This window comes from Amblyomma maculatum, chromosome 4, assembly GCF_055883805.1.
Source record: "Amblyomma maculatum isolate TAMU_Amacu chromosome 4, ASM5588380v1, whole genome shotgun sequence".
Lineage (NCBI taxonomy): Eukaryota > Metazoa > Arthropoda > Arachnida > Ixodida > Ixodidae > Amblyomma > Amblyomma maculatum.
The window spans coordinates 178,501,014-178,639,199 of NC_139347.1; the positions used below are offsets into that span (position 1 = coordinate 178,501,014).

The 138,186-nt window shown below is 46.1% G+C and overlaps 1 long non-coding RNA gene and 1 pseudogene across 1 annotated transcript; one reads left to right on the forward strand and one right to left on the reverse strand.

Annotated features, from left to right (window-relative positions):
* Positions 1-2,467: 2,467 nt before the first annotated feature.
* LOC146193566 (uncharacterized) lies at positions 2,468-87,644 on the reverse strand (annotated as a pseudogene).
* A 6,585-nt stretch (positions 87,645-94,229) lies between these two features.
* On the forward strand, positions 94,230-107,506 carry LOC146193567 (uncharacterized). The gene is made up of 3 exons (XR_014706471.1): positions 94,230-94,364; positions 103,978-104,133; positions 107,212-107,506. It is a non-coding gene; the product is annotated as an uncharacterized LOC146193567 (long non-coding RNA).
* The last annotated feature ends 30,680 nt before the right edge of the window (positions 107,507-138,186 follow it).

Here is a 138,186-nt window from a genome sequence, read left to right on the forward strand (position 1 = left end):
TTTACCGCTCAATAACCCAGCTTTAATTTAGATCACCATTGTTAAATCGTTTAAGCGAAACTATGTGCTGCGATGCTTCGTATTCGTATAGCTTAAACGGCCTAGTGTATTTTTAAAGTTTATTTCGATGGAAGCGCGCTCGCCATAGTCGATCTGAGTCACGTATGAGCCTTAATATGCCGACGCTTGTCGCTCATTTTTTGCATCGCACTGCATGCGTGTCCTGCGGTAATCGTCTGCTTGAAGCCACTGTTGTTAAATCTAATACACTCGGGGGCAAAGAAATTTGCTACAACTTTTGGAATTCTCTTCACCCAGAGCCGCAGGAATCGCCACGGGAGCAGCTATGAGAGAACCTAGACCATTGCCGAAGAGAATAAAAAAAAACAGCACCATTGCCTACGCACGATATATGACATGTCGTTTTGATTATTTTTAATCTACCGGTCGGCGTGGAGCTATTTATCGCCGCCGCCGCCCTGACGGACCAGCAAACGGTGGTGAACGTATTGATATTTGAAGCCGTTGACCGATTGTCGGTCTCATCCAAATTCGTCACAGTATACATGTGGATTGATTACAGTGCCAGCTTAAGTCAATGAAGATCTAGTGAAAAGAACATGGTGTAATCCCAACCAACATCAAAAACAGCTAGGTGGGATTAAAGCAAACGCGACTGAAACCAGCACCGCGGAACTTCACAAGACTATTTAGACACAAGATTTCCGAAGTATTTAAAATTGCAAAGGTAACTTGAAAACATCAATTACAACAGCACAGTTAACGACTCCAAGTATTAAACGAGCCTGCCAACCGCAAAAGCACGCTAATGCGGTTTCCCACGAAATATTTCCACCACATGCTAATTTGCATCAATATTGCCAGCAGGTGAAATAGACAAGACAATTTTGACTGAAGTGTGTGCTAATGCATTTGGCGGGACATGGTAACGGAACTGACAGTATTGTCCAGCATATGGCATATATTAGCCAACGTCGGTGGAGTAATGGCTAACGCTGTTCGATATAGCCATCCTTATGAAAGGGCAATGCCAATACTGTTGATATGTAAGGTATGCCAGTGTATATCTGACATTGGCGGGCCATTGTAACAGAGCTCACATTATTGTCCAGCATATGTCGAATATTGGCCAACATCAGTGGAATGATGGCTAATGCTGTCCGTTATAGCCATCCTTATCTCATGGCAGCGCCAACACTGGTGGTACTCCGGATATCCAGGCCCATCATTGCCATCCTCGTATAATGGTACCACCGATATTGTCACGGCATCGGATATGACGGGCCAATGTTGTTATCAATATAAATAGGTACGAACGATATTGGTTACCAATGGAATCCTCAGGGCCAGTGTTGGACGTGTTATAGAATGGCACAACCAATACCAGCCATAAGATGGCAGCGCTGGGCCTACATAGGGCTGATCTCTGCCAACTAACAGACAATATTGGCCCGGGCTCTTGTGCTGGCTGGGTAGCAACAATCTTGCTCGTGGTAAATATACGAATGTTTGTTTCAGGTTGAAGCATCTAGTGAAAACTGTGAACAATGAAATACAAGCGCGTGGCTGAACTCATTCGAGGTACATCTCGAATCACCTGCCAAAGCAAAGCAAGTGATAAAGCCACGCCTGGCGACAATGAGCATAAAAAAACAAAGAATACAGATTTGATCTGCGCGCTAGATTCACAATGATAGCACCGCATGCAGGCGGCTGTCGAAAGAGAATAAACATTTGAATAGATTACGGTATTACTTTCCCTAAAAAAGGCATCGCCACGATAATTAAAAAGATACGTAAAAGTAAACAAAAAAAGGGAGAAATTAAAGCAACTTTCGTTCCTTAGTGCGCTTAGTAAGACTTTAGGCGCACGTGGACGAGTTCTGGGCGCGCCATGTGCCGCTGGAAGGCGGTCATGCTGTCGGCGATGACTTCACAATTAAGCTGCCGATGCGCCGAAGGACTTGTATGGGCCGAAGTTCGAAATGCAAGAATAGTTTACTCAGTCCACGACGTCATTCCGGCGTCTAGACCCACACTTGGTCTCGCGGCCTGTACTCTGCGTCGCGTCATCGCAACTTGTACCACCGGGTGCCGGTGATTTCCTCGTCTTTTATGCGCAGCCGGGCGAGTCATCGGGCTTCACAGGCACGCTCCAGGTAGGCGGCGACATCGGAGTTGTCTTCTGTCACGTGCGGTTGCATAGCGTCGAGCGTCATCGTGGGCGCCCTGCCGTACACATGCTTGTACTGCATCGCCCTGGTTGTCTCCTGGATGGCCGCGTCATACGCGAAGACCACGCACGACAGGATGGCGTCCAAGGTCTTGCGTTTCGTGTCGAAGTGAATAGCAAGCATGTCCTCAATAGTGTTATTTAGACGTTCTGTAAAACCGTTTGCCCGTAGGGGGTAGGCGGTCGTCCTCCGGTGGCTGGTCTGGCTGTACTTTATGATGGCTTGAGTGAGCTTCGCCGTAAATGCTGTCCCATGTCCGTGAGGAGCACTTCTGCGGCGCCGTGTCCGAGGAGAATTTGATCGACGACACACTTGGTGACTTCCATTGCAGAAACGTTGGGCAGGGCTTTTTTCATCTGCGTACCGGGTCGTGTAAACAGTGGCCACAATTATCCACTTGTTTTTCTTCGACGAGTTTGGGAAGGGTCCAATAGGAGGTCCCTGTATATTTGGTCAAAGTGCCTAGTTAGGGGTGGTATCGGGTTCAGTAGGCTGGCAGGTCTCATCGGAGTGGCTTGCGTCACTGACATTCACGGCAGGTTTTGTCATAATGGGCGACAATGAGAGCTAACCATGGCCTATAATACTTCTCTCGGATTCGGTATAATACACCGTTGGCTCATCGTGGTACGTCTGGAGAAGTTCCTCTCAGATTTATAGGCACAACCAGACAGTTTGCAGTTCTGTTGGATGCAAAGCTCTTAACAAAGACGTCATTTTGTAATGCAATGGATGCCTCCTGACTCTTGAACAGAGCGTGATGGGAATCGGTATTTCCGTCTACGTAATCGGCTAGGTCTTTCAGATCAGGTCCTGATCGCTGTTGAGGGAAACTGCTGGCGCTTAATACCAGTCCCCAAAAGACATCGCCGTCGTCTTCTTTCGGAGTAGCGTCGACGGGCGCAAGGGATAAGCTGTCTGTGTCAGAATTCTTGCGGCCAGACTTGTATACTACACTCACATCAAATTCTAAAAGACGTAGGCTCCATTAGGCAAGGCGGCCGGAGAGTTTTTCAAACTTGTCAGCAGAGCGCGTGGTTATCGCTTATTATCTTAAATGGTCGGCTATATAGGCTGGGACCGAATTTTGAAGTTGCCCAGATAATCGCAAAGCACTCTCTCAGCCGTCGAGTAATTCGATTCGGCTTGCGGCAGTGAACGGCTGGCGTACGCTATAACTCTTTCTTGTCCTTTAGATCTTTAAACGAGGACTACACCTAGGGCGGCGCTGCTTGCGTCGGTATGTATTTCTATCTCGGCGTATTTGGCCCGCGGACAAGAGGGCTGCGTAAGCGGCACTTAAGTCTCTGGAAGGCTTCCGCTTGCGGCGCTTACCATTTGAAAGGCACGCCAGTCTTTGTTGCGTCAAGAGTTCCGCGATGCGCGAAAATTTCCTGACAAATAGGAGATAGTGAGCGCACAGCGCAAGGCTTTTTCGTCGGAAGGCTGTGGAAACTTGGCATCGCAGCATTTTTCTGGGGGTATGGGCAAACGCCATCCTTGCACACGATATGGCCCACGAATATCAGCTCCTCATAGGCGAAGTGGCACCTACCTTTGTCACTTCGCGGGTCGGCGGTTTCAGGTTGAAGTCTGGTCGTGTTATTGTCGACGTTGTCGTCGTGCGGCAATGTACTGCCGGCGTCTTCGGCGGCGGCTGCGGACGATCGAGTGTCGGCGGTGGACGATCTGTGTTTCGCCCTAAAGAAACCTCACTTTCAAAAGTTGTTCACCTCAATTTCCACGGCGTGGGCTGCGTCCCCTGCTCGGACTAAGGTACCTTCCTTGCCCGTAGCGTCATCACGATGATGCAAAGCTGCACCTGAGCAGCGATGTGGAGCGTAACAGATGTCTTGGTGACACGTGCTCTCCCCTTAGCAAAACGTCGCCGATTTCTTGTGGTTGCTCGCAAGGGCAGGGCCGTGGGGCATCGATGTCGAAACCACAGAGGCCATAACGTCATTGCGGAAAGTGATTGAAGATGTGTTCAGCCTCACCACCTTGGAAGCAGAGTGGTCAGTTACTAGAAGTCCTCCAGGCGTCCCATTTTCTGGGACTTGAAAGCCGTTAGTAGGCTTGGCTAGCTGGGCCCAGAGCGGCGTTCGACAACAGGAGGGAAGCGAGGGGGCTTATCGTCACACCTCGCAGAGGCGAGCTACGTAGCACGTCGGCGTAACTCACGGTTGGTGATTGCTCAGGAGTGGCCGTCTCGGTTGGCGTACCAAAGACTTGCTGTACCTTTTCAAGAATATTCGTGCTACGCTGGACACAGACACACAAGAAAGCAGGAACCATGTACACAGGACTAGCGCACACTGACAACTATTCACTGATACTTCACTGATCATTCACTGATACAAGAAATCTCGTAAACGCATCGCACACGTAGTGTCACATCCCTAAGTACCAAGTAAGCTCCTTTATTATCTTTATGTCATGCCTTCTTAGCATAACACAAATGGAATCCAGAATTTGAAGGAACCACCATCTTAGGCCGTTTAAAAGAATGAAAAGAGAGAGAATTAATAGAAGCGTTTCAGATATGGGAAGCCGGAGAAGATAATTGCGTAAGCACACCATCAGTTATACTAACAAGTTATGATATAAAGATAATAAAGGAGCGTAGGTGCGTAGGTATGTGACGCTGCATGACTGGCTGTGTGGTGAGTTTGCGAGATTTCTCGCATTAGAGAATGTGCGTGGACTGTTTTAAATATAACCCTGTCATGAATAAACCATAGTTGTCAGTACGCGCTGGTCATTTGTACGTGGTTTCTGCTTTCTGTGTGTTTGTGTATAGCGCAGCGCGAAAATTCTTAAAATGATAAACCAACTATCGCCCTTTGCTGCTTTGCTGCTGTACCTCTTCTCAGACGATGTCCATAAGTGTTGTTAGTTGGGACTGTTCACGGATGACTTCGCGTATGAGGTCCAGAGGGCTGTCTCCCCTCCCGGATGCGCTGCTGTATTGGCTTGCGCAGGCCGGTTGTAGTGGCACATCATGTGGCACATCCTGGTGCCCATCGTTTTCTCCATGACGGATGCTTCGCTTTCAAATTCGGACATGGGTTTTGGCGGATTTCTGAGAACATCTGCAAAAAGCGAATTTAAAACCTCGCATGAAAGGTGTAACTCTCTCTCTCGGTCATCTTAGGGTCGGCATGATGAAAGAAGCGATTCATCTATTCAACCTAAGCCAGAACAGGCTCATTTGGGGGTTGAAGTCTTGAATGAAGTAGCGCCTGGGCTCGTTCCTCGAGGATACTTCCAAAGGCCGTGAAAAACTCCCAGTCCTTCAAAGAGTTCTCATGATTTTTTCGAGCCAAACTCTGCAGACCCTTCAAGAGCAACGCAGACTTGCCATAGCTTCGCAGTGTCGTTCCAGCCATTGTACCCTGCCAGGCGGTCTAAGAGGTTCATGCGGTCTTCTGCATCTTCAGTGGGTAGTTCATGTAATGTGGGGGCTCCCGGGCCTGCACAAAGACCAGTAGGGGTTTCTGTTCGTCCGGCATTTTCGAGGGTATTTCACATTGATCGAATTCAACATCTCCACCAGATGCCATGAAGTGGTGACAATGCCTTCGGTGGTACATAGGAAGACTTGAAATCCACAGGAATAAAATCTTTATTTGGGCTGAGTTGCGGTCGCAAAAGAACTAAACAATCGACAGCGGCGATACACACACAAGTGTGCTCGGAGGTCGTCGATCTACGAATGCGTGTTTCACTTATCCGCGCTGAATTTTAAAACTGGGAGAAATATCTAGATAAAACCGTGAACAGGGACCAGCATAACATGGAACATTGTAGAACTACAAGCGCCGCACACGTGCTCTTGTGCCATCGTGTGCGGTAACCCTCCCCTGCTGCCTTACCCGCACAGAGGAAGTTGCGCTGCGGAGGATCCGGGTCGGAGTTGCCCTCACACCTTCTGTAACATGAACATGGCCTCAATACCGATATTTATATAAACATCCAGGATACCCTGTCTGCAAGTCACAAAATCATGAGGCAGATATTCGCCACTTGTGGGTTTTCCCGGCACTGAAGCCGTCGTGAATTCGGCACCTAAAGGCAGTGAGCCTTTCGCCGAAAAACACAGCTTTGAACATTGCTTGGATGCAGGGGCCTTATCATCGCTGTCTGGAACAGCCAACCTTTTTCTTTCATTTATTACCCCTTTAAAATGTGTTTACATATTCAATTAGGCCCTGAGGCAATACACAACGTTATTAAAAACATATACAAGCGCATTGGGGTGGAATTCGTCTATATACATCTCTAATCACGTGCTGCAACAAAGGAAGTGATTAAGCCGCCTCTCCCGACAATTAGCATGATCATACAAAGACTACAGAATTTATCCGCGCGCTAGAATCACAATGTTAGACCGCGTACAAGCGGTTGTTAAAAAAGAACAAATCAGCATTTTGATAGATTGCGGCAATGTGATACCGCCCCTAACTTTGCGCAAATGGCTGTGCGAAAATTTAGATATGAAATTGCGTGTGTATTTTTGTCAAGCTGAAGTTCCTAAATCCGGTTTACGGCGACGGCGACGCCTTTTCAACTGAGCGAGCTACTTACGGTATCGCGTAGTATTTCAGAGTGTTTCTCACTGGAATCTTGTCGTCCTGGCATTTGGCAAGAACCAAAGCTTCCCCAAAAAAGTGCGAGTTACTGAAAGCAAGTCCAACACTGAATTGAAATGAGCAACAGCTTCGTTTACAGATTATGTCGTTTGGCCAATTACTACTGGGCTCTAGTCCTCAAATTACAGCCAGTATCTCTACTGAAAGGCATCTTTTGCTGTCGTCCGCAGGTCTCCAGAGCGTGGAGGATCATCGGCAAAGTTTTCCATGGCATCGAATGCCGAAGACTTCAATGCCAGGGAAGGCTGTCGAGTTAAAGGGGATGCTGCCCCACGTCGTCCCACTACAGGCGGGAAAGCGATAACTTTTGCGAGCGTCGCAGCCTCCAGGCAAGCCTTCGCTTTCTCTTGCCACCTTAATGCATTCACACGCCGCACTGAAAAATGCACGGGAAATTTTTCGCTTTACTCGAAGGGCGATTATTCTCACTCGAGAGCGATGATATGGAAATAATGCAAGGGCCTGTAGTCCCACGAACACTCTATGAGAGGTATTTGTTAAACTTTCCCGTCAATCTTGTGATATTACGTTCAACGTCATCCAGAGCTGGTTTGAGCTTCAGTTGTTACAAAGAACGCATAGTCTCTTTGTATAGTTCAGAATCACTTTCCTTCATGTTCTTTAAAAGCCGGCTTCGCAATGACCTTCTGGCAATTTGTTTTTCCTACAGCGCTGTTGCATGCCCGCAATCTCGTCATCCTTAGAAAAACGCAGACGTTTCTGCTTCCTAACTGCGATGTGTGGTGGCTCAATTGCAGGCATTAAGTGTATCTTCTTCGGAAGTAAAATTTGCTAGATGAATGTTGTTGCCTGTACAAAGTTGCTATTTCTTTATCCCACTTTCCACCATGTGCTGAGTATAGCCAAGTTGTCTTATGTGCAAGGACGTTATTGCAGGCTAGTTGGTGCAGCTTTTCATGTAAGATTTAAGGACGCAACAACGTGACACGAGGAACAATGTAGACAGGACAAGTCGCTATTTATCTGCTGTACCGTAAGCTGTCATCTGGTTCTCCCGATTGTATGTCGAATTGCTACATATACCTTTGTCCTCTTCAGAAATCGTTTAGCTATTTATCATCAAATCTTGTACCTTTTACTTGGCTTAACCGTATGTACCTAATGCACTATAGCGCAGCAAAAGACGAGGACACAAAAGACAAGAGATGAACACTCTTGTCTCTTGTGTCGTCGTCTTTTGCTGCGCTATAGTGTATTGGAATCATGTACCAACAAGCTCAAAAAACCACGCTACTGAACATATGTACCTCATGTTCTCGTTTGGTTGCCTTGAATCACATTTTACCGAAATTGCTGCTCTAGCGTGTGACATCGCTTGATCGCATATTGATATACAGTACGCTAATGATACATTTTGTATCTCATGGCAGCCTGCTTTTTGTAATGTGCTATCGGTGGTTTTGTTGTTCTCCTGTGAGCATGCTAGCTTTCGGGCGCAGCCATGTTATCATCTAACCTAATGTTTTTCTGTCTTCCGTCAGGCCTTCTGTGGATGAAGATTCGGCCCCAGAGGACTCCTCGTCTGTTGACTCCACTGCCGAGAAACTGCGCGAGACACTAACCTTAGTCGAGCGTTCACACCGTAGGAGCACGTCTCGCGAGGTCAACGCAACTCGCAGGCAAGACTCTCCAATTCCACTGGTCACAGGGGACGCTAGTCCATGCGTAATGTCTCAGAATTTGTGTCTTTGCTTATATCTTGTAGCGTAAGCGATAGTTCTGACGTACTGCTGAAAAGGTAAGGACGTTGCCTCTTTGATTCCAGTGCTACGCGAGTTAAACATTTTCGCCATTTCAGGCCCTGTCGAGGTTGTGGCCTCTTTCCAGTGGACGAGCCTAAATAATGTCATTTGCGCGCATTCTTGCCCCGCGATGCTCTGAGCAAGTCGGCGTTACGAAATATGGCATACCAGGTCTTGTGCAAGGCGTTGACATAGGTGGCGGGCTTTTCGTGTTCCGCTCGGTCATTAGTATGTGGGTGATAACCAATCTTTCTTATAGATGGTTCGTTTCTGCGTTCTGAGAATATCGTACGTGACCTCGACAGTAAACGCAGGTCCTCGGCTTATACTGAGACCTCCGGAAACACCGAGGCAAAGCAAGAGTTTTGAAGAAAGAATTTGGCAACTTCTGAGGTCCTTTCAATTCAGCGTAACGAATAAAGTTGCCAGTTTCTTCTGATCACGAAATTATCACCGGGTATCGATCTTAGGAGGCGCACAAAAACGGTCTGTACTAATCTCCTGAAAAGGTCTCGGGTCTAAAATTACCTGTATAAACCCTGCAAGTCTCGTTGGTGGCATATTCGACGTTGCCACAGTCACTGCCACTCTAGACGTAGTGTCCAAAGTAAGCGAAAAAATGCGGCCAGTAATATTTGCCCAGTACTCTCTGCAGAACGCGACAAAAGCCGAAGTGTCCAGCTATTTGTTCCTCGTGAGAAGCCTTTAGAATGTTTTCACGTTACGCGGCATTTCTAGGCGCATATTTTTCACAACGACTCCATTAGTATAAAAACAAGGAGGATAACCCATGATTAGATGCTGTACGATGTAAATACATCCTGCCTTCCAGGTTCTTAAAAGACATTGCAGCGCAATTTCCGGGTGCTGTTGAACAACGCTACCTGCCCTGAGCCGCCGTGAATTGCGCGAATCGTCATGTTTCGGCAACCCGTCGATTGGGGCTCAAAACAGGCAATCCTTGGCGGAATGCTAGTGACTGGATTTGTAGATTATGGCGATATTGATGTTCAGGTTTGTAAGCCAATAAAACTTCTGCTCGTCACTCAACACATTGAAGGGCCTGTCATCCAGATTCAGTGAAAATTTATACAAAATCCATAGCATCACAAGGTGCCTCTTCGCTGTCATTGAATAGATGAGCCTTTGATAAAGAGAGGTCGATTGCACTATAACTCCATCATGGCAAAGAATAACACTGCTTAAGTCAGTACGTATTTGGGTTTCGCGACTTTGGCGGGAGTTCCTGCTGAATTTATTTGCATGCGTCATGATGCGCAGTTGTTCATTCGAATGGCTCATCAGACTAGCCTTCGTCAGCTGATTAAGCTGTGCGCGAAAAGTACCTAACAAACCGGTGGTAGCACGCACAGAGCCGCGGCGTTCGGGGCGCAGCTTCGTTATTGGCTGCTTGCGCAAACACAGCAATCGCGTATTTTCTATCTGTCTCGCCTTGTTCTATGTTTGATTATGACGTGATCAAGAAACGGCAGCCCCTCTGCGCAAAATGTCCATGTAGTCACTTAATGGCTATCCCTGACGACTCTGCGGTATTCTCCAAAGCCTCTCTAGAAGATCTAGTAGCAGGCAACACCGTCGCAGACTACCATGCCCGAGAAATGTAAATCCGGGGCGAGCACGAGCCGGAAGATCTACCGCATCCGGTTACCAGCTTTCGGGATATAACCCGCATGTACCGAGAGGAAAGGTGCAGATTGCCAGAACCGCACCCCAAACTCTCCAGACAACCACAGGCGATCCTGCGTTGAGCGCAGGCGGGGTCGCTTGCGCATCCCGTACTGATGAGCCGCATGTCCCCTGCGGAACGCAATGTGCTGTGTTCTTTTTGCAAAAAAGAAAAAGGCACCCTGCCGCACGTTTTAGCAGAATGTACAAAACTGTAGACCTCCCTCCTCCCTACCCGCAAATACACCCAATCTCCAACCCCTTGAGCGATGGGAAACCTTGTTATCCAGCCCCGTCATTTCTATCGAGCTCGCACTGACAGACAGGGGCTAGGAGCTGTGAGAACATATGGGTCCCGCAACTAGTGAACCACCCAGTCTGGTGCAAGCATGCATCACCGAATTATTTCGGGCCTAATAAATGTTGATTTTTCCTCCTCCTCCTTCAGTGTTTGAAGTGAAAGAGAGATCATTTAAGCATGCGAGACAAATTAACCAACTGAGATCCACCAGCACTGAATCCATATATTGCCTAACTGATACTAAGGTACAACGAATTCTCATTGAAGTACATGGAACTCAGGCTATCTACGATGATGAAGGCACTCTTAATTCGACTGGTTTCTTTCGCCTCGGTATGCCAACGCCGGATCTTTAGATTCATGAACCAAAAAGCTTGATGTTGCAAAGAAGTCATCGATACGAGACGGAGTGTGTAAGTATGGTTACTCTACTAAGTTTGCCGAGAATCGACGCAACATCTTTTCTTTTCATGCACCATCACAATATCTTGCATTCAGACATTCAGCTATCATGGAAATTCTGGTGCCCAGGTTCGTCAAGCAATGCGGCATGCTCTTGTCTGTGTCGACGCTCTCTTTTACTTTAGAAGGCCACAAATCACCACCTAATTAACAGCAGTTGCAAGTTTGGTTAACAGATATATAACAGTAATAATAATATCCATGAAGGAGGAGACTGCGGGTAAAAGTCGCCTTATAAAGCGACATGACTAGAGCCCAGAACACTCCTCTAGAAGGAAAGAAACGACACAAAGGAGAATAGACATGAATAACAACTGACCTGAAGCTCATTACGTACAAAACAAAAGGAATGAAAAATAAAAAAAGGTTTTGAATTATTTCAAAAAGAATAAGTAAGAAAAAATCCACGTAAGACTTCTACATGACAACTATAATAATTGCGATCTGATTTATGAAATGGAAATAAAAGTGTAGGTAGCAGGTATGATACTTTCTGTATAGAATAATTGGCTTGTGGCGTGACCACTTCCCACTGTCATGTATATCTTTGATGTAACACTGTGTGTATTCTTTTTGTTCCTCCCGAATGAAAGCTTGACTCAAACCGTAATTATAGCGTTTAAACGAGGTATTATATTTGCTTTAGATATCAATTCTCATGTGCGAGCAATGTAAGGTAAGTTAAACAGAGGTGGAATATTTATTTTTTGCACTCGATGTATATGTAGATTGGTACGCGATGTACCCTCAGCGAGAAAACTACTACACTACACTATAATAGTAGTGCAGGAAAAAGGAGGGTGTTAGAAACTAGAACGTGCATTATGTGAGGTAATAGCACTGCGAATCGCCCCATCATACCAATTACACATAACTTGCCCAAAAGTGATTCTGTCGCGTGTCCAAGCTGGCTATAGCCAAGTGTTAAATAATAATAGATTTGATATGGACCAGAGAAACCACTTTTATACAGCTGCCAGCTATCTGGCGCACCACGGGAAATATTGTTTTTATTTTTCAATTCACTAATAAGTAACTACGCCAATTTCTCTAATTTGGTAAGTATTGTCTTTAGATTAAGTGTGATAAGCAAAGTTGGAGAGCATCATCTGAAACTCCCATTCTATTTATTTCCGATAAACAAAGCCTCACGTGTATCGTTTTTGAAAGCTTTGAAGACAGCCTGTAAAATACAAAAAATACAACCTTATTTACGCATTTGAGCGCCACGATTGTGGTGCTTTCAATCGTGGTTTGAGTGAAAGAAAATAGCTGCGGCCGCGACTCGAGAGCCTAGTCCCAGCGGTAGGCTGATAGGTTGGCGATGGTTGCACTCAGCGCGGTGAGCTCGCTATGACCTGCATCGTGCGCTTTCTACCTGAAGCAGACGAAGAAACATCCGCAGACCTATCGTCCTGCGCCGCTGCACAAGGGTCGTGGAGCCAAGCAGTCAGCTTGGCACCAGTCAGCAGGAATGCACCAGTCACGTGATAGTTTTTGCATTTCGCGGGCTTTCTTTGGAGCTAGGAAACACGGTGCACGTGAGGCTTAATCGGAAATACATGCAATCGGGATTTTAGAAGGTGCTCTCAAACTATACAAATCCATTATTTGTATAGAAACAATAAATTGTAAATGAGAAAAATCATGTTATTTAACCGATTAGGTAATTACAAAACAAGAACTTCCCTATGCTGCGCCAGAGGGCTGGCAGCTGTATAACAGTGGTTTGTCTGACCCACCTCAAATGTTTCATTTTTCAACCATTGGATAAAGTAAGGTTAGGCGTCCTGTATATGTACCGTCTTTGCCAAACCTAGCCAGGCTGGGCGTTCCGCTTCTCACTCTGGTATCAGAAAATCCGTACCACTTTTGATGCTTTAAACCGGTGCAAATAAAGTCGAGCGCTTCCGCGTCTAACGACTGCTGCCGTAAATTTTCTGAGAGTTATTAGGGAGGGCTCCCTAATAACTCGGAAATATAACGGCAGCAGTCTTCATGGATGATCCAGGCGAGATGCTTCGTGAACTGTCTCTGTTTCAGAGGTTGCGAAGGCGACACAGGCCCAGTACGATCATCCAGTGGACCTAGCTCGCCGAGAGGCTGCCGCGCAGAGACGAACAGAAGCGCGTCGAGCGAAGCGCGCCGCCGATTTCACTTTCATTACTCTGGTTTAGCAAGGTTAAACATTAGGTTATTTTTTTTCCTTCCGTCTCACCTTAAAGTATTTTCGTTAGATTTTTTGGGTAATTTTCAAACGTTTTTCTACGTGTACAAATTTACCTGCTCCAGCTATGTCATGTTGCATCCGAAATCCTGGCCCTATGATAAATATCAAGCCTCATTTCTCAATAAATATTACGTTAAAATATTATGTTAAAGAGAGAGAATTTCACACCTACATTATATGTCAGAGAGGATGCAAAAAAAAAACAACTAGTCATTAAAAATAAGGGGAACCTCTTCGACGTACGCTGCCATGCTTGCTGGTATTATCCGGTGTAAGGTTGCAAAAAAGGACGGACCTGTTCGCTTATGTGGCTGCCTCTCCACCTTCCGCAGGTCCTCCGCGGAGGCACACTCACCCATAGAGGATCCCACAGCACCCGAGATTGAAGGCCCCAAACCTCGGAGACGCCGAACGAGAAGGCGAAAAGTTGACCGCACACCCCGCATAGACACGAAAGGGAGAACCAGAGCTTCCCGTGCAGCTTCCAGGTGAGAAGACGTTTCGGTTTCCCTGTTTGGAAATCTGCGCCTAACGCTCAACGCCTTGCCCGAGGACATCCTGTCTCAGCTGATACTGCTCTGTTATAATGATACATGAGCGCGTAATATTGCAGGTACTACTGAACAACCATTCCATGATTTCAGTGATAGACAGATTTCAGAAACTTGAGAAGTTTCGAATCCAGTCCACAGTGGCCACTTTTTGATGAAGGCTAAAAGCAAGGTTTACGTGTGCTGTGCATTGCTGTATACGTTAAAAAACCGAAGAACCGAAGAAGGGTAAATAGGGTACGCCTCAGGTCGCAGATGAGCCAACGTTTCGACAAGTGGACTTGTCTTCGTCTGGGCAAGACTAGTCCACTTGTCGAAACGTTGGCTCATCTGCGACCTGAGGCGTACCCTATTTACCCTTGTTCGGTTCTTCTTTTTTATACCGTGCAAACCATCTTCTTCCTTTCGTTCTACGTAAAAAACCGAAAGTAGTAGAAATTTCCAAAGCCCTCCACTACAGCTGTTCTGATAGCCTGGGTCGGTTTGGGATGTTAAACCTCATAAACCAACCAGCCAATCAGCTTTCAGAAAGCGCCTCACATATTTCTTCCTTAGTACGTCTCATCCGGCAGCCTTCATCCCCTTCCTGCACCATCAGTAAGAGAAAAAGAGTGCTCCATTCGAGATACCAAGAGAAATTGACGCAGAAATCCTTGCTTTCCTTCGCAAGGGGGCACTAAATAGAATAGGTGAGCTGCATAGCAAAACGGGCGTTTTGGTGATATATTTTAATGTGAAGCAGTGCGAAAAACGTGGGCGAAACGCAGGCTTCATCCCGCAACCGATTAGAATGCTGTAAATCCCACGTGACCTGCGGAGTTCACAAAGCTCTGATGATTCTTGACCCCGCCAATAGAAAAACTACCCTAGCCAATGCATCGGTTCCACGGCATGCATGATGCTATCCCCTCTCTTCCTCAATATAAAGGAACCCCCCCCCCCCCCCCGCATCACACATGTGCTGTCGTCCCTCAGGATGTGCGCGCAGACGACGTAGCGCTTCGGGTGATCCGGGTTGGTATTGCACTCACACTTGTCATCCGTCGGAGGCGGCCTTCATTCCCGCTCTTACCGGGGCATCCAATCTGCACAGCCAATCTGCGCATCCGAAAATATTGAGAGAGATATTCCCCACATGTTATCATTTACGCGGAAGTGAATTCGGTACCTGGCTGTAGCGCGTCTAACGAACCACATATCGTCAGTAGTGCTTGAACTCACGAGCCCATCATCGCTCCCTCGTCAACTTCCTTAGATCAGCCGACATGTTCTCGTTTATTCAGCAACATTTTGTCTCCCTTTTCTAAAGGACCCCTTTTATGAATTGAGGTAATAAAGTAGGCTATCAAAAATAAAACAGCAAGGAAAGCAGCTCACATAGAGAAGCACTCGTGCAACCCTCCCCGTGCACAAGCCTCGGCTCACCATGGTGACCAATCCCACAAAGAGAAGATAAAAAATGAAAACGTTGTCACCGGTGACATTCTGAAGACCATACTGAGCATTTTCTTTCCGCCAAACCAATATACATAGCAGACGCCAGCGCAGTGGCCTCCCCCGAAACACGGGAGACAACTGCGCATAATTCTCGCTGTATATTTGGATATACTGCGCGGTTCCCAGGGCGATATCCAGGGCTCACATTACAGCGCTAGCTGTACAGTTTCCATGAACATATGCATCTCACCTCATACAGTGTGAAAGTAGCATCCCTAAGATCTTGTCCTGTTCTTTTATATCGACTGAAAAATTGCGCAAACGCAACCCGCCAACCAAGCTTTCGGGTTTGTTTTTTGACGCCTACATTACAGTTTTTGAGATTTTAAAACTTTACTTTTTTCTCCACCAATCAAGAAACGTTCAGTGGGTATCATTGGCGGAATGCAACAAGTCGGAGCTAGGTGCAAAAATGTGTTTTGTTGACACGGGCGGCATTATTCGAAGCGGGCTGCAATGCCAGATCATTACGGCGGCGTTCGTGTGCCTTTCTTCAGCTTTTATTTGATTGAAACAGGTGATGCGCATTGTTTGAGGCAGCTGAGCTGGTCTGTCGCCCCACTCTCGCGGTGACAGGTAACACAGAGACGCCTTCTGATGCTATATAGCTAGTGCGTGCGGCTACGCAATTGTGTGCCTTTTCCGAGATGTTTAAGTTTCTCCGGTGCAGCCTCATATCTGTGCCACTCTCCAAATGTTTGTATGTTATGCTCAATTTTATATTCTGTGTAGCCCTCTGACCGACTGGTTGCAGAAACTTCTCTGAGGCCAGTGGTAGACTGAGCTTTGAGGCTCTTTGGCGGAACATTTCGCAGTAGCATAACCTATAAGTAGTAATGAAAGTTGTCTATGTCCTCCCTCCGTCCTTCGTGTACTTTGGGCGCTATTTTGCCATAATGAGCGTAACCTATGTATAGTGAGTTTTGAGGCACAATTCCGCCGCGTCGCAGAGCTACGCCGCCTCGCACAAACAACTGTTCCACAGCTTTGAGTAACGAATAAGAATGTAGCACGAACAAAACTAGCGCCGAGTTTGAGGCTCTGCAGGTGTATAATTTATTTAGGTGCTTTTTATCCCCACACCTAAATTAATGCCGCCGATTGCGGTGTTCGCCGCGAACTTCCCTGAGAAACATTTTGCTTACATACGATACGGTAAATACAAAGCAGCGTGTAATAGGACCGGTTTACTAATTCACCACAGATAGCCTACGGTCGTGACCCTAATTGTACAGGTAATTGTTCTTATCTTATCTGGCGACGGCCGCTATGACACGTCCAGTCTTTTCCATCGCGGCTGTTATAGTGTGTACATTTCGGAATGCAGTTCATGCCGTTATGACTCTCTATGGAAGCTATTTGATGGCTTACTGCTGCAGGGCTCTGACTAAAGGAGCACTGAAAGGACATTATAATATTTTCCTTAGTAAATATTTATTCTCGGGCTTCTTCTGGCAATATTTTTCTTTGTTCGGCAGCGAATAACGTTCAACACAAATGGTTATAAATATTCCTACCAGTCTATGAAAATGCCTGATACCAGTGACTGCCACCGTTTCGAAGTGATAGGAACATTAGAGCGTAGCCTCTGGAACCTCCCCCAACCCCTCCCCCAAATCAGGATCGGTGCATGCCACACGATGATGGTGACAAATGTGTTACGATTATTTCCTTTTTTATCTCCCAAAAGCTTCATCTTTATTTCGCAAGGCACCCTGCATATGCACGCCAATTTGCGCAATTTATTTGTGTCTTTTAAACAACCGATGGCGCAAGAGTAATATATGATCATCGGAGTTGTCTCAGGCGTTCGTGTTCAGCTTTTCTCACTATATGCTTGTTTGGAATGCTCGCTGCATCAAACAACCGGGAAGCTTGGATTGTACCGAACAGCCGCATGCTTTCGAGAGATGTAGGGCGGTTATCTCAACCGCCAGAAACAATATTGAAGGGATGGTACGTGGAATTGAAGGAGCAAGGGAGGAGTCAGATTGACCAATACGCCCCGGCGTCGTTAAAGGGCAGCTCCGGAGTTTTTTTGGCATTCGAGTATTCTGATAAAAATTTTACTGTTGGTTTTCCTCTTCGCATTGAGGCATTCTCTGATATTTGGGCAGCGTACGATAATTCATTCAGGCGCAACACGATTTTAAAATGTGCAGATTTCGTGGCTTCAGCTGAGGCGATTTCTGCTGCCAGCACTCCACTTTTGGCATCACCAACATAATACCTGCATTATTGCCAAATCCCCGTTGATCGTTAAATTTTTAGGCCGCGCGTTTTTTTTTTTTTTTTCAATACTGTATGCGACGTCATCGGTTTGTCAACTGAAAAACCATTTCTTGCCATGAAAGCAGTTTCGGTTTCAAATTGCAATTTTTCTTTTTTAAAATAGTTCAACTTGGAATTTCTAACAGCGGATGTTTTGTTGGAGTCAGGATACATAGAGCAATTTAATGCAATAAAAAACTGGAAATTTTGAAAAAGATAGCAGAGTTGCCCTTTGAGTGCAACTGAGCGGAGTTGCACTCAAAGGGCACTTTGAGTATTTTGTGCTAGTGAGGAATTGTACGATTAGCGAAATTGAGTCAGAACTCTGTGGGGAGCAAAACCTTAGATGTGGAGCAGGGATACGCATGCTATCTCTTCTCGCAGGTTTTTGCAGCGGCCGAGGCGCTCTCGCACCTACCATAACAGCCTGACGAACACGCCAACTTTCATTGAAAGCAAGAAAAAGGGATGGACTTAAGTCTGCTAGGTGCAGTAATATGAAAGCATTGCGATTTCTGCCACACCGCCTGATGGATTCGCCCTACACTACGCTAGCCAACCTCGCCTCTATTCGGTCCGATGGGTTACGTGTAGGGGGAATTTACCTAGGTTAAATGAAGCAACGGCGAATGTGGAACTTCGGGAAGACAATGATGTTTGTGCTGCACAGCTGGAGTGTGTTTTGTAGTTTTACATGAGGCGTGATAGGTTTCTGTTATACCACAGTTCTTTCTAGTTGATCTCGATCCTGGTACACCAGTTCGTTCTAACGTGAGTTCGAAGCCCAGTGGCGTGATATCATTTTCTGTGCTGGCAGTTCGCCCGTCATGCTCTGTCGACTAATCCAGTTTACGCCATGAATGCGCGAAGAGGCTTTGCATTAAACTTTCTCCAGCCTTCCATGAGCTTCTTTTACCCGCTCCGAACATTTTTGACTGTCACCTAGTTCTGTCTGCTTGAAATAAGCCTAAAACGCTTCGTTTTTGAACCATTCAGCAGTGACATGGTGGCATAGCCAGTATATTGGCTTGAATAAGTTTTTTGTTCTGCACAGGTGTTGTATCGGCGACGAATCGTCCGGAGAGGATTCCACTTCATCCAGACCGGTGGACAGCGATGCGAAGAACGACTAAGAGGGAGGGAAATGACCCGTGCCCTTTGTTTGGGAGAGCAAGAAAAAGATGACCTAGGATCTTAAAGGTGTTCAGAGGAAATTCTCTTCTAATTTACATGTCACGTTGAATGTCAGTACACGAAGCCATTGCACATACCCAGAGAATTTTCTTTTGCTGTTGTGATGTTCTAATGGGGCTTATTACTGTGAATCCTGAGTCACTGTGTCAGTAAATTTAAATGTTCTTCTAGTTATGTTTACAAAATTGCACTGCGCGACTGCACTGAACTAAAGAAATGATTTCGCATTCAAAAATTGTAGATTATATTATATGGAACTAAAGGCGTTGTATTTGTTACACATCTCCATGGGCACATGAAACGATGTAAGAGAAGGGTGGAAGGTGAGAAGGAAATAATTGCCTGAGTGGAAGGCTCCGGAATAATTTTAGTTGCTCGTAGCGGAACTAATCAGGACAGAGTTACACTCCATCTTTACCATAGGACGGAACGATTGAAATAACTTTTTTTCAACCGAATAGGATTTAAGCGCCAGCTCGAAGCTTTCGGAACCGGGCAGCGTCTTCAGACAATTGGATGAGAGAAAGCTGTGTGTTCATTCTGAGACAAACTTATCGAAAGCGGTCATGGTCGTCTCCTAGGCCACCTTCGAGCGTGATGGCGCCACCTATTAGCTCCAATCATGATTACGAGACTCCAAGCTATGGGTTCCAAAATACTTTCGCTATTATGTGCTCTTGGGCCAGCCGCATAATTCTGAAAATTGTTTCTTTGCATGTTGAGGACAACGTTGTGACAAATTGAATGGACGTACTGAAAACCTTTACTAACCGTCGGATACAGAAAAGTCGCGTACAGGTCACCCCCCGCCTAGACAACAGCCGTTAGCCCTGAACTTCAGCGGCGCCGTCGGATATTTGAATCAGTTAGAGTTGAGCCACCGCATTTGAGATGAACAGTAATATCTCCCAGTATTTAGTCATTCAGCTATCAGTCTCTTCATTTGTGTATGGTTTCCCAGGCGGTAAACAAAAAAAAAGTCTCTTAGTTAACAACATTCCTATCTGTACTCGCTTAATTCGCTTCGAAATATCATCAATGTTCATAGTTATCGAATGTGAGGGTGAGAACAATTTTTATAACTACGAACAATAATGAAAATGGGAAGCAAATTAAACGAGTACAGATGAAACTTTACTAGCCAAGAGACTGTAATGTGAGGGGGAGAACAATTTTCTACAGAACGATCCGGGGTGTACAGCAGTGGTAAAGCCCTGGGCTGGAGATCCAAGGATTAAAGGTTCGATTCCCCGTTGGAAGACAAGGACTATTAATTTATTTTGCCCCGCTGGGGTGGCGCAGCGGTTACGGCGCTCGACTACTGTGCCCAAGGATGCAGAATCGAATTCCGGCCTCGTCGGCCGCTTTTCGCAGGAGGCCAAAAGCAAGGCGCTCGTGTACTGTGCGATGTCAGAGCACGTTAAAGAACCCCAGGTGGTCGAAATTTCCGGAGTCCTCTACTACGGCGTCTCTCATAGCCTGAGTCGCTTTGGGACCTTAATCTCCACAAACAAACAATTTTCTATAGGAGGGGGTAATAGCTCTAGCTCTGGGCATACTGCAATTGGAAAACAAAACTGCAATTGGAACAATACCGCAGGTAAAGAAATAAAGGGGCCAAATTAATTTTAAGGCAGAAGGACCATGAACGATCAGCATAAAAACAGAACACTTTAGTAATTGACATAGGACTTTACTGACTACATTCCCGAACCTCTATTACAATAGGTACGGAGACAAATTTCATTGCGTAATGTATAGAAAAACAGTACACATTAACATGCAAAGTTTGATACACCGGAAGCAAACGCAAGAAGCACAGTGCAAACTTTCCTTGGCAAAGAATTAGCAGCCGTATAGGACACCACAATGTGGACAAGGTGTGTCATAATAGCATTATGGTTTACTAATATTTAGTATATCATATTTTACTCAGTAACTTTGTAAAGTCGCTTTGCCTTAAAGGCTTTGCCGCCGCTGTACCCTACTTTCAGAGAGAGATATCAAGGGTACCTAGTCAAAACTATGTCAGAGGAATCATGCGGCACGAGGATGTAAAGAATAGCATAGAAACTATTAGTATCAGATCACTTATAACTAGGGCGGCCTTTCTCTTTCCTGCTTATCAGACGGTTGAGATTCCTTGGGACATGGTGGCTTCAAAGGCTCATCTGACATTAGTTTTCTGCTCTTCGAGACGTGGCAAAACCTCCCACAACTTCTTACTGTCCATTAAAAGGTTTAATTGCGGCGAATGCCCACAGCATATGGACTAGGATCGCCCGTTATACATAGCGCTACATTTCCCGTCATTTGATCCCGGCAGGAACTTACTCATTGTGAATGCGTCTCAAAAGGTGCCAGCTAGCAACTGCTTTCATGCTGCTTCCTCCTGTTTGCTGAGCTTCCTAGATGTTTCTGGATTCCCTTCTACTAAGTCTGCAGAACTGCGTGGTACCGCGAAAAGAGTATAGCCGCTCGTCTCCGGTAATGTGCCTATCCTCGGAGGGAGTCACAGAGTTCGGCCGGAAAGTCAGCCCTCGGACGAGCTCGTAAGCTCCCACAATGCTTTGCAGGTTTTGACGGGCAGGAGCCCAAACCAAAAGGATAGGATTCGCAATTTTGCCGTTCGATTTAGGCGGAGTATCACCATCGGCAGCGCACATTGGCTTCCAACAACACCGAAAACTATTCGAGACGTGGTGAGGCGTGACACCTCGTTGCCGAAACAGATGAAGCTTCGGCGTTCTTAGTTTCAAATCGACTTTCTGACTGCAAACGGCTCATTTCCACCCCTTTGTGATTGCGTGAACTCCCCTATGAGTCACAGGCATTCTATAATTGGTTTACACAATAGCAAAGGCGCAGTATCTCTGCCACTCGCGAAAACTCGCTCACACGTAACAAATCGTGCTCACGCAAAATTTCCACCATAATCCTAGGACGGATTTCTTCTGAAAGAAAAAACGAAACGTTTGCTATTTTTTTCCACTGGTTGCCGCTATGTTATGCTTTGACGAGGCTCGCTCCCTGGGCACTCTGCGCTCTTTGCGATGAGCTAAAAAGTGCTCCACTGGCCTCAAAAAACGCTCTGCTAAACGTGCCTCACGGCATTTTCGAAGTTCTAGAAACTATATGAATATCAACTACGGTGGGTTTGCACTTCATTTTACTCGCACCGCTGCAAGACGGGAAGAATGAGAAGGCGACACATACGTTTTTCGCCACGCCTGTTTCTTTCCGTTATTTTTTGTCTTTGTTGCAGCCTTGATGTGCCCTGAACGGATTGAACACCAACCAACTGGGCTATATATCTTATTTACTGGCACACAGTACAAGTGTCTTGCAAATACTCAATTTAACAACAATAGTTAAACAGTTAATAAATATTCAGTGCAGGTATATTGATGCACTATATACCGGGTGTCCCAACTAACTTGAACCAAGGGATACAAAGTAATACATTTGAGGTAGGTCAGTGAAACCAATTGCATTCAACTGCCAGCCTCCTTGCGCACTACAGGCAATTTTTGTTTTGCAATTAGTTAATTGGCTAATTATGTTAATTTTTCTAATTTAATAAATATTCACCTTAGACCAAAAATGTGAATTGGAAACTTGTAGAGCACCTTCAGAAACCCCCATTCCATTAATTGCGATAAAGAAAGTCTCACGTGTATCTTTTTTTCCGGGCTCAAAAGAAAGCCCGCGAAATACAAATTATACCACGTGACTAGCGCATTTGAGCGCAGCGATCGTGGTGCTCTCAGTCGTGGTTTGAGCGAACGAAATCAGCTGCGGCCATGACCCGATGGTCGCGTTGCAGCGGCAGGCAGAAATGTTGGCGATGGTTGGAGCGAGCTGAGCTCGCCCGTCTTCACCGCAATATTTATGGCCAGGCCTGTGCACCGCAGCAGCCTACATCCCGACAGGCGGATGACGATAAAGAACCGGCAAATGAAGGTGCAGCGCTAATTTTAGTCGAGTCAGATGTCATCTCGCCCCTTTACCCAAGCCTGTATGCGCAGATTCAGTGGCTGATACCTTATCGCTCATCCGTTTGCCGTAAAGTTCGCTGATGGGAGAGAAGGAGAGTTTGTTAGAATTCCGATGGTGTCGGCTCGCCGCTCTCGGTGCTACTTGCACCATCACGTGGGCCGGCTGTCGGACGCGGGCGAAGAAGCCATCGCAGGCATATCGGCCTGCCGCTTTAACGGGGCAAAGGAGACACGGCCGCAGCTAATTTCCTTCGCTCAAACCACGACTGAGAGCACCACAATCGCGGCGCACAAATGCACTAGTCACGTGGTATTATTTGTATTTCGCGGGCTTTCTTTTGAGCCCAGAAAAAAAGATACACGTGAGACTTTCGTTATCGCAATTAATGGAATGGGGGTTTCTGAAGGTGCTCTACAAGTTTCCAATTCACATGTTTGGTCTAAAGCCGATATTTAATAAAATAGAAAAATTAACATAATTAGATAATTAAGTAATTCCAAAACAAAAAATCGCCTGTAGTGCGCAAGGAGGCTGGCAGTTGAATGCAATTGGTTTCACTGACCTACCTCAAATGAATTATTTTGTATCCCTTGGTTCAAGTTACCCAAGCAGCACGCCGTCAATGGACCGCCAATGGTCCAATATTGGGATATATTGGTCCCAATATTGGTCAATATTGGCGTCTGATTGGGACGCACAAAGAGCCAAGATATATGCCAACCAATTTGATCGGCTCTCCTATCAAAACCAGTATTGGCATACTACCTTGTTTACTGGCATTCACCGGCACTCAATGGCTACTCAATATCTTCCACCCAAGCTCACTCACTGGTTGTTATATCACGGCCATCCCGCCAAGCTCACTGGCCATCCAATATCTTGTATCCATGCTTATTCACTGGATATTCACAACTGGCATCCAGCTAGATTTATCGGCTACCCAATATTTCCAATCCAATCTTGCCCAGTGGTTTTGCATTATTGGCATCCAGCCAAGCAATTGGCAACCCGGCTAGTTGCTTTTTCGTGCTATGACTAATAGGCACCTGCAAAGCCATCCCCTACTTATGCAGTGCAGATATTTTTCATGCAGCTTTTTATTTAAATAAAGCATGCTGAGGATATCCATGCACAGAAAATAATACAGCTGAAAGGTTCACTGCACGGTGGTTTATTAGGTGTGCACGTGTTACAGGGCATGGAAACATTTAGGCAGAACTCTCAGACTTCAGTGCTCCTCCTGTCTTTGCGTCCATTGGCAAGGTGTTCTCAGGTCCCAGGTTGGAGGAAGGCGCTGCGTTCATCGCAGCTTCTTTTGTGGTCGGTTGTAGGGGCAGCAGCTCCATGCAGCCTTTAAAGATATGGACTTGAGCAGCGTGCATAACAATGTATTTCCTTTCGCAGATGGCACCTGGAAATAAAAGCAACATTCATAAATCCCATTAAGACAGAAAACTTTTGGAAAGTGGAAGTGCAGCTAGACCGTGGAGTAAAAATGCAAAATAAAGCACTACCTGCTGGCCCTTAGGTAACTTTCTTGTCTGATTTACTCAGGTTGAAATAAGCTGCATGCTCAGTGACGCCGGCCGTATTACATTGGTTACATTGGTTGCGACATCTGGCAGTGCACGGCTTCCCATGTGGATGTGTTGTTGACGCTGGAAACATAAAACAAAATGATATTTGCCGTTATCTATTCGTTAAACGGTAGTCAGTGCTTGCCCCCTTATACTTGTAGTGCCTTTGTGATCGAACACCTGTATTAGAAAGACGTCGTCATAACTGGAAGCTTCAAATCAATAGCTTTCCTTTGAATAGATTGCCGCAAGAATTAAAAAGAAACTACGAAGGAAAAAACAGACACAAAAAATGGCAGTCGCACTCCGACCGCGGCTGCTAAATTTAGTGTGCACCGCATCATTACTGCAAACATAACGTTTTAAAAGTTGTCAAAGCTGCAGGCAAAACAACGTACGACACAGATGCTTTGGGGTTTGTATGATACAGTCGAACTGAAAAAATAAAGAAATCCGTAACTCAGCATCACGTTTGTTGTGGGAACAAGTTTGTACGTGTGGTAAAGTATAAGAACTATGGTAGCAACTGTAAATAACCTATTTTAAGCGGCTATTTTATGACACTTCTACTACTTCTACTTTCTCTTGCGCTAATGCGCAAGAGAAAGATCAAACACGTGAATAAGCTACGCGTCGTTTAGACCATTCCAATAGCGCATTCATAACGGCAAATTACAATATTAAATATTCGCTCGCAACTAAAAATCATGTCCCAGAAAGCTAGACTTAACTCTGAGTTTTGAATATAGTTTGTAAAAAAACTGACCACTTCAGACACACAACACACGCGCGATGAAGTTGTAACCTGAAGATCACACAAAACACGCGTCATGTTTTACAGAACCACGTTTTTCTTTTGCAATACAAATTGGCCACCTCTGCGCCGTAAATTTTGTCATTATGACCAGAGTTTATGCATACAAAATAGTGCGCTGAAAATACAGTTCAGAAGTGACTGGCGTGGTGCGGTCGAAATAAATGACTTTCCGTTCTCGCAAGCATATCGGTTATTGACATGATGATCAAGGCTGACAACATACTGCACCAAATAATGCAAAAAAAAAGTATCTTACCATACGGCTAGCGTAGATTTGCAGACCTCAGTTGCAACAATCCAAAATGAATGCTGCCACGCAAAGTACATCCCAGGGATCTGATGCTTTATACACCTAGTAAGAAAAAGTAGCGATCTTACAAGGAGACAAAGCAAGAAATAATCTCAGAGAGCTTAGTTATGAACAAACAACTTAAAATGCTGGTAGTACTCACAAATATCCTCTTTCAGGCATGGCCATTAAAACGAATCGGAACTTTCGCAAGGCTTGGTTTTTCGGTTCTGCTGTCCAAAGCTGCGGGAGCTCGAGCAGCTCGAGCGGGTTGGGATTGTGTGGCCGACCAGACGTCTCTGAATCAGCGGCTTGTGTCGAGTTTTGAGGCACGGTTGGAAGGGGGCAGAAGGATGGTTGTGTTTTCTCTCCCTCTTTTTTTTTTTTGCTTGAGATCTGTCGAAAGAGTAGGCATAAAGCTCGAAAGGGGGTGAGAGAAATGAAAGAGGTCCCGCAGGACCACGTGAGCCCAGAAGGCTGCCGGCCAGGAAAGTTGGCGGGAAGGAAGGGAAGAGTGAGGGGGAGTAGAGTGGGGGGCATTGTGAGCAACGCCTGCCTAGCCGGGAGGAAAGAGAGGGCAGTGAAGGTCGCTGCCCTTCCGCGATGACTGCTTTACAGGGAGAAAAGGCTACAAGACGGGAAGTTGAAAGCGGTTTGGAGAATTGCTTTAGTCAAGGCTCTCGGGCGGAGAGGCGACAAAAGGACGAGAGAATGGAAACCATATGTTCTTTGCGCCAAGCGTGTGAGGAGGAATGCGCAGAGTTTTGCCCTTGGCTTCGCTAAGACAACGAGGAGTGCGTTCGGAGCTCTTTGGTCGCCTCGACTGTTGGCTCGGTAACATTTTCAGTGGAATGATAATTTCGCTATATTTTTTTTGTTAATGCAAAATACGTTTTACCTCATAGTTTCAAATAATAATCACATACGTAAAACAATCTTCAGTTTTCACGGAATCGTCCACGGTTCGAACAAATGGACATATTTTTTTTTATTAAAGATGGCACACAGGTCGCTGTTCATGACGGAGTGCTCTTGGAACGTCATCACGCGCAACTGAGCGATGCAACAGCCCGTATACTTGCTGTATTCCTATTAAGGAAAAGAAAAGCGAAAACGACCATAACTACGAGTACTTCAAGGTTAAAAATTCCCATGTTATTCATTTTTATTTTTTTTTTCAAATCAGGTGGACATATAGAGCAAGAAAAAATCCGCGTAGAACTAAGCGTGGGCATATCAAGAAATACAAAATACTCGACGAGCTAAGATCTGAAGAACTAAATTTGCAGTAAAGAAAAAATAGAAAGAAAGCAAGGGTCAACATTGAAACTATATCTACGAACTTGGGACAAGGTTGTCCTCAGAAAGAAGCGCGGTATAATCATCTTTCAGCCCGCGGAAGCAGCGCTTGTGAAAGCGGCAGAATATTTCACAAATGAACCCTAATTCTCAATCATGTGTTAAATTCTTCGAGAGTGGTGTTCTCTAAAAATGCCTCCAAACTGCTAAAGTAACGCACTCGCATTACTTTTAATATATATGAATTGCAATTAGCTGCCTGGTTGACATGATGGGATAGAATTATTTAGTTCTCTGAAGGGAAACGCCTTCGGTGCGGTGATTATATGGTTGGATAATAAGGCAATGAATGTTTGAAGAATAGTTTCTGAACAATGCTTAGGAGAGCGCTGTCAAACGCTGTGGTCAAATGCATCATTATGAGCCATATATTACAGCTTTCGAACAAAAATAACTTCCGTAAAGAACATCGTTATTATACAATTTCAATTTTGTTACCATATATGCTGGCGACACATGTGCGCGCATTCATTACACTGTAGGTAATTGTTTTAATTTTTTTTTCGTTTGCCTTGCCCCATGCAGTGCTGTTGATTTTTTTTACTATCTTTTGCATGTACACTACTTTTTGGCAGTGTGCGATTTACGTCGCATTAGAATACGAACCATTCCAGGACAGTTCAGATTTGTTTTCTTGTCAAGTGAATTAGCTAGACATAACGTAGAATATATGTTGCTTGTATTTTTTCTTTGAGCTGAAATATTTTATGCGCTGCTGCACCGATGGCCAAAGTCGTTCAGTGTTTGTCTGTTGCTGAAGCCCACAGCAGAGCGCAAAAGAGTACAGTACAAATTTGTGTTTAGTAGATATTAGAACTCGAAGGCCTTGAAAGCAGCCCAACATATCTGTCTATAAGAACAGCTAGTACTGAGGCGTGGTATAGTCGGTGATTATGCTGAATGCCGGAAACAGCTAGGGTAATGGCGAATCATGCAGTGCGTGTTTGATTGGTTAGCGCGATCGATCTCTCCCACCTCTGCTTAGCTTGAACATGTTGGGTTTCTTTCCATCACGTAAAAAAAAGCGGAAATAATGATGCTACGCGTGGGTGTTTCCAATCATGGACAAACGTTGACAGGATGTGGATTCACCGGATATATTCGATCGTTTCTGCGTTTACTATCCAAACGTAACCCCTGGTGTTTGTTCAAGTGACACACACGTTCTGTTGCGTTCTTTGCATTTGAGTACCTTGCGTTTCTTGACTGCGCAGGATTTTTTTCGCGGACACGCATCTATTAAACATTTGCTTGTCAGATCAGATGTGTGCTCGGGCGCGCGCGTATGCTTGTACTCGTATGCGTATAAATAGGCCCATGGAACGAAATCCCGTGCGCGAGAGTTGTGCGCGAGATGTGTTCGAAATCCGTGCATGGATATATCTGTGCATCGGATCTGTGCATTGATGTGTCAATCACTTTCAATCATCCTGATTTGACGAGATCAGAAAAACAAATCGTCTCCACTGGGAATCGAATTCCTAGCCTAGTTAACGCTTTAACCAACTGCGCTAAACCCTGGATCGCGAAACTAGCACCATACGTAATTCTCATTGTCTACCGTGAGGATAGCGACGAGAATGACGCTGCAATTAGTGATAATGACAATGATGACAGAATCAATGGTAATGACGCTGCGTTTAGTTGATAACGACAATGATACGTAATGCACCGTATGCAGTAGCATTAATCTCGCCTTCGCTAATTTCTGCAGTGTAGATTCCACGTGCTGTCAGAATTTTTTCAACACTTGGCTAAAGTTTGGAACACTATCTGTGTTAGCTACGTCCACGCGTGATCCATATCCGGGCCTCTAGTCTGCAGGAATTGTCTCGAAGATATTATATGCAGAATTTTACATAACAATTAATCGTGCCTAAAGTCGTAAATAAAAGAGTTCTCTACCAAAATTGTCAAGTATAATCGCAGGTCATCCACAACAATTAGCGAATCACGAAAAATGTATTCAGAAAAATATATTCTACATTTTCCGTGATGGGCACTTTGTTCATTTTGTCTGGTCAGCTCAGTCAAACAATTTTAGGACAATCTATACATTAATCCCAATAAACATTATATATATGGTGGCCCAAATTACGTATGGCGTATGAATATCTTCTACAGTTGAACGTAAACTGACGTCCGGGCCAGCGAAAAATTTAGTTGCGACGGCATTAGCCCCAACACACTGTCATATTGAGATGCAAGCATTAGAAATGTCTCTGTCGGTCAGGGCTGCTTCTACTGTTTTTTTAGCGCCGCCGCAGCCTGAAATGTGCAAAGATGGCCAGCCATCAAAGCTCGTTAGACAATATCGACCACTAGAAACCATGATATATACAATGTTGGGATGCCATCAAAGCTGATGGGACAATTGACCAATCTATGTCAAGATATATGCAATGTTGACAAGCCATCCATATTGGCAGAACATTATTGCCCAACCTATGCCATTAGGGTGCAATGCTGGCTAGCCATCCCAGTCCATCGAACAATATTGAACAATATAATGCATATGTATACATTGTTGGCAGGCCGTCATGACAGGCGGGTCACTATTGACCAATATATGCCATGATTTATTTATTGCTGACAAGACAACCATAATGGCCGGACAATATTAACCTATTTATGCCATTATATGTGCAATGCTGGCCAGCCATCAGACCTCATTAGGCGATATTGACCGCTATAATCCAAGATATATACAATGTTAGGATGCCACCAAAGCTGGTGGGGCAATATTGACCAATGTATGCCAAGATATATTCTATGTTGACGAGGCAACCATAATGGCCGGACAATATTAGCCAAGCTATGCCATGATATGTGCAATGCTGGTCAGCCATCAAGGCTCATTAGACAATATCGACCAGTAGAAACCAAGATATTACAATGTTAGGAAGCCGCCAAAGTTGGTTGGACATTATTGACCACTGTATGCCTAGATATATTCAATATTGAGAAGCTGTTGTTATTGACCGGACAATATTTACCAGGTTATACCATGGTGTGGAAGATATTGGCAAACAATTGCAGCTGGTTGGCCAATAATGACCAGGCTGCTTCATTGTGTATACAATAATGGCAAACTGTTCAATATGAGTGGGCATTATTGACCGCTCTTAGCCGGTTGAATGCCAATAACGGATATGGGTGAAGTTCACTGGGCCAATAATAATTATGGTATAGCGTGGCTGCACATTATTGGTAGCTCAATGGCACCATTGGGCCACTTGTGGGCCAGTAATCCCCAATCAATCCCCATTATTGGGCCGATGAAATGTGGTGCCTGGGTAGTTGGGACACCCGGTATACCGCTGATAATATGAATCAGAAAATGTGTCTTAGTAGTGAAAATACTATTTTTTAAGCATTGATGAAAATATTTGATGACACATTATGTATATCTTATAGTTATTATGCGAACTAATGATATGGGATGTCTGAACGGGGACCAGCTGATAAATGGCGTTTACAAGGCTTTGGTTAGCTGATCGATAAATTTATTGAGGAAATCAGCTAAAACGAAAATAAAATTGGATCTCTCAGGAAAAAATCCATTTCTTTGACAAGCGAGCAAAGAATAACGCTATGATGTATCTGACGGACATACAGGTGCATAGCGATCCTAATGATGAAGTCTTGAAGGAAAAAATAGGCACGAAAAATATAGGTGCAACTGAGTTCGATATGACTCAAAGGAGGGATTGCCTCGAAATAATTTTTTCGCCGCAACAATTTGTCTTATTCGTGGAACTTGGTAAAACTCTCTTTGAGAACATTTTCATCTCAATCCAGCAACCTTTCTAAATGGAGAGTAAGTAGACAGGAAGGCGTATATGCAGTATGGGAAGCAAAGGGAGGAGAAGTAAGTAGTAGAATTGGCATACAAATTAATTTAATACTAGAAGTACCTTACGAACTAAATCAATTTTAAGAGAGGTTCTCATTTTTCTTTTATAAACTATTTATCTGCCTTGTATGTGTACGGTGTTCCATGGAGTATATAACATAATATTTAAAAGTAGAAAACGTTTTGTTAGATGACTGTAAGCAGTATAATGCATCTTAGTAGATTAGCGAAGCGCTGAGAGACTGACATGTAATTAGTAATAAATAGTCACTTTGTTGACATTGCTAAGCTCACCACAGTTAGCTGCTTGTAACTCTTCTAGATTATTATCTATAACTGTCTTCGGAATTTTAAAACAAGTTTTTGTCTACGCTGCCTCACGTCCTATGCCGATCGTCAACGCACACTGCACAGCCGTGCGCCCATCCCACTGCAGCACACCTATTATTTGCTTGTCACCGCGCCGCTGTACGATGTGCGCTCGTTGGTGCAGCTGGCGTGTCAGCGGACACTCGGTTCTGCTTTCACCCTTGTGCGGCGCGCGTCATGTACCGAAGAAGACCAGAAAACTGGCTATGGTTTGAGCAATGGCCATCCCGAGTAGAATTGTGGAAGCAACATCTGCGGCAAACGCGGTGGCGGCACTGCTAAGTCACCGCGCCGCGGAGTGGTCAACAGTGCGTATAGCCGTTCACTGAAAACCCCAGCAAGGAAAGTACCGGTGACGTCACTACAAAATAAAACACACAAAATAAAAACGAGTCAAAGAATCCTTACGCTTTGTTTGAGCATACAAAGCAGTACCCAAGCTGAAATGCATATACGCAATAAAATAGTTTGCCGGAATAAAATTGCTTACAGTAATCCGCTACTCATAACTGTTCCGCCTGTTGCATCTTGAGCATGTTGCATAAACACGTCACAGATGAAACATTTAAAGGTGTGCCCACGATGCCAACACATTTAAATAGATATAGGGGGCGCTCGAGCTCGAGGTGGGAAAACTAAAATCGTGTCTTCCAGCGTGCTTCTATTAGTGTTCCTGTCAATGAAAGCTCAATGGAACTATGCTTGCTGCCTCTGAGGAAGACCTTGAGCTTTGGTTGGCAGTGCCTCTGGGACGTTTCAGCTTCTACAGTGGACACTGTCGTGCTACGAAGTAACCTTAGCAGCGAACCAGTCGCCGCGGAATGGGTGCAGCGCTACTGTGCTGCTACCAACTCGGCATGGATTGTGTACAGTGCTCAAAGGGAGGGCAAATGCCAATACAAGTCAGCAATTTACTGCTTTCTGTTATCCACTTTTGGTATATTAAGCGAAAGAAACCTGTAGGATCGCCTACAAACCCACCAAAATAACTACTATTCGATCGTGATTGGCAATAAAAATTTTTGTAGTTGTATAATAATGCACGTTGTTTATAGACCATATTTCTGAACTTCAAGTTTGCTTTCCCGCGAAGGTAAAGCTCATTGAAAGTGTGCGGTGTAGAAAAGGTACCTTGCAATTCATTGCTATTTCTCTAGGGATATAATTGTATAACCTAACCAATAATTATTCCGACCGGCGCATAAGTGACTGATTGAGAAAGTGGTCGAAGTGCAATGACTCGGGCTGTGTCTGACCTGACGCCCAGTCGTTCTCTTTTTACAGATTTCCGGTTCATACAGTAAAAAATGCGACGTCGCATACCATCGCAATGTAGCATAACAATATTATATTTATGCCCTAATCGTTACATACTGAAAGGCTAATTCAGAACCAAACTTTTCAGCTTGAGATGACAGAGTTAATGTTTAAAAAAAAAATTTGTTCAAGAAATTTGCGTGATGTGAGGTCAGGGCAATGTGGGGAAGCTACCTTATCTGTAAAGTGCTCTTTCAAAAACATTTTTTATGATGCTGCTGTCAGTAATAATTTCTTTGCTGCGATACTGAAAGCATTGTTATCTGTAAAGGTATTCTTGAATCCTGCTTTCGTGTGTTATAAACTTAAGATTGGAGCACGTCATATGCATTATCTCAGCGTTGCGTCTCAAGCATATGAATGTGCTGATTTATTAATTTATTTATATATTTATTTTATTTTTTATGCAGTACTGCTAGCCTGAAGGTGAGCTGTAAGGAGGAGTGGGAGACAGCAAGTACAGACATAAGTGACGCATCAGAAAAACAGACCAAGGCACACCATGCAAGCGTGCTTCCACAAAACAACCCAAACAATCGAGTAAATGCACGCATGGGTTAAAAATATCACTGTTAAAGAATCAAGAAAGGCAAAAATACAAAGACGAGTAAGCCACTCATGGCAGAGTTCAAAGCACTTACAAGCAGAATTGAAGGCACTTCACGAATGCTTCAGCAGTTGGGCTTACCACAGCACTGGCTAGCAGCTGATTTCACTCGCAGTATTATGATACCATTGGATGTTTCGCCTGCACACTAGCGTAATGCACTTAAGTTTACTGAGGCCAAGTTTATTGTGGTAAAGCAAGTACATATATTTTACGAGATCATTCTGGCAGCATTTTTCTAAATACTCCAAGCCTGCCTTTTTCACTAAAGCACTGGCGGTAGTATGCCACCAGTATAAGAATGGTAGACAAATCTAGTGATTTGTTTCCAGTCAGCAGCTAAGTTCTTTGAGTTGCTTTCTGTGGTGGCTCCTACACGATTGGTCTATATTTCATAATGGGAAGATAAAGCTTTTGTACGCTACTAATTCCATTTCACGGGCACACTGTCTCAGATTTCCTCTCGGGTAACATAGTTTCCTCATGGCTGGCTTTGCAACTTCTAATGTTTGCTAATTCCATCCTAAATCTAGTCTTATAAATATGCCTAGCTCTAAATATTTCTGGCTGGTTACCCTTTCGAGAGTTTCACCACCTACAGAGTGCAAGAAAAATAGTGGTTTCCGTGTCAGTGTTAGTTGTATATTTTCAGTATTTATTACAATACTTATTTATTTACATATTTATTTGCAATAAGAGCACCACATCATAAAATTGGGAAGAGTGGTATGTTTAATTACAGGATGAAGACTTGTCCTCTGCAGAAAAACGTTTAGTTTTGTGAGGTCAAAAGGCAACTTCCTCACTGAGCACTACGAACGTGCTGAGGACAGAATCTGCTTTAAGGAGGTGAGAGCGTGCTGGCCATGGAGCCCAGTCCTTTTAGAAGGCTACACTTCAAGCCATGGTTTATCCTGTTCACAGTGGCGACAGTGAAGACAGGAATGCTGCCTTCTGCAGTCGGTAGGCCAGGTCCGAGCTGTTTTTCAGTAGTCGCGGTAGGCCAGGTACGGGACCCAGCCCTGTCGAAAGTTCCTGCACGCCCCCCTGTTGAAAGTTCCTACACGCCCCTTGCGAGTCCGTTATGATTGTTTTGGAATCAGAGTGTTTTGCTGCTAACGCGATGGCGACCGCCTCTGCCTGTGTTACGCTTCGGGCTTTATATGTGAGCCCGTTAACCGTTTTGGATTCGTGGATCACTGCCGCCGTGTACCACCTGTCTTGGTGCGGGCCGGATGCGTCCGCATAGTACACTCCGGGTTTCCCTTCGTAGTGATGAGCTAATGCCTCTGACCTGGCCATGCGCCTACCCTCGTGGTCGTCCTTGGACATATTAGTGGGGAGTGGTTTTACGTGCAGGGCTTATCGCCACTCGTGGGGAAGCCTTACTCTTTCCTCGGTTACAGTCGTGTGTTGTATGTGTAGACGGGGTAATAGGCGACGCCCCGACGGTGTCTGCGACAGTCGCGTGTATTGTCTCGTGAGGTGGGCTTCTCGCAGCTCCTCGAACGAGTACGTCATACCCAGACCTTGGAGTCTCAGGTTCGACGTGGTTATAGGGAGGTCGAGGGCCTACTTTGCTATTTTGCGCGGGATCATCTTGATGGTGCTCTCGTCGTGTTTCTTGAGGTGGAGATAGGGGGTCGAGTGCAGGATTCCATCTGTTACAAAGGAATTGGCCAGTCGTAGAGCATATTTGTTTCTCAGTCCCCCTTTCTTGTTTGAGACTCTGCGGGCCATTCGGCCCACTTGGAAGAAGTGGGAAGAAGTGGAGGTTTCCGAACGTCTGAAGCTAGCGCTCTTCCACTTTTCTGGATTTTATATCGCTGTGAGCTATTTGTGATCTCGACATCCTTCGGGATGGCGGGCGCACGACCCCTGCGCCCACCCGCCACCATCGAACAGGCTACAGCGTACTCGACGGGTCACCTTGACGTCGCGGACGTGGAGCTTCCAGACTCGTCAGATGACTCCACAGTGACTGAGATGGATTCCGACAACAGCTACACGCCTGTACAGTAGCGCCGCCTGAAAAGGAAGCTGCGCCGAACGTCAGTAATGAGTTAGACACCAAAGAAGAATGCTGAGTAGCAAGGGATATTTTCCGTAGCCTTCGTACCAACAACGGCAACGGCGAATCTGAATGTGATAAACAGACAGCACCTGACCCAGTTTTTCGACCAGCTGGTTCCCGGTGAAGTTGATGAAGTCAGAATTAATCCCTGGAAGAATGTCCTGACCGTGGATGTCAAATCCCAGGCTACAGTGGACAAGCTGAAAGGAATTGGTGCGCTAGGCAACATTCCGGTCCGTTCATTTCTTGCACATGGGAAAAAGACTACTGCAGGTGTAATCACCGACGTTGACACCGAGATAAGTGAAAGCGATCTCTGCACGCTGATCAAATCTATGGCGCGCATTGTGGATGTTCATCGATTCGGCCGCTCAAAGTGCGTTAAATTAGTCTTTGAAACTGAATCCCTCCCATCCCACGTTAAAGTGGGCTATGTGAGACACCCAGTTCGGATGTATGTTCCAAGACCTGTTCAGTGCCACAAATGCCACAAGATCGGACATGTGAGCGCCGTTTGTAGAAACGAGGTATCCTGCCGTCGATGCGGCGGTACACATCCTCATGACGCATGCCAGACGGAGACGGTCAAGTTTACGAACTGCTCGGGTGCCCATGAAGCGACGGCTAAGGACTGTCCTAAAATTCGGGATGAAAAACGTATACTAAAAAAGATGGTGCGAAATAACTCGACTTATCAAGAAGCGGCCGCGTCTATTCGTCGTCGCAAGCACCGTTCCTGACGCCGACACAAGGAATCCGAAGGCAAGCCTAGCCTGGATAAGTCAGCTCAGGTGCCACAACAGATTGGGTCTAATCCCGTTAAGAGTACTCTTGCTGTAATGTCGCAGACAGTGTCACAGGCCATGGATCAGACAGAGGCTGTTGTATTACCTACCGCCTCGGATGCTGAGTGGCCAGCTCTACCATCAAAGGCCAACGCCAGGCCTTATACCAGTTTGGTTGCCACATGTACTGAAAATTCCGACAACCCCGACTGCCAGCAGGTAAAAGAAATGCTGAAACAGCTGGTTCGTTCAATGCGGGTGCTGCTCTCCAGCATTAACATGCAAACAGCAAAGTTTGCTGTTCAGTTTTTGGACGCATTTGAGCCGCTCTTGGCGGCATTGCAATAATTCACAATGGCGCAACAAACTAACCCCACCTCTCTGACGATGCTCTTGCGCCGCAGTGTAGTGATGCAATGGAATGCCCGAGGCCTGCGTGGTCGGCTGAGTGACTTCCGACAGCGGGCACAGAATTACCGCTTTTCTGTGATTGTGATCTGTGAGCCCAACATGCCGGCTGCTTTCCGCCTTTCTGGATATGTTCTGCTATGGTCTAGAGAAGCAAACGAAACAAGCAAGGTGCTGGTATGTGTACGCCAAGACATTGCGCACGTCCGCCATGCTCTGCAGCCCCACAACACGAACCACTACATTTGTTTGATGTTAATCCTGAAAGGACGAGTATGTTCTGTAATAGGCGCTTATATTCCACCGAGGGATGGCTTGGACAAATCATATCTATTTTCAACAATCTAGTGTTGTGCAGCTCCTCGTATTATTGTGGGGGACTTTAATGCTCACCACCATCAGTGGGGTAGTGCAATAATGAGCAATAGAGGAAGAGACCTGGCAGACTTTATGCATACGCACGATCTCGTCAATATAAACGACGGCTCACCGACGTTTCTACGCGGAACAACCTACAGCAGCTGCTTGGATGTGGCGTTTGTTTCCAGAAGCCTCCATCCCTCCGTTTCTTGGTGTAGTGATGTGGAAACACATGGGAGTGATCACATACCAACGTACATATGCATCAAGTGGTTTGCACCTGCCACTTCACCTCGTGTGCAATACACAGGCTGGCCCGCCTTTAAGGCAGCGGTGGAGACTTCCAGCGTGGACCTCCAGTCACCATCTCAAATAGAGGGACTCATTACTTCTTCCCTCATTGAGAACACTCGCTATGTTAAAGCATCGACGTGGAATTCGAGCGGCTTCGCGCGATCCGTCGGCGGGCTGAAAGGAAGTACAGAAGAACTAAATCCGCGCAAGATCTCGCACTTTCTCGCCGAGCTAAACGACAAGTTTTGCGTCACCTGGAGAGGTTAGGACGACAACGTTGGAGACAGTTCTGCCCATCACTGGATCCCCGTAAGCCCCTGTCGCGTATCTGGCATGTTGCGAGAAGCTTGCGCACACCTCCGCTAGAAAGGCACCCTTTTCGTGCCCTAGCCCTTTACCAACGCCGCAATGAAGTTGACATAGCTGAAGATTTTTGTAAAATGGTTGTCGGCACAAACCAGGCACAGCTACCAATTTCAGAGGTTTTTGCACCACCTTCGCCGAATGATCAATACGACGTGCCCTTTACAATAGCTGAATTAGACGCCGCTCTTGCTTCTTGTCGGCATTCATCTGCACCTGGTCCTGACGGGATTACTTATTCAACCTTATCGAACCTAGGCAAGGATGGTAGAACTGCACTACTTAATTATTTCAATGATATATGGGCTTCTAGTACTGTTCTTGAACACTGGAAAATTAGCCGCCTGGTTGCTCTTTTGAAGCCTGGAAAGCCTCCTCTCGAACTTACCTCATACCAGCCAGTTGCCCTAGCAAGCTGTGTTGGAAAGGTTATTGAGCGCATGGTGCTGGCAAGACTTGAGTGGTATATAGAGAGTAATTGATCTTGATCCGAATATGATGACTGGATATCGCCGCGGACGCTCTTCCATTGACAGCGTCATCGACCTTGTGGCGACAGTAAAACACGAAAAGCGTCACCGTCGACTAGTAGCTGCTGCATTTTTAGATATAAAGGGAGCTTACGACAACGTCCTCCATGAAGCTATTCTTGATGGACTTGACGACGTGGGAGTTGGTGGCCGGCTGTACTTGTGGATTGTAAGCTATCTCAGCGGCCGCTCTGTTTACATGACTACGCCTGAAGGAGATACTACCCACTTTCAGGTCGGTCGTGGAATTCCACAGGGAGGAGTTCTCAGCCCAACTTTATTTAACGTTGCGCTAATTGGCCTGGTGAGTGAACTGCCAACTAACATCCACATAAGTGCATATGCTGACGACTTCTGCATCTGGGCCTCTGGTTCGAAGCGCCCACAACTACGTGCGAGACTGCAACGAGCTGTATCATCAACATCGATGTACTTACGGCGTCAAGGTTTATTTTTAGCGGCAGAAAAGTGTGCAGTGAGCGCGTTTACGGGAAAATGTCTCAGCCGCTACCCGATTACCCTTCATGGAGTCGTAATACCATACGTCTCCAGTCACAGATTCTTGGGAGTAATTATTGACCACCGACTATCTTGGGCGAAACATATTGCTATGGTGAAGAAGAGGCTAATTAATTTTTGCCACGTACTTCGTTACATAGCTGGAATCAAATGGGGTCCAACTGAGCGCTCCTTAAAGGGGCCCAAAACAGCCATAGCAATACAGTTTCCCTATGCCTAGTATGTGAAAGAATGTCGATGTAAGATAACCTTCCCGCAAAAATTTTTTAAATGCGGCATTTGGAAGCAGAGTTATTTGCAATCAAATTTTGAATATCTGCGGCTTCGCGGCTTCCTCCTCTTTTCAACTTTTTAGCGCGCGCAAAGGCTGGCCCTCCTCCAAGGCCTCGCCCACTGACACGTCACAACTGACGCATCTGCGCTTTTACTTTTTTTGCTTACCGCCGCACTCCGCAACTTCCGTTTTGTCGCGCTTGCTTGCCGACGCGCCGCCGGGGGCCTCTTGTCGTCTGCTTCATCTTCATCGCCCTTCGTCACGAACTCGCAAGTTTTGTTGCCACGCTATACATCCCTGGCGTTGACCTCACCTTTGATTTTGTGTTACGTCGTGTGCGCGACGGGTGTAGGACAGTTCTGGACTAGACTGGTCGCTGTCTTGAATTCGCGAAGGCAGTTATCGAAGCGCTGAATTGTTGTTGACGGGACATGATTGGGAGGTTGTTACAGTGTGCAGTCCCTGGCCTGGCTGCGAAGGTATTGCTAGTGACGGGAGGAAAAAAATTCTGCATCAAGTGCTTCAAAACGCCAACCTCCGGAAACAGTGGCTACAGCTTATCGGATAGCCAGCATCGGTGAACAAAGCGTTTATCTACGTTTGCTTTACCAGGATATGTGGTTCGCGATTGGGGGATCCCAACAAGACTGAGTCTGCGTGAAGGAGCGGTACCAACGCTGTTTCTTCCAACCCTGCCGGTAAGTGTAAAATGAAAAGATTGTGATAATATTAGCTTTAGACGCGTTATCACAGTACAGTGTGGATTGTTTTTTTTAACTCAGGAGATCTTGCTCGGCGTTGTGGCATGCATATAGCAAGATTTGTCATGATCACTGTGAACTACACTGCTCAAAATAAACCAGTGGCGAGCTTACGATGGCATTTTATTTTTTAATGTTACGCTAGTCGACCCCACGCACCAATGCACCCATATAAGCCGTATACTATCATCGTCGGGGTTCAGCAGCGGATTCTTCAACGGCGTGTACTTATGGGGGTCGAGTCCCTTCTCGGTACTCATTCGCCGAAGTCGCTTTTCGAGCTCGGGGTCCATAATATCCGTACCGCAGCAAGGGCATGAGATGTTAGCGAAAGACTAGAAATTCAGAATCGAGATCGCAGAGAGCGGTCTTCCGGGCGTTGCGGAGGGAAACTCTCGTGCACCTTGCCCGAACCGCCCGAACCTTGAAACCTTCGTGTTTAGGCTCCTCTTGCGCTTGACTATACGATGCCCCTTCGTGAAGATAACGATCGATTGTAAAGAAAAAAAAAGGAAGGGGATGAGGAGAAGGGGACTGCGTAGTTGCGCGCTGTGGTGTAGTTTGTCAGCCGCGGTTCGGCGTCAGCTGACTGCAACGGCGAACACGCGCGCCGACAGGAAGTAAACAAACTCTGTTCCGTGCCCGATTATTATCGCAGCATGACTCCCGCCCTGTAGCATTTTTTTTCTTTTTTTTACGCCATGTGGTGTTTGTACAGAGCGCACTCTGAAATGTTGTGCGAATGGAGCCGTGTCCAAGTTCACCAACCGAGGCAGCCAGGAAAGAAACACGTGAAACCGAGATGGGCGTTGATAAGAAGAAAGAGAAGAAAGGAGGGACGCTGTCAGGAATGAAGAGATGGAAACAGAAAAAAAGTGCCAAGAGGCTTTACCCTTCATCAAAAAGGGGCGAGAGGGGGGATCGCAAAATAAACGTTATCACTCGCGTGATCTGGCTTAGTCGCTCAAAGTTGTGCCTCTTTATCCCTAAGCGATCAGCTGCCGATCGGAAGTGTAAGAGTTGGTTTTGACAGGAGCATAGACAGGAGTTATACCCAACTCGATTTTTCCTGCGGAAAGGGCGGGGGGGGGGGGGGAGAGAGATAAACCGCAACAAGGGAAGAGGACTTCTCCAAATGGCTCACCGACAGCAATAAGAGCAGGAGCCTTCTCCGGTTCCTAACGGAAAATAATTTGCACGGGTTCTTATAATATGCCTTATGGCAAGCTTGCGTAATAAAAAAAAAAGAAAAAACAGCGCGCGCATGCAGTAGTGCAACGATCGAGTGACACAGTTCGGCACAATGTTACAAGTGGCTCACAAATGCACATTTATTTTTGTCCCAGATTTTCCAGGAACAGCGGGTACAGATCAAATGCACATTTATTTTTGTCCCAGATTTTCCAAGAACAGCGGGTACAGATCATCAGCCAGCTGGATGGAATGGAAGTGGACCTCGCAGGAGATGGGCGTTGCGACTCCCCGGGCTACAGCGCCAAGTACTGCACGTACAACGTTGTTACCATTCAAACTGACCATATTCTACAATGGGAACAGGTAAGAATAGGAACGGTAAGGCAATGCTGCGATAATTCCTTTTAACTGTGTGAAGTCAGCTGCAGTGCCCAATAGTGCGCGCATGGGGCCTGGCCTCAACTAACGAGTCTCAGTGCAGTCTTTAACAAAAGGCGCCAATTTCTGCATATTATTAGGAGAAATTTATTTCAGCCTCACCAAGAGTGCCCTTGGCAAGTGCTGCTTGCATGTCTATACATAAAAAGAATCAAATTAATCATTATATAATACAAACAATTGAATTACAAAATGTTTCATCGTTGCAAACCATTGGGGAAGAGGTACATTTGCTGACCTATATTATTATGTAATGAGGTTTTAATTTCATCTATCTACAAACTGCCACCCAGCTATCTGGACATATTGCAAGAGCAGCAAATCGCCCATACAGCACTACTTTGATGCTTGGCGCATTACTAAAGATGCATGCAGTTGCTCGCTTTAATAATTAGGGCGAATACATGGTAATAACATTATTCTATACTGCATTTACTAAGTTAAAAGCTGTGAGCAGGTCAAAGGGCTGTGAAGCAACAGAACCATGGATCCAGACAGTCACAAGTCTATGTTGCTGCCCTGGGCCAGGGTAATGATGACCTGATCATCAGCATGTAGTGCAGCCTATTGAACCATATATGCGATAAGCGTGATGGCCATGATAGACCATACAGCAAATGCCTGCATTAGCTCCTTGCAAACAGGCAATGGATGAGCAGAGGTAATCTGTTTTGTATAGGTTTTTTTTTCTAAAGTTTTTCACTTTGATGTTGCTTGGAAGGTGCACGGCTCACACTTGTGGCATTTGTCAACCAATGCCAATGATAAATTTAAGAGATAGATAATGCAAATAGAACTTCACGGAAAAAACTTTTTACACATCTGCACATTACAGCAAGACATAGCCAAGAAAGAAACCCATAATGAAGTGAAGAAACAACATAATGTAAATGTGAGTGCTGAGACTGCGAGATTAATTTAATACAGAGGCAGCTTGGTTATAACGCCAGTAAGAAACACAAAAACAATGGGATGTTCTATACTTTCTTATACTGACAATTGTTGGTCAACAACACCTCTTAGATTTCTTGTCACAGTAAAATAGCAGTACAAGACCAGGTGTCTTTTAACGAATATGTTGCTAAAACTGTTTTCAACTGCAATGCAGCAGCTGTTAGCAGGTTCAGCATCTATGATTGACTAGAATACACACCAACACTACCAACTCATCAGTCAAGTATATATATATATATATATATATATATATATATATATATATATATATATATATATATATATATATATATATATATATATATATATATATATATATTCCTTCCGCTTTGCATTTAATGCTCTTTATTCCAATAATCATCATAAGAGGAATTCCTGTAAATGTCAACAGTATAAACATAAAAAAAAATGTTCGCCTTGCACTCGCTGACTGTTCGCTCCTTTAAATGCTATATATATATATGTATATATGTACATTTTTTACAGATTCATGTGCTTTCAGGAAGCTAAACTGCATTCTCATGAACTCCTTGTTCCTGAAGGACATTCGACAACTCTCCCCTAAAGCCCAAACATCCTCCCTTGAATCATTTCATAATTTGGTCATCAGATTTGCTCCCAAATCAATTGCATACTCGGATGATGGGATGCAAGCAAGGTAAGTTGAATGAAAGAGAAGGATACGACATTATTTTTTACTCCAGTGCCAGTACGCATTCCAACTTTTCTGCATTGCATATGCAAACAATCAACCCTTGCATGAAGCATTTAATGTATGTTCATAATATTGTCATTGTAAAAGGAACAGAGGCCAGAGGAAATAGAACTCAGTAAAAAAAAAAAAAAAAAACAGAAGTTCATCTATGAAAGCCTGTGCTTCATTCGCACCATATCCTTTTCCTCCTTTCGATTCTTCAACTTGCTAAGTAGCCCAACTAAGCAGATCGCGTTTAGTTAATGCTACAATAGCCACTACGACCAGCACTCCCCTTAGTACAGTGCTTGATCTGGAGCTGTCATGTTATCGGGCCAGGTAATACGAGACCTTACAATTACGACTCACAGGAGTCAATTCTGACATCTGCCAAAAAAGGGCACCCACTATGTCAAGTGAATCCCAACTCCTGCTCAAAGTATGCACCCAATGAGAAATTTTCCACAATCCTTCCATCCTGACATTAAATACTCTGCTGTAAAATTAGCTGAACCTATCTTGTGTCTTTCTCTTCGAATCTCAAGAATGCTGCCATGTCAAAGGTAGTTTTCATACATTTTGAGGAGACTGCGGTGCACACTTCTGACATTCTAAGAATGCTTCATATAATATTGTAAAAACATATTTGTTAGCATGGTAGCACTAGCCATTCTATAATCCCCTTCCATAGAAAAAGTGACAGGAGGCTGCAGACTGCACAGGCCATCTAAGGGTCCTCATTGGAAGTCACTGCTCTTATGTTAGAATAGGCAGATGGGATGACATGAAGAACGAAGTTGAGGACAAGCATGAAGCGCAGGCTGAAAAAACACCTCGTCTCTCTTTTGTGCTCCTCATCTTAGTGCAGTCCCAAGACAAAGGCAGTTTTTAAAGAACTGGAAGTTATCAGCGCAAGTTTCCGACCCCTCTAGAACCATCTCGAATGTCCCGAGGCTACTGTATTGAAGCTGAAAGAATGCTCAAGGTTCACTTGACCACTTGAACTAATGATGATCGCTAGAATACAACAACAGGGAGAACACAGGTGATTCACGATATGATGTTGTATAGCCCATGTCATACATTCATTTTGCTGCTTGGAGATCATTGCAGCACATTCTTAATTCTAAAGGCGCTGAACATAGTAGCTAAATCAGAAGCAATTTCTGCTGCAGTGTTGTGAATATAATGCATAATGGTTCCTTATGGTAGCCTCTTCTGTATAATTTTGCTGGTAGGCAACAAGAAACACATTTTTTTCCAAAGTATGAAAAATTAATTCATATTTACCTTCTTTATAGGTCACATCTGGCTGTAATTCACTTTAATGAAAATTCCTCAAGGCTCCAGGCACAAACAAAAAAAGGAGATGACCGCTGGAAAGTAAAGATGGCAAAAGCAAGGAAAGGACATTTCAGTGTCGCTCCAGTGAAAACGCAGCCTACGTTTCGTAAGTTCAAAGTTTGTTCTACTTATAATATTGCACGAAAAACTAAGTGCACTGTTGTAATCTCGATGACTATTTCATGCAGCGTACGTCCACAAGCTCCTCCAAGATGTGGAGAAACGGTCTGAGGGCTCTTCGCACAGAGAGACAGCTGCAAGCACAGCTTCAGAGCGTCACTTTATGAAGGATGCCTATGAAAGACCGTCAAAAGAAGAACTGATTGCTGCTCACAGACACAGATTTGCTCTTCACAATGACTAGTCAATTACACAGTACAACTGTCAGTGTGCTGAACCTAAATGCTAAACAGACTGGCATCATTTTTTAAAAATACACAGCGCAACAAACATAGGACAAGCGAGTAGACGGGAACAGCGCTGACTATCAACTGCATGATTTATTGAAAGAACACTAATATATACAAAAGTGCTCTGACAACCAAGTGCGCATGTTCGCAGATAAAACAACATTTCAAGTTTTATCTGCGAACATGCGCACTTGGTTGTCAGAGCATTTTTGTATATATTCGTGTTCTTTCAATAAATCATGCAGTTGATAGTCAGCGCTGTTCCCGTCACTCGCTTGTCCTATGTTTGTTGCGCTGTGTATTTTAAAAAAATGATGCACCAACTAGCTCAACTCACAGTTCTTTTGAGACTGGCATCAGCGCCGCAAAGCATTGGCCACTGGAGCCAAGAAAATTGTTTCAATATGTTTGCTGCGGCTGACAATAGCTGGAGCGCAGTTTCATATGATTTTTGTTGTCTGAGCGAGTGCAATCTTGTACCCATGTCTCTGCGTTTTCCTTGTGGCTGCGGCTAAGCAAAAGTGCACACAAAATATGTTGCTGTTTGCTTATCGCGGCAACTACACATGGTGTGCGACCACTCGCAGGCCTTTCCAGTATTATACCAAAGCTGCCGCTTGAAACAAAAGTAAAAAAGGCAGAGCAACTGTGGGTTCAAGGTGTGTAAGGCTAGATTGCGAATAATTATGCCAGTCAGAGTTTTTCAGCTTCTTGAGGCCAAACTAGAAGTAAATGGAAATTTCAAGTGAGCCGGCTTCACAAGTGACCATGTAACATCTCTCTTTTCATGGGCTTGCTGTTCCCCATCCGTTAAGCTGCACAGTTTACAAGACAACAGTGTAATTATGCTGATTATTATTATGTGCGCGAAATAATACAGTGTTCTTAGCGGCAATTTAAACTGCTGAGCGACTCAATCAACTTCATTCAGTTTTTTTTCCTCCTGTCGACAGAAAAACAAATGCTAAGGTAGGAACAAAAGGCTACTAATACAGTAGCTTGACGAGGTTTTTACCCCTGTTTGACATGGACGACAGACAGTCATATTTTTACAGTGATCTGCTAGCGAAAAAAATTAAAAAAAAAGATCAGCAAGTAAAAGAAATGGACAGGTGCTGTGTCGGAAACAAAGTGTGAGAAATGTACATGTAGTTACATTCACTTGCCACTGACTCTTGTACACACTTTGAGTATCTTTAACTCGCAGAACATAAAAGAAAGACATGGTGACAAAAGGCCAGATACAGCATGCGTATCCTAATACTACGTGTTTACCGCGGCGGCTTGTACCTCTCCGGCTCTACCGCTCAGTCGTTTGTGGTGAAGCTGCGCACGGAGCTTTGATATTACGGTAAACTTTATTTGCTCGTAGGAAGTTAGGTAAGGGTGCTTGATTCGTTGCTGCTGCGTACAATGCAAACCCGCAGTCTGTACCGGGATCGAGGCCGAAAGCCGCCAACGCCGGCGCACGATTCCGCGGGTTCGCGCACGGCCGAGCCAGGTAGGCGCAGTTGTCTTAGGTAATTTACTATAAGGCAAAAGTTTATAACCTACAAACTTACTACGAGACAAAATGCAACCTCCGTGAGTAGTTTCACGCAATTAAGTCAACGGTTAAGACGGTAGGATTTTAATAGCCGCCACAGTAATGATGCATCACAACAATGAATAACTCATTGCACCTGTGAAACCGTCGCTTATCTGTGCGCTATGTTCAAGCTAGTAAACACATTACTTACCAGCGTATGTTGTCGCCTTGACTTGATCCGAGGTGCGTATTTTGGTTTGGTGGACACAGGAACGGAGCAGCGGTTGCCTCCGAAATTTTGCTGCACTACGTAAGGCGCAGTGGATTGGGGCCCGACATCTAACGCACCGACTTAATGCTGTAAACCTGTAAGCCGACTTCGAAGTTCATTCCGCATGGGCGACACAAGAAACGAGAACATTCACAGGCGGAAAGTGCCCCGCAAGTACACTGCAAGGAACTGAAACGAGACCGCCGCTTGCGACCGCGCCGCGATTGCCGTGGTGCCTGCGCGAAGGGCAAAGATGCACGCGTGCGCGCGCGAGACCGGAAGTGCAGGAAAGAAAGCTTTGAAAAAATGTTTCTGTCTACAGAACATCCTAATTTTCTCTCCTGATAATTAAAAGTTAAGTGTATTTCGATTTTTCTGGCATTAGCGATAGTTTAATGGCTGTGTGACGTCGCAAAGAAGCAGACCAATAGTCATTCGAAAACGCATGCACGTAGCAGCGTTGCACAGAGGAGAAGGAGGACTGGCAAAGGTCGAAGGAAAGAACGCGCCAACTTTCGAATGGGATTGTGGGACCAGCACTGCGCGTAGACGTGTATTATTGCGTTCAAATGTGTATCGCAGCATAATCTAGCGACTGAGATAGTTTGTGAGGAGTGCTCGGGAGGTGTTTGTGGGCCCCTTTAAACCGGAAACGCTATGAGAAAAGAGGCTGAGCATCTGCTCGACAACATCACCTTGTCTCAGCGGCTCAACATCACAGCGGCCGATGTAGCTGAGTTGGAAGAGCACCGGACGCGATATTTGGAGGTCGTGGGTTCGGCTCTCACCATCGGAACGTTGTTTTTTCTTCTACTTTGAGTTTAATTATCTTTCCCCTGAACAGAATACATTACTAATTTATGTGATTATCGAAGCAAAAATAAAAAAAAAAGACAAAGTACAATCCCCAATGCTTTCCTTGGCCCCGCCGACAGTCGGTTTTTTTCCTTCATGTATTATAACGAGCACCCTTTTTCCCCTTCATTTATCTGCTTATATATATATATATATATATATATATATATATATATATATATATATATATATATATATATACATATATACACTGTTATTCGGAAAGTAATCTTTAACAGGTGAACTACAGTGTTAAAACAGAAGCTTGGGCATGTTGGTAATTCATTGTGTAGAACAGCGCGAAAAACACGACAGGGACGAACGAAGACAACAAGACGAGCGCTGACTTTCAACTGACAAGTTTATTGCATGCCTGCATCCATATATATGAACACGTTCACACAATAAAAGAAACAAGAACAACTAAACAAACACCGAAAAGTGTAAGAATGCAATCGAACCATGTGTCATCCAGATTTTCACAACGCATCATTTTCACGTGTTCATAAACCTTACTTCACGTTCCGATAAAGCTATAGACGGGCTGCTGATACAAGTTTCCTTTATCCTGTTGATTTCTTTTGCTTCTAAAATCTCCCGTACTGTCTGGTCATTATGCCGATTGATTACTTTTGCTTCCTGTAGAAATGGCTTGCAAGCGTCGCTTATACAGTCCCTGCAGTGTATGCCCATAGTTTCTTTTACCGTACCAAAAACATTATTGTGATGCTCCATTAGTCTTTCGTTAATACAACGCCCCGTCTGTCCGATATAATGTTTTCCACAAGACAGTGGAACAGAGTATACAACCCCCTCCTGGCAACCCACATAAGGGTCTTTGTGTTTTATGGTACAGCCCTGACCTATGCCTCTCGTGCCATTAACTTTTTTACACATTTTCCCTAATTTATCTGGAGCCGAAAGGACAACTTTTACACCTGCCCGATTTCCTATACGTTTGAGTCTATGCGAGAGGTTATGGATATACGGAATGACCGCTATCTTTTCTTTCGTCCGCTGATTCGTGGATACGCTCTCCAGGCTCGCCTGAGAAGCTTTTATACTTGATAAAATAGTCTCCGCTACCGATACCAATAGCTGCTTGGGATATCCTGCGTTTTGAAGCCGTCGAGTTTGATACATGAAGCTATCTTTAATAGAATGGATGCATGATTTCCTTGAAGCATTAATATAGCATGATTTCATGATTTCGTTCGTCCCTGTCGTGTTTTTCGCGCTGTTCTACACAATGAACTACAGTGGTCAGGCAATCGAGGACGCACTTGGAGCCCATCTTCACTTCTTCGCCGGGCTACCCTATCCAATGTGTCAGTCCTCGCCGTCTTCCATGGCAGGTGCTAATGCCCTCCTTTAGTGCAGCATCACCTCGATGCAGCCGACATGAAGCAGACTGAACAGATCAGACAACGTGTGCGAGGTCGAGGCGGGAGGACCACTGCACTAACGGGCACTGTCAGCCTCAAGGTCAGATGGACGGGCGGTCGTGTGCTTGCGTGTGTGGGCTGAGTGGTCTTGAGTGACGAGTTAACTATTATGTGACGTCGCTAATGCGGCGGAGGATAAGATGCCGAAATCCTAGCACAGTAATTTTTCGGACAGTTCGTAGTGACGAGAGGGCGTCCAAACCCACGAACAGTCGCCAGGATAGTAAACGCAGAGAAACGCCATCCCTTATTGTAGCCGTCAGCGTCTAGTTACTGTTGTAGGTGCATCCGCAGCGCTTATTCCGCATGCTGTGCAAAAGTGGCGACGTCCAGGTCAAGCTCACGGTGTGTAGGGACCCAGTAGTATCCAGAAGAGTAGTCAATCAGTGTCAGAAGGCGAGCTAGGAGGGCTCATCGCGTCGTCATTTGCGGTGTCGTATTTTATGCTGAAGGGGAGTAGGCGAGAATTGGGACCCTGTTTTTATGCTCTACATCCATGTACATGGAGAACATGTCGGCCAGAGTTATGTTCAGCCATTCCACCAAGCCATTAGTCTGCGTATGCGCCGTTCCCCCTCTATGGCTAGTGTGCACAAGGTTCAGCACAACCTTAGTCAGGCGGGCCGCAAAAGTTACCCACAGTCACCAATAATAACAGCCGGAGCACTATGGCGCAGTATAATACTCTGCATAATAAACAACGCTGCTTCGGCGGACGTTCCGTTTGCGCAAAGTACTCCCTTTTTGCGTATCGTTTAAATTTGCGCGTCGCGGCCGAAATCCAATGTTTTCCTCTAGATTACCTGGGAAAGGAACAAAGAATATTCATTTCTACTCGTTTGAAACAGGTTTTCGGTGGAGCCTGATTTGAAGAAATTCGGACGGAGTTTATGAATGAAGACCTACAGCGTTGGTAGTCGCGACAGGGTTTCAGTGGTCCATTGGCCAAAATGGTCCGTTCATCGTGACAAGCGCTTAAAACATGTCGTAACTGGCTCAGTAACTTCAGTATAAATGCCTCGTTTGAGCTTTCAAATTTGTACTTGTGGAAAACACGTAAAACGAAGAATTGCGAGCCCCGACTAAAACAACCGGTGCGAAACCACTGCGTGCTTTCAAATACTCGATTCGCGGTGCTAGCTCGGGGTCCATCCATTGAATAGCAGCCATTTGGGATTGGGTTGCAGCCCCAATAAAGAAAAAATAGTCGGAAATTTCTTGTGAAACGGAGATCACAGGCGCGTGACCAGCAGTCCGCATATTGGCGTTTACGTCCTTACTTGACCACAACATCGAAGTCATACTCTTCATGGAGCGAACTATCTGTACGGATTTTTAAAGATCACCATTCAGCAGAACATGTGATGGTGTCAGAAAATACGTAATGGTCGTCCGTACAGGTATGGTCTAAACTTCGTCACGCGTGGATTACCGCAAGACACCCCTTCTCCGTCGTAGAATTGTTGGCCTATCATCTGGACAGCGTTCGTCTCGCGCAAGTGATGACTTGTTATACTTCTTCCTGGTATAGAAAAAGTATCGTCTCGAGGACAATTGTGCTGGAATTAGTGTCGGTTGCGGGGTCTTCATCGAAATGGGCGAGTATGGGGGACTGTGTAGGCAGATTCGGAGCTTCTGAAAGGTTCTTGGTCGTTTTCCAACAGGAAGGGCATGTCTTTTCTAGTTAGTGTTGTCAATGGTCCAACTACCCTGCAAATGTCTTGGGCGAAGCGTCGCTAGTAATTGCATCGGCCCAGAAATCGTCGAAATGCCTATTTGTCGGTTGTGTGAGCAAAACTGGAGACTGCGACAGCCTTGTTGGATCAAGGAGTGCACCTTGTGCACTGACAACATAGCCGAGAAAGCGAAGTTCTTTGAAACCGAGATTGTATTTGTGAGGCCTGATAGTTACTTGCGACAAGTGGGGTTCTTGAAGCACAATGTCCGGTATATGTATTGCTCATAAGTAGGCGAAGAATGTAAAAATAATTTAGATACGCGAAGAACGACGGCAAGTTCAGACCTGATGAACAGTACTCACCATACATCGAAACGTGTCCGGCGCAGAGTCAAGAAAAATAGTAGCCTCTTAAGCTCGTATAGGCCGTTGGGCTTTACGCAAGCAGTTTTCACTTAGTCTCTCTGATCCAACTCTATCTGCCAAGGCCCGCTTTTGATGTCTAATGTGGAGAAAAGCCTGGGGTCACGAGTTCGTGAAAAAAATCATTTCTGGGGTAGAGATGAACGTCATTTTTAGTCCCGCTATTTAGTTTGGTTTAATGCACACAGAATCACGAGGTACCATCTCTCTTTCTGACAAGGACCAGAGGCCTCACCCATGGACTCGTCGAAGGCTGGATCAGATCGTCCGTAAGCATTTCTTTCACTTGAGTTTTAGATTGCTTCCAGTTCCTCAGAAATAGCACGGCATATATGCGTTGGTATAGAGGCAACGTTGCCTCGTTGACGATGATGCGAGCGAAGCTTGGCGATAGCAGTATCTCATACCTTGGATACCATGGTGAAGCAATCTGTCAGAACAGCGGAGAGCAAATTCTTATGCAAGGGTGGACCGGGCTCATTTCGGCGGTTTGGAATGATTGACACGGTACAGCCTCTTGAGAGCTGAAAGCTGGCCTCGGCGGCGCATAAATGAGGCAGCGAGTAACGTCATGATGGAATGCAACAACCGTGCCGTTGGCGACTTGCCGCATCTCCTTACGAGAATTTGCCAGGAAGACGGTCGCGCAATCGTTCCGCAATTTCACGAGTCGTCGAGAGTTAGCTGCTTCCTTCTCAAGCTGCAGGGGAGGGGCAATCCGCGATACCCACGTAGCCTCGGAATAAGTCTTGCCTCACAAGAATGGTGCACAACACGATTCGCAGCTGTGTGCCGCTCATTTCGCTAGCTTATCTCACATAATAAATTTTAACACTTGGTTCAAGGGAGCTGGGACACCCGGTATGTACTAGATGTAATAAGGAGCATTAAAACAACTAAGTGAAAAGTAGTAAGTTAGGAAACCGTAGATCTACGATCCTCAAAAATGTGCCTATAGCGCGCACAGGCGCCTTCACAATATGGCATCAACACGTTTGCATTTCCTTCAGTTCCGACGTATGTTTTCTGCGGTACATATTAAGACTTTATTTCCCTTGAACGATAAGTACGCGGCTGCGCGAGTGATGCATCTTCGCCTGGAATAAGTGACCTGCCTGATGTTTGACCACTCGTTGACTACAGTTTCGCGGCTTACTGCTGCATTCCTTTCGATAACGTCTCGATCTTGAAGGACTCCGGCTGCTTCATTTCACCAGTGATGTTGAACTCAATTCCAGATAATTCAGCTGTATTTTATCTGACAGGCTTTAACTGCATTCATGTTTTACCGGGCCCTTCAGTGAGATGCTGATGCACAGCCAGAGCCTGTAAAGATTGCTCACGGCTGGCGCACCCATGATCTCCTATGACTCTCAGCACTGCGGCAAAAATGAACATGGGGCGCTCTGAGAGCTGCTCAAGTTTGAGACTTCTCTTTGGTGGGAATTAACGCGAATATCACAACCGACCGAGCGCATAGACAATGGGTAGGCTTGCAGCCTCAAGCTTCGCAAGCCGTTATTTCGTGATTTTTTTTTCAGCTTGTTGCGCACCAATTTATTTTCAGAGTATTTCCTTGTGTCCTGTTACATTCACTCTGCAATCTGGGCTTCTGTCAAAATTCCTACAAATGCTGAGCTGGCTAAGCGATTGGACGAGCTTGAGGCCGCTTCTGAAGGCAACCTGGACAGGCTGGCGGAGAAGCTTGCAGAGAAATTTCAAGCGAAAGTGCAAACATCCGAAGAGGATATTACGACACTGAAAACGGAAATTGCAAACTTGATTGAAAAAGTAAATAAGCTCACCACTGTTGTTGATGAAGTCCGCACCGAAAATACCAACCTGGTCTCAGCTAACATGGCCATGAAGACTCAGAACGATACCCTGTTAAGGAAAGTAGCTGACCTTGAGCAGTACTCACGTCAAAAAAACGTCGAGATTAAAGGTGTTCCCTGTAGTCAGGGTGAAGACTGCGCCGCCATTATAAAGGCAATTGGAGAGAAAATCGAGCGCCCCGTGTCCGATTCGGACATGGACGTCACACACCGAGTGCCAACAGTAGCTGACAGTAACACCAAACACATAATAGCCCGCTTCTGCACAAAGACAAAGAAACAAGAATTTGTGAGCAAGGCACGGAAGGCGCGACTCAACACAGCTGATCTTGGTTTTCCCGGAGGAAGCCTGAACCCAATGTTTGTCAACGACCAATTGACCCCAGAAAATAAAAGGCTGCTTGGCAGGGCTTTGAAACTAAAGAAAAGGGCTGGAAGTTCTTGTGGGTGGATAACTTCCAAATTAAAGCTCAACAAACGCCTGAAGGAACCGCTTTCCGTATCCGCTCCGAGGCCGATTTGGCTGTTTTTCGCAAGACTGGTGTAATAGCACACTGCCAGCTTCTTTTTGTTTCCTACTAGCATGTTAAGTTACTTCTGGCCTGATCAGCTTACCCAGTTTCTTGACGGTTCTTACTTATCTAGCATACATTTCAATTCCAGAAGCCTAAGAAAGCATTGTCATAATATTTATGCGCTATTATCTTCTATTGAACATCACTTCTCGTTCATCTGCATGACGAAAACGTGGCTATCACCCGACGATAAAAACTTATATAGACCATATGGTTACTGGCAGAATACTGTTATCGCCCATCGAAGCCGCACGGTGGTGCCGCTATTTTCGTATCGCCAAATAGAAACTACTCAAGAAGGTCAGATATTGATATTCGAATTGCCGACTGTTAATCTGTGTGGATAGAGGTATCCGAATTTTCCCTGCCCACAGATCAGCATACGTTTGTTCTTGGATGCTTATATCGTTCCCCATGATAGCGAGCGACTTTTGCTCCTCACTTCACGAGATTTTATTTACTTTATCATCAGAGGAAAAAAATGTGGTCATAATGGGTGACATCAACGTTAACCTTTTAGAGGAAAATAATCCTGCCAGCGCCAACTACTTGAACTACTTCCTCGGGTTCGGATACGAGCCTGCAATTACGCTGCCAGCTAGATGTGTCTCTGGAGGGCCGAGCACGCTCATCGACCACATTTTTTCTAACTTTATTTCTCCACAAGACTGCGGGGTCCTCGAGGTTGACATAACGAACCACTACTCCATTTTCTTTCGTCTTCATTCCAGCTTGTCCAGCAGCAAAAAAGTATTTTATAGGACTGTGGTTAATAAAGACCAATTTATTTCTAAAGTTTCTAATCTCGACTGGACGAATTTAAAGTCAGCAACAGATGCAGCGATCGCTTTCGAAACATTTTCTACCGCCTTACAACACTGCCTGAACAGTTTTTCGAAGACCGTTAAATGTCGTAAAAAGTATTCCGCCCCACATAACCCATGGTTAACAACCGACCTGCTTAACTCAATGCGTAAGAAAGACAATCTTTACAAGAAAGTCAAAAAGAGACCTTTCAACCTCAAGCTCAAGTCCCGCTACAGCACATACAGTAACATGCTCAGCAGATTACTTTAAGAAGCAAAAGGAAACATTATGAATCAAAAATTCACCAGCTTGGAAATGACCACAGGGAAAAGTGGAAAGTGTTCAATACTTTTTTAAACAGAAAAATTCAAGACCTACAAATTGAAAAAATAATCATGCCGTGAGGCACCGTTTACGACCATCGATTTGATATTGCAAACTTATTCAACGATTTCTACTGCAATCACACCTCGTTGCCAGTTGATGCTCGTCTTTCACCTTTCCCACGCTGCCCAGAATCATTTTTCTTTTCTCCTGTCACCGCACAGGAAATCCAAACATGTATTCAAAATCTAAAGACAACAAGTGCAGGGCTTGACCGCCTTCACCCCACTAACATTAAATGGATCGCTCATCTTATTGCCGATCCTCTCTCTTATATTATTAACCTCATCATTGAAACGGGACTATTTCCTCCTCAGCTAAAGAACGCTAAGATTATTCTAGTTTTTAAGAACAGTGACCGTCATTCTATCTCGAATTACCGCCCCATTGCCATTTTACCATTTTTTAGCAAGGTAATAGAAAGGTGATTAGCACAGCGCCTGACTAGTTACTTCTCAAAGTTCAATATACTTTCACCTCATCAATTTGGGTTCCACTCGGGATATCAACTAACATAGCATTGGTTGCCTTCACTGACAAAATTAAATTTGCCATTCATAAGGGATGCTTTGCCGGGGCAGTATTTATTGACTTAACCAAGGCTTTCGATTCTATCATCCACTCTCTATTACTGAGTAAACTAGAAGCTGTAGGGGTAGCAGGGCCGCCTCTCAATCTCATCAAAAGTTACTTATTAGACAGAAAACAAGCTGTGTCGAGTTCGAATGTGCTCTGTAACTTAACTACAATTAATACAGGTGTGCCTCCAGGTTCTATTCTCGGCCCTCTGCTGTTTTTATTATATATTAATGATCTACCTAGTTGTCTTGCTAAATCAGAACCGTTTATTTATACCGATGACACTACTATATTAGCTACTGATAAATCAATCCGCTCATTAACATCCATGCTGACTACTGATCTCAATAATATTTTAAACTGGTGTTATCGTAACTGCTTGCAGATCAACCCTTCTAGACAACATTCATGGTATTCAGCTCCAATCGCAGGGCTCCCGTACTCATCCCCCCACTTACTTTTAATTCCCATTGCATTGAACTTTCAGAACATTGCACATTTCTTGGCGTTACTCTGGATGCTAACCTTAAATACAATAAGCACATTTTTAACCTGAAACGAAAATGTGGTTTTGGTATCAGAGCACTACTAAAAGCGCGTCCCTTTTTCAATCGTGACACTTTATTAGCTCTTTACTACGCATTAATTCATAGTCATTTTAATTACTGCATCACTTCATGGGGAAACACTTACCCATCACATTTATATCAACTGCACCATCTTCAAAATCAGGCCATACGTGTAATAACCTACTGTTCATACCACAGCGAAGCCCTATCACTTCTTCGCGACCACAGCATTTTACCGATCGCTTCACTGATTACCTCTAGTCTCGCAATCCTACTTTATAAATCTGTGCACAACACCATACCCTCAATTGTAATCAACAGGTAGGCCCTCACCAATAATAATCAAACAAGATTTGCTAAGGACAACAATTTTCTATTACCTACCATTCGAACAAACTACGGCAAGCACACGGCTCTTTTCGCTTCTTTACAAATTTGGAATAACCTCCCTTCTCATGTCGAGCAATCCCCATCTCTGTCCGGTTTTAAACAACAACTGTTATCCGTATTATCACAATAGTGTCACATAACTTTCAAACAAGTTTTTTATTTATATACTGACCGCTTTGTTCACATTCAATTCATGAGTGTTTTCATATGCCCGTTGGGAAGATGTATCACTTTGTATATGTATCTCTTTGTATGAAGATGTATAACTTCGTATACTTTATTTTAACAATACCGGCCGCGCATAAAATTTTCGAGCTTGTATTGAATTCCTATTCTTTTTTTACCATATTGTGTTCGCCGCTTTTGCCTCTTTTGACTCCTTTTGCTGTACCAAAAATATTTTTCATAACTTTTTACATCCATCCATAGGAGGTCCCGATACAGCCTTGAGCTCTGGGACCTCCTTCTGCATTATATATGTAATACCTGTTTTCATTAATAAACAAACTTTCTTCTTCTTATTCTTAACGACGCCATCCCTGAGCACACGTATCAACATGCGCCGGACGCGAGCGGCTGTTCCTTCCTCGCAGTAGCAGTAGGGTGACAGCGTCACAATATTACAGCGGCAGCAGAAAGACACATGTGATGGTTATCAGAAACTCATGCCAATGAAGCGACGCTTCAGCAAACTTCGGGGCACGTAGCATGCGAACTCGTCTAGCATTCAGTGTAGGCTCCGATAATTCCCTGGACGTGGCTATACATCTTCAACCATTGCTAGATTTTGGATTGTTTCCTTTGTGCACAATCATTCTCTATAAAAAAATGTAGAAGCGCTACTGATGAAAACTTTAAATATTATTGATAATTTATCATCATAAGCAAAATGCTTTTTTGTCAACTCCACCCGATTATGCCTAAAGCGTGACACTAGAACTGCAACAACGCCTTCTATGAGCGTATACTTATGGAAACAAGTATCAATGAGCGTATATCGAGTAGAATTGCCCTTTTAATTAATGAGTAGTGGGCGTATAGAACGCGGTCGCTACCTAATGCCGTATCGGGGAACTTCGTCTAAGCAAACAGAACCGAATGGCCGTTGCCATATTTAGGTAGGCTTCAGCAGAGCAAGACCAGCCAGCGATAAAAGGCAGATCTGTGAAGTATTTTTCGTCGTTTTTCTACACTGCTGTTGTAGTACAGAACTGATGTGGCGCCAGAGGAACGCTAAGAGGATGGCGCAAGTTCTGCGCAAACGGTACATGGCGATGCACTTTTCACAGCTGAAGGCAGCCTTACTGCACCAACTGCAGCTCAAATGCTTCCCTCTAAACTCCTTCAATTAGCCGAGTCTAAACTCCTTCAATTAGCCGAGTCTTCACGACGATCAAAACGAATAAAGATTGCACGTAGAGTATTCCAAGGATACAAGCGCAGACATCGTCTTAAAATGTACAAGAAATCCTCATCGTGTTCGATCAGAATTACTTAGAAAGCGCAGCCACCTGCATTGTCGGTGACCCGAAGGGAGCGGATTTCGCACAGTGATGCCGGCGGCGGAAGAAAAAAAAAAAAAAGAAACCAATTTAGCACACAAAACGTTTTACACTTTGCGCTCACAGTTCAACAAGTTTGGTTCGTACTTTCTGAAATAAAATGATGTAGTCTATTGATTATTATGCATTAGGCCGCACCACCGGCGTCAATCCATGTGGACATTGCTGGTTTTGAGTTGCCAGGGTTGCAAACGACACGTATTTCTTTCTAATCGAGTTCTGACCTAACAAGGCAAATTTTATTTCTTTATATATAAATAAATTGTGGCACTGTAATTTTGAAAGTTAGAGACGCCATTCACCGTCTGTGTGAGACATTTCAGCGAGAATAAGCTCGAGGCTGAACCAATACTAGCATTTTGCGTTGTATGCTTTTAGTGGTGCAACGACGCTACCTCAGTTCTGCTCTCCAGGAAACTAAGTCCCTAGCCTGAAGCCGGCTCATTTACTCTCTGTTGGTTGCAAGATGTCAATACGGCGGGTTCGCGAGCATCTGGGTTCTTTTTATTATTTAGAAAAAACTTTGAGGGTACTTTAATTTAGGAGCGACTGAGTTTCGACTAATGATGAACTAGCATCTATCATTTGTTAGCTAGCACGTGCACTGCACGTTATTTAGGCTTAGGAACTTCTCCAGATTACAATATCCTATCGCATATGCAAATAAAGCTCCGACGGGCTTAGGGATTGCGTCCACTAGTGGATGGTATATTAGAAAGTAACGCAAAGTTGAACAGAGGTGCCTGTCATTCTTAAAAGAAACACCTCGTTCCAGAAATTTTAAATTGATTGCTTTTTCAGGCCTAGCAGTAATCATTGTCCGGAACCCGATGTCGCCATTGCGGTTTTCGACTTTGTACCTCCTTAGAACCTGTAAGAAGAAAGTTTTAAACAATGTCAAATAAGGTTCATGAGCAAAATTTCAGCTGAGAGCACATATCATTTCATGAACCTGGAACACAGTTCAAAATTTTTTTATTTATTGCATCGAGATTGAGAACCTTTGAACATATTTCTAATTGAATCATCAAGATAGGTTTCAATCTTTTTTTATATTGGGGTTAGCTTCAGATATAAAGACAGCTTATTTTGTTTAACTGACCACAATGATTATTCCTAAAAATTTCACTAATTTCTTTCGTATACCCGACCGAACGAAGGGAGCATTCCAAAGACCATATATATTTCTTACGGGGTGGTAATGCGATAAAAGTGAAAACCTTTTTTTATCTCACATGACCTCTTCTAGAAGGTCCCATTATCTAATGGCATTTATTTTCAACGTGATTTATAATAAAAGTGAGTTCTTTGAAAATGTAAAATAAGCGCTTTTCCTTCCTTATCATTGCCGCCTGCTAGCCGTGTTTTATTTACTGACAGCTTCAAGTTTTCTTTTTAAAGTTCCAATTTACTTCTCATACCTAACTCACTGCCTCTTGGCACGTTGCTTTAACCAGGTACTTTTATCACGCCACGTTTAAAAATATGCCGAGTACAGGAGTTTTTGGGTTTTCGTGACTATGCCAAGGAGGGCTATCACACAAAACAAAAAACGGAGCGCACACCCGCGTTCTATTGCCTGTTGCGGCGAGTCTGTGTCACCACATGCTGCAGGGGCGCATTTTATCCGCTACCGGTTATTACAGCTTTCGTGAGAGACGTGGTCATTTCTGAACGCGACCTTATGATCTATTGATATTTTGGGGGGCTGCTATCAAGTACTTTCATGAAGCCCTTGATTAAGGCACTTTGGGATTTCCTCAAAAGTGGTTTCTGCTATCCGTGTAATTTATTAACTAGGTTCTGTTAATGAATACATGGATGTATTTACTAGCAACGTTTTTGGCGTATTTTCATCATCCAACTGTCCACGCAGCATTGCAAAGACTCTCTAAACTGAGCCGTATACATTCTGAAACCAGCGAAAAGTATTTAAATATGCGGCCTTTTTTTAAGGATGTTCCAGCCACCAAAGAAAGTAACTGAGCTGAAAAACAATGCAATTAATTTGGAAGAGGTTGGAATGAAGCACACCGAATTTAGACAGCGTGATGGGTACTCTACCCTTAAACCACAAAGGTTCTTTGGTTCAAGATAAGCAGAAGTAAAGCTCTGATGGGAGGCAAAGGCTTGTTAGAAAGAATGTACTGGAAGATATCGATAGTGGCTGCAAAGCAACATAGTTTTGCATAAACACTGTAGTAAAATTCCTATTCTGGCAGGTGTTAGGCAGGGAGACACGATCTCCCCAGTGCTATTTACAACTTGTTTAGAGAGTTTGTTCCAAGGCACGGAATGGGAGCAGCTAGGCATCAGCGTCGATGGAGAATATCTCAGTAACCTGCGATTCGCTGAGGTCATTGTCTTGTTTAGTAACACAGGGGACCGACTGCAACTAGTGATAAATGATCTAGACAGAAGCAGAAAGGTAGGCCTAAAATTTAATATGTAGAAGTCTAAGTTAATGCTGAATAGCCTGTGCAAGTAACCACAGTTTAAAATTTTTAGCGAAGCGTTCGAAATTGTAGGCGAATATATCTACTTAGGAAGGGTAGTGACTGCAGAACCGGACCACCAAAGAGAAATAACTTGGAGAATGAGGTTGATATGCAGCCCATTTGGAAGCTCCAAAAAGATTATGACTAACAGCTTACCAGAAGGGTGTATATATATATATATATATAAGATGTCATGCAACTTTTCCGATTATCTATTTTATTCCAACATTTTCGGACGGTCCTTTTTCAAGGTAGAATTCTCAATTCTACATTGAAGGACGCTTTACCGTCCGATACTGTTGGAATAAAATACATAGTCGGAAGAGTTGTGTGACATCCTGGCCCATTAGTAACAAGTCAAGCATGCATATATATATATATATATATATATATATATATATATATATATATATATATATATATATATATATATATATTGAAGGCTCGGCCTTCTAGAATACGGGTCCGCGAGCGATGGTCTCGCCCGACGAGTGAAAACCAAGTCTTTCTTAAAAACACCGGTTTATTCCGGATCAACAGAAAAGTATAAAATAGAAAAGAAACATCATTGGTAAAAACTGCGCTGGAAACATGCCGTCGAAGTGCGCCACTATTGACTATGCAGAATAAAACGGAACATTGGTCAGGGCTTCACCGCGACAACACAAAACACACTGCGGCGTGGATAGGGCGAGTACAAAGCGTTGATTACAGTACAAAAGCATTGCTACTCGCGTGGCAGCACTCACGCTAACACTCCTAAGGCTTTCTTGTAGGCGCCGCTTCCGTCTTTGCCTTGCAGGACTCCGCTCCGTCGTCCGTGTAGTACATCCCCCCGGCTTGGGACGCTGCCACGCCGCCCTCCTGTGGCCGGCCGCCCGGCGAAAAAAAAAAAACCTCGAGCCCTGCTTCCGACGCGCTTATCTACCCTCTGCCTCGCGCCGATAACATGCCGCTCCCGCTCCGGACAGCTCGCTCATGCGTACTCGCGCTGCCCGGACGGACACCAACACAAACAGAAAAAAGCGCGCGCGGTTCGAAACGCTAAAAGGGGCTGTGCGGCCGCATATATATATATATATATATATATATATATATATATATATATATATATATATATATATATATATATATATATATATATATATATATATATATATATATATAATATATATATATGCTGAATAGCATATATATATGCTGAATATATATGCTAAAATGCTGAATATATATATATATATATATATATATATATATATATATATATATATATATATATAATATATATATATATATATATATATATATATATATATATATATATATATATATATATATATATATATATATATATATATATATATATATATATATAGGATAAGTAAATAGACGTACTTGGTTGCTAGAGGTTACATAAAAGTGAAAAATTGCTTCATACTGTTTCCAAGTTTATTTGTAGTCGACGTTTCGGCAGGAGCCCTGCCTTTCTCAAGACTGATGGTACATGATTCTTGTTTGTCTTCTTATAGGGTTGGCCAGAGGTGATACAAACAATATGGGCACACACAGGTGAGTCAGCTGGACACGCACAACACACACATACACACACAGCTGCGGGGAGCAGGCTAAGCCCAATGGGCCATCAACCCAAGGCACCGGCCGCCGCGAGTCATCTGTATACAGTACAAGACACTGTATACAGATGACTCGCGGCGGCCGGTGCCTTGGGTTGATGGCCCATTGGGCTTAGCCTGCTCCCCGCAGCTGTGTGTGTATGTGTGTGTTGTGCGTGTCCAGCTGACTCACCTGTGTGTGCCCATATTGTTTGTATCACCTCTGGCCAACCCTATAAGAAGACAAACAAGAATCATGTACCATCAGTCTTGAGAAAGGCAGGGCTCCTGCCGAAACGTCGACTACAAATAAACTTGGAAACAGTATGAAGCAATTTTTCACTTTTATATATATATATATATATATATATATATATATATATATATATATATATATATATATATATATATATATATATATATATGTACCCGATGCATACCCGAGACCTACCTGTGATTGGAAGACGTGCCTCAAAAAGACAGTGAACGAAATACAACTCAAGTACTATCGTTGAGACTGCAATTTCAGGCGAGTATTATATATCGTCCACCCTACAGCATTGCTTTTGCAGCATGGTTGCTAAAGGCATCAGTTAAAAACAGCTTACAATTATTTCTTTAGAGAAATCATTTTTCGTGCTGTTCTACACGCATGCCTGGAATCAAGGCTTTTAAAAACACGCATGCATTCCAGGAATAATTTCAGTCGGTGTTAAAATGATAAACCAAGAAGGGTTTATCTTAAATTCACTTAAGTGTTTTATACGATCAATTATAGCAGGAAGTTGTTGTTAGATTAGGTTTTGGGTCCAACCACGGCGACTCAGGGGCAGAGTGCTCGCCTCGTGAACAGAAAAACGAGGGTAAAAGCTACACCCCGCCGGGGTGGTGTAGTGGTAACACGCCGACTAATGTGCCGGAATCTCCGTGTTCGAACCCGACCACGGCGGCTGCGTTTCGATGGAGGCGAAATGAAGTGGCGTCCGTGTGCTGTGCGATGTCAGCGCACGTTAGAGATCCCCAGGTGGTCGAAGCGACTCCATAAGTTCCCAATATGAGCGCTTCTCGCTGCCACATGCGGGCCGTGCAGTACTGAGCCAGGTAGCAGTCACCCCTCTAAGGGCGACTTCTACGTATATCGACTTCATGCCTCAGCAGAGACTCATTCTTCGTATACTTCCGCTTTCCAAACGTATGCATCAAGAGTATCATACAGAGCGCAGAGCAGACCGAGCCCGGCGACTCCACAAACGTTTTACCGGTCGCTCCGACGTTACATACACAGATGCCTCCCACCCCCTCCTTCGCCCCGCTATGGTTGCGGTTGCATTGGCACCACACCGAAACTGGCACAACGCCTGCAGCGTCCTCAATGCCGCAACTGTTACCACCGCGGAAGAGGTTGTTATCGCGTTAGATCCTACCGACCCCTCCACCAAAGTAGTCGTTAGCGATTCCCAACAGGCAATTCGTAACTTCGATGCAGGTCGTATATCCCGACAGGCACACACTATCCTGCGATCTCTCCCATTACCGTCTACACCTCGTCTTCTCATATGGACTCCGCTCATGAGGCGCTCAGCGGGAACGCACAGGCGCATGCTCTAGCACGATAACTCAGCTACCGGGCGGAGCACCCTCCTAAGCCTGCCGCTTCCTTTGACACTCCCCAAGGCACTCAGTTACGTCTTGTTACATACACGGACATCCTCAGCATTATCGGCTCGAACGGTGTCTATGCATGATTCTGTTCGCGGTGTCTATACCCCCTGCACACCGGGAACTATCCCGGCGCGAGGCCGTCCATTGGCGCAAAATACTAACAGGAACCTATCCAAACCCATGGCTATATAGCAAAATTTTCCCAAATCTTATTTCACCTAGTTGCAAACACTGCTCACAACCGGCCACATTCATTCACATAGTGAGGACGTGTACACGACACAACGCAGAGAATACAGCTACAGTGGATGCGTGGGAGTCCCTCCTTGTTGTTTTTGTTATTGAAAACTTTTATTGTCCAACAGAGAAGGACCACACCGCCTGGGCCGCTCTGTCTCACCTCCCTGTAAGGGAGAGGGGACTTAGCGGCGCAGCCGCACGGGATAGTCGCATTAGATGCTGGCTGGTTTGGTTTCGCCGGCGGCCTCTGCTGCCAGTTGGACGGCGGTGAGTTGGAGCTCAGGGTCCGAGCTTCGCAATAAGGTTTCCCAGGCTTCTCTACTGCTAACGTTGTGCGCCCTGCCTGGGGAGTAAGCGCACTCCCAAAATAATATGGTCGAGGGTTCCTCTCGCCCCACACTTTTTGCATTTATCGTCCACGCAGTCCGATCGGATATGTTTATTTAGTACTGGGTTTGGGTATACTCCAGTCTCCAGGCGTCTCCACGCCATTGCCTGACCTCTATTTAACGCCGTGTTTGGTGGGGGGAAACGCCTCCGGCATTGCCTGTAGTGTTCTGTAATGTCTTGATACGAGATTAGTCGCCCTTCTCTATGCCATCCTGTACAGCTCGGAGGTAGAGATCTCGAGCTGCACTGTGGGCCGCCTCGTTACCGTTGACAGATTCGTGCGCCGGGGTCCAGATGATGTTGATCGTCCTATCAATCACTCCTTGTGTTAAAATTTTGGTGCTGAGGGAGTTTACCCTCCCCCTACTGAAATTTTGGATTGCAGTTTTACTGTCGCTAATAATATATCTAGCTTTGGTGCCAACGCAAGCGATCGCTATCGCAGCTTCCTCCGCTATCTCGGTTTCTTTCCCTAGTATGGTAGCCACCGTGATGAGGGTGCCTCCCCCATCTACCGCCGCTATGGTCATGTATCGACTGTGTCTGTTTCCTGCCGCATCTACGTAGGCAACTTCATTTGGGGGTTTGCTCCAATATATTGTTCCTATCGCTTCCGCCCTTTTCTGACGCCTTTCCCTATTAAACTCAGGGTGCATGTTTTTGGGCAGGGGAGGGATTCTTAGGTGCGCCCTGATTTTCCTGTCAATGTCAACCTTTTCCTTTTGCCCCCTGTCTGTGGCTATTCCAAGGTTACTTAGCGCAGCTCTTCCCACTCGCGTCGTGCTGAGTCTTTCAAGTTGCGAGGTTTTAACCGCTTCCGTGATTTCTGAAATCGTATTGTGCAGTCCTAGGGCCAGTAGCTGCTCCGTCGATGTACATGTCGGGAGGCCTAGGGCCTTTTTAACGCATTTTCTGATGAGCGCGTCCATCTTTCTCCTCTCATCTGCCTTTAGGTTCAGATATGGCGTGGCGTAGCCCACTCTGCTAATGACGAAGGCTTGTACCAATCTCAGGAGGATTTTTTTCCTTGAGGCCGCCTCCGTTACGTGAGACCCTCCTGATGAGGTTTAATGTCTGGGTCGCGTGGTTTCCTAACTTTTTAATGGTGATCGTGTTCCTTTCGTGTGTTTGTAAGTGGAGTCCCAATATTCGTATTGTCTCTACTTTTGGTATCTCCCTTCCTTCCACGTACACCTGTGGGTCAGAGGGAGGTTTGTTCCTGAGTGCCTTGTCATTATACACAAATATTTATGATTTTTCAGGCGAACATTTAAGTCCTCTGTCCGCCGCGTACTTAGAGATGACATCTGCTGCCGCCTGCAGCGTTTCATTGATCTCTGCGTCGCTCCCTTTGTTGATCCAGAGATTGATGTCGTCCGCGTACAGGCTGTAATTTAAGTTGTAATTCCCAATTTTCCGCAATTCCTTCGGGAGCCCTCTCATGGCCATGTTCAAAAAGGGTGGGTGACAGTACCGATCCCTGAGGCGTCCCCCTGTTACCTAGCCTGATCACCCCCGATTGTATTTCCTGGAAAGTTATAACAGCCGTGCGGTCCGTTAAGAAATTTCTGACATAGCGATAAGTTTTTAGCCCTATTCCTGCCTGCTGGAGCCCTTCCAAGATGGCTTCGTGCTTGACGTTGTCGAAGGCCCTTTTTAGGTCCAGTCCCATAATGACTTTCGCATCTTTGGTTCTGGAATTAATTATGTCTTGCTGCAGCCGCAGCATGACGTCCTGTGTGCTCAGATGAAAGCCTGAAGCCATACATCTCGTCTGGCCATTTCTCTTTTTCCTCCATAAAATTTGAAATTCTGGTCTGAATTATGTGTTCCATTAACTTTCCTACACCTGACGTGAGCGATATAGGCCGGAGATTTTCCAGTTTAGGTTGCTTCCCGGGTTTTGGGATCAGGATCACGGTAGCCTCTTTCCACAGCGGTGGGATCTCCCCTTTTTCCCAGCATTTCTGCATGTAGCTGGTAAGGACCTCTATCGAGTTGTCATCTAAATTCCTGAGCATCTTATTCGTGACTCCATCTGGCCCTGGAGCTGACTTGGTTTTGAGTTTCGCTATCTCCGCCCTTACTTCAGCTCTTGTGATGGGCGCATCTAACTTCTCATTTGGAATTCCCTGGTAGTCGGGTAGCTCTCTAATTTCGGTGTCCCCTACGTATGTCTCGACGAGTTTCTTCATGAATATGTCATCGTCCTGCTCTTCGCATCTGCGTACCACTGAGCTCGCCGAACAGCGCCAGCTGATTTTGAGCGCATTGGAGGCCGCAGAGTCCCAAGGGATCCCTGCTGACCTTCTCTAAGCAGTGCAACCAGTCTTGCGGCAGGCTCCCTTCTTTGCGAGTAAGTAAAGAGCTTATCATAATTATCATCGAAATTAGTCCGTGGCCCTCCACTACAGCTCCCCTTTCGCTCCTTCCACTTTCACTCCCACCTTCCTCCCTTCCCTTATGGCGCGGTTCAGGTGTCCACAGAGCAAGTGTGAGAGATACTGCGCCTTTCCCTTTCTGTGAGCCAATAAAAAAAAAGCTCCACTGTGCCTGTCGCATTTAGATGGAAGCGAAACTCAAGACACTCCTGCACGTTGCGATGTCAGTGTATGTTGGAAAACCGCGGAAGTGAGAAATTTCCGAAGCTTTTCACTATAGCTTTTCTCACAGACTGAGTCGTTCTAGAATGTAAATCTTTACGTACTAACAAACCTAGAAGCCGCCCACTTTTTCAAGATCGCTTTGTTTTGTTACCACAGATGGTCATTATGCATTCATGGTAAAAAATAGGCGTTGACGAGGTAGCGCAGCATAGAAAATCTATAGAAAAGCACGCCTTTTTTTAGAAAAAAAGTAAATCTGATTGACTGAAGCGGCATGTGATCTGGCCTAGTTCATTTGTGTTGATCTTCAAATGGGTCAACTGCGCTCGATAATATGCTATCTTGAAACAAGACTGAAGGCCACCTGTCTGCTGCAGCTTTGGGGGTCCGTGTTTCAGAGCGCAGTCACTAAATTTCCAAGATGAGTCTGTTTCACTACTTTCCCCTTGCTTCGCAACAATGAAACAAATTAAATATACGATGTTCGGTAACGTGCAACAAAAAAGGCGAGTCAAAATCATCCCTGTCCCCATCGTTTCATCAGATAAAACTATGACCCTAGAGATCTTACAGCGTAACCCGGGGTGTGGCTACAGTAATGCATGAGTATCGACCCCCAGGATCATTACTTGTGCGAAATACTGCTTCGATGACTACCCTTGAGCAAGTCATAATAGGTTCCTAAACCTTTTGTCAAACACTGAATGGCTGTCGTGCTTAAATCATTGTGCGAAACTGGATTTTGTGAAACAAATAAGTATTCTCTACAGGTACTTTACCAAAAAATAACTGTGAGAGGAAGACATTATAAAGTTTCAGCTATCCTTGAATCTAGTCAAGAGCGTTAGCGATCGGCTAGGCATTCACTGGGCTGCCACTTAGATCTCGGCTTTATTCTGCGCTTGATAAGTTTCTCGGCAACGGGATGCTCTGGCTGTTCCTTCTTCGATCGTCTCGACAGCCTGTCTAGTACTGCTGCGGTCTATGTCTTTAGCGAGAGTGGCTTCTTCTATGGTACTCCTCCTCAGTCGCGCTGCACTACAATTGCTTAAATCATCAAGAATTCAGGAAGAGCTCGTCATTGACATAAATAAGCTACACACAGAGGCCTATGACCTGAGTCACAGCATTGTGTTACAGTGGTTACCTGCTCACTGCGGCATCGCGGGCAACGACCTCGCAGACGCCGCTGCAAAAGAACTAAAAGATTCCACAAGGACAATTTCAATACCATTCTCACGAAGAGATGCAGCAAGACTTGTAGCAACTGAATCATGGCGATTGCAACGCTCTCTGTGGTGTGACCCGAACCATCAATATCGACCTCTACACCGAATAGATCCCACTTGCGTCTTTCGAATTCCTCACAATTTGAACAGGTGGCATCGAAACTGTCTACACAGAATCCGCTTAAATGTGTCATACACAAACTACTTCCTACATAAAATAGGCATAGCGAGCAGGCCTCTGTGCTCTACATGTGATGTGTGTGAAAATTTTGAACATTTGGTAACCTCCTGTCAACGGTTTACTGCACATCGCAGGACACTGCGCAATAATTTAAGCTTACCTAAAGAAACAACCTTGCGCCTTGAACATGTCCTGGGTCCTTGGTGCGACGGATCGTCTGCTGCGCGAGCTACCAAGGCCTTACTAACTTTTCTGAAGGACACAGGGTTGATTAATACCCTTTAAAACTCATCTGTGTGTGATTATGTGCGTGTGAAAATTAACTTTTCTTAAGGACACAGGGTTGATCAATACCCTTTAAAACTCATCTGTGTGTGCTTATGTGCGTGTGAAAGTGTGCGACACCGATTCTCTTTTTTTCTCATTTATTTCCCCTTCCCCTCCCACACTCTGTCACCCTCATCCCTCAACCCTCATCAGGAGTAGCATGCTAGGCTTACCACCAGGCAGACATCTCCTGTTGCCATTAAAATATCTCTCTCTCTCTCCTCCTCTTTTTTCACGCCGTCTGGTGTATTCGTCGTCTTAGCCGCACACGCCCATATGGAACATGTGATTGGCGCATACGAAACTTCATTAACACGGTGATGTTCACGGTACAGCGCGAGATTGTGTTGCAGTTAAAACTTGATAAGGCGACAATGTGTACTCTACAACGTGACAGTTCTACTCTTATACGACACATGACCATCTCTGCAATCTCAAACACGGCTGAAGGTTCTTGCGTGTATATTGTATATTTTGACTAAACAGATTCAAAGCGGCGGCAGCATAGTGATCTCATGGCTGGTCCAGGGGAGCTAATTTGTTTGGTTTGGCCCGTAAACGAAACTCATCCTCGGCAATGTTTTTCACGTGTTTTTTTTTTCTAACAATTTCCTTGCACGCGTGGTCACGTATAATGCGCTGTTGATATGTGCCGTTGCCATGTAATCCGCCATTTTTATATTGCGTCACAGCGCAGCATTGAGGAGCGTGAGCAGTAGAGCCAACGTTCTCGAATGACAAAGGGACCGGAGTACGCGCAAAACCTTTTTGGTAGTGGCCTCGTCGGTGCAGAGGAGTGCAGAGTCAAACAAGTGACAGCGAGCGGCCGTCATCTAGCTTACATTAGTGCGACCTTATGTGCTGAGAGATCTCAAGCAAACAAGTCAGCGCGCTTCCTCTGCACGGCATAGTCTCGGAAATAGAAATATCAGGATGGTTGTAAAATGGTAGACTCGTGTCGAGAAAGATTCGTGGTAAGCGGGCGAAGAGAAGCAAGAATGGTGAATACCCGGTGGTTGCGTGCTGGACAGTATTGTATGTCCGCGTAAGTGAAAAACGGCAGCACAGGCTCCCAGTTATTATGGTCAGTGTCAACGTACATCGCCAACATGATCGTCAAGGTGCGACCTATGCATTCTGTGAGACCATCTTTTGACGATAGGGTGTAGACTGCCGATAACCACAGTGACATGGTTGGTATAACTCTTCGATCACACGCCAGTGATCTGCTGAGCACGGCTACTGATGATGACTCGAGGGGCGGAATGGCGAAGAATGAAGCTGCGCAGCAAGAAGGTGGAAACGTATCCTGCTCTGTCAGAAATGAGAGCATCGGTCTCTACGTATCGTGTGCAGTAGTCGACACTACAATAATCTAGCGGAGTCCGGTGGGTGACTTGCGTAGCGTACAAAGCAAGTCGATGCCAATTTTTAAATGGTGTATGCGGCGGGCTGATCGGTTTAAGCAGTCCAGCAGACGCAGTATTGCGATGCCATTACAATTTCCACTAGAACATTTTTCGCGGCCTTCTGATGTCTGCTGCACCCAGCAAATCGTAAGTACCCGTGCTATCGCCAGAAGAGCGAACTGGAAAAACACTGCGGTTCTGGCGAGTAATAATAGCCCAGCCTGTCTGACGCTGAATGCCCTCTCGCGGGAGTCAGTTGAATAATCCACAAAGACAGAAAGCATATTGCGGCGAAGAGAAATTTCAACAGCACCACAGTTAAGTGTAGCCGTAAAAAGTCAATACCTGCACGTAAAACGTCAATACCTAATACGACATCGTGGGTTGCATGGAGTGATACGACGAACTTTGTCCTTATGTTTTCGCCGGCAAAAACAACTGACACCAAACACATACCAGGGTGCAAGGTTTAACCTCCCACACCGCTAAATCTTGCAGGCTGACCGCACGTAAACATTAATTTCCGCCCCGGCGGTTTTTAAAAGCATTATGAATCACAGATATGGCGGCACCAGTGTCTACGAACGCGAGAGTATCTATGCCACCAACACAAACCGACGCTTTGTTTAGAACATAAAGACAGGAAGAGGAATTCGCGAAGAGGAAAATTCCGCGATCTCACCTCCATCGACCGCAGTAGCTAGTATTCCTGAAGCGGCGGTACAGGCCGTCGGCTTGCCGATGGTGAACGGTGTCACTGAATAAGCGGTGTGGAACTGAGATCAAAGCGGGTCAGTCGTTTTGGAGTGTTCCTTGCCGCCGCGGCCGGGAAAGAAGTGGGTTCCAGGGCTGGCAGTCATGCATGCCATCAAAGGTTGACGAGAGGGATTTGCCTATGAACGCGGATGTTGGTCTTGTTGGTCCTGACGCTGGCAATACCAGAAAATGTGACTACGAATACCAGAACGGCAACATATATACCGCAGCCGCACGATGTGTTGGTACGGAAAAGTTATTGTTGGGATGGTAGTAGCAACAAGGCTCAGGAAAGGCGAGCTTTTTGAAGGGTGGTAGTAGCTTCGTGGCCAAGGTAATTGGGATTCCACCAAGCAGCTTAAAAACGCGCCGTGGGGGGGGAGCGTGGGGGAGGGGGTTCAGCTGCGGAATCGCTACCAGTGATATGTTGCGTATGACTGTAGCTCGGTACGGCCCAGGAGGACAATGATTCCAAACGCGGCCTTTGGAACGCGCATTTATGGTAGACGGTGTGAGCGATAGGATGCTGGAATTGCTTGAACAGTTCTGCTTAGACAATCTGCAGAATGAAAGACGCCATGCCATCACGGTTGTAACTCTCGATACTGGCAACGGTTGGGACGTTGAAATGTCTACCGAAAATTGGTGGCGATACGCCCAGTCTATAACGCCTCAAGTGTCCTGCAATGATGGAAGACGTCACACGAAGTGCCTAGGTTTTATTTATTTTGTAGGATGGGGGTTGTGGGATTCGGGCTTGCTGCCGCTGCCCTTTGCGTTGCACGGCCGCCGCCCGCTTCCCAGTTGTTCTCCTCGTTCCCTTTCTTCAGCCTGAGGCGGCGGAGAGAGGCTCGGACGACTTGTCACTGTCGTTCGGGCCACAGCTCCGCCCTGGCGTCCCAGTGGCTGTTCCCATTGGCGCCTTTTGGCGGGAATATGGCACCGCTTCGACGGCCGCGCTCGCGCGACCTTCCGAGCGGGGCCCAAAAAGAGACCCCTCCAAGACATCGCAAGGTGCGTACGCTACTGTTATTGTCTGCCGGCCTTTGTCCGCGCAGACCAGTGTCTACTCGAGTTCGTCCGCTCCGGGTCGTACCTGAAAGAGCAGCTCGAGCCTGTCGATCGTGATCCAACGATCCGCGACAGGCGTACCTTGCGGTGGTTGCCCACTCTCTCTCAAAGGAACCCTTTGGTCACTGCGAGAGACAGATCACAGCACGCCCTTGCGTGCTTGCGGCGCGCATTCCATGTCACTTCGTGCACGAAGAGGAGCCTTGCTCCTCGCGCGCTCCCTTGACACGGCGACTGCGTATGCGTGTGTATATGCGTTTTGTATATATGTGTATGTGTCTGCGTGTGTGCGTGTGTGTGTGTGTGTGTGTGCCGCTGGAGGATGGCGTTTCAATAAACGTCTCCTTCGTGAACTTGGAGGTTTGTGTCCTTGCAGCGAAGTGATCTCCTCCCAGTGGAGGTTGAGTGCGCGCTGCGGTGTTTCAGTGTGCGCGTGGTGACGGCTGATCGGGGCTTCGGCTCGCGCGACGCTCGAACCCGCGGTGGTTTGTGGCCTATGTCCACGTAGAAACCACAACTGGCCCCCAACGTGAATTGTCCCTGGCTCCATGAGTCGTTGGACCGCACATCGGCCGAGCCGGTCGCCTTGACGATCAAGCTCATGCGCCATGCCTGCCGCCCCCTGCGCGGCATTCGGCAAAGGTACTGAAACACGCTACATGGTTCTTCGGACCGCCCTGCGGTTCGACCTTTGACCATATGCCTCTGCTGTTTCAGCTTTATGCCGTTGCGGAAGCAATGTGCGCGACGCCGCCGCTGCCGGCATCTCCGCACAACAGCACCCGTACCCCGCTAGCAGTCATTTCTGTTTGGGGAACGGCGAGGCGTCGGCCGGGCTCCCTCGGGAAACCGCGCCGACAGGGCGCTCAGTTGGCTGATGCGGCTCCGTGAACTTGCAAGCCGGCTTGCGCGCCATTCTCTCCTGGTACAGCATTTCGTCTTTCCGGTGCAGTATCTACAGGGGAGAACGAACGTGGTAGCTGACGCGCTATGCCTTGCCCCACTCGCTCGCGGCGGCGTCTTTACGCCGGCGGGCGAAGGGGGCGAAACAGCGGACGAGCCGGAGATCGGCACGGAGGGGACGCCCGCAGACGGGTTCCCCATTCCGCTATCCGGGTAAGCAGCGCTTCGCAAAGCAGGCGATGGTGAAAGCTCTTTGTGAGCACATCTGAGACGCCGATGCCAGCGGAAGTTTTGCTGCGTACCTGCGGGGGGGGGGGGGGGGGACCAGGGTCTCCTTTGGGATGACTGGGACGGTTTTCAGCCATGAAGAGCTACTACGGTCCAGCAAAATGACCCGTTTTGTCGCGATGTCAGCGACGGTCTCTGGGAGACGAAGCGCCGTTACGCTGCTTGTATTGGAGCGGGCGCAGCGCCGTTACGCTACTTGTATTGAGCGGGAGCAGGGGGGCACGAGCCAGCGTGTGTCGCGGCGTGCCCCGGGGATTCATGTTTGCCGGGCCATGACGGGCTCGCGCTGAAATACATAGCCACGGATGATGAGTCCATGAAAAATTTGAAGTGGCTATTCTCCAATGTCTGAGCGGCGCGTTGTTGTTCACTCATGACAAACCATTGGCTGGTCATCTGAGTGGCTCCAAGGTTTCCAGAAACTGAGTCAATCGGTGACTGCAGCCCGGCATGAAGCGCGACATTTTCCGCTGTTGCCGTTCCGGCCATGTCTGTGAAATGTAGAAGTCGAAGGGTGGCAAGCCACCGGGCATGACGACACCAACTGACAGTGTGCGTCCGTGGCAGATGGCCACCTGCGATTTCATGGGGCATTTTCCCCAGTAACAAGCAGGGGCTCACTGCTGGAGAATCCCCTTATGGGGAAAGCCAGCCATGCCTACATTGCATACCTGAAGGCCTATGCGTAACGGTCTGACGACCTTGCGCTGGTGCCCATTGTCACCACAGGCAAGCGCCAAGGCACACCCAATGCGGTGGAACGCAGCCGTGCCCCGCACCGGTACAAGGTGAGGCGACGTTCACCTGTGTGATTGATGCCGGACGGCGGGCCTTTTTGCAACCGAAGGCATACCGCTTCACCGAGCGAGCTTGCTCGTCGAACCCTACCCGGAAGCAAGGTTGGTCTCCCTGTTTTCTAGCTCGCTCAGTTCCAGCCTTTGTGTTTTATTTTGTTTTTGTGTCTCTTTTTCCATTTTTTGTTTTCTTCTGTTTCCGTTCTTGCTTCCTATCTTGTAAATATTGTACAGTGCGTGCCTTCTTTTGTACAGCGCGTCATCTCTCATTTTTCTTATTTTGAAATTGCTAGGGTTGGCCATTGGGCAGCCCCGACGCGCGGCTTTTCCGGTGTGTGTGGAGATGAAGTTGGGGCCGTTTGGGGACAGGGAGCATGGACGATGCCCCTTTCACCCAAGGCCGCCGTGGTTGCGAAGGTGCTCGGGACAGGTTCGCCGCTGAAAGTCGGCATCACCCTTGTTTGGTGTGTGAGTGGCTGTGCGTGTGCGTGCCTGGGCGTGGAGGCGACGACGTCGCGCCATGTGTGTTTGCCGGCGTGTGCGGAGCGCGGTGGAAAGGAAGCCCCGCGCGGTCTCCCCATATGCGCCTTGGATCGCCACGGAGTCACGGACTATCCACACCCGGGGCCCCTTCGGCGTGTTCGCTGTCCCTGTACCTAACCTGTACCTGCACCTAACCTGCACCTAACCTGTACCACCACCGACGGAGATCGGTTGCAGCCAAGGATGAACGTTGGCCGCCCAGAAGTCAACGAATGGTGAGTCACCACAGGCTCCCTGAGCTGCACCGACGAACTTTGACACTTCTGTACATAGTTGTGTTTGTACATAGTTGTTCTGTACATAGTTGTGTTCTGTACATAGTTGTTGTTACTTAGCCTCAGGAACTTTGTACATTATTCTTCATGCCATCTTGTATTTTTTTTTTGTTTTTTGTGCGCCTTGCTAATGTTGGTCTTTCTTGAGTGTCTGTCTTTTCGAGATCTTTTTGGCTGGAGTGAATCGTAGTTGACTTGTTGCGTGATGATAGCATTCTTTTCTTCGTGCTGGGGACCTGCCGTTTGCTTTCGCTGACGGGTAGGAGGGCAATTAAGGAGAGGAGGATGTGGGATTCGGGCTTGCTGCGGCTGCCCTTTGCGTTGCGCGGCCGCCGCCCGCTTCCCAGTTGTTCTCCTCGTTCCCTTTCTCCAGCCTGAGGCGGCGGAGAGATGCTCGGACGACTTGTCACTGTCGTTCGGGCCACAGCTCCGCCCTGGCGTCCCAGTGGCTGTTCCCATTGGCGCGTTTTGGCTAAAACATGCCACCGCTTCGACGGCCGCGCTCGCGCGACGCTCCGAGCGGGGCCCAAAAGAGACCCCTCCGAGACATCGCAAGGTGCGTACGCAACTGTTCTTGTCTGCCGGCCTTTGTCCGCGCAGACCAGTGTGTACTCGAATTCGTCTGCTCCGGGTCTTACCTGGGAGAGCGAAGCTCGAGCCTGTCGATCGAAATCCAACGATCCGCGACAGGCGTACCTTGCAGTGGTTGCCCACTCTCTCTCAAAGGACCCATTTGGTCACTGCGAGAGAGAGATCACAGCACGCTCTTGCGTGCTTGCGGCGCGCACTCCGTGGCACTTCGTGCGCGCAGGGGAGCCTTGCTCCTCGCGCGCTCCCTTGACACGGTGACTGAGTATGTGTGTGTATGTGCGTTTTGTAGATATGTGTATGTGTGTGCGTGCGTGTGTGGTGTGTGTGTGTGTGTGTGCCGCTGGAGGATGGCGTTCCAATAAACGTCGCCTTTGTGAACTTGGAGGCTTGTGTCCTTGCAGCGAAGTGCTCTCCTCCCTATGGAGGTTGAGTGCGCGCTGCGGTGTTTCAGTGTGCGCGCGGTGACGGCTGATCGGGGCTTCGGCTCGCGCGACGCTCGAACCCGTGGTGGTTGGTGGTCTATGCCCACGTAGAAACCACAGGGTTCATTGACAAGATAAGCAGGACTCGATCAGCAGGACTGGGCGCGGCGAACACAGCGACAGCGAACACAGTCAGGTCCTACACGCGCAGCGATTATGATGCCACTCAATTTAATGTTCCTTGTGCACTTCTTCCTCTTCACAATTACACGTGCGATGAAGAGGAGACATCCTGGCTACGTACGGCGTGAGCAAGATTGCAGGGTCGTAACAGGGTCTGAGGCGCTGGACGTGAACAATCTCGCGTCCGCGCCGGCGTAAATCATGGGACGGCGTAACAGGTTTCACCCCATAATTAGCCGAAGAAGTGCGCTCCAGAACTCGGTATGGGTCATGGTATTTAGCAAGAAATTTTGAAGACAGTCAAGGGGCATTGGAAGGTATCCATAGCCACACAAGAGCGCCAGAGGAGATGTCCGGTGTCGAGTGTTGGCTGTCATGGGTGGATTTTTGGCCGTACTGGGTGTTAGCCGCGAATGCGCGGGCAATTTGTCGACTGTCTTCCGCATGTTGGGCTGCTTGAGACGCAGGAGTATACTCTCATATGTCTGGCTGATACGGGAGTATGGTGTCGATTGTAGCAGAGGGGTCACGGACGTAGAGGAGAAAAAAGGAGAGAAGCCAGTAATAGACTGCGTTGCGGTATTGTAAGCGTACGTGACAAACGGAAGGACGAGGTCCTAGTTTAAGTGGTTGGAGGAGACGTATATCACCAAGGGTACGATTTAAACGCTCAGTGAGGCCATTAGTCGGGGGATGACAGGCCGAGGTGGTTCTAGGAATAATGTTGCACTTGGTGAGCAAAGCTTTCACAACGTCACTCAAGAAAACGCGTCCTCTGTCGCTGAGCAGCTCTCGAGGTGCGCCGTGGCGAAGAACAAATCGCTGCAAAATGAAGGAAGCTACTTCTGATGCTGTGGCAGATGGAAGTGCGGCGGTTTCTGCATACCTCGTCAGATGATCAACGGCTACGATAGCCCAGCGGTTGCCGGCCGCAGTGTAGGGAAGCGGCCCGTACAAATTCATGTCGACGCGGTCGAAAGGGCGTGATGGGCTGGGTAACGGCAGCAACTCTCCATTAGAACGTTGAGATGTCTTGCGACGTTGACAGGTGAGGCATGAGCGAACGTACTTGAGTACGAAGGTGTACATGCCCCACTAGTAGTAACGCAGCCGGAGACGAGTGTATGTCTTGAAGACGCCCGCGTGACCAGATTGTGAGTCAGCGTGGAAATAGTCACAGATTTGCAAACGTAGCTGCCCGGGAATAACTAGCAACCACTTGCGGCCATCTGCGCAGTATTTTCGTCGGTAGAGGAGGTTGTCACGAATGGCGAAATGTGAAGCATGGCGGCGGAGAGCACGCGATGGAGAAACAGCTGTAGGTTTGAAGATAAAATCGAAGATAGAATTTATCCAAGGATTTTGCCGCTGCGCTGACAGCATGTCATTGATGTGAAGCGATGGCGGGAATTTTCGGAAGAGAAAAGGCTCGCGACCTCAGCTGTAAGGGGGCAGTGGGAAAGAGCATCGGCGTCGTGATGCTTGCGGCCGGAGCGGTAAACAACGCGGACGTCACATTCCTGAAGGCGAACAGCCCATCTTGCCAGTCTGCCGGACGGGTCTTTCACTGAGGAAAGCCAGCAAAGCGCATGGTGGTCCCTCACTACATCAAAAGGACGGCCATAGAGGTAAGGGAGGAATTTAGTAAGAGCCCAAATAATTGCTAAGAACTCTTTTTCAGTGACAGAGTAATTGGATTCAGCCTTCGCGAGTGTACGGCTAGCATAGGCGACCACATATTCAGTATAACCTGATTTGCGCTGAGCGAGAACAGCACCGAGACCAATACCACTGGCGTCCGTGTGGACCTTAGTAGGCGCTGTGAGGTCAAAGTGACGTGGAACAGGCGGCGCCGTGAGGATGTGACGTAAAGCATTCAGACATCGTCGCACTCTGGCGACCACGACGAAAGGTCGGAACTGCCGGACAGATTTTTTGTCAACGAAGCAGCAATAGAAGCGAAATTTCTGATAAAGGGGCGAAAGTAAGAGCACAGCCCGAGGAAGCTACGTAGATCTTTGATGAAAATCGGTTTGCGAAAGGCTGCTACGGCACGCAATTTGGCAGTGTCTGCAGATACACCTTCTTTTTAAACAACGCGGCCGAGAATGGTGAGTTGGCGGGTGTCAAAACGACCTTTTTTTTTCAAATTCAACTGCAGGCCGGCATCAGACAGGCAGTTCAAAACGTGCTTCAGACGGTAGAGGTGTGTGTCAAAGTTGAGCGAAAAGACAACAATGTCGTCGAGGTAGCAGAGGTACGTCTTCCACTTTAGGCCACGCAAAATGGTGTCCATCAAAGGCAATTTCGGGGCAATCAGTCGCTCCTAAAAGAACTTTCCAGTACCCGGAAAGTAAATCTAGGGAAGAAAAGAGCTCGGCGCCTTGCAAACAATCGAAAGCGTCGTCGATGCGTGGGAGAGGGTAGATGTGCTATCGCGTAATCCTATTAAGGCGGCCATAATCGACACAGCGGATAGAGCCATCTTTCTTTTTTACGAGGACAAGTGACGCCCAAGGGCTGCTTGAGGGCTGAATCATGCCATTCTGGATCATTAGGTCGACTCGCTCTTCAGTAGCCTGGCGTTCGGTTGCAGACACACGATAGGGGTGCTGTCGCAGTGGTGCGTGGGTGCCGGTGTCGATGCGATGAGTGACTGTAGAAGTTTGACCCATAAAACTTTGATGAGAGTCGAAGGAGGAGTGAAAGTGATGTAGTAGGTTCAAAAGCTGGGTGCGCTGCTCTGGAGGTAGCTCGGCGTTGATGGAACGAACAAGTCTGTAGAGGGGGGAGCGGGCGCAGGTGAAGGGGGGCTGAGCACAGTCACGGCAGAATATGGCGTGTCGTCAGGTTCCTCAGAGATAAGAAGAGATGCGATTGGGTGGACACTTCCAATGCATTCACCATGGCGCAAAGAAGTAGGGGAGGTAAATGGGTTAGAGACCGATAACATGGAAAGGCCAGCGGAAATAGCGAGCACTGCATAGAACAATGGAAGGCATTTGCGGCGCAGGAAAGTATGGGCTGGTGTGAAGAGAGCGGTATCATCGCTAACAGAGGCACAAGCGACACGAACAAACACAGGAGAGCAGGGAGGAAGGTCGATATCTTCGGCGACGAGGGCTTTAGCACAGGAATTTGATGGATCAGCGTCTGGTAAGGGATCGGGAAAAGTCGAGAACCCCACTTCAGCTCGAGCACAATCGATAATAGCAGCGTGACGCGACAGGAAATCCCAGCCTAAAATTACAGCGTGTGAGCAACTTGGCAGCACCACGAACTCAATCGTATCAAGGCAGTTCTGGATAACTATTCGAGCGGTGCACGCTGCTAGAGGCTTGATATGCCGAGCGCTGGGCGTTCGCAACGAAAGTCCCGCAATTGGCGTCTTCACTTTCTTTAAAGAGTTACATAGTTCTGCGTCCATAACCGAAATCGCAGCACCAGTGTCAATTAGCGCCATGACAGCAACACCCTTGACGAAGACTTCAATTAGGTTTGCCGGCGACAGGTGAGAACTTGGGACGTTCGATGCGGTCGCAGTTCTCGCCTTAGAAACTGCGGCCTCTAGTTTTCCTCACGTGAAGCGTTCTGTCGACGTCGCCTCGGATAGATAGAGCGGCGTCGCGGCGACGGTAAACGGTGGTCGTACATGGCGGAGCGATCTGGGGAGAAGTGACGGCTGGCTGGAGGCTCCGTAGGCACGGAATACTGAGGCGTCGGAGACCAGTGCCCAGAACCATGACTGGGTGGTGCCGATACTGTGAGACGGTTGCGACAATAACGAGAAATATTGTTACGTGCGTGGAAGAAGTAGCGAGCACTGGCGCGGGCAGGCGCGCTCGCGCTAGGTCCGCCATCATTCATTAAACGTCATCTACCATCGCCATCAGTCATGTCCTGTTTCCTTTGTTCATCGGCTTGCCGCCTCGTAACATTTGGTTGGAGGCGCGGGGTACGTCATCACCACTCATCATCCTGGCCCGGAGTTTGGGCGTCCTGTGTCTTTTTGCGCCGTCGGCAACGGGTTCCTGGGACGACGCATCGCCTGGCGGTTCCCCAGCCAGCCGGACCTGACGCGAATCGCCGTTCTCCACCCCCTCCCCCCGCCCAGTCCCCCACTCTGACCACAAGACACGAAGAAAGACAAATAGCCCGATGTTCCGACCCTCAGCAATCCGAGACACCACGAACAAGCAAGGACACATCACAAGACACAGCGCATCAAAGACGACCAAAGGATCCGAACGCCCCGATACGCCGACCATACGAACCCACCGACCCGACACAACACTATACGTGAAAAGATCGCCCCCGCTGTGTCGCTTGATGCGTGCCTGGGACCCAGATGTTAAATCCTGGCGACCGTTGCAGCGAAAGCTTCCTGGGCCAGGATTCATCTGTCATCATGGCGGCAAGCCCTACTTTCTTTCTTTTCTGTATTCACCAATCCACACAAGATCATCATCATGTCATACATCTAATCAACTTTGACTTCTGCGTCCAACCGAGCGGGACGATCGCTCGGTGGCCCCGAGAAGTGTTACGTACGTGGAAGAGAAAGCGAGCACTGGCGCGGGCAGGCGCGCTCGCGCTAGGTCCGCCATCATTCATTAAACGTCATCTACCATCGCCATCAGTCATGTCCTGTTTCCTTTCTTCATCGGCTTGCCGCCCCGCAACAATATTTCCAGCAAGCCCGCAAGTGTAACAAATTTGCCGGTTATCTGTCGTGCGCCAGGGATTGCGTGGTCTTGGAGCCGGTCGAATAAACTGCGCAGGTTCTCGAGCAGGCCCAGGAGGCGGCTGAACGTAGGCAGGTGGCGGCGGAGCATATGTAGGTTGTGGTAGGGCAGCAACAGCCGCATATGTCAACGGCGCTGCGACAGGAATGGATTGAGGGGTTGGAGGAAGAGATTCAGCTACCTGCTCTTGAATAATTTGGCGCAAACTGGGAGCTAGGTGTGCGGAAGGCTCTTGATGGCAGGACATAAGGGAGAGCTGTCGAGCAACTTCTCCGCGAATGAAGCTCTTGATTTGAGGCAGGAGCGCAGAATGTTCGCCTACATCTGTCAGGCCAGCAAGCGACTCAGAGTGCATCGCGTTCGCGCGAGTTATGGCCCTTTGTTTGCGCATTTCATCATAACTCAGACACAGTGTGACAACTTCCGCGACAGTGCGGATATCTCGAGCCGTCAGCATCTGAATGGCGTCGTCATCAATACCTTGCAGAATGTGCTTGATCTTGTCGGCTTCTGACATTTGTGCGCTCACGCGCTTGCACAAGTCGACGACGTCCTCGACATAACTCGTGAAATTCTCGCCAACCTACTGAGACCGCGCACGCAAGCGCTGTTCAGCGCGGCGTTTCCTCACAACTGGACGGCCGAAAACTTCAGAGAAGCTGGCTTCAAACACGGGCCATGATGGAATGTCCGCTTCATAGTTCCGAAACTATAGATTGGCTACGCCGGCGAGATAGAAAATCACGTTGCTTAACTTCGTTTGCGTGTCCCATTTGTTGTAAGCGCTCACTCGTTCATAGGGTGTGAGCCAGTCCTCGACGTCATGGTCGTCAGTGCCACTGAAGATGGCGGGGTCTAGCTGGCGGAGGAAGCCGGGACAGATGATGGCCGTGCCCTCTTGTACGGCTTGGTGGTTAACGTCCTCATGCATCGCAGGAGGTGGTAATGTGCGGCTGCGCAGTTCCAGGGCGAGAGGATAGATCTTAACCGGCAGCTCCACCAAATGTAGGAGGGGGGTTTATTGAGAAGATCAGCAGGACTCGATCAGCAGGACAGGGCAGATCAGCGGCGAACACAGCGACAGCGAACACGGTACCACTGACTGAATGTTCCTTGTGCACTTCTTCCTCTTCACAATTTATATATTTTGATCCTACTGATCAAAATCGTAATATGGCAATCGTAGACATCTTCACCAGTTCCTTTCAGAAGGTGGCCAACATTATCTTCTTTCTCATGGCACAGTTAACAGTGCTGCAAAGTGCTGCAACCGAAATGAGCGCACAAGGAGCGTCGGAAGTGTGGCGCAAGTGCAACGTGAGCTGATGACGTGGCGTAAAGGATGCAGCGCCCAATTCGAAACGCGTGTGTTCATTATCCTGGCTAGACGCCTAGGCGCTTGAGCTTAGACCGCGTCCGGCGTTGTCGTCTGCTTCGTAGGTTGGCGCATAAAAATATAATCATCGTCAGCGGCCACGATCGGTTCTCAGAGAACCAATGGGCTGAGTGGCAGTTTCATTTTTCATTCGCCACTTCTTTTATGGCTTCCCGGCGAGCTCGACTTGAGTCGTCATCATCATGCATTCATCTATTCACTTGGGTGAGGGTCCAGTTTAATCCCTGAAGATATGGTGAACGGTGTCCGAAAAAACGCTTTGTGTGCATAGAAAGGGGGTTTGCGCAAAAGTAGATGTATGCTATCAGGCTGTTGTTCTTGCGGTTGTTCTAAGCATGTATTAGCTCTTATTTCTCAAAACGCGCAGACGTTTGCGTTTGAGGTGCACATTTGAAAAGGCCCTTGCAGTGCAAGTGCTTCAAGTCGCTTCAATATGTGGAAATGTCGCCTGAGTAAAGCGTCACGTCGCATCGTGTTAAATGTAGGATAAGCCACGCCAGCGCAATTCCGATAGTCCGCAGCTGAGAAGGTGAACATTGCGATGGCTTATTTCAGGGCGGTAATGAACGCGTAGCTGGCATCCAGATTGTATGCTGTCGAACTACCTGGTTGCTGTGTGCCGACTCTTCTTCCCTTCATATCGATATTTAATCGATTTAAGAATACTGTATCAGTTCATGTTCAGAAAAAGAAAGTCCATTGGGTGGAATTGATCACTTTGATCCTCGCAACGTTGCTCTCAGGCCGGGAGCAAGTGTTGGTTAAATTGCCAACGCGTACAGAGCTAGCTCGGCTCTACTTTGGCCATCTTCAAGACGCAGCTGCAAATCATATGTGCGTCTTCGAATGAATTAGACACCAAATGATGTTTAGAAACGGAATAATGTTTACAAATGGCGCCTATATAATTGAAAGCTCGGAATTTCTTCACAAAATGCTTGGGATAGACGAGACCGAAGAAGGGACTCAAATGTCAATTTGCACAATGCCGGTTATTGGCGCGACAAGAACCAACATTGGCTATACGTCAGCACAAGCATCAGAAGGGATGTGAGAAAATGTTCGGTTCGGAATTTATGGCGGTCGTATTGTCGGTCCTTATTTCATCGACGGAAGCCTTAATGGGAAACTTACACATACTGCCTTCTAAATGGCGCCGTCTCTGAATTTACAGCTGAGCTATCACTGCTCCCGTAGAAACAAAATAATGGTTTTACGCTTAAGCATAAAAGAGCCCGGCCGCATTGTTTCCTTCAGTCTTGTATTTCCTGGAAAGCACCTTTTCCAACCAAAGCATTGGGAATGGGATAAAAACAACCTGACCTGGTCACTCAATTTCTCATCACCTAATACCTCCCATGGCGGATACGTTAAGAACAAAATTTTCAACTGGACAGGAATAACGCAATGCACGCCAATATACCAGCACCGTTTAACGTTCAACTTTAATCTGTACGCTGTCACAGAAGCTTGGTGCGTTCTTTGCACAAAGCTGGCGACGAAATTAAAAAGATACAAAAGCTTCCTCCGGAGGTAATAAAACTGGCAGAGTGCAACGTCAGTGCTTTTCAAGGCTCTCAAAATCGCCCTTCCTGTAGCTGACGATGACAATCCTTTTATTGCGAAAGCAATACTACGCCAGGTTTCACCTTTTCGCCGTACCGGAGCCTACTTCACGGTCAGTGGTCTGTCATGTGACAACTGACATAATACCAGAGAGAAAGACGGGGTAGCAAGTCGGCTCTTTGGCGCGCCGTAGCTACGGTCCACGGTCGAGCGGCGGCGGTGGTCGGTCACAAGACTACTGACGTCATACCAGAGCGAGAGACGGGGGACCAAGTCGACTCTTCAGAGCACCGCAGCTACGCTCCGCGGCCGGTCGACCGCCTGCTAACAGCGGCAAGCGTTTGACGACATACAAGTTATAACAGCTTGCAGGCCTTGCTGCGGTGATGGATGTGTGTGTTTCAGCGTGTGGTTTCACTCTAGTAGCGCCTGCAAGGCGAGCTGACCAAAACAGAAACCTTGAGGTAGCCATGTATGTTAGACAGCCTCTAGAAGCCAGTTTGGTAACGGCCCCTGCGCTAATGAAATTTGGAGAATCAGTATGTGTACAACTGCATGCTTTGGACTTGGTTGTAACGGGAGTGTATATATCTCTCCTCAGCCCGGGTGTCAACAAGCTCTCAACGTTGTGTCTACTGGATTACAAAGCCGTGTAGACGCGAGGTTTGTCCTATGTACTGGTGATTTCATCAAGGACTTCCGTAGAGACAAAGTATTCGTCGAGGCTGCTGAAGCAGACCACTTCCTGGAACTTACTACATTACAACCGAGTACAACAGCACAATGAGGAAACAGTTTAGATTTGGTGTTATACGTATAGAAAATCCCTGGACGATGGATACACCATACGAGACGTGAAGGCAAAGAGCCACTACTTTACTGATCATCGGAGTGTCTTCATTGGGCTACAGAAAGAAGAATCTGTGAATGAATAATAAAGTTTGAAGACGTACAAAATATATGCCTTTCATTTCGTGGGGACACAGGAGAATAGCAATGTGCACCACAACAAGCGAAACACTTTGCGTAGCCAAGCGAATATTGCTGTCACAATTTCCAGGCTTACCTAAAGCTAAGCCCCAGCTAATATTTTCGTTATGTCGAGCAACGAAGCATATGATAACGCTGGCCGCAGTCAAAGCTAAGTGGCGAAGCTCCCTAGCCAGGGAAATTAGGACACACATTTCGAATCGGGCGCTGCATTCATTACACGTAACCAGGGACGTTGCGCTTGCGTCATACTTACTGCGCTCCTCGTGCGCTCAGTTTCAGTTGCGCGCAGGAAAAAGCATTAGATTTCGCCGCTCTGCATGCTCTGGAAAATAAGTTTTTCTTCATTTCGAGAACTGAATGACTTCTTATCCTTAATGACATCAAATATCAATCTTAACATTTTGACTAGGCGGGACATTGGGAAAATAATAAAAAAGTTAAATAGTTGGTTTTTGTAATTACTTGAAGAATTAGAGAAACTTTGCAGAATATTGTCACGTACACGGAGACTAAGGATACCAAAGATAGCAGGGGGTAGCCCAGACACAACGCAGCAGCACAGACGCAAACGTGCAAGCGGCACTTTGTCGTCCTTTTCAACTTCGTCCTCCTTTCACACCTCAGTCATGCGCCACCTGGCAACGCTAGGTGGCACTCGAGCGTGCAAGTCGCCCAGATGGGTCTCGCAGATTTGCCAGCCAGCACAAACAATGATGGTCCGTGACGACTTTAAATGGCCGGCCGTAAAGATAGGGGCGAAACTTCATAATAGCCCATACGACCGCCAGGCATTACTTTTCTGAGGTGGAGTAGTTCATTTCGGCACGAGAGAGAGTGCGGCTAGCATAGGCTATTACTCGTTCAAACCCATCTTGATGCTGAACAAGGACCGCGCCAAGACCGATACTACTGGCGTCAGTGTGCACCTCAGTATCAGCCGCTTCATCGAAGTGTGCCAGAACAGGGGATGTTTGAAGGCGCTCACGAAGCAAAGAAAAGGCCATCTGCTGCTCAGAGTTCCACACAAAGGAGGTGTCCTTCCTCGTAAGGCGCGTGAGAGGTTCTGCGATCTGAGAAAAGTCCGCAATGAAACGCCGATAATATGCGCACAGGCCGAGGAAGCGCTTAACAGCCTTCTTGTTAGCTGGAACGGGAAATCGTGCGACGGCAGCAGTCTTATCGGGATCCGGGCGCACGCCATCAGCGCTTACAACATGGCCGAGGAACTTGAGTTCTGTATACCCGAAGTGGCATTTCTGGGGCTTCAGCGTGGGATCAGCAGAACGGAGGGCTTCCAGGACAGCTCGAAGGCGTTCGAGGTGTTGGTCAAATGTTTCGGAAAAAACAACTACGTCTTCCAAGTACACAAGACAGATCTGCCACTTGAGGCCAGTGAGGACGATGCCCATCATCCTTTGGAATGTAGCTTGGGCAGAGAACAATCAAAATGGGAGTACTTTGAATTCATATACGCCATCTGGAGTGACAAATGCGGTTTTTTTTCGGCCTCGTTCGTCTACTTCGATTTGCCAATAGCCGCTTTTTAAATCAATAGATGAAAAATACTTCGCACGTCGCAATCTGTCCAGTGAGTCATCGATGCGCGGCAACGGGTATACATCTTTCTTTGTCACATTATTCAATTTCCGATAGTCGACGCAAAATCGGAGAGTGCCGTCTTTCTTTTTGACCAGGACTACTGGTGAAGACCACGGACTTTGTGAAGGCTGCACAACACCATCAGCCAGCATCTCCTGAACCTGCGTCTGGATCACTTCTCGTTCCTTGGCAGACAAACGATAAGGCTGCTGTCGTATTGGGCGAGCGTCGTCATAAGTAATGACGCGAAGTTGTGTGATGGGCGTTTGACGAACCTTCGAGGAAGAAGCAAAACAGTGCTTGAAGTCTAGCAGCTGTTGATCTAAGGCCTGCCGTTTCTCCTTTGACAAGTGACAGTTAATGTCTATGTTGTCAAGAGATGGCTCGTTAGTTTCTACTGCCGTGGATGCAAAACAGACCGGATCGTGCGCAAAATTGTCAGCAAAAGCGATAGCAGTCCCCGGGAACAAGCTTCGGTGCTCATTAGAAAAATTTGTCACAAGGAGTGCAGCCCGCCCATTGTGAAACGACAATAAACTTCGGGGAGCGCAAATGCCTTGAGCAAGCAGGAGTGAATGGTTCGCCTCCGCTGCAGCATCACCGGTACGGAAATCGTCACAGGTAACTTCCACAAGAGCACTGCTTCGCGGCGGCAGCGAGACGCTCTCAGCGGAAACACGAAGTGCGGCATTGGAAGGACTGCTACTATCTTGTTCGGTAGATTGTCCCATCGAAAACGTGACGAGTCTATTTCGCAGTTCGATAACTACTCCGTACTCCCGCAGAAAGTCAATGCCGAGGATAATAAGGTCACAGGAGCAGTCACTTAAAACAACGCAACTAACGACGAACGTACGTCCGTTAATCTGAATGCGAGCCGTGCACATCCGCTTTGGAGTAACTATATGACCGCCGGCGGTTCGAAGGTACACACCTGGCCAAGCAGTGAGCACCTTCCTCGAAACAGTCGCCATGCGACCACTCAAAATTGAATAATCGGCACCGGTGTCCACTAAAGCATTGACCGTAGTGCGACCGTCTAAAATAACCGGAATGTCCAGAGAAACGCTTTTTGCTTCCCTAGGTGGCGGTACCAGCAGCACGCGGTCGGATCGAAGCGGCGACGACGGGAGGTCTTCAACGCAGCGACTACGAGCGGCCTCGCCCCCGAAGGTCGCTGTTTTGTTTTCCCGATGAGGGCTAGACGAGAGGCCTTGGTCCTCTCGCGAGGAACCGTGGGCGAACGAGGAGGAGCACCTTGGCGAAGGGGAGCGGGGCTGACGCTGCGAACGAGATGAAGAACGCTGCTCCGCCAGGTACTCCTCAATAACTCGGGGTCGTTGACCAAACCGGGGAGGAGGCGAGTCGATGCGGAAGCCGTGAAGACCGAGGCGTCGATACGGACAATCCCGGTGGAGATGTCCTGGTTCACCGCAGTGGAAGCAAAGCGGACGGCGGTCAGGCGTGCGCCAAATGTCGGCTTTGCGTCGGGGCAGCGGACGATTGTCGAAGTTCTGCACTGGCTGCACCGAGGGCAGCGGAACTGTAGGTGACGCGAGAATGGGCGGTGGTGAGGGGCGAGCCTGACTCTGCAGAACTTCCGCATATGTGGGACCATTGTCGGTCCCCGACAGCAATGGGGGGCTCGGAACTACAGGCGAAAGAGGGCTCTTGAGTGCCTGCCGCACCTCCTCCCGCACTATAGCAGAAACGGAAGTTGGTGATTGCTGCAGAGGGCTCCAGAACTTGCTTAGTTCTTCGCGGACGACGCTGCGAATCAGTTCGCGCAATGCATCGGGATGCCGCTATGAAGATGCAAATGATTCCGCGATTGTGCTTGTATGAAAAGGTCGGTCATAAGCCACGGCACGTTGTTGTAGCACCTTTTTCATTGTGGTGGCCTCCGCAAGGAATCTGTTTACAGTCGACGGTGGGTTTCGCACAAGGCCTGCGAACAGCTGCTCCTTCAAACCCTGCATCAAGTGCCCGACCTTTTTGACCTCGGACATGGCGGGATCGGCGTCATGTCCTCGACGTACGCTTGGACACTCTCATTCGGCCTTTGGATGCGAGAGTGAATGGCACGTTCTGCATGCTCGCGACGATCCGCGCTAGTGTAAGCCTCGAGCAGTTGACGACGGAATTCCCGCCACGAAGTTAACACTTGCTCTCGGTTCTCGAACCAGATACGGGCGCCGTCCTCAAGGCTGAAGTAGACGTTCCTTAGTTTGGCAGCATCGTCCCACTGGTTGAAAGCAGCGACACGTTCAAACTGAAGGAACCAGTCCTCCACATCCTCAAAGAGGTCCCCATCGAAAGACTTCGGTACCCGAGGGCCTGAAAGGTGTAGTTACAGGCCGGTGCGACGCCCGTTACCTGCTGAGCAGAAGCACTAGATGTCATGACGGCTGGTGATGGTTGAAACTCCGGAGACAGTCCCTGGAGCCGTTGACTGGAGCCATGCACGGGGGTGTCCAATGGTACAGGGCTGGTGCGACGTCTTGTAGATGGACTCTTGCATAGGCGATCGTTTTACCCAGCATCTCCACCAGAATGTCACATACACGGTGACTAAGGATACCAATGATAGCAGGGTGTAGACCAGACACAACAACACAGCAGCACAGACGCAAACGTGCCAGCGACACTTCGTCGTCCTTTTCAACTTCGTCCTCCTTTCACACCTCAGTCACGCGCCACCTGGCAACGCTAAGTGGCAATATTATGTGGGCCAGGGCAGGTATTGTGTTCCCGGAAATATTTCCTTTGTATTGTGTACCGGAAGATTTATATTGTGTGTCTGCTGGAAGATATATGAGGTGGCTGCCGAGCAACCATAGTTCTGCATAAAGAAAGTAAAAAAATTCCCATGAAGAAAGGTGTTAGGCAAGGAGACACGATCTCCCGAGTACTATTCACAGCTTGCTAAGAGGAAGCATTCAGAGATTGGAATGGGAGCAGTTAGAGATAATGGTAGATGGAGAATGCCTCAGTAATCTTTGATTTGCTAATGACATTGCCTTGCTAAGTAAATCAGGAGATGAACTGCAGAGAATGATTAGTGACCTAGACAGGAAGAGTAGAAAGGTAGGCTTGAAAATCAATATGCAGAAGACCAAAGAAATCTTCAACAGCCTCGGGACGGAACAGAAGTTTACGATTGGTAGCGAAGCACTGGAAGTAATAGGCGAATATGTCTACTTAGGACAGGCAGTAACCGCAGATCCGGACCATGAAAAGAAAATAACAAGAAGAGTAAGATTGGGATGGAGCGCATTTGGCAAGCACTCGCAGATTATGACGAGCAGCTTACCGGTATAGCTCAAGTGGAAAGTATACAACGTTTACAACGTTTGCATCGTACGTGTATTCACCTATGGGGCTGAAACGTGGAGGCTAACCAAGAGGATTGTACTTAAGTTGAGGAAATCAGAGGGCTATGGAACAAAAAATGGTAGGGGTAACATTAAGAGATAGGAAGCGTGCGGAGTGGGTCAGAGAAATAACTCAAGTTACTGACACTCCAGTGGAAATCAAGAAGAAGAAATGGGCATGGGCAGGACATGTAAGGCGAAGAGAGGATAACCGATGGTCGCTTAGGGTAACAAACTGGATTCCTAGGGAAGGAAAGCGTAGCAGGGGGTGGCAGAAAATTAGGTGGGTGGATGAGGTTAAGGAGTTCGCAGGGGTCAAGTGGATGTCGCTAGCACAGAACCGGGTTAATTAGAGAAATATGGGAGCGGCCTTCGCCCTGTAGTGGGTATAGTCAGACTGATGATGATGATGAGGACTGTTTACCGACTATTTTTTAAATTATCAATTCTGTCCTGTAACACCCTGTATATATATACACGCATATCTTGGGCACAGCCGTTTTCGATGCTTTCTCTTGATAAAATCGCCGAGGTTCTGCACTGGCTGCGCATGTTTAGGGCTTTGGTTGACAACCAGCAGCCCACTTTCAGTCGGCCTTCAACTGCGGCCATCACAACTACACTGATTCGCAGGCACTATTACGCCATCGTTGCTATCATGTGTAGGCCTCGGGGCTCCGCATGTAGAAAGTTTTGCTACATTTGAATACCAGTTTATTCTGCATGAAAAGTTCGTTTGCCTACGCTATAATGTATTGTGCTTACTAAAAATGTCCTTAGGAACCCTCTTTCAAGGATTATGTGAGTGGTGTGAGGATAGTAGAGGCAAACGTCACATCTAAACAAGCTTTGCATATCCTAAGTTCGCGAAAAATTTGAGCTAACGAAAACAAAGGAGCCTATAATATCTGTTCAAAACATCCAGGAGTCGCGAAATGTTTTATACTGCAACCGAAGCCGAATCTGCGAAGAATAAATTAGAGTGCAAAGGAAACATTAAAGTGAATTGTTACTTTTTCCGAAGAGCAAGGATGAAGCAACCAGCAAATTCTACAACATTAACCAACGAATATTTTTATTTGATATGAGATAAAAAGATACTACTTTCAATAAAAATGGGGAAGGTTAATACTATCAAAAAGAAAGCATTTTCAAGGTAATTTAAAGATGCCTTCTTTCACTGCATTTAGCAAAGGGGTACATTATGCAAAATGTTGTTCGGAAGCAAGTGAGTATGAAATTTCTATGTTCGGTCAGAGTCGCCTGCTTAATGCACTGGTGTCTGCTGAAATGAATTAAGCACAATGCATAGTGATTTCAATGCAGTTCTAGGGGGATGCGTTTCTATTTTTTTTTTCGCACATAACTCGCGCAGAACACACGGCGGTTCTTGTGAAAAACTAATTCGTCGCGATACTATTTTTGTTTCAAGATGAGCACGCAAGAAGACAGGACGGGACATACACATATGGACAGAGGCATATTATTTTATATTATTTTTGGGTAGCCTCACCATAATATATGTCCCATCCGGAATGAGATTTCTTGTTCATCTCAAATTGCCTGTTTCAATAAAGAAAATCTCGCAGGTCATTTCCAAGTGTTTTTTCGTCAGTATGTCATGACTACAGTTTTGCTGAGAACCTATGAAGATCTCCTTTTTTTTATGCTGGATGCACACATTTGGCAAATCACAGACTAGTTTTAGGCGTTATGCTTGAAAACTTAACATCAAGTGCAATTTGTACGCAAATAAAAAAAAAACAAGCCCAAGCGCTCTACGCAGAGCCCATGAACGTAGCCCCTGGACGCACGAGCAGTGGCTTTCCCGCCCAGCTGGGAACATGATGGCGGACGTTCACGCAACTCTGTTCCCTGCGGGAGCATATACAGGAACACTAACAATGACACTGGAATAAACTCTTTATTGGGCTGACTTGCGCCCGCAAAAGAGCTAATCGATTCGGCGGCGGCGATAACAGCCAACGGGCTCGCTGGTCGTCGAACAAAGAATACCTGTCGCGCATGTCAACATTCATTTTAAAGCCGGCTAAGAAATATCAGGATAAAGCCGCAAACGCTGACTAGCATAACTTCGAGACACATCTCGACGCATCTTGCGGGACACAGAAAATGATAAAGCAGTATCTTGCGACAACGAACATTGACAAACAAAGCATACAGAATCGGCCCGTGCGCTGGAATCAAAGTGATAAGGTTGCACATGCCGGCGGCGATCGAAAAAGAACACAAACATTTCAATAGTTCGTGGCAATATGACGCCACCCAAAATTTCGAGTAACAGCAACGGGGAAGCTTTTTCAATCTAGCCAGCTGCACACGTTATCGCGTTGTATTTCAGAGCGTTTCTGTCGTGAAGCTTGCCTTGGCATTTTAAAGCAAAGCCAAACCTTGCCCGCGAAAGTGCGAGTTACTGAAGGCAAGTGCCACACTGATGTGAAATGAGCAACAGCTTCTTTTACAGACTCTCTCTTGTTGCCAACCGCTACCAGCTCTAGGCCTCGAATTACAACCAGCATCTCTGCTGACAGGCATCTTTTTCTGTCGTCCGCAGGTTTCCCACGCGTGGAGGATCATCGAGAAAGTATCCCATGGCATCGAATGCCCCAGACTTGAACGCCGCGCAAGGCCGTCGCGTTGAAGGGGAAGTGGCCCCACGTCGTCCCACTAAAGGCGGGAAAACGATAACTTTTGCCAGCGTCGCAGCCTCCAGGCAAGCCTTCCATTTCATTTACCATCTTGAGTGCCTTCACAAGCCGCCCTGAGCAATGCAAGGCAAATTTTCTTTTTAATCGAAGGGCCAATATTTTCACTCGAGAACGATGATTTTGAAATAATACAAGGGCCTGTAGTACCACGACTACTCTACGAGAGGTATTTGTCCCATGTATCCATAGATCTTGTGATGTAACTTTCAAGTAAGTAAAAATGGCGATGTATTGTAACCTTCAACGCCATCCATAGCTGGTGTGCATTTAAATTGGACAAAGAACGCATAGTTGCTTTGCGCAGTTCAGAGACGCTTCCTTACATGGTCTTTAAAGACCGGTTTCGCGATGGCCTTCTTGCAACTTGTATGCTTCCTATAGCATTGGTGCGTGCTGCACAATCTAGTCTTCCGTATCACATCTGCTCTGGCTGCCATTTGAACCTCTTCTTCCTATTAAGATTCTTTTCGTTACTTGTCTACTAATGACGAAGATCCCTTTTAAAAATAAGCCAGTAGATGCCTGACATGAGAGCCCCATACTCCAGGTTGGTTTCCTCACTTTTTCCTAAAGCGAAGTGCATATATAGTATGCATAGCTGTGCTTAAGGTATGCTGGCGCACTTGTAAGGAGTAGAGGCTGTAGATCTATAGGTAGGTAATTTAGCTCTCAAGACGGACAATGTGCTTATGAGTGCCGACTACGTTACGGGCAGTAAAACGTGCTCCATTGGTTATCCAGTGGTTTTCTTGTGCTTGACATATTCCGATTACAAAACTCCAGTTTCACCGCGAACCGGCCACGCTTCCACAGCGCTGGCAGGGTTTAGCTTGCGCACACTGCTCTTTGTTCAGGACAACCCTCAGGGGAAAGTGCAGACTTTCATGCTTTCTCACTGTGATGTGTGGTGGCTCAATTTCAGGCGTTATCATTTCTTCTCCGACAGAGTAAAATTCACTAGAATAAGGATGCGGCCTGTTCAAAGATGCTATTTCTTTATCCCACTTTACGCGTTGTGCAGGCTACATAAGCTGTCTTAAATAGCTGCTGTACCGTAAGCTGTCCTCTGGTTGTCTTGATTGTGAGTGGAATTGCTACATGTACAGTTGTGAGTAGCCTTGTCTAGAACGCGCCGACGGTGCTCCGCGGAGTAAGTGAGGATGATTGCACGTTTCCAAAATGCACCATGGTTGAGAGTGCGAGAATTGGGCATAGTTGTTTGGTGTCTTTTTTTGTCCTGTTAAAGGTTACGACCACGTGCCACGCATTGTAGGCGTATTGTTTGATAGCGTGTTTTTGGGCCGGGTTATCAGCTATAAGGGACAAACCATATGGCATCTGTACAGATGTAGGAACTTGACTTCTTCCCCGATAAAGCACAGGAGCAACGAGCAGTGCGCATGCAGGAAGGCGTATTAATCTATCACTCGCACTTGCTTACCTTGCCGTCTCGTTACACTGGAGAACATATGGCGGCATCTCGACGCTCTGGCGGCCGTCACAGCCTCACAAATCCAGGCAGTGCGACCTCAGCAGCACGAAAGGTAATGTCGAGCGCGATTGAAGGTTATCGCGCGAGCGTCGAGCGGGAACATGAACAGCGTCATGGCCCAGAATTCTCTGCCGAGGCCAGGGAGATATGAAGCGAGCTTCCCTCACTCTTTTTGCTGTTCCTTTAGCAGCCACCACTCCCTGCCTAGACATCTTTCTTTTTTTTTTTTTTTGGTTATGAGAACAGGCAGTGATCGTTGTGCGCACAACGTATTCTTCGGTATTATCTGAAATTGGATACTTTATCGCAACAAATGGAAAGCTTAGAATAGAGAGAAAGTGCGGGGAGTTTGTCACTGTGGTGATGGTTGTTGTATGAAACAGCGAACAAGGAAGAGAGGAGTGCAAAATCATAATTTGCCCTGTTCCATACCCGGCCGCCAGGTGCCTGGAGCGCAAGGCTGGTCGACGCTCGCGTGATAACCTTCAAATCGCGCTCGACTGTACTCGCAAGGCACTGGCTGAACGAAGAAATAATGAGCAGGCCAGCGCCTCTATAGAGGAGGCGCTGAGCAGGCATACTTTTTATTTGCCGCGCATGAGCGCGGGACGCGTATCTCAAACCCAGAGCCAAACGTTAGATGTCACTGACTTGCTCCGCAGAGCGCCGTCTGCACGATTTCGACAAGGCTGCTCGCCGCTGTACCTTTCTTCTCCTCAGAAATCATTTTGCTAATCAAATCTTGCATCTTTTATTTGGCTGAACCATGTTCTCGTATCGCTGCCTGGAATTGCATTTCACTTAAATTGCTGTTCTAGCGTGTGGCATCGCTTGATCACACATTGATATGCAGTACGCTGATACATTTTGTATCTCGCGGAAGTCTGCTGTTTGTGATGGGTTTGTTATTTGTTGGTTGTGTTGACCTCTTGGTAGCATGCTGGCTTTGGGCGCCGCCATAGTATCATCTAACCTAATTTTTCTGTCTTCCGGCAGGCCTTATGTGGATGAAGATTCGTCCACAGAGGACTCTTCGTCTGATGACTCCACTATCCAGAAACTGCGCGAGACACTGAAGTTAGGCCAGCGTTCACGCCGTAAGAGGACGGCTCGAGCGGCTAACGCAACTCGCAGGCAAGACACTCCGATTCCACTAGTCACGAAATACGCTAGTCCGTGCATAATGCCCTAAAATTCGTGCCTTTGGTCATATCTAGTACCCAGGAACAATAGCCCTGACGTAGTGCCAGTAAGATCAAGACAAGATCTTTGATTTCGATGCCACACGCGTTAAACGCATGTGCCATTTCAGGCCCTATTGTGGCTATGGCCTCCTTACAGTGAACGAACCTAAATGATGTCATTTGCGTGGTCGTCGTTATACCTTAGTGATTTCGACACTAAACGCAGGTCATGGGTTTTGTAATCAAAACCTCCGAAGCGCTGAAGGGAAGAAAAATGTTTTAAGGAAGGAATTTGGCAACTTCTGGTGTCCTTTCGCTTCAGCATAGTGGCTAAAGTAGCTGGTTTCTTCTAATAACCAACTTTTTGAAGGGCATTGATGTTAGGAAGGGGCCAAGATTGTCTGTGTTCTGTACCAATCTCCTCGAAAGGTCTCGGTGGTCAAATAACCTGTACAAACCTCGCAAGGCTCGTTGGTGGTATTTTGACGTTGCTACAGTCACTACCACTCTTGACGTAGTGTCCGGTTTAAACAAAAAAATGCGGCCTTAATTAGTTGCCTGCAGTTCGGTAGAGGGCGTGACAAAAAACGAAGTCTCCAGCTATTTGTTCCTCGTGAGAAACCTGCCGAATATTGTCATGTTACGTGATATTTTGGGCGCATATTGTACACGATGGCTCACTTAGCAGAAAAAAAGATGGAGAATACCCCTGACTAGATGGGATGTGAAGAAATCCTGCCATCTAGATTCTTGATACGGCATTGCCCCGCAAGGTCCGAGCGCGGTTGCACGAAGTTGAAGGTCCAGAATGGACGTGGATGGGTGTACTGTGTTCATTCGGCGACCCATAGATTGGGGCTCAATTGACGGTCAATCCTTCTCGGAGCGTTTGCAGCCTGATTTGTGGACCCCGGCGACACAGTAATCTTGCAGTCGCAAGCTTATACAGACGAGTGGGCCAGACAGGGTTTTCGAGTTTGTAAGCCAATACAAAGCACGTTGGTATTTTAAAACAATGAAAGGCTGCCATTCAAATACAGTGAAAATTTATACGAAACCCATACCATCAAAAGGCGCCTCTACTCTGTCATTGCACAGATGAGCCTTTGATAAAAAGCAGGACGTCTGCACAATGACTCCTTCGTGGCCAATAACACTGCTTAAGTCAGTATGTATGTGTGATTCGGGATTTTCGCGGGAGTTCCTGCTGAAGTTCGTTGCATGCTTCACGCTGAGGAGTATCTTATACGAACAGCTCATCAGACTTGATCACCTTCGTCAATTTATTCAGCTGTGCGCGAAAGGTACCTAACAAACCGGTGGTAGCTCGCACAGTTCCCCAGAGTTCGGGGGGCAGCTTTGTTGTTGGCTGGTTGCGCAAACGCAGCTATAGCATATTTTCTTTCGTCTGGGCTTGTTCTATGTGTGATTGCGACTTGATCAAGAAACAGCAGTTCATCTCCGCAAAGTGTCCATGTAGTCACTTAATGTTTATCCCTGACGACTCTGCGGTACTCTCGAAAGCCTCTCAGAAGATCGTCAGCGTTAGAAACAAAACAAACATTTAAATAGGAGACAAATGCCCCATCTGAGACCCGCCAGCACTCTATTCATTTAATGATGAAATGCTACTGGGGCTGAACAAATTCTAACTTTTGTACATGGAACTCAATGAGGCTACCCACGATGATGAAGTCACTCTTCATTCGACTGTTTTCTTTCACTTCGGCATGCCAGCACCGAATCTTTAGATTCATGAACAAGAAGCACTTGTTGTTGCAAAGGTTGCATCGATACGAAGTGGAGAGTGTACGTATTTTTTCCTCTGCTAAGTTGCCGATAATCAGCAAAAATTCAGAGACATGTCTTCATGCACTGTCACAAGAGCTTGTATTCAGACATTCAGACATAATGGAATTTCTGAAGTGCTCAGGTTGTTCTAGCATTGCGACGCTCTGTTCTCTGGGTAGGCGCTCTCTTTGACTTTGAGGCCACGCATCATTACCTAATTAGCAGCAGCTGTCGGTTTGGGCCACGGCGATCGTCTGCGGTGAAGGCCTCCCAAGCACTGCTCAGCTTTATGAAAAGCACAGACCTGATCGAATGGCTATGATGTTAGTGTTATGTTACGTGATATGACTGTGACGTGATTTGATGTGACTGTACTTACTTCACCTATCCCTCTCTCACCCACACCCTTTATATCGACTCACCCTTTCGCCCAGTGCAGGGTAGCAAACCGCTTTTACCGGTTAACCTCCCTGCCTTTCCTCCACGCCTTCCTCCTCCTTGGACAAAATATATATGACAGTAATAATAATAATAATAATAATAATAATAATAATAATAATAATAATAATAATAATAATAATAATAATAATAATAATAATAATAATAATAATAATAATAATAATAATAATAATAATAATAATAATAATAATAATAATAACAACAATATTAGTAATATTAATAATAATAGTAATATTAATATTAATAATAATAATTTTATTTCCATCCATGGTGGAGGAGACCGCGGTTAAAAGTCCCTTTGTGGAAAGGGACTTGACTACAGCCCACAAACGCCTTTAGAAGGAAAGCAGAGATACAAAGGAAAATAGAAAAGAATAACAATTGGCTTTTAATTAGTTATATACAAAATAAATAACACGCAAAATTATATGCAAAATGCTCTTCAGTTATTTAATAAACAATAAGTAACAAAAAATGCACCAACGTCTTGTACATGACAAGCATAAAAATTGCGATCTGATTTATGAAACGGATATAGAAGTGTAGGTAGCGTGTATGATACCTTCCGTATAGAATACTTGGCTCGTGGCATGACCATCTTCCACTGTTACGTGCATCTTGTGACATAACAGTGTGTACTCTTTGTAAGCTTAGATAATTCGTGAAACAATTTCACATTTGTTCCCCCCTCTTTGAAAGCTTTTCACAAACCGTAATTATAGTGTTCAAACACGGTATTATATTTGCTTTCGGAAACAATTCTGATGTGTAGGTATTGTAAGATAAGTTAAATAGTGCAAGAACAAATTTATTTTTTACAGTATATGTATTGTCTGTAGATTGGTACCTGCTACTACACTGTATTTATACTGTAGTAAAAAAGGAGGGTGTTAAAACCAGAAACTCTATTCTATATGGTAAAAAAGCCCTAGCCACCACATCATACCATTTACAAACGACAACTTGTCCAAAAACGATTCAATAGGTACGTCCCAAAGAGTATTATGAGCGAAAATAATTGCCAGTACTTTAAAACTCTGATATTTACAGGGTGTCCAAGCTAAATTTATCCAAGTGTTAAAAAATAAAATATTTGAGTTAGGACCGCTTCCATCCATCTGGCGCATCATAGGCAGTTCTTATTTTGCAATTAACTTATTAGTAATTAAGAAATTTTTCTCAATTACGAACTGTTGCATTTAGACAAAAATGTGATTTGCAAAGTTGGAGAGCACCTTCTGAAACCCTTTTCCATTTATTTCTGATAAAGAAAGCCTCGCTTGTATATTTCTTTCCCAAGCTGTAACAAAAGTGCGCAAAATACAAAAATTATCACTTGACTGGCGCTTTCGCGCGCCACGGTTGTGGTACTCTCCACTGTGTCAAATCAGCTGAATGAAATCAGCTGTAGCCGTGGCTCCAGGGGGGCCGTTGTAGCGGCAGGCCGGTATGTCTGGGAAGGTTTCTTCGTCTGCTTGAGGCAGTCTGTGCATGTGACAGTGCAAGTTGCTGCGAGCTCACCACGTTCGCTGCATCCATAGCCAACGTATCGGCCTAACGCTAGAACTGGCCTGTAGAGTCACGACCACAGCTTGTCGCGTCGTCGCGAGAAAGGTAACTTTTGACCTTCAACAACCATTGAACCCTTCTCATTTATATGTGGGCTGGTAGCTTGCGCTCTCGCGTTATACTCTTAAAGGATGAGCTTAAGTTTCCCCAATAATGTAGCCCCTTAAATGATAGAGCGTGATAGGGGAATAATGCAGTAGGCAAAAGAAGCTCCAGTCTTTGCTATTGCTATCGAACTAGGGTTAAACAGAGTTAAGCCACAACCAAGTGTTGTTTTTTTTATTTCGCGGGTTTTCTTTAGAGCTTGAAAAAGAGGTACACGTGACACTTTCTTTATCTGAAATAAACGGAAGGGGGGTTTCAGAAGGTGGCCTCCAAATTTGCATATCACATTTATTGTCTAAAGGGAATACATAGTAAATTAAACAATATCTTAATTACTAATTCCTTAATTGCAAAAAAATTGCTTGTGGTGCTCCAGATGGCTAGCAGCTGTATCCAAGTGGTTTCTCTAGCCTACCTCAGTGTTTTAATTTTATCCTTTGGTTAAAGTTCGCTTGGACACGCGGTATATTTTCCATGTCATGAACGAGGTTAGGTGCTGATTATATGCTTAGATTTGGGCCTAAACATTACAGCTTTCGTATTGATTTGAGAGAGTTTAGTTTTTCCCTTAGGAAAATAAAACAGCGCACTCCTGACACATGGACAAAGGAAGAGACTACAAAACAGCGCTGTGTTGTAGTCTCTTCCTTTGTCCGGGTGTCAGGAGTGCGCTGTTTTATTTTCCTGAGATGAACTGCCACCTAGACCGTTCTTCCACACTTTCTAGTTTTGGCCATTCATGAAGGATTTGCAGGGCGTGTTACCTTTGTTCTGAAGGCTTATGGATTCAGTTGATGAACAACATACTGGCATCATCTGTGTATATTAAGTATTTTTATCTGTATACATATCTACTATATCATTAATATAGAATATAAACCAGAACGACAAAACAATATTTTTTGAGGCGTGCCTTTGGTGATATGCTTTTAATCTGAGCTGCGTTTCCCTCTTTTAACATACTGGTAGCGATCATCAAGGTAAGTTTAAGGTCGTCAACAGCGCAGGTTTGCTCGGGCTTTCTTTTTTGTGCGCCTTTGTGTGTTTACTACCGTTTCGGGAGCCGGCCTGCCCGTGAAGCGCCCGGGCGGGGCGGCGCCTGTACCCAGGGGTGGACCTTTTTCTTGTCTTTGCTTACGGTGTGAAGTGTCCTTGCGTGAGCGCTTTATCTGTTTTAGGTCTTTCTTGAGGGGTATAGGGGTCTCGCGCATTGAAGAGCGCTCGGCCGCTCTGTGTTTGGACTCTTAGTGCGCGAGGCTCCGAACGCCGTCGACAAGTACCTTCAGTTGCCCGCAGGGTGGCTGTACGTTATTCTTTTTTTTTACGTGCGTTCGTGTGTGTAACAGGTAGTCGGAACTCTCATGCTCACCCGCGAGAGTGGCAGTGGCGGAAAGGCCGGGGTGAGACGTTCTGGCGAACTTGATCCCGGCTGCGTTGGATTCCGAGAAACTGCACTGGGTCGCCAGGTGTGGGTTCGCGGCAAAGGGAGACTGTGCGTAGACCGCGAGTGGCGGGGGGTAGCCAGGAGGTTGCTGCCCGAGAGGAGGAGACGACGGACCTTCTCCTGCACGCTCGCTTAGGACAACAAGCCGTCCTAAACCGAAGGGCGACCCAACTTGTTGTGGGTCTCTTCTGTTTTTCTATCGATTTTGTGTGCATGTTCATTTGGCCAAGCTAGCTTTTATTTTGATTAAAGAAGTTTATGAATTTGATTCGGCCCATTAGAAAAATTCTGTTGGCGAAGCAAGGAGACGGGATCAGGAGCAACAAAAAAAAAATGGAACCTCAAGAACCAACAATTAGAAGCTTATTGTAAGGTTTTGTAAGGGTTAAATGGTATCCTTCAACAATTTACGTTTCAAGCTTATCAAGTAAAACAGAATGAAGGATGCAACAAGACGTTTCAGTAAAGTCGATGCAAATGCTGAGTACAATGTTCTTAATTTAAGCTTACTGTAAAATAAACAGTTTTGTATGAAGACGGGCTAACGCCGTAGATCGCCATTTCATATGTCCAAATGGAGCTAAAAGCTTTACGTATAAAAAAAGTCTTAAACATGTATAAGTTTTAGTTTTTGTAGCCCTTCAGAAAAAAGGGGGTAATATTGGAATAGGTCTATATTTTTTATATAATTTTTACTTTTATTTAAATGATGATAGAATTCGGGCTTTATGCATTCATTTAGGAAAGTCAGCACTTCACAAAGGCATGTTAAAATACAGGTAATGTACGCACGAAATACCATCAAGCACTTACTGGAGAGGGACAATCTGTATGCCGTCGACGTAGCAACTTAAGCTATTTTTTAGTAATTGGGTAACTGATATCTCCTCGTTCACCGTAATGGGTGAACGAAACGCTGAAAATAGGTATGTCTGGCAAAAATATGCTTATATTATACGGCACAATACTACCAGGAGAAATTACTAGACAATTATTAAATGTATTTGGAATAACTTTCGCCGACACTTTATTGCCACCAAGTAAAAGCGTTTGTGCTCGTGGACCTGATTTACAACTATTTAGGACAACATTCGCCAAGGGAATGGAACATAGCAGGACACTTGAATACTCTTTCAGACGCGCTACTTTTGGGTTATGAAGGCACGTTTCTAAGCAACACATCTATATGTGTCACATAATACGATAGATTACATTTGTATAGCAATGAATTACTGAGGTCCGAAACTAAAGTGGAAAACAGAATGCCTACCACTTAATTGGCATTTGGCCTAACCACGCTAAACCACCCGTCATTTTTACGAGAACGACCGGTGTGTGTCGTGTACTTTGTAATGACTGGATGACATAGGCACGCAGCGTTTCCTCGATTGGGCACCGGATCTCTTGGCATTCCGGCACTGGCATTTACTCTGAGAGGGTTGATGTTTGTATCTTTTGTAATTCGATGTTCGTCAAGAGCCTTTTGTCATACTTTTAGGAAGCAAAAACAATCAGCATAATTTCCAAGGAGGGTCTTCAGAAATTAGGATCTGTTTTCAGGCCGTGCGAGGTTAATGTGGAATGTATCGCCCCGAGGTTTGGGTGAGTGGGATTGTTGCCGTCGGGTTAGAGAAGGCTAGAATGCTGCTGATCCAAGAAATGTCAGCAAGAAAGGCGTTCTTATGTGGATCGGGAGCTTCCGGACGTGCAAGCTGGGTTTCGCAAGGGCAGAGGAACTAGAGACCAAGTTGCCAACCTTCGCTGGATCATGGAAAAAGCAAGAGAGTTCCAGAAACCCATCTACTTCTGCTTTATTGATTATGCGAAAGCGTTTGACTGCGTAGATCACAGCAGATTGTGGCAAGCTCTCCAAGAGATGGGAGTTCCAATTCACCTCATCTGTCTCCTCAGGAACCTGTATGAAGGGCAAGAGGCCACAGTCAGAACTGGGCATGGTCTTACTGATTGGTTTCCAATTGAGAAAGGAGTGAGGCAAGGCTGCATACTGTCGCCCTGCCTATTTAACCTATATGCAGAGTGCATCATGAGGAAGGCTGGTCTGGACGAGTCTTCAGCTGGAGTGAAGATTGCTGGAAAACGTATCAACAACCTTAGATATGCGGATGATACCACTTTAATGGCAGAAAGTGGAGCGGAAATCAAGATACTTCTGATGCACGTACAAGAAGAGAGTGAGAAGTTTGGGCTTAAACTGAACATTAAAAAGACAAAGATCATGGCGTCTTGCCCTATCAAGTCCTGGAGCATCAAGGGACAAGAAGTGGAAGCTGTTAAAGATTTTCTCTTCTTGGGCTCCCAGATTACCTCGGAAGGAGACTGCAGCCATGAAATTAGGAGACGCCTGCTTCTGGGAAAGAGAGCAATGGTTAGCCTTGACCGCCTAGTAAAGAGCAGAGACATTAGTCTGCCAACCAAGATCCGTATAACTCGTGCTATGGTCTTTCAAGTTGTGATGTATGGATGCGAGAGTTGGACTGTGAAAAAGGCTGACCGCCGAAGAATTGACGCGTTTGAATTGTGGTGCTGGCGAAGACTCTTGAGAGTTCCTTGGACTGCCAGAAGATCAAATTAGTCAATATTGTAGACCATAAACCCTGACTGCTCATTGGAAGGTCAAATTCTAAAGTTAAAGCTCAGCTACTTTGGTCATCTGATGAGAAGAGAGGAGTCGCTGGAGAAATATTTGATGTTGGGAAAGGTTGAGGGTCGCCGGAGAAGGGGTAGGCAGCGAACGCGATGGTTAGATGGCATCCTCGAGGCACTGCAGATGAAGTTATGTGATGTTAGGAAGATAGTGAGAGACCGGAAAGCGTGGCGTGACATGGTCAATAGGGTCACGAAGAGTCGGACACGACTGAACGACTGAACTGAACTGATTGCTTTTGTTCAGGTGCAAGTACTCTCGACCGACGTTACCCATTGTACCTTCAGTATCAGAACTCGGTGATGCCTGCTGAGATCTCGATGCCTCGGTTCAGCAGTAGTTACATGCACCTTTCGTCGATGATATCCATTTTTCGACCGTAGCAAAGGTTACAGTGACAGATTGCTTGCAAGTAAGAGGGCCGACTGCCCTGAAAGAGCACAAATCCCAATATATTTATTCGCACAACCAAAAGCGGCAAGCTTCCAATTTCACGCGTTTACAGAAAGCAACTCTTCTCTCGTATTATGGTTTCTGGAGACCAGAGAGACTCAATTTTACGGGCTGTCACCTACTCCACATCCAAAGCGCATTACAGGATATGACGGAGGTGACTGTCTAATAAGCATTTGAGTGATAGATTCTCGTGGATTAGGTATAGAACTCCATTGGCGGTTACTGCTGAGAGATAAAGCCATCGTAATAGCAGTAAGAGCACCCCCTCCTCAGTCACGCATTTCTCTCGACGTTCATTGGTTTAATTTTACGTCCCTTTTCACGGGCATGCCTCTAGCAAGTGATAGCTTAGAAGCCACAATGCTGGCTACTATTGATCAGTTTCTGTGACAACACAAGACTACGTAACATTACAAGGACTGGAGCTGCCAATTCTGATAGTTCCTGTCAGATGGGAAGAAGCTGAAGCGGTGCCAATGGAACGCAGTAGTTCTCGACAAATTACCGGCAGCAGTCCTCATGGTTTATCCTTTCGAGACGCCTCGTGTACTGTCTGCGTCTCAGAGGCTATGAAGATGACAGGCCGACTCCGATCATGCAGTGGTTGTAGCTCGCCGAGAGGCTGCCGCAAAGAGACTGAGAGGTGGGCGAGCAAAACGTGCAGCTACTTTTGCTTTGGGTACATAGGTTTGGCAGGGTTAAACATTTCTTTTTTTTTCTTTTTCCAGGCCCTCAAGCTTCTGTACTTTTGTTTTATTGTTAGATGAGTTTCAAGCGTATTTTTGTTTTCCCTCTGGAAATCAACCTGCGCCTGCCATGTCATGGTGTGTCAGATATCCTGACGCTATTTGATAAATGTGAAAACTTTTTTTGCTATATTAATGCAAATTCAAACATGTTTAAAAAAAGAAAATTTTATACCTACATTATATGTCGCAGAGGAGACAAAGAAACACTGAAGCGAATGAGAACCTCTTCGACGTCGGCCGTCACGTTTGCCGATATTACCGGTCGTAAGGCTGCAAGAAAGAACGAACTTGTTCGCTGATGCGGTTGTCTCTCCGCCTTGCGCAGGTCTTCCGCGGATACAGACTCGCCCATAGAGGATCCCACAGCACCCGAGATCGAAGGCCCCAAAGCTCGGAGACGCCGAACGGAAAGGCGAAAAGTCGACCGCACGCCCCGTATAGACACGAAAGGGAGAACTAGAGCTTCCCATGCAGCTACCACGTGAGAAGAATGTTCGGTTTTTCTGTTTTACTACCGTTCTACGGCTCACAGACAGCTCCATGCCCGAGGACGTCATGTCCCTACTAATACTGGGCTGTTAGAATCATAGATGACCGCGTAATATTGAAGTTACTATTAAGCCACCGTCTGCATAATCTGAATGACGGACTGATCAAGAGTTTTCAGAAACTGGACAGACTTTGAATCCCGTCCACGGCGGCCGCTTTTCGATGGAGGCGAAAAGCAAGGCGCCCGTGTGCTGTGCGTATATAGTGCACATTAAAGAACCCCAGGTGGTCGAAATTCCCACAGTCCTCTGTTACGGCGTCTTTCATAGTCTACCGATTTGTTTCTTCATAAAATGTCCTTTGGATGCAATTTTTTCGAAGCAGCTACGCTGGCGTGTGGCCCCACTCTCGTCGTGACAGCCGGGAGGGAACATACAGACTCCTTCTGAGGCGCCTTGTAGCAACCGCGCGGGCTGTTTCCTGGAGGTTTATTTTCTCCGGTGTGGCCTCATAGCTGCATCACAGTCCAAAGTATTGTGCTACGCCCAACGTTGTGCTCAGAGCAGCCCTCTCTCCTTCTGGTTGCAAAAACACCTTTGAGGTAGCTATAAGCCAGTGCAGACTTAGCGTTGCGATTGTTTGGGTGGACATTTCCCTGCATTAGCATGACCTGAGTATTTTTAGTTGGAGTCCTGACGCGCAATTTCGACACTTAGCTGTTCTAGCCACTACGCGCAGACAGAGCGGTTACATGGTGGTGAGAAATGAAAAAGAAAGTATCACGAAACACTAGCGCTCAGTTCGAGTCTGTGTACATGCATTATTTTTTTAAGCCTTTTGTATTCGCGCATTAATATCCATGACGACGAGTGCACTGTTCGCCGCGACCTTCCCTGCCTTCCCTACGAAGATTTTTGCTTACTTACAATACGGTAAATACAGAGCATTGTGTGATAGGACTAGTTTACTAATTGACCACAGATAGCCTACGTGCGTGACCTTAACTGTAGAGTAATTTTATTTGCTTGCTCTGCCGACTTCCGCTATGAGGCGCCCATGTTTTTCATTGTGACGACCAGCGTATCCTGTCCCACCTGTCCGCGTATCCGCGTATTGCGACGACCAGCGTATCCCACCTGTCGAAATGCAGTTCATGCAGCCATGGCTGTATACGGAATCTTTCTGATGTCCTACTTCTGCAGATCACCGACTAAAGGAACGCTGAGTACAACGACATGCAAATATTTTTATGAGTAAATATTTATTCTCTGCCTCCTTCTGGCTATATTTGCCTTTGTCCAGCAGCCAACTACATGTGTTGATGACCAAAACATGTTTTGAAAACTTCCCAAAAGTCTATAGAAAGTCCTAATACCAGCTATTGCCACCGTTTCGAAGCTATAATTGCGCTGTGGCGTAACCTCCGGAACCTGCCCCAAAACTTTTGATCGATGCAAGCTACAAGGTGATGCGTTTACTTCTTTTTTATCGAGAAAGCAATGCTATGACAGCCAAAGCGAGACATCGGATGACGGCAGCTACGCTGTGAAAAGGTGCAGCTACGATTTCCTCATAAAACATGAGCCTAGCATGACATATAAATGCGCGTTACTCCTATGCCACAGGCAGGAGCTGCCAACTCGGGTTGCTCTTTTAATTAGGGTGATATAAGAATCAGCCTGCCAGAGCCGTTTGCTTTCTCGTTATTCCTACGACACACCGGCACATCCATACGGCTTGGTTGAAGGGTGACGTTATATGTGGGCTGGTAGCTTACGCTCTCGCGTCATACCAATAAAGGATGAGCTTAAGTGTCCCCAATAATGCAGCATCTTACACTGATAGGGCCTGACATGAGAACAATATAGTAGGTAAATAAAACTTCCGCCGTTGCTTTCGCAATTCACCTATTGTTAACCAGAGCTAAACCACAACTAATTTTTATCTCCCGAAAGCTTCGTTTTCATTGCGCAAGGCTCCCAGCGATTGCAGGTAAACTTGATTAAGATCTTTGTCTCATTTTGATGACGCAAGCCAATACTCAAACATGGCTATCATCTCTGTGGTTTGTGTTCAATTTCATTCACAGTTCGCTTGTTTGGCGTGCTCGCTGGATCAAACGAGTGGGAAGCTTGGATCGTACCAGACAGTCGCATGCTTTCAGGATATTTTAGTGAGGTTATCCCAACTGCCAGCTGCTGCCTGCCGTGAAGGAATTGGGCTTTATTTGGAAGGAACAAGAAAGTGACTAGATGGTAAACATGTCTAGTTTCTTTAAGTCAGTTCTGTTAGACAGGCAATGACGAAATTAAATTTCAACTCGATGAGGAGCAAAACCTTGAGGGAGCATCAGGAACACGTATATCATCTCTACTCACAGGTTTTTGCAGCGACAAAGGCTCTCCTGCCCCTACCTTTCAAGACTCATCAACACCCCACGTGTTCTCGAGGAGAGCACCTAGGGCCAAATATTGAAAGCAGAAAAAAGGGCTGCACTTAAGTCACCTAGGTACAGTAATGCGAAGGCAGTGCGACTCCTGTCAAGCCGCTTGGTCCTTTCCCCCAACAGTACACTTGAGGACCTCGGCAGTACTCGGTCAGATGGCTTACGTGTACGGCGTACTTACCGAGTTTAAATGAAAGAGTAGCACAGACGGAACTTCAGGAAGGCGACGATGTTCAATACACAGCCCGAGAGCGTTTTGCAGTTTTACATTCGGCGTGATATACTGCGGCGATAGCAAAAAACTTTTCCGTTGCTCTCGATCCTAATCCAAAGAAACTGATCTGTTTGTTCTTGCGTGGGTTCGAAGCCCTGTGGCGACGATATAGTTTGTTCGTCACGCTTTGTCCCCAAATCCTATTCACGCAACGCATTAGCCAAGTCATGCTTTCGCATTAAACGTTCACTGCCGTCCATACGCTTCCTTTACCTGATCCGGATACTTTTCGAATTTCACCTAGGTCGTTATGCATGAAGTGTATTAACGCCGAGTTTCTGAAACATTAAGCAATGGCATGCTGGCATGAACAGCCTCTCCGCTTGAGGTCATGTTTTGGTTTTGCGCAGGTGTTCTATAGATGGCGATTCGTCCGAGGAGGATTCCACTTCATCCAGACCGGTGGACAGCGATTCGAAGAACGACTAAGAGGAACAGAAAGCACCCATGTATTTTATTCGGGACAGCAAGAAAAAGATGTCCTGGCGACGATAAGGGAGCCCACAGGAAAGAGTCTTGTATTTTGCATGTCACGTAGTATCTCGGTACATGAGGCCATTGCGTACGCCCAGAGAATTTCGTTTTGCTCTTGTGATGTAGCACTGAGTCTTATACTGCAAATCCTGAGTCACAGCGTCAATAAAGTTACACATTTTTCTATACTTCGTTAGTTACGTTCATTTATTGACCGCTGAACTGCATAGTATGCAACTCTCAATGACAAGGAATAAATGACAGTTAAAAGAAGACAACAGGGCTTTGCGCATGAATTTCAACAAAGCACAGGCAGCAAGCACACGCCTCTGTAGCAGAGAACACTCAGCCACACAGTCTGATTAGAATCTCTTTTTACTCGTAATTGTTTCGCCCTTCGTGCTCCGTTGCTCGGGGCCCTACCGAAAGGAGAATCAATTCACACATTACCAAGGTCTAGACATGCGAGCAGCTTTTTCGTCAATCAATATTCGCTTCCCGTGTGGTGCCCTGGTCATGACTTATACCCTCCCTTCCTTCCTTCCCTTTCTCCCTCCGTTCCCATGTGCGATGGAATCGTGGAAGTCAGGGACAACTCATCCCCTTGGGTACATAGAGAAGGAGAAGGTAATGCGCTTTTTCCCCCTAAAATTTCACTAATCCGGTGATTGAGTAGATGCTAGAAATAGTAGTTTGGTCAGCTAAAAAAAAGTAGAAGAAATAAAAAGCCCGCACCGAGTTGTAAGCGTGACAGAGAGAGCCAGCCTTCGATGAAGCATACGCGCAGCAGCGTCTGCATCAGTGTAGTTATCTCGAGTACTGCGTATAGTCTGGCACTTCCAAGCTCGATGGAAAATAATGGCGAAGGCCCCGCATAAGCACCTGAACGTATTTGCGAATGCATATGCGCTGTTTCGAGAATTCTGCATCTCATCGCCCTTGCTTCACTGGAGTTGCCCGGTGTTAAGTACATTTGCCATAAAGTAATCTTACCCATTAGCATCCGCCGAGCGCAGCAGCCCGACTAAAATTGAAAGCTCACAAGATTCTTCGTAGCGAAACACGAATCGCTGAAAAATTAGTGAGGCTACGTATGACACTGTGGGAGATGGAAGGGCAGCGCTTTCTGCATATCTCGTGAGGTGGTTAACCGCGACGATGGCCCAACGGTTTGCAGCAGCAGTGTACGGGAGCGGGCCGTATACAAATAAATACCGACGCCACAAAGAGTCGTGGTGGGCAAAGTAACTGCTGCAACTCGCCAGCAGAACGATGAGGAAGGGCTTGCGACGTCGAGGACACTCTTTTTCAGTGACCGACTAATTTAACTCCGCCTTCGTGAGTGTTTGACATACACAGGTGACGACGTATTCAACAAAGGCAGATTTCTGTTGAGTGAGTACAGCTTCCAGACCAACACCCCTGATGTCAGTGTTTAGTTCAGTAAGGGCCGTGGGGTCAAAGTAACGCAAGACGTGTAGTGTTGTGAGGCTGCGGTGCAACGCATTGAAGGCGTCATCACATGACCGGGACCAGAACGAAGACCCGGAACCTACCGACAGAAGCTGTGTCAAAGGGTCAGCAGTGAAAGAAACGTTTGGAATGAACCGACGAAAGTAAGAGCACAAGCCTAGGAAGCTGCGTAGTGCTTTGATGGATCTCCGGGGCAAAAGTAGCGAAAGCACGAAGTTTGGTCCGGCCTGGAGAAACCTTTTCTTTGGAGAAAACGTGCTCTAAAATGGTCCGTTAAAGTATGGCAAATTGACACTTCTATATGTTGAGCTGCAAGCCGGCATCACAAAGGTAGTTCAATATGTGCTTCAGGTGGTAGAGATGAGTGTCGAAGTCAGGAGAAAAGATGCCAATGTCGTCGAGATAGAAAAAGAGGTGTTCCATTTCACTCTACACTAAATGTTGTCCGTCATTGAAATGTCGAGGAGCACTGCAAAGGTCGAAAGGCATAACGGTAAATTCCTACAAGTTGTCGGAAGCAACAAAATTCTGTTTTAGAGCGGTCGGCTGCTTTCATCAGGACCTGTCAGTACCCGGAACATAAATCTAGGGAGGCAAAAAAAAATCAGCATTTTGCAAACAGTCCAGCGTGTCGTCGATGCGCGGAAGAAGATAGACGTCTTTCTTCGTAACCTCATTACGTCGGCGGTGATCTAAACAGAAGCGCATGGAGCCATTCTTCTTAACGAGCGCAGCAGACAGAGCCCAAGGCTATTTGAGGACTGAATGACACCGTTCTTGAGCATCTGGTCTACTTGCGCTTCAATAACCTGGCGATCAGTTGCAGACACATGGTAAGGCCGCTGCCGCAGTGGTGCGTGGGCTCCAGTCTCGACCCGATTAGTGGCAATTGAACTTTGGCCCAGGGAACTTTGGTGCAAGTGGAAGGAGGAGCTGAAGTGTTGAAGTAAAGCCAGAAGTGGCGTCAATGAAGTGGCGGGTCAGGTCTGTGGAAGAAGTAACGGGTGCAGAAAGTGGAGGGTAGAGCGCAGTCATGGCGAAGTGCGGCGCGTCGTCAGTCTCTTCACGGAGAACAGATGCGATGGGTTTTACGCTTTATACACCGTGGCACCAAGCAGTGGGGTAAGTAAACGGATGAGAGCCCCATGGCGCCGAGGAGCCAGCGGAAAAAGTGATACAAGATAGGGCAACGGAAGTCACTTTCGGCGCAGAAATGTATGGGCTGGCGTGATCATGACAGTTTGGTCGCCTACACTGTCACAGGCGATATTTACAAGCAGGGAAACAGAGGGAGGAATGTCGATTTCTTCGCCGACGAGCGCTTTAGCGCATAGACTAAAAGGAGCGTTGTCTGTCACGGGCTCGGGCAGCGCAGACAACCCGTCTTTAGCTCGAGCAAAATCAATTATAGCGGCGTGACGCGACGGGAAATCTCAGCCTTAGATAAGAGTGTGTTTGAAACTTGGATGCACGAAGAACTCAATAATATAAAGGCAATTCTGGATCACTACTCGAGCGGTACATGCTGCTAAAGGCTTTATTTGCTGAACGCTGGCTGTTCGTAACGAACGTCCTGCAATGCAAGTCTTGAGCAACAAAATTTTGCATCCATTACTGAAATCGCAGCACCAGTATCAGTGAGGGCCAATACAGAAACGCCCTCGACCAAACGCGCCCAGGCGAGGATGAAGTGCACGGTAGCGCACAGGAAACCGCTCATCGACTGTGACACGGCTGTGGTATATTCCATCCCGCTTTCATGTGGAAAATCTTGCATTGGTCAGACAGGCCGTTGTATTAATGAGCGCTTGTTTGAACACCGCAGATGAGTAAAAGGAGCTGTGTCGTCCAACCTTGCCGCTCATTGCCGGGAGTGTGAAGATTGTTACCCCCATTTGAACAGGACCAATGTCTTGTTCAGTCACCCTGATCGGATATGCAGAGAGCTGGTCGAGGCGTTTCTGATAAACAAAGAGTTTGACGCGTGCGTAGCTACACCTTCCGTTAATCTTGAAGAAAAAGAAATTCACGCTCTCGGTGAATATTTAGCGATGAGGTGTTAGCGGGTGTTTGTCATGTGGGAGGTTGATAGGTTTGTTAGTTGTGTTGAAGTGTTCAATCCTGACTTTGCGCACGCGCACTGTTTCTAAAAGGGCACCGCGGTGGTTTTCACGTGTCTCGTCTTGATTTTATCTGGGTTGGTTCCTATATAACTGCACCTTTCTATAAATAAAATTTCAGTTGTTAGAAAGCGCTTGTGTCGTCTCCTGTTCCTTTTAGTCCTGTGTTTTCGCGCTGCTTTAAGATGACTTCAATAAAGTTGGCTGTTGGTAGATGTAGACGTAGATGAGGACTCGCCTCGGAAACTGCGGCCTGTAGTTTTCCCCACGAGAAGCGTTCAGTCTACGTCGCATCGGAAAGATGGAGTGGCGTTGTCACGAGAAGGAACGGCGGTTGGAGAAGGCTGAATGTCTGGTGAGAAATGACGGCTTGCTGCAGGATCATTAGATGCGGAATACTGAGGTGTCAATGACGAGTACCCAGAACCTTGGGTAGGAGTTACTAACACTCGAGGACTGTTGCGGCAATACCGGGCAAAATGACCAGCCAGTCGGCAAGTATAGCAAATTGGCCGATTATCTGCTTTGTGCCAGGAATTTTGTCGTCTTGGAGCCGGTCGAAAACAGGCTGATGGCGCTTGCATAGGTACTGACGCTAGAATATACGTTAGCGGCCGAGGTCGTGCAACGATGTCGGCGTAAGTCAAGATACCTGCGACAGGCCTTGGGATGACATCGTCACAGTTCGTCTGAACGGCGACAGGTCTTAGAAAGACGTGGGCGTAAACCAGATGAACAGCAGTGACAACTGATTGCGTGTGGACAGATGGAAGCGGTCAGCAACCTGCTCCTGAAGAGCCTGCTGCAGGGTCGGAGCCAAATGGGGTGGCTGAATAGAGAAAGAGATTGGTAAAGAGCGATCACTCGGCGAAAACTGGCTCCAGAAAATGACGCGCGACTTGTTGCGCTGCCGCCGATTGATGGATGGCGGCACCAGCGCGGACATGCGCGGACGCGCGCGCGACGGCACTCGCTGCAGCGGCAGCCCGCCGGTGCAGGGGACAGAAAGATGTCGAAGGGAGCGAGCGGTTGTCTGCTCCTGTCTCGCCGCGCATGTGCGGCACAGACTGCATATTTGTATCTCTCGTGGGCTGCTATGCGGAACGACCGCAGTTTGGAACGACATCAAGGTGAGCAACGTTTTTTGCTGAACGACGCTGCATTTGAAGCAATTTACCATGAACACGCCGGCCGCTGCCAATTAAGTTTCGCAGCTTGTGAACAGGCGCGCCGGCTGTTCAGGCATAGAGAAGTTCAGGCGCAGTTCGTGACGCTCCGGCAGTTTTCAACCGCAGCGAGGTTTATCATGTTGTCTTCCTGCAAAACTGAGCTGCATTTCGAACAGTTTATTTCAGCACGCTGGAGAAAGTGGCATGTGAAGCCACCAATGCACGCCGTTGCGCCAACATGGTCTATTAGGCGGCCGGTGCGGCAAGGCCTGACGCGGTTTGCTGAACGGCTAGTTTTCCTAAGTGTCGCGCTTAACAGGGCGACGGTAATGTGAAAAATGTTGCATTCTTGTCTTTCTTGTCAAACTGCGCAGTATTTCAGGCAGTTTAGCTCAGTACGGCGGCGACTGCGCTTTACAAAGTCGCGCGTGAAGGGCAATCTAACAAACATGACAAGGCGTGCTGGCCGCGGTGACGTGACATGGCGTGAGGTGGTTTTGCGAACGGCTAGTTTTGCGTGGTGTCGCGTTTAACAGGGCAATCGTAAGGTGAGAAATGTTTCATTCTTGTCAAAATGCGAGGCATTTCGGGCAGTTTAGCTCAGCACGGCGGTTTGCGCTTCAGAAAGTCGCATATGAAGGGCAAGCCAACATGGTGTGCTCGCCGGCCGCGGTGAGGCCAGGCCGCGGTTTTGCGAAAGGCTAGTTTGGTGTGGTGTCGCGTTGCATTTAGCGGGACAACGTTAAATTTCAGTTCAGTTGAGGCGTTCAGTCGTGTCCGACTCTTCGTGACCCTATGGACCATTTCACGCCAGGCTTTCCGGTCTCTCACTATCTTCCTAACATCACATAACTTCATCTGCAGTGCCTCGAGGATGCCATCTAACCATCGCGTTCGCTGCCTACCCCTTCTCCGGCGACCGTCAACCTTTCCAAACATCAAATCTTTCTCCAGCGACTCCTCTCTTCTCATCAGATGACCAAAGTAGCTCAGTTTTAACTTTAGAATTTGACCCTCCAATGAGCAGTCAGGGTTTTTGGTCGACAATATCGACTGATTTGATCTTCTGGCAGTCCAAGGAACTCTCAAGAGTCTTCGCCAGCACCACAATTCAAACGCGTCAATTCTTCGGCGGTCAGCCTTTTTCGCAGTCCAACTCTCGCATCCATACATCAAAACTGGAAAGACCATAGCACGGGTTATACGGATCTTGGTTGGCAGACTAATGTCTCTGCTCTTTACTAGGCGGTCAAGGCTAACCATTGCTCTCTTTCCCAGAAGCAGGCGTCTACTAATTTCATGGCTGCAGTCTCGCTGCAAGCTTCATTGCTTCAGCTGTTCAGTGCTTTTGAGGAATATTGTAAGTTTAGTGGCTGTTATTTCACTCACTGTAAAAATGCATTTCAGATAGGTTCAGTTAGCCTGCATTTCCTGACCTCTACGTTGCAAGAGTAGCTTTTGTATTAATTTTACGAATGACAGATTTTCTGTTCTGGACCATAACTGCTGCTCACCAAGTCTTCAGTACGCACCCACATGCACAGATGTTCGCGCGGTGCAGTGGCCTTACATTTCATTGCGACCTTCTGCATCACGTTCATTCCTTTTCCAACAGCATGGACCCACGGACTGCAGCGAAGCACGGCAGATGCGACGAGTGAACGGTGTGGCCTTCCCCCAAGCGTCAGTACTCCTCTCTGCCCTGAACAATAAATACAAGTTACCCTTGCTAAGATAGCCGCGACTGGGACTGTGTAGTTTATGTATAATGCCTGTTTTGTTACATATAATTTTTCATAATTCGGAAATCAACGTTATGCTATTTTTTTCTCTACCTAAGTGTTGTTTCTCGCCTTGGTTTTTCCTTTTTATGTACTGTGCACATCGCCTAATGTTTTCCAAGGTTTGTCAATGCATCCGTCTACATCTGTTGCATCTCTTGTGTGTTTTATATGCAGCAAAATAAATGTTCATTTCACAAAGCACTTGGTGTCTTTTCTGCAATACTGTTTTGCAAAGGCTGCAGCTGCGTTGATGGCTAGTTTAGAGAACTGGGAATCTATTTTTCATGTTGGTATGCATGCTAAAAATAAACACTACCAGACCATGTCAAACCAAAATATTGTGCCAAAAGAGCAGGGAAGGGCGCAGCGCATGCTAGCATTCAAATCGCGCGCCTTTCAGCAAGACCGGAAGTAGTTGCCGCCGGCAGCTTGGTGCGCGACAGTCAAATGGGCCGCTGGGCCTTATGGGAGCGTCCGGTCTTTACCAATCTCTTTCTCTATGGTGGCTGCTCCAAGGCCCGCTGCTCTTGAGGGCTAGGATGCAGGGAAAGCTGATGCGCTATCCCTTCATGAAGGAATGATTTAATTTTCTATAGGAACGATAGGTTGTCGGCTGCAGACGTCAGTCCAACAAGTCATTCAACCTGTGTTTGTGGCTGACGCGTCTATGCGCTATGCTTGCGTAAGATTTCAGTGACGCTACGCAAGCAGCGCGCTAATTGGACGGCGTCACCGTATATGCCCTTAAAGATACGTTTGATCTTATCAGCTTCTGATATGTTGGCATTTCAGCACTTGCACAGGTTGATGACTTCTTCCATATAGCTGGCAAAGCTTTCGCCTACTTGCTGCGATCGTTCACACAAGCGCTGTTTGGCGCGCAATTTTTCGACAGCTGGACTACCAAAGACATCGGCAATCGTTATTCTTAATGCAGCCCACATGCGGATATCGCTTTTACTTGCGGTACCGCAAGTTAGCCACGCCAGTGGGATAAAAAAATACGTTGTTCAGTTTTTATTTTTATTTTTTTGTTATTTCAACGGAGCAAATACAGTATCTGCTGTAGGGGCAGAGGCTAAAGGCTGTGGCGCCTAACGAAGGCCTCTATCCCTCTGCAATCGACTGCAGTACAGTCATATTACCGCATAACAGAACGTAACGTACACAAAAAAATGTGCATAAGCAAAACAGAATCACGTGATACTATACAACACCATACAAATATATACAACAGTGAAATGATATCCGACGGAGATCTCCTCCAGTACAACTATACAATTTATAGTTAGTCACTTATAGCAAAATAAAGATAATAGAGATACTATATACTGGAACACAACAATGCAAAATAGATCAAATGCCAGGTGAGTATACATTACTAGGATATGTTCTGCAGAAACATGGCCAAGATAATCAGTCCCCGTACAGAACTCCAGATGTTACTAAGACATCTTTAATAATGCGCTTTTTAGACTTACCTATGCTGGTTTCGGAATTTATTGCATCTTCCAATTAATTAGGAATAACAATCTTTTGGTATGTGGATGTTGGTTTTGCATAGTTCGCTCTTGTTTTTGGTGTGCGTCCTTTGTTATATCGCAAAGGATAAACAGGATTTTCTTTCCTGTCGCAGACGTACAGTTTTTGGTGTTTTATGAACATTAGTAGTTCGTAGTACTAAAGCTGGTCGGCCGTCAACGTTTTTAATTTAAGAACAAAGGAGAAGCTCGTAAAAGCTGCAAAGACCCATGATAATTTTCATAGCAACGCAACATTTTCTTCTGCAGTATTATAATCTTATTGTAATTAGTATATGTTGTGGTTCCCCACACTATAATACCATAGAACAGTTCTGAATAAAAAAGTGTGTCATACAAAAGTTGCTTTATCCACAGGAGGGCTATTTGCGCTACTTTGTATAAGAAACCAACTGTTCGTGCCAGTTCATTTATTAAATGGTTCCCGTGTGGGGTCCATGATACTGCTTCCTGGAACCACACGCTTAGGAAGTTTTGTTCTTTAACCGAAGAAAGGCACTGATCATCAAACTTCAGTGTTATTGTAGTCTGTAATGGTTTATTGATTAGGCGAAATACGATATACGTTGTCTTTTTTTAATTCAGTTCTAGCATATTTTCCTTGAGCCACAGGGCGAGATGCATAAGGAAGATGTGCACTTTGGTTTCGAGTATTGTTATATCCTGTAATGAAAAAAAAAATTAGTATCATCTGCATACATGATAACTTCTCGTGCTTCAGGTATTTTTACGATATCATTTGTATAAGTTAGGAAGAGCAGCGGTCCCAATATAGATCCCTGTCGAACACCCTGAGTTAGTCTTAGCTGTGATGAATTTGAGCCATTTATGCGTACGATCTGACAGCGATCATAAAGATACGAAGTGAAAAGTTGCCGAGCAATACCACGTACACCATACATAGATAGTAGGATGCTGTACTGGATAGACTCGAACGCTTTTTTGATATCCAAAAAAGGTCCCGCTGTGTATGTTCTATCCGCTATGTTAGAAATTATTCTATCCCTAATGTATAATAAAGCCTGTTCGGTAGATTTTCTTTTTCGAAAACCATATTGACTCTGAAATAATGTTGTGCTTATCAAAAAGTGATGTTATTCGGCTATGAATGACACCCTCAAATATTTTTAATAGCGTTGAGAGCACGGATATAGGGCGATAATTTGCCAGGTTCTCATTTACCCAACCTTTATATACTGGAGTGACTCTAGCTATCTTTGTCTTCCCACTTATTGTAGAGGCCCACCCATTCTTAAGCAGTGAGCCAATCTTCAACATCGGGCTTATCGATTCCGCTGAAGATAGGGGAGACAACGTGGGCCGTGGAGCCCTGCACCGCTCTGTGCGTCAGCGCCCTATCGGAAAATATCCGCGCAGAGTGGCCGCGTCGTGTGTTCCGCGCTGTATCGGAACATATGTTGTCTGCTCCGCACTGCGTCCCAGCGGGTATTTACGGGCGCGCTGGCGGTTGTTCCTCTCCTCCTGCACTCCTGTTCTGGACGCCGTCGCGTTCCAAGAAAGGGAACCAAAAATATACTGATAAAATTTTGCCGCGATTTTTCGTGCACTGTGCTGCACTGTGCTAAGTTTTTAAGCCGATGGCATGGCACCGTGTTACCGTGCTCCGTGGAAGACGAAGTAGAAGCAACAGAAAATGAAAAAAAAACGATGTAAAAAAAGGTAAAAGAAGAAGTAAAGGTAGAAGAAAAAGAAGTAAAGATGAAGAAAAAGAAGTAAAATAAGGAAAAAAAATAGAAGGAAAAGAAGTTGAAAAAAAGGAAAGAAAAGGTAAAAAATAAGAAAAAAGAAGCAAAAGATAAAGAAGGAGAAAAAAAGAAGGAAAGAAGAAGGAAAAAATAAGATAACAGACAATTTTGTAGTATGTAGAGGCGAAAGAGAACAGCGAGTTTTTAGGACAGCAGGTTCGTTCGAACGTTATGACGGTGGTGTGCCCCTAAGTTCGACGTAGAGACGATGTCATACCACTAGAAGTCTTCTACGCGCGAACGAGGATGATCAACGACAAGAGGCAAGGGGTGCTCATACGTGAAGTGATTCCCTTATGGCATCAATAAAGCTTAAATCGTAAAGTAAACTATTACGTGCAAACGCCACGCCTTTACTTTGAAGCCGAACTTAAGCGTAGCCATGCAGATTGCTTTCGCATAATTCCAGATTTAACCACGAGCTTAACCACAGCTAATATTTTGTTATAGTGCTGTACCAATTGTATCTCGCACCGCTGGTTTTCCCTGGCTAAGCCGAAACGGCCATCGCGAAACCGAGTTCGAAACAAATACAGATATATGTAAATCGTTCTCGCCTCATACGCGATCCTGCTTCGGGAGCTCAAAACTGCGCACTTTTACGAGGAGATAAATGAACTAGGGGTTGCACACAGTATAGCAGTAGTACTATGAAGGCGAAGGTTTCCGTAGAGAGATGTATCCATCTGCATAGTAAGTCTTCAGGCATTTCCTCTCTGTTCGTCTCGCGGAGCTTCTCGTGAATGACCCCGGTTGTTAGGAACCAGTGATCTTTATTGGTAGATAGGCCATTGACTTCGAACAGCAGCGCCGCAGCAGCGAAATTCCTCTGGCCGCTGTCGGCAGACCAAAGGGTTGTTTGAATTCAAAGTGTGATTGAATTTCTACTCACACGGTTTTGCGTTTCAGGATTATTAGAACTTGATACCAAATTACAAAAAACGTTAAATGCTTCGGCTAAATCTTTATCACGCAGTATTTCGTTGTCCACTTATTTCAGTGAGGTTCCTGTTGAGAGGGAAACGATTTAATAATATATTTGTTTTGTTCCACATTACTTCAGGTTTTTTGTTGCAGCCGAGTTCAGAAACATTACATATTTACGCTTTTGTTTTCTTAGGAAAGAATTTGTTGTATTTCTATGTTTGTTAAACTTGTTCCAGTCATTTGGATTACGTGTGTTTGGGAAATGCTGAAGTAGTTTATCTTTCTTTTTTATCATGTTAATGCATTCTTTCGTGATCCAAGGCTTGCGAGATGTTTTAACATTTTTAATTAAAGTCAAAGGGAAAGATTGTGAATATGCAGATGTGAAGAGATTGAGAAAGTCGTTATACGCGTCATTTACAGAGTTCAGTTCATAAACGTTATCCCAGCTTGCCTCCATTGTTTTCCTCTGAAAATTATTTAATGTTCGTTCATCGATGTTTTGCTTTTCGCACCGGTCTTCAGCTTCTGTTTCAGAATGTGGTAATGGCAATTTTGTGAGCAGGTAGGTAGTCACTAATGGTTGCAGCGCACACGCCTGCGGAAACCTCGTGGGCAAATACATTTGTAATGAACAGGTCTATTAAAGTAGTCGTGCTTATTGTAATGCGGGTTGCTGTTTGCATTAAACTGCTAAACGCATTTCAGGAGAGTGTAGTTTGAAATTTACTTAGAGCTATTGAACGACCTAAAAGATCAGTATTGAAGTCACCTCCTAAACATAGCGTCAGACCATATTCAATTGTGTAGCATAGCAGTCATTCCAAACTAACAAAAATGTTTTCTATATTGCCATCAGGAGGGCGATAGACGACATTAAAAAGGTTTCTGGGCTGATAGCAACAAGACATTCAATGTGTTCAGTGATAAAACAGAACTTTCGAAGTAAATCGCAATTTAGATTTTTCATCACATTAAGCAATAAACCACCACCACGCTTATTATCTCTGTTTAAAAAATAGGTATTACATATTTTATACGTCACGACGTCACTATTGCTGGAATACCAAGTCTCCGTCAACATTATGACATCAAAAGTAAAAGGGAAATTTTCAACAAGAATATGGAACTGATCTTTCTTATTTAAAGCGGATCTTATATTTAAATAGAAGCACTTAAGAGCAATTACCTTTTCAAAAACAAAGATATTATTGATATCCCACGGCTGTAATGCCATTCCGGACAAAAAATGAAAACTGGGTGCAAGTTCAGTGTGGGTTTAGACAATCAACTGCACGTCACGCTCGCATCATACATTAATGACGTTAGCCCTTTCATCTTTTCGAGCAAACGTTTTGCCATCACCAGTCCACGCGAACTTCCACTGGCATTCCTTCTTCCTTGCCAGTCAGTCGCAAAAGTTGCTTCGTTACGGGACATAAATGCTCAATAACGTAAATGGGTGCACTGTCACAGTTTTCGTCAAGGTCTTTCATGAAAACACGTGTTTTCCTTGCTTTAAGAAGCAAGGCATTTCTTTTAGATTTTTTTTTTAAATTGTACAATAATGTTTTCAGATGACTCCTTGCGAGTCATCTGAGAATAGGAAGCAGAATGAAACATATAGAAGTGGTTTCCCTGTTCCAGTAATATATCCCGGAAAAGATATGAGACGACAAAATAAGCCATCTCCGTTTGGCACTTGGGCACTGACTCGCCCATCGCCAGCTGTTCTCTGCTGAGGCTATTGAACTGATGCCATACAGCGCTTATAACCTTTTTATTTCCAGACGCCTGCTCTGCAGAAATGGCCTATCTGCTCCGTGATGCATCGGGGTTAACAACTGCCATCTTTGATGCCGAGCACATTACTTGGCTGTGTCAACAAAGCTTACCGAAAGGCAGATATAGAATGTGAATAGACTCTTTGTGCACCTAGCAGAACTAATATTGTATGGCTTTAGACTGCTCTAGGTGAGCAAAAGTCGCTTACTTGCTTGACAGTAAGTGCGTAAACGGGAGAAGTAGGCTTTTCGACTATCTATGCAGGGCATTCAAAGCAGTCGTTTCGCTGTTGGCTCCCCAATATATCTGGCAAAGGTTGTTTCCAACATTTAGGTATACCGCCAATGAATTCTGCCACCAATGCGAGCTGCATAATTTCCTTCGAAGCGGTTAAGGTGGAATAAAGGCGCATAACGGTAGTCTGATTGACCATAACATAGCGGTGCGCATTCGCTGTTTATTGAGTACGCAAGACAGGTTACGTTTAACTTCACCAACAAATAAATGCAGACTGCATAAAGAACACGGACGAAGTAGCGGTGGCTTTTATCCATCGATCAAAATCAGACTGCTTTTGTCCGTTTTGTTACTTGAACTTTATCTAAATGAATTCTGCTACGAATAAAGTTTCCACTTTGGTAACTCATCATCATCATTAGTCTGACTATACCCACTGCAGGGTGAAGGCCTCTCCCTATTTCACCAATTAACCCGGTTCTGTACCAGCTGCATCCACTTGAACCCTGCGAACTTCTTAACCTCCTCCGCCCACCTAACTTTCTGCCGCCCCCTGCTACGCTTTCCTTCCCTTGGAATCCTTTTTGTTACCCTAAGCGACCATCGGTTATCCTCTCTTCATACTACATGTGCTGCCATTGCCCATTTCGTCTTCTGAATTTCCACTAGAATGTCAGTAACTTGAATTATTTCTCTGGCCCACTCTGCAAGCTTCCTATCTCTTAATGTTACCCCTACCATTTTTCGTTCCATAGCCCTCTGGGTTGCCCTCAACTTGAGTAGAACTCTCTTAGTTAGCCTCCACGTTTCAGCCCCATAGGTGAGTACAAGCAGGATGCAACTGTTGTATACTTTCCTCTTCAGCGATACCGGTAAGCTGCTAGTCATAATCTGCGAGTGCTTACCAAATGCGCTCCATCCCCATCTTATTCTTATTTCCTTTTCATGGTCCTGATCTGCGATTACTACCTGTCCTAAGTAGATATATTCTCCTACAACTTCCAGTGTTTCGCTACCTAACGTAAACTGTTGTTCCTTCCCGAGGCTGTTGAACATTACCTTAGCCTTCTGCCTTGGTAGCTATTTTATACATATTGTTTCCTTATTACTTCATCTGTATGACCCGCTAAAATTTCTGTGAACCATTTAATATTTCTTATTCATTTATATCCGCATAATACCACCCATTGCGCATTTCTAACCGCCCTCTGAAGCATGCAAGAATGAACGTTGTCACGCATGGATTGATGACATCGCCAGCCAGGGGTAGAAGCGAATGCTTCCCGAATTATTACAGAGCCTTCTCCCTTGCTATGTGGCATGCAGGACTGGCTGATACCGGAACAAAGCATACACGTCCCGTTTCGTGCCCAATTCTATTACCGGAAGGCCGATTCTCACCCGTCGTGTGTCAGACAAGCCCCCGATTGGCCAATGTCTCCTGAACCTGCGCTCCGTGGCTTTCATTAGAGCAGTTTCGTGGACCAGTTGGTTGTACATGTTCACATGTTTTTACTGCGAGTCAGTAGACACGTGGAGGTTGAGCAAATGCAGCGATACCTGAAATTTGCTTTTATTTAAGTTACCGAGGCATATATACACGGGAACACGCACATCAAACAAATCCTGGTAGTTCCATGCTGTTTTCTACCAATGGTATTTCCTTACAGAACAGAATTATTAAGTGCGACAGTCATACATTCTACCTTCTTTTACTAGCGGATTTTTTTGTATTGTCTCTTGTCTGCTACTGCTACACTCTGTCGTTCCTCCCCGCTACCTCTTCCCACTCAGGTAGTGAGCGGCGCGTGAAAAACAAGAGCGAATAATATCTATGCCTTGAACGAACGAGCCTTGAATGAGCTGAGATGGCCGAGCACAGATTTTGCGATATCAGAAAGTTGATACGAGCTGCCACCTGGGGTTGCTCATTTGAGGCGCGAAAGTGGAATAAAATCAACCTTCCCATGTTCTTGTATTCAGAATCAGACACTATGCTCCTTGGCTAAGCAAGCACGTTCATATATGGCTTGGCAACATATTGGCACATGGTTATAAGTTTTCAAGAAAATGATATTCCGAAACTTCGATACTATATAAAACTAACGTCATCGGCAAGTCACCAGTGCAAAAGTATTGAAAAATACGAATCATACTAGTGTCATACTGTCTCATATTTTTCAACAATCTCTTTTATAAGGTTGTGTACCACATTACTGGAAAGTGGGTAAAGTAATTCCTGTTCCAAAAAAAAGGGTTCTTTATCATAACGTCACAATTACTGACCCATATCTATCACTAGTATTCCTTCAAAGTGGATGGAACATGTTCTCTTTTCTCATATTATGAATTTCCTAGTATCGGTCAGCTTTTTTCACACCAGTCAACACGGTTTTCTCAGGTTTATCCTGCGACACTCAATTAGCATTGTTCATTTACGACCTAAGCCCTATAACATTGACCCTAACGTTCCTGTTGACGCTCTGTTTCTAAATTTTGAAACGGCATTCGACAGTATTCCTAATAAACTGCTGTTTCTAAACCTTTGCCGCCTGAATTTTAATTTGTTTTAGATTGGATTCGCAACTTTCTCACTAACCGGCAGCAATTTGTTCTAGCTAATCAATATTAATCTTCCCGTACATTTGTTATGTCCAGAGTTCTCTCTCTTTTCTTATTTATATAAATGACTTACCATCTAACATACGTTCTATCGTTAGGATGTTTACAGATGACTGCGTTATTAAACGTCCTTTAATTAATAGCAGTGACCCCCAAACTCTTCAACTGAACATCGAAAGCGTAGCGACCTGGTGCAATAAATAGTTAATGTCATTAAACACGAAAACATCATGACTCTTTTTCCATCGTCTTCGCTCCCTTTCATAATCAAAATACTTTATCTCCAACAATAAAATCGTCGCGGTATAAACATATAAATACCTAGGCATTTAAATTTGTCCCATCATATAATGCAGGTAACAAGCGAAGCTAACCGCGTGCTCGGCTATTTTCGGCGAACACTGCGCGCAACTCCCTCATCGGTTAAGTCATTAGCTTATCTAACAATAATTCGTCGCAAATTAGAGTACGGACCCTTACCAAAATAACCTTTCCAGCGTACTAGAAGCAACAAAAAACCGCGCGGCAAGATTCATATACTCGGCTTATTCCTATCACGTGTCACCGAACTAAAACAAAATGCTCACCTTACCAACTTAGCGCACAGACACAAAATTGCAAGACCGCCTTTTTCACGAGTTTTACCCTCACGCCCTGCTCAAGTCTGTCATCAGCCCCGCTCACCATACCTCAAGCCGCAAGCACCATGTAAAGACCGTTTACCCTCCTCCTGCCCGGGCGTCTGCGCATCTGTCATTCTTTTTTTTTTTTTGTTCGCACCTCACGTGCCTGGAATGACTTACCAAACACCGTTGTGCTTATGGCGGAAGGAAACAACTTAGCAGAGGGCCTTGCCATTCCCAATTCATTGGAGAACATGTGGCGGAAGTGACGTCAAAATTTAGGGTTAGCCAAGTCGGGCCATTAGCAACTACGACGCTGTTGCTGTGAAAGCTCGGGACACTAGCAACAGCGTTGCTAAAGGCCCTACGTACGTGATTGTCGCGGAGAAAGAAAATGCGGAGAGTAAAGGAGGAGGAGAGATGCAGCGTCCGGTCGCGACGCGGCCGCGCCGGCTTCAAACAAATGACGTCAGGGCCTGTCCTAAGTTCTTGCCTTCCTCCATGGTCGTGCTTCATTCCCACTCATCAATCTTCAGATACTCCATGGAATGATTCATGTACTGGGCAACCACTCCGTCATGTAATACCCCTTAAATGGGGTTTTGAGATAGTATAAATAAATAGATAAATAAATTAGGGTGGCGGAGACTCCGTTATTGTTTATTTTATTTTTGATCTGTTATGGCAATTTTTTTGCCAATAATCAGCTGTGTTTCCCTCTAACGATTGCTCAAATATGCAGTGGAAGCTGTCGCATATGACCGTTTGCCAGCAGAAGATACAAAGCGCTTTCCACCAAAAGGCGCGCCTGGTTGATGGTGCTGCTTGCTACTTTTATCCCACATGGTCCCATGAATGAAGCGTTGTTCAGTGTGTGTATTCGGCGCAGCATACTGCACAGCATCTAGCGTCGTGAAAAAAACACAATTTTTTGCCTACGCTCAATAATCAGTGTTACGGAGCAGCAATTAGATGCGAAAGACCAGCACAGATTTTGCAAAAGGATTAGATTTTTTTTTTCACACAATAGCCGGTTGAAGTTGTTGAGCCCTATCTAAACTCGGGGATCCGATAAAAACGCGGCCTGAAAAAACGTCCCCGGTGTAAATGCCCCCGAAAAGACTGGCCCCGGAAGAAACGTCCCCGGATAAAATGTCCCTATTTGCGAAGTCTGAAAGAATGCCCCCGAGCGGGAACTGAAGTCTAGCGCTATAGAATGTAAACTGCGGTTCCCCGTGGCTAGTCAATGATGAATTATGCATGCGAACTTAGAGGTCTCACCTATCGGCTTGGAGTCGACCTGCGAATATCGCACTGACACGGGCAACCATAACAAAAAAAAAGAAAAGATGGCAGCGGTAATACAGTGACAGCGTCTTGTTTTCGATTTGTTTGTGGGTAAAAGGCTAGCTCGCCACCGGCTTTACAGGAGAAGCTTGGAGCGATCGAAGCTTTAGTATGGCCATGATGAACGACTGGTTAAGCCTCGTCCTGCTTATAGACCCTATTCACTATCAGGTTTGGCAGGTGGCCGTTGTGGCAACCCTGTTTTGCGAAGACGACATAACGTTGGGCGGTTCGAAACTAAAAGCGTACAAAAAAATTTGGAGGACGCTTAAGCTTCGCCTTCAAGAGTGCAACGCGATAGCGTTATTGCACCTCGTCGAGAAAACTTACTAAACGCAAGGGTATTGGGGCATCCTCGCACTGGTACCCGCGCGGCCCGAAGGGGAGAAGCGGGTGAGCGAAGATAGTGATCTAAAGAAAGGAAAGACGCTTGATTCTACAACCTGTGAGGGTGCGCGGCGAAACGTCAGGGGCGAGTGGCGCGCCACGTGTCGGGGCAGCGCCGCACATTGCGAGGAGGGGTTCTTCTGTGTTTGCCGCAAGATGGCTCTGCATGTGCGCAGAGCGCAGAAGAAATGTAGCGGAAACGTACTTCGCTACTCGTGTAACTGCGACTTCTGTAAGTAACATGCTCATAATTACCGATATACCCTGCAGTATAACGTTCTACGGCATGTTTCTAAGGCAATGTTTCTAAGGCAAAGAAATTTCACGCTGAAATTTCTTACAGCGCGGTTTTCGACAGAATTCTTAAGTGAAGTGAAGCGGAAAAAGCTATACGGTGATCTGTGTGATGTTGTTTTTCCAGTGCCAGTGTGCAGAGCCATGTACAATGGAGGCAACGGTGGGGACGTTTTGAAAAGAGTTAAAAGAATGCAAGTGCAGCCAGGAATAAAAACTTTTTTCTTCAAATTACATACAGAAACACTACCAGTTATAAAGTTCTTAGAGGGGAAAGGTTTATTTTTACCATGGGGTACGCATTGCCTAATATGTAAAGTGCCCGAAACAATTGATCATGTATTTCTTCACTGTTGGGAGGGGGTGTATCTTTGGGATGTTTTACAAAGAACCATTAAAAAAGAGTTTCCACTTCATCCGTACGGCATCCGATTTTTGGCCATTCAAAATTAGGATGGTTTCCCGTTGGACCAAGTAATGCTCTGGGGCCTCCATAGTATATGGCGCTCCAGGATGGCGGGTTATTACAGTGACCCAGACGCGCGACCGGCCCGTATGTACTTTAAGGAGAATGTGCACAGATTCGTGCAAGTGGTGAGATCACAATCATGTAACCCCGATTGGCTACCCAGGATGGAAAATTTGAGCCTGCTCAAAGAATTTTAAACAAGGCAAGGCCTGTCAAGCAGCTCTGGCAGGTTGCTGGTGTCAAGATGGAATGAATTTTTTTGTGTGTGTGCAGTGTTTGTCAAAGTATGGCAATAAAGAAAAAAAATCGAACTCGTGGCTGAGTGGTAGCGTCTCCGTCTCGCACTCCGGAGACCCTGGTTCGATTCCCACCCAGCCCATCTTGGAACTTGCTTTTTATTTATGAAGTGCATGCCGGGATTTATCGCTCACTGGACGCCGACGACACCGGCTTTTCTGCGGTTCGAGCTCCTTAACACTACCGCGTTAAAATATGCTTTCGGCGCGTCGGTGCTGGTCTACCTGCGTCCTCCCTGCTGCACGTCGCTCATTTGTCGGATACTTGAGACGCTGTTTGGAACGCCGTTCAACCAGAGCTCAGATTTTACCCACGCTGTACCCTGATTCGCCTACGGCGAATCAGGGTACAGCGTGAATTGTCAGAATTGTGATAACGGGGATGATTGTATAGAACTTATTCACGTGATGTCATTGCTACTTGACTGGCAACCATGGCAGTCACAACGGAACAAGAGAGAGGGTTAGGTTTGGTTTGATTTGTGGGGTTTAACGTCCCAAAGCAACTCAGGCTATGGGAGACGCCGTAGTGGAGGACTCCGGAAATTTCGACCACCTGGGGTTCTTTAACGTGCACTGACATCGCACAGCACACGGGTGCCTTGCTTTTCGCCTCCATCGAAAAGCGGCCGCCGAGGCCGGGATTCGAGCCCGCGTCCTTGGGAACAGTAGCCGAGCGCCGTAACCACTGTACCCTGAAGTAATCGCGAAGCATTACTTCAAGAACAAAGCGAATTTTTGTCCAGGTTATAAGCAAGCAAGTGAGTGGAATTATTTCCTGGCTGCGATATGAACAGCATTTGCGCCGAAAATTGAGAAGCTGTGCATAACATTTGTGTGTGCCACCAACGTGTGACAGAAAACTGCAGGCAGCCATTTGCGCAAAGTTTTTAACTGCGCAGCGCGCCGCAATCAATTAGTAACCATATTCTACGCGCCCGGCTTTGCACAGGGTCTTGAATATTTGGTGGCTGGGATTTAAAAAATTCCTATGCAAAATCTGCTACCCCATTCCAGCTGAAATAACGTTCACAGAGTAGCAAAATATCGTCTACGTTATCTGATAAGTGATTCAACATTGGTACTTGCCTAGAGCTTCCGAAATCGAGAAAAAACTGCTCTCGGCGGCGTGCACAATTTTCGCAGAAGAGAGTCGAAAAGATGATGATGATTATGATGATGATGATGATATAACGGTCGTGCCCTTTGCAACGGGTGGACGTCGGGCTAACCGAGTCCGACCAAAATGAAAAATTAAAGTACAACACTAAAAAAAAAAAAGTATGTGCTGTGCTAGCGGTGCTCCTGGCACCATCAGTCAACACCACGCACCACGGCCCACCACTCAGCCAGGCGGCGCTTGAAGGCTGCTACTGCTGCCGGTTTAACCTGTCCAAACCCGAGAGCTTCTGACAGCGTAGCGCCCTCGAGGGGCGGTGTCTCGAGTCCGCGACAATGGAGGACGAGGTGCTCCACTGTTTCTCCCGCCACTCCACACGCCCGACACTGCGTGCACAACACTGCTGTCTCGAAGCGGCTGCGGTACTGCAGCGTACGGAGAGCCCCAGCCCGGGCCTCGAACAGGAGGCTGCTAGCACCGCTGTTCTCATATAGCGGCACAGGCGCGATGTCTGTCTTGTGCAGGTGGTAGAACAAGAGAGTATACTTCTTCTCCATATTTGCAGCCCACACCTCCCGCTCAATGTGCTGCACACGATCACGCACTTCAGCCGTCCACTTCGTCACGGTGTCGGCCACAAGATGCGTCATCTGTCGGGCAGCGAGGCAAGCGCGCCAACGGCCGGGATGGAGCTTGTCTCACTGATTGACAGATGACGCATCATGTGAAAATAGCTTTTCGACTCTCTTCTGCGAAAATTGTGCACGCCGCCGAGAGCAGTTTTTTCTCGATTTCGGAAGATCTAGGCAAGTACCAATGTTGAATCACTTATCAGATAACGTAGACGATATTTTGCTACTCTGTGAACGTTATTTCAGCTGGAATGGGGTAGTAGATTTTGCATAGGATTTTTTTTAATCCCAGCCCCCAAATATCCAAGACACTGTACATATATTTTGGATAATGTCTCTTCTGCGCGCGAGAACCCTTGTTCGCTCAGTTTTTGGGTTTCGTTAACAGTTAAGGGCAGTTTTTTGCTTTCACATGTAGAGACAATGTTTTGAAAATTGTCCGTGTGGTCTGTGGAAGTGAATTTTACAATAGGGCGGACATTATGTGCGCGATGCCGCTTGATGATTAGGCTATAATTTAGTCATAATGAACCTGCACTATTATACTGGTTAATATCTAATTCAGGAATTGAAAACCGTGAACAGCACAAGTGATCCCCTTTTTAAAGTTTTCTTGTTCGACGCCCCCCTTCTGAGCACGCGCCTTCAGGTGAGGGCGTTGTCAAGAAGCGGCGACAATAGGAGAGCGGTTTCGCAGACGCGCTTCGAAAGCGGAGGAAAATACCAAAACGAGCAAAAGGCACATAAGCCATGTTCGCACTGTGCCACTGTCACTGCAAAGTAAACAACGTGCACGCGGGGCACACTGTACAAAAAATTAACGGCAGGTTTGAGGCGATCATATCGTCCGAGATATATCGCTCGCGAAGCGCTCGATCACTGCGCGCACTTTCTGACGATATGAAACAGGACGGCAGGTCCGCCTGTTCGCACGGGTCTTTGTGCCTCACGTACCGTATGCATGAAGTGCACGTCATAGCCACAGTACAAAAATGTTGAAACCAAAGCAGCGATCCACGTATTCTAATTCTATAGAAAATCATTTGGGAGCAGAAAAGAGCAACTTAATATGATGTGCATGGTTCTTTAATGAACGATATGTATAAATGGACGGTTGAATAGTTACAGTAATGGCGTGTTGGGCTAGAATTCTTTACTGCTGTGACCGCGATAACAATTACTCATATTGCTCTTAGTATTTAAGATCTGGCATTGACAACCCTATCCATAGAACCGACAAGTAGTGACAAGTGACAGGTTGTTTACAGCTGTTGGTGAAAAGGTAGGCCATCATGCTATTATTGCAGGCCTATTTGATCCTTTTTGTACCTCTGTTTCTTGCAAGCAAAATTTACTTTTCTTCCATATTCCTGGGGACACTGAATCTCTTACAACCACTGTTCAGTCGCTTTCAATCAAGGTACAAAAAGGGGAAATGCGCATGCACTCATAGGATAGCCTGTCTTTCCGTTAACAGCTGCAAATAACACGCCACTGCTGCTCAGTACCATGGATGGGGTTTTCAATGGAGGTACCTGAGATGCCTAGCAATTGCTGTAATATTTTTATTTACCAACCACTGCAGTGAAAAAGAAGGGTAACACTGCATAAATGTAACTGCTGCATGCACATTTAAACGTGCCTTAATTTTATTGCCTATTCTTATAGACGCAGGACCTCTTGCTATTGGCTTTGTTCAGTAAGCAACCGTCTTTTATTGCTTCAATTACTATCTCTCCACCGCTTTCTTGTTGCTCCGGGTGTGATTATTTGGATTCATTGTTCAAATTATATTGTTCTATCATGTGTGAATGATTTAGCTTACCCATATATGCTTTCATTTTTTTTAGATGCACATCGGGAGTGTTTTCTGCGTAAAAATGGATCGCCTGAGTTGTATCACTGGTGCGACAACCAACAGCTCGGCACCCCCAGAAGATCTGTGTCCTGTGGTTGGAAGAGGAATAAAAAAGAGGATAATCAGTGGAAAAGCCTGCCTATAAACTTACAAAGATGGCGCCAAAGCGAAATGCTGATCAGGGTGAGTGTCTGATTACTTCTGTTATCCTGCTGGGTGATGTTACTATATATGAAGCACCCTGGTATATTTTGTGGTATACTCGCTGAAAATTGAGTAGACACTAAATTTTTTTCTCGTTCATTTAATTCGAGTGACGCACAAATTAGAATAAAACGGAGTCAACCACACATTTAATACCTATAGACATAAATACGTAGATGACCACATTAATTCTGTCCCTATGTGAACATGCAATAGTTTGTCTAAAATGTTATGTTGAAAATCGATCTTTTTACCGTTACCCGAAATAATACATATGCTCTATATCATAGCATTATTTGGCTATAGTTAGTAACTGCTCTTTTTAAATTGGATTCAACTATAGTAAACGTGTGTCATATCATACGTCTATATACCTCGCGAACAATTTTCAATCGACTTCCTTTTGTGTTGTTGTTTCAGCTAAAAACAACGGATGACCGTTGTGACAATACAGGTGGCTTTAGGTATAGCGAATAGCGTGACAATCTTTAATATATACGATGATATTTTTATTCGCCGTGTCGCCTAAAACAGCCTGGTAGAAGAGACGCAATGAAAATAAATATGAATGCTTTCGGACAGGAGCAGCAATCGTGGTGTCATGACCATTTTTTTGTTCAATTAAACTTTCATATGTTATGGGCTAATGTCTCGACACAAAGAAATGAGCCTTAGGTTTGCAAGATGCGGCATAGATTTCTCGAAAAAAAAAAACGCCTATAACTAAAGCTGGAAAACGCCGTTTTTGTCATTTCAAGAAGTTGAACGTTTGGAGACCTGCTGCTTGTGCACCAAAATTTGTCATCCATTGCTTTTTACTCTCCACGTCTACGCAACCTTCATGGTGTAAGAAGAATAAAAAGCTTGTATCACTGATGCAGTTGATTTAGCAAAAAATCGCAAACTTTGCTTCAGGAGCAACGCGCTACAAGAATGTTCATTTTCAACCTTACACACTGGCATGATGCGTTAAGTTGTTTGCTCTAAAACATTTTGTGTTTATTATGCAGTTTAGGTTTTAATTTAGGGCAGAATCTGGAGATTTGAGCTACTATGTGTGTTCTCCGTAATGCCACTAAAATTATATGCTACAAAGCGATTTGCTTATGATTGTAATTATAAAAATTACACATTGAAAAGTCATCTCCAAAAATATAGTATTGTTATTTATGGTCAAAGCTGACGAATGGAATAATATAATTAATAAACTAGATTTAATACTACTGCACCTAGCAATAAAAAAGAATGCAGGGCAGGGAAAACGTTCAGCCTTCACTTGCGTTCTGTCATTAAATTGCCAAAAGAACGAATTAATACCATTTTAAGCTATATTAAGTCTTCGCCGACAAGCAGAAAAAGGGTTTATAAGCGCTGACAAGGCTTTAAATTTTACATAAGGTAAAATGTAACTAAATTCAGCAAATACTAAATTGAAGTTTTGATGCCTACTCCATAAGGGGGAGCCATATACGCACATCTATAGAATAAAAACAGGCATTTTTAGATTTCTAATATTACATTTTGCAGAATTCAATATATTTACTGACTCGGATTAACAAAGTACTTTGCATTGTTTCCAGAGATCTCGATATTAAATCAAACTTGCGCAGTTTCTTCAATTCTAATCAGTTTTCCTTCTTTTACCATTTTCTCAATTTTGTCCAATTTCAAAATATTATGCAGAAAAATAACACAAATATAGAGCTTTAAATTTTTCCAGAAATAAATAATGGAACCTAGATAATGTAGAGAAATAATTCCAGTGTAAAGATATTATAGAACCTTGCAAGAATGCAAACTCAATTTGGCCACTATCAGAACAAGCACTCGGTTTAATATTTCATATTATATTTTTAAACAACAGAACGCGACACATTTAGTCCGTGATTTTATTGAAGTACTGAGGATTTAATGAAAATCGAAGATGACCTTTTTTTAATTGCAGCAAATTTGCCCTTTACTGCTGTTCTCGAATTTTGGGCTTTTTGGTGCGTTGTGGAGAACACGCCTAGCGGTCTGGAGCTCCAAATATTGCCTGGAATTAAGAACATGCGTTAGGAAGTGAAAACATATTTAGTGCAACCAACCTAATGCACCATATGCCAGAATATAAGGTTAAAAATGAATATTTTTCAGCACGTCGCTCCTGAAGCAAAGTTTGTGATTTTTAATAACTCAACTGCAAAAACAAAACGTATTTCTAATAGTGTTTGTAAATGTAAAACCTGCATATATTTAGTGAGTTAAAAATAGTAGATGACAAAATCATGGTCTCCAAACTTGCAACATTTTGAAATGGCAAACACAGCGTTTTCTACCTCTAAAAATATACCGTGCGATTTCTTTTTCTAGGAAACTACACCGTATCTTGCAAAACTGAGCCTAATTCCTTTGTGTATAGTATAAAAATTTCATTGGAAACGAAGGATGGTCATGGGACCTCGATTACGTTTCTTATTTAAGGCACCCATATATACGCCCTGCAAAAACCAATATCAAGGGCTTATTTTTAAAATTTCATATTTTGAACGGTTGTGCCATCTAAGAAAATTTGAAAGCTAGGCGCACCTTCGGTGCCGCCAGCCCTCACTTTCTGTTATAGCTGCTCTTGCTAAGCTGAATTAATACGTTGAGTACTTTATTTTAGCCACGAATGTTGCGCTATTACGTGTCAATTTTCTTGAAAGGCCGCAGTGACGCGATTCTCGTCGTATTTGTTAGTGAAATCTCTAAAGCTTACAAATCTACCCATTTATATGTCTCATATAGGTTTTATTCAAGCTACATTACACCTGCTATGCCCGATAGTTTGAGCGAAGGCCTAGAAATAAACCATTAGAAACAGGCGATGGAAACCGGTGGCGCATTGCTGGCAGTCAATTAAAACAGCTCAGCAAATTGTTATTTTGTTAGTAGGGAATTGAGGTTATTTGCCCCAAGTACTACATATTCTCGTTAGACAATACATAGGACTTGCAGAGTCGGTGAGCACGCTCAGAAACCCCTGTTTCAATATTTGCGGTTAGAAACCTCACGTGTACCTTTTTTTCCATCTGCAAAGAAATTCCGGGTTATGTAGATACCGAAACATTTACCAGTCCATTCTCGCTCTTCAATTGTGCTGCTCTCAACATGATTTTGAGCAGACGAAACAACCTGCCGCAATGATGGCTGGCTCCATGCATGAATAAGGGTGATATGCTAGTGATGGTTGCTTCGCGTCGGCCCTTTAGCGCATATGAAGGCTCGAGTTACAGTGAGCGCGCCGCCCTTTGCAATGCAGGTAATGACTGCAAAGCGGTAAGAATATAAATGAGTGGAACATTATTTTTCAGCTGTAAAATACAAATACAGTCTTGTTGGACGAATATGCTGGCGCAGACGAAGAAATCATAGGCAACTTGTAGGTCTACCGCTATACAGGGCTTTCGAGCCAAGCCAAGGCCGCAATTGTATTGTTCGGCAATCTCATTTTTGTATTTTTGGGGTTTTCTATTGTATCTGGGGAACAAAATGTAACAGGAGGGTTCTTTATCGCAAATAATGAAACGTGGTTTGTGCCGGTACTCTTCAAAGTAGCAACACCATTTATTGATGTAAGTCATTAATCAGTAATTTAGGCACATAATGTCATTAAGGATTCAAAACAATACCTTTTCTGTGGCGCTCAAGGTAGCTTCCAGCAATATGTATCAGTTTTTTAGTCCTGGATCAAATTTGCCTGGACAAGCAGTATATGAGTAAAAAAGGTGCACCTCATATTTCAGTTGACTTCAGATTTCTGATGAATACATCACCACTGATCCCACTGAAGGTCCTTATAATTGCTTGAGTGACAGCCTTTTATCACTTTAACAGGCTAGAAAATTCATATTAATGCGGAATGAAGGCTGATATTTTCTTTCGTCTATTTTCTAGAATGCCGGAGGAGAGGCAGTGTGTACCTGAGTGACGTCCTCTCCAGGTAGACCGCGGCAGTAATCAAGCGATGGCTCGTAACATTGAAGTAACGGGACGGTGGGCACAACGAGCTGAGAAACGTGACATCTTCAACTCAGCCTAGAAACTGAAAGCCGGAATAAATTGCTGTGAAGCCTCACAAGCTTAGAAAGCTGTAAGTGCCACTTTTTTATTAGGAGGGCTTTGAGTCTGTTTCGATTATTTAAGAACACCAATAAAAAGTGCTATTTAAGCCAACATTTGTCGATGCGCAAGCTTTAAGCTGCATACGTATGGGTTGCTTTTCATCTACCCGGAGAACACCCATGCTGATACCACAAAGTTAGAGCCCACTTGGAGGAGAAGATGCGCATCTAAAAATACTGCCGCAGCGCTAATTTCCATGCACAATCGAACTGCAGACATTTTATTGGGTAATCCATAGGCCATGGATGAGTAGACCACTAATCATCCATGGATAAACCTCCGGGCAAAGAGTACCGCCGAAGTGGTTGGCCTATGTGTGGGTAAGCCATGGCCCATGCATCACCCTAGCGCGGCAGTAGCCTGGCCAAGTCGGCCATACTCTTCGGCTCGAGATCAATCGCCCATGATCGGCCGTTGTTAGGCCATTGTCAGACTCCAACCTCGGGCTGAGGAGGGTGGCCTATGTCGGTCCGATCAGTTTTAGTCGGCCATATTGGCAAGGGCCGAGCGCGGGCCGACCATAGGCTTGCCGCTTGGGAAGGCATCGGTGCCGTCCTTTTTCAACGCAACGTTGCGTCTAAAGAACAGGTTGTGGCATACGCCAGCCCTTTCTCTTAGATCAGCTGAGCGTAATACGGCCTTACGGAACACGAATGCCTTGCCGTTGTTTGGTTGGTTGGTTGGATGGTAAAAACTCTATAGTCCGGCAGAGCTTTTGCCGACGGGGCCTTAGGTCTCCCACGTGGGGACGTCGAAGTGCTGTTTCGCGGTTTGCTCCTGGGTGTGCTGGGCGGCCCAGAGTTGTCCATCGAGGTTGTGCGGTGCCAGGCAAAGGCCAACCATAGCGGGAGAGTTCCGGCGTTAGCACTGTGCAGGTTTTTGTTGCAGTCCCGAAGCATGTGAGTTAAAGTTGCTATATCAACGTTCCAGACATTGCATAAATTTGTCGGGTATGTGCCGGTGTTGAGCCTGTGGTATTGTTCCGGGTTGGGGTACGTGAGCGTCGACAGTTGTCTGAGGGCCACCGCATGTGCCCTGTTCAGCTTCTCGCTGGCCGAAGCGAAGGTTTGTCGGGCCCGGCAGACCGCCTGGGTAATGTCGTTGTAGCTGGTTAAGCAATCTTTGGTGCTGGACCATGGACGACGGTCGAAGGCGCGGTTGGCGAGCTGGCGCGCATTGTCATGTACCGTCTCGTTTCGGTTGCGTTGCGTCTCCGATACTTCTCTCATGTGCGCCGGGAACCACTAGATTCTGGTTTGAAATTCTACCTCCCGCTGGAAGTTTCGATTACTCAAGACTCGGGCCGCTCTCTGAGATATATGCTTTGGCGAAGTGTCTGACCGTTTGATACGAGTTCCGGAGAACCGCGGTGCACGTCGGATCCGTGATGGCGAGTGCCACCACCGCTTCCTTCGCCTCTTCTGCGCATTCGCACGCTACACTTGGCGTTATGTGCGTTTTGCCACACGACTCGACGATTGCAACCGCGAATCGCGAGCGTTCTGCGTATTCCGTGGCGTTAACGAACCTTGTTCCCGTGTCGTCTCCATGGCTCTGTAGGAGAGCTCTGGCTCTTGCCACTCTTCTTCCCCTGTTACGTTCCGATTGTACGTTCCGTGGAATCGGGTCGGCACTTAGCGTTTGTCTTATCGCCTCCTGAATGGCGACTTTGTGGCCTTGTTGTGCCTGTTAACAGATGCCGAGGCTTTCTATGGTCTGGCGGCCTGCTGATGTTCTCGTTAATCTTTCTAATTGTGAAGTGCGCGGGGCCTCGGCGATTTCGCTAAGCGTGTTGTGAAGCCCGAGCTGGAGCAAGCGGTGTGTGCTGGTGGACTCGGGCAGACCCAGTGCTATCATGCACACCCTACGGATGAGGACAATGATCTTGGCTTCTTCTTGCTTGTACCAGTTGTGGAATGCCGCAACGTACGCAATATGGCTAATGACGAAAGAGTGTATGCGTCGTATGAGACTCTCCTCCCTCATTCCGTTTCTTCTGCTAGTGACCCTCTTGAGAATTCGCATGGCGTTAGCCGTCTCGTGCTTTTTATTTAGTAATCATTTCGTCGTTGACGCCTTTGGCCTCGATTATTGTGCCGAGGCCAATAATTGTGGGCTCTATCATTTCTCGTGCGTAGCCTGATCTCTTCGTATTCTCACTTGGTCGCATTCCGTCCACTCCCGTGTGGTCTCCCCTCTGTGGGGGTGGTAGAATTGGAGCTCCGATATTTTCGGCGAACACCGTAATCGCGTTCCCACAAGGTATTCCTCTAAAGTCTCGATTGGTAGTTGAAGTATCGAATCGATATGACCGTCCCTGCATTTGTGCAACCAAAGAGTTATATCGTCGGCGTATATGGTGTGCCAGATGTCTTTCAGATCTTGTAGTTTCTCTGCTAGCCCGATCATGACCACGTTGTAGATTGTGGGCGAGATGGCGGAGCCCTGCGGGGCGCCGGGGCTTCCGAAAGTTTGCTCTTCAAGTTGGATATCAACGTCCACTAAAACAGCTCGCCTGTCTGTCAAGGAATATTTACCGTAGTTGCGCGTGCATAAACGCAGGTGTTTCCCCTATATCTGCGTAAGATCGCCGAGTGGGCGATTCTATCGAATGCGCGTTCAAGGTCGAGGCCCAAAATTGCTCTGGTGTCTCTCATCTTGCCGTCAAGCAGGTGGTGCTCTAGTTGTACCGTTTCGTCCTGCGTGAAAAATTGAGGGCGGAATCCTATGATGGATGGTGGATGTGCCCCTTTGTGGTCTAAGTGGGTTTGCCAGCGGTTAAGCAGTGCATGCTCCATGGTCGTGCCGACGCACGACGTTAGCGATATGGGCGAAGGTAGTCGAGGCTCGGCGCTTTCCCGGGTTTCGGGAGTAGTATTATTCCCGCAGTTTTGTATTGTGGCAGGAGGGTGCAGCGTTTCTAGCAGTCATTGATCAATGACGTTAAGTGTACCACGGATTTGTCGTTGAGATTCTTAAGAGCGCGATACGACAACCTGTCAGGGCCTGGCGCCAATCTGCTGCGTAGCTTATGCAGCACCATCCTGATCTCTTCTGCGCTAAAGTCCTTATCCAATTCTACATTCGGATCCCCCTCATATGCGCCGTGCTGTGCGGTCTAAGTGAACAAGTGCTTTGCTCGTAACCGGGCGGTCGCTGCATTCACCTTACTTCTCGAGCTTCTTGTGTATACAAGTGCGAGGCAGTTTCTCTGGTGGGGCTTGGTCTTCGTTTCGTCCAACAGATACCTGAGCAGATTCCACAATTTCCCGTTGTGTAGTGGGCCGTCGACTGCATTGCATAACTTGTCCCATTGCTCGCGGTTGAGCGTTCGTCAGTGCTCCTCGATGTTGCGGTTGATCTGCGCTATTTTCTTTATGGATCTCCGATTGAGCCTCTGTCCTTTCCACCTGGCCAGTACCGAATTCTTCGCCTCGATGAGATGCGTCAGGCGACTGTCCATCTTGTCCGTTTCACCCTCGGTTTCGATGGTATTGTTTAACGCTTTGGCGTCTGCAACAAGCGAGAGGGTCCAGGCTTCGATGTCCGTGACCGTATCTCCTGAAGACTGTTTTTGGTCTCATTTCTTTCTAAAATGTTCCCAGTCTGTCCATTGGGATTTTCGCTTACAGCCCTATGCCTTATCCGGTGACTTGACATGAATTTCTACGATCATGTGCTCGCTCCCCAAGCCGGTCGATGTGTTTTTTCATGGGGTGGCCGTCTGTATTTGTATGACCGCAATTTCGCAATCGTCACCGACCATAATGCGATCTGTTGGCTGTTGTTAAAGAGCTGATCAGGTCGGGTGGGCCGCTGGGTGCTACGTTTACAAGAGTGTACCTTCACCATCACATATATATCCACGAGAAAACACCTCGATGCTGACGTCCTCTCTCGTTGCCCACTGCCTTCTACTCCAACCAACTCCCATGCTGGCCGCTACACTTTTCCCCTCACGTCAGCCTTCTGGTGATCTTCTGGATGTGCACCCATCGACGTCTCTCCACTGGACCTAAGCTCTAATTTCCCGGCCTTGCAGAAGGCTCAT